Genomic DNA, 137,726 nt, shown 5'->3' with positions numbered 1-137,726 from the left:
TTGGACAGACAAAGAACAAAAGAAGATATTCAAATGGTCAATATGTGCATATGAAAATGTTCAACATCAATAGTTACCAAAGAAAAGCAAATAAGCAGAGATTCTGATGCATGTTTGTGCCTCATATAATTTCTTAATGAGATAAAATTTACATGTGATGAAATGCACAGATCTTAAGTGTACAATTTGAAGAATTTTAATAAATTCATACACCCTTGTGTAACCACTGCCACATTCAACATGTATGATATGTTTATCACCCTAAAAAGTTCCCTCTTAACTGTTCCAGTCAATCTCCACCCCTCATATCCCTACCTCTGGGAACAGCCATTATAATTTCTTGAACTTCATATAAATGGATTCATGTAGTATGTGCTCTTTTGTGTCTGACTTCTTTTGGCCAAATAATGTTTTTGTGATTAATGGCATGTATGAGTACTTCCTTCCCATTTTTTTGTTTTTAGGAGGTTCCAGGGATTGAACCCAGAATCTAGTACATGCAAAACAAGCACTCAACCACTGAGCTATAGCTGCTCCTTCCATTCCTTCACTTTTATTGCTGAATAGTATTACATTGTATAAATATACTATTGTTTGTCTGTGGTGATGTTGATGAATATTTAAATTGTATCCAGTTTGGGGTTCTTATGAATAAAGATGCTATGAACATTCAAAGGAAAAAAAAAAAACACAGAGAGATATATCACAATGTCTCCACTAGAATAACTAAACTAAAAAGAATTGAAAATGGCATAGTTACTTTGGAAAAGAATTTGGCAATTTCTTATAAAATTAAATGTATGCTTACCATATTGCTCAGAAAGTTTACTCCAAATTATCTACCCAAATGTGATAGTTAATTTTATGCATAAACCTCGCTAGGTTATGATGTCCAGCTGGTTGCTAAATACTGGTCTAGTTAGTATGTGGAAATATTTTGTAGATGAGATAAGCATACAATCAGCTGAATTAAAGAAAAGGACATTATCCTCCATAATGTAGCGGATCTCGTCCTATCAGTTAACAGCAAGAACTGAGGGTTTCTGCCTCAAGATGTCAATATTGACTCTTGCTGGAATTTCCTGCCTGCCAGCTTCCCCTAGGGAATTTGAACTCAGAACTTCAATACCACCTTTTCTGAAGTTTCCACCTTGTGACCTACCTACGGAGGTCAGACTTAACAGTTCTCATGGCTATGTGAGCCAATTCCAGGACACATGCATATATATTCTGTGGTCTGTTTTTCTGGAGAACCCTGATACACCAAGAGAAACAACAGTTTATGTCCACACAAAGATTTATATGCAAATGTTCATAGCAGATTTTTCAAAACAGCTAAAAACTAGGAACAAACCAAATGTCCACCAATTGATGAATGTATAAACAAAATGTGGTATATCCATACAATGAAATACTACTTACAATAAAAAGGAACAATACAAAACACATCATTGATGATTATCAATACATCACACTAAATGAAAGTTTTATATGAAATTTTTTAGAAAAGGTAAAAACTAAAGTGACTGAAATCATATTAATGGAACTGAAGGTGGGGACAGGATTGACTGCAAAGAAATATGAGGGAATTTATGGGGTGATCAAAATGTCCTATATCTTGAGTGTGGCGGTACTTACACAACTGCATTCATTGGCCAAAAATCATCCAACTTAAAATGCATGCATTTGATTGTATGCAAATTGTACCTCAATAAAGTTGATTATGAATTTTAAAAATCACAGCTGGCCTTTTTTTTTTAGAAATTGATAAGCTGTTTCTAAATTTTATATGAGCCTAGAATAACCCACACATTTTTATTTTAAAGAACAACCTCGCAGGACGCACTACTTGATTTTCAAGCCATAATGTAAGCTATAGTAAACAAGAATGACCATGTGACCAAGTTTGAAGCAATTAGGCAAAAAAGGATGATTTCTTGGAAGGGTTTAGAAAAGCCATTTTCTTTTTTTTTTTTCCCCCCCTAAATAGAAGCACTGAAGGAGATATTCTTTCTTTAGATTTTAGGATGTGTGGATGTGAAATTGTGTGGGAAGAATTTGTGACTTTTTTGCAATTTCCCACTATAAATACCAATCCAAATCAACGTGAGTTAAGCAAAAGGAGAAATTAGTGGCTCAAATTATTGAAATTTGGGGAGAATTTGACATGAATGGATACAGGAGCTCAAATGCTATCTGTAGAACTCATTCTCATTCTCACCACCTCTTAATTTCTCTTCTTTAATGGTTCCTTTCCTGGAAGGCTCACTTTGGTGGCAAGATGGCCTCTAGCACCTACGGACTTTCATCTTATCTTCTCAGCAACCCTAGCAGATAAAAAGAAGTGGGATTTTCCACCCCTTTCTCTGTAGGGTGAATGTTCTAGGGTTGAGTCTTCCTAAACTACTTGAATAAAGTACACATCTGTGAATCTATCACTGTGGCCAGTAAGATAGACTAAACCAATTTATTAGGCATTGGTCATTTGCTTAAACTTAGCAGTAGAACAGAAACAATTCCACCTCAATCCACTGAGAAGTACATTTTCCAAGAAAGGGGACTGGATACCGAACTGTCCAAGGACTGGATGTCCTGATGAAGATTGTATTTGTATTATAACATGATTGACAAGATACTATTGTTGCTGCTTTGTTTACCTACTACCACTGACTTCTAGTCATAATGAATTTGCTTTGTGCCAAGCCCCAGACATGCCATGAGCTTTATAGGACTCAAGATCAAGGGAAGTCAAGTTTGGACCTGAAGTATGCTTCATCCTGAACTCTTAAGTTTGAACCTGTGGTGAGATGGATTTGTTTGGATTGTCTCCCTTGGGAAAGGGTCAGTGGATTCTGTGTGAAGAAAAGAGAATACATTGAAAATGTGGTGATGAGAAAAGAAGTTGAGGTAGATATTTTTACTGCTTACCAACATTCCCAGTTCTCCTTCCATTCTGTGCTCACGGAAGCACTGCAATCCACCAACTCATTGAAGTTAGGTATTTCCATGAGGCTATTTATTAGTCAAATAAATGTGAACAGAAGTAATATTTGTCACTTCAGACTTAAGTATTTAATTGCCAGTGATTCTAGAAGAATATGTGGCTATGCAGGTGTCATTAGCCTGGAGAGTCACCAAGACCCATTGAAGGCTTTGCTTGAGTGAGAAATACTCTTATGTTACGCAGCCTACTGAAATTTTGAGTTATTTGTTACTGCAATATAACCAAGCCAAACCTGACTACTACACCTCAAATAATACTATCAGGCAGGTATATTTACTATAACTTTAGAGATGACAAGATTGAAGCATGGAGAGTTTAAACAAACTCCTTAGAGTCCCATGTTCACTGACAGGAAAACTCTGGACTCAAACCCAGTTCTGTCTGATTTCAAAGCTCATGCTCTGGAAATTCTCAGCTATTCTTGCCTTGACCTCAAAGAAAAAAAAATAGAAAAGGAAAAAGAAAAGAAAATCAAGAAATAGGAGCACTGTTCTAAATAGCACTATTTCCCCAAACCATCCTCTGGCACATATACACAAAATGAAAAACTGAAATTATAAAATGAGGGCTTTTTAGCTGATTGTGATTGCAGTTGACTTGAATAATCTGAATATCCAGTTTTAGTGGGAAAATTCATTAGTGTGAGAATAAGAAAGCCAAGTTCTAGCTCTGATTCTGTGACCATGTTCTCAGTTATGTCACTTCATTTCCCTGGTTTTAACATGAATTTACATATGTTTTTTTAAATTAATGAGATATCAGATGTACTTCTACTATGACAGATGAGAAAATGTCTCTCCTAGCTGCCTCTTCTAGCTTTTATTTTGTCTTTTCCCTTTGTGACCTCACTTCCATTTTCAAATTGACTTATAAATTGACTGTTCTCACCAAATGAATCAATTGTGGTTGGAACACGATTTTATTTGTACATACTTAGAAAAGTGCTAGTATGTTGTAGGCACACGCCATCATATGTATATAACCATTTTGGATGCTGCACTAAATGGTTATCAGAAGTGAAACAAACAAAAAAAAAACCGCACACACACACATATAAATGTGTCTTTAAATAATTATTTCTCTTTTTTACATTTTTATAGTTTTCAAATTTTCCACAGAGAACATAATCTGAAAAATATCACTCATTTTTTAAAAGCAAAGTATGAGGGTTAAACAATTTTAAGGAACTACAGGGAAAATACCAAGAAGAGGAGAAAGATATAAGTAATGCAAATACATGGTACTAGTTGAAAAGCTATATCCATTTTATCTATGACAATCCTATAACTAACTCTCAAGTAGTATTTAAAATATAAATAAAATAAAAACAACATATTTCTATTGTAATTTCTAACCATAGTAGTTAAAGAGCATACAAATAAGAAAAAAGTTCATACTGGTATTTGTCCAACTTTCACAATCTTACATAATTCTGAAGATTGATACTTTTTGCAGAATCAGGGTCCAAAAGTTCACGTTGCAGTCATCTTCATAAGAAACTCCTGAGGCATGGCCTATTTTATATTGCACACCTCAGTAGTATAAGATCTATTTATATTCTGGTTAAGCTCCTGATGTGGTTTGAATTGTTTTTAAAACTTTAAATTGTGAGTTTGGGACAACTAGTTTCAGTGAATTACAACTGCCTCTCAAACAGATTCCAGTAATGTGCTTTCCCTAAATATAAGCTGTTCTTCCCGAGAAATCAAGGCAATTTCATATGAATCTTTTTAGACTCTGTAATTCTGTAATTGCGAACTAACTGGCATTGCCATGACATTACACCAAAAATGTATGATTAAAACACGATTTCCAAGTTTTACCACAAATATTTTTCACTGTAGTGGAAGCCTGAAAAGAATGTGATGGAGTTTGTTTTGATCTCCCTGTATAGCCTACCACATGCATTATTTCTCCCGTTTCCCGGGAAGAAAATGAAAGTGGATGTTAAGTCAAAAATACCAATAGCATTCCTAGACATTCCCCCGAGAGCCTTTGTAAATACTTTCTTTCTTTTTTCCTTACAAGCAGGATCCTGATTGTGTCCAGTATAACAAGGTGCCCGGATAAATACTTCGTTTCCCAGCATGCTTTGCAGCCCGGCGCGGCGGGGTGTGCCCACATGGCACAGTTCTAGCCAGTGAGACAGAAGCGTAAGGTCTCCATACATTGACAGTTGGCTGGGGATCTGCTGGAACTGCTCCTGCCCACTCCTTGCTTATCCTTCTTTGTCTTGCTGTGGGCATGGTGACTGGAATTCCAGTAGACATTCTGGGACAATGAAAGAAGGGCAGAAAGAATACCAGGGATGTAAGCGTAGACACTGTTGACCTGATACGCCAGTGCCAGCGCCATCTGCTTCCTGACTTCATTTTGTATGAGTAAAATAAGCTCCTGCTTGTGTTTTGTTTTTTTTACCGAGACAATTTTAACGATACATGTTAGTAAAGCATAAATCCATCCAAAGTGTACAATCAGTGGTATTCAGTATAATCACATAGTTGTGCATTCATCACTTCAGTCATTTTTAGAGCATTTTCATTATTCCAATAATAATAGTAATAATAATAAACCTCATTGCCTCTCAATCTCTCTGTGCTTCCCCTGCCAAACACAGCTACTATTCTGCTTCTATTTCTCTTGTCTATTTGTATTTATATTTTGAAAAACAGTATTACATATGCAATATCCCCCATATTTGTATTATACATGAGGTTTCACTATGTTCTACAGTCCTGTGTTACATTTTGTAGCTTTCCTTCTGGTAATATACATGACCTTAGACTTATCCTTTCATCCACTGTGAAACCAACATAATACCTCTCCTAGTGAAAAACACTATGATGTGCTTTCACCATTTCTATTCATTTCCAAAAATTTACAAACAACTTTTTTTACCAGTTCTGCACAGATTAACCTTCAGCTTTCCATTCTCTACCCTCCATTCTAATTTCTGGTGACCTATATTCTAATAATTAATTCATGAGTTTATACAATATATTTAGATTATTGTAATGCAGTCATACTGTATATGTCCTTTTGTGTCTGGCTTGCTTCACTCAACATAAAGTCCTCCAGGTTCATCCATGTTGTCATATGCTTCACTACTTCATTTCTTCTTAGAGCTGCATAATATTCCATCATGTGTATATACTCCACAATTTTGTTTATTCATTCATAAGTTGATGGACACCTAGGTTGTTTCCACTTTTGGAAATTGTGAATAATGCTGCTATAAACATCAATGCGCAGATCACTGTTCATGTCACTGCTTTCAGGTTTTTTGGGTATACACCTAGTAGCGGTATTGCTGGGTCACATGGCAAGTCTATATTCAACTTCCTTAGGAACTGCCAAACAATCCTCCACAGTGGCTGTACCAGTCCACATTCCCACCAATAGTGAATACGTGTTCCTGTCTCTCCACATCCTCACCAACACTTACAGTTTTCTGTCTTTCTAATAACGTCCAGTGTTGTGGGAAACTGGCTTACCTGTTTGTTATTGTAAATGTTACACCTGTTAAATGTTGCAGTTGTTAGATGTTGCAGTTGTTCCCTATTATTGTAAATGATGTTGCAGTTCAGATAGCAAACAGCTGCTTAGAAGTTTCCCAATAAATATGATGGGAAAACTAGGGTTGAGGCTCTCATTTCCAGAAGCTGTGAGTCTCCTGGTCCCAGGTTTGTCTCCCCTCTTGTGTCTCTACCTTTATTTCTGTGTTGCCTTCCCTTTGAGCCAACCTATTGTGAGCTGAATGCAGCAGTCCAGTCTAGTGGGTGTGAAATGATATCTTATTGTAGTTTTGATTTTCATTTCCCTAATCTCTAGTGATGTTGAACCTTTTTTCATGTGTTTCTTCACCATTTGTATTTTGTCTTTAGAAAATTGTCTTTTTAAGTCTTTGGCCCATGTTTTAATTGGGGAGTTTGTCTTTTTATTGTTGAATTGTATGATCTCCTTTCATATCATGGATGTTAAACACTTTTTAGATATGTGATTGCCAAATATTTTCTCCCGTTGAGTTGTCTGCCTTTTCACCCATTTGATAAAGTCCTTAGACATGCAAAAGTGTTTAATTTAGAGGAGGTCCCATTTGTCTAGTTTTTCTTTTGTTACTTGTCCTTTAGGTGTAAGGTTTAAGAAACTACCACCTACCACAAGATGTTGAAGATGTTTCCCTAAATTTTCTTCTAGGAGTTTTATGGTTGTTGCTTTTATATTTAGGTCCTTGGTCCATTTTGAGTTTATTTTTGTACAGGTGTGAGAGAGGGGTCGGTGCTCTTTCTTTTGAATATATCTACCCAGTTCTCCCAGCACCCTTTGTTGAATAGACTGTTTATTCTGGCCCAGCTGGATAGGCTTAACAGCCTTGTCAAAAATAACTTGACTGTAGAAGTGAGGGTCTATTTCTGAATTCTTGATTCAGTTCCATTGATCAGTCTGTCTGTCTTTACGCTGGTACCATGTCTTTTTACCACTGTAGCTAAGTAATATGCTTTAAGTTCAAGAAGTGAGAGTCCTCCAACTTCTTTTCTCTTTCTAAAGACATTTTTGGTTATTCAGGGCCCCTTACCCTTCCAAATAAATTTGATAGTCAGCTTTTCAATTTCTGCAAAAAAGGCTGTTGGGATTTTTATTGGGATTGTATTCAATCTCTGAATTAGTTTGGGTAGAATTGACATCTTAACAATATTAATTTTCCAATCCAAGAACACGGAATGTCTTTACATTTATTTAAGTCTTCATTGGTTTCTTTCAGCAATGCCTTGTAATTTTCTGAAAAGACAGGTCCTTGGGAGTTAACCTCAGAGACTTTTGGATGTCACCATAGCCCTGATCTATGCACATTGCAGGGGATCTTACTGTTCTACCTATGACAAATTTCTTTCTTGTCCCAAATGCTTCAATCTCTTTGGATTAAATTGCACCATTTGTTTCATATCAAATATGACTACTAGAGCCAAGGTCGTCTTTATTCTGCTTTAAGCTTTCTTGGATGTGTAACTTAACAGTGCATGTCCACTTTCAGGTTTGACACTGGATCAGATATTTTTCTCTTTCTTCAGTTCAGCATTTGTGAAGTCCTTCTCCAGTCTCTACATCCTCCAGAGTATCTAGGGAGGGTTTTTTGCTCCTGCTTGTTGAAGTCACTGAAGTCATATATTCTATTACCTTCAGCTAGTACAATTTCTTAGTCCTTATTGTGCTGTGAGGCAAATAGTAAAGCTTTTCTCTAATCCCTAGTAGATATCAAGAATGGATATTCCTGACACACTAATTAAAATAGCAATCCTAGCACCTGTCCCACTAATAAGCCACCCCAGAAGACTTTTGCTGTCAACAGTAAAATTAGCACTCAAGCAATTATCTCAAGTCTGCACATCTGCCTTAAATAGCCATAGTTTAAGATGGGGTTTTCTGAATGTTACAGAGCAGTCTGAATTCTTCATGTTGCCAGCATGGACCTAGTCTGAGTATTAAGAACAAATTGGCTGTGAAAGCAAATTAAAAAGGGGAAAAAAACTCCAAGGAAAAGATTATTCCAGAAGATTAAGTGACAGCTTAGTTAGATACAAAAGTCTACTCTCAAAGGAGTAGGACAGGCAAAAATACTTATTGGGGGGAAATTCTGCCAAGGATAAATGGGGTAGGAACAGGAGTAGGCTGACAGAGTCTTCAGATCACAGTGCAGGTCTGTTGCCTGGGAAGGGGAGAGTGGAGAAAGGTTGTGTAGAAAGAGCCTCAGATTGGAGCACAATTCTGAGAAGTCAATGGGGAGTCCCCAAGCCAAATTATCCATGAGAGGAACCCCCTATGGGGCCAGCACCAATCCTCTACCACACTCAGTCACTGACTGGCAGCAGGCCAGTGTAAATACGGTCCTAGGCTCATGGGTAGAAGCTCACGGGTTGCCCCATGGGTAGAAGTGGGGCAACAACTGGGAGCTGTCAGTCAACCAAGTTCCCAACAACAGGTTCTCTTGAAGGAGATGGACCTGTGCATCTTCATAGATGCCACAGCTTGAAAATCATGGATCTGATCCAAGACCCTCATTTTACAGATGAGGAAACTGAGGCCCAGTTAGGTTAAGCCACATAGTCAAAACAAGAATTTACTTGAACCAACTCCCATGTCAGCAGATTGTTACCCATTTTGACTCTGCAGTTAAAATCGTCTACAAAGTGAGTGACCTTGGGCAAGTTATTGAAACTCTCTTAGCCTCACTGTCCTCCTAAAATTAGACTGATAATAGCATCTAACGCATAGCATTGTCAGTTCCCAAAGACATAAAATGGAAAAATGCTCAAAATTTTATCTGGAACACACTCATCATTCAAGCAATGGTCACAATTATTTACAGTCTAATACTTTCAACCAGAGGGAAACTTAAACCGCAGAGGAAATCTTATGTCCTTGTACTTTCTTCCCAGTTATCCTTTGCATTCATTGAAAAATAACCCAACGGCATTATTTCTAAATTATCTTCCATGTTTGCAAAATTCTCTAATGTTTAAGAATATTATCAGTATTCCAAATGTTATAAATCAGATGGCCTCTGTTCTCAGGAGATACAAATTTATTACAATAAAACCATTAAAATAGTTTTAAGAAGACTTGTTCAACAAGTATTTAGAGTTGAGTCATTTGGTGCTTTCAATATTAGTTCAGTTAAGTTCTATTCAGGGTAAAAATAAGCTTATGATATTTAAAATCCAATTCAATGCCGTAAAATATTTAGTAAAGTGGAGAGGAAAAAATCAATGCTGCAGGACCAAGGTCAGGAGGAATGTGCATATTCTTGGAGAGTCCTGAGAGCTCCCAAGAACACATCTCTGACCCTTAGGCGGTGTCTCCGAGGTGCTGTATGGTATTAAGAATTTTTTTCTCTCCTTTGCTTGAAGACACTTCTCTACTCCTGTCTTAAAAAAAAACAAAACCACGCAGTGTACTGAATATAATGAAGATCACACATCTTTTTACATTTGATCAGGAGATGACAAAATGCAGGAGAATGAGGTGGAGAGGAAAGGAAACCAGCAAAGACATTTCTCTCTCCTATCTTGAGGCCTTGCTCATCACCCTTTGATAAGCTGTAGAGTGATGCCACCTGCTGAACTGTCAACTCTTATTATTTCATAGTTCCTGTGGTTATATGTGTTAGGGGCTTATAGACCTCTGTGCAAATAGCTTCTTCTGTCTGCTTTTACTTCTCCTTTTTCTTAATTTAGCTGCTATACACATTTAACTATGATCTCTTGATTTCCCTTGTCACTCCTTCTTGATCAATACACAGTCTCTGAACTACTGAATTGCTCTCCACTTCTCCTTCATCTATTGTTTTTCAAAAATAGATCTATAAAGGCAGCGGACTTGGCCCAGTGGTTAGGGTGTCCGTCTACCACATGGGAGGTCTGCGGTTCAAACCTGGGCCTCCTTGGCCCGTGTGGAGCTGGCCCATGCACAGTGCTGATGCGTGCAAGAAGTGCCCTGCCATGCAGGGGTGACCCCAGCATAGGGGAGCCCCACGCGCAAGGAGTGGCCCCATAAGGAGAGCTGCCCAACGTGAAAGAAAGTGCAGCCTGCCCAGGAATAGTGCCGCACACATGGAGAGCTGACACGACAAGATGACTCAACAAAAAGAGACACAGATTCCCGTGCCACTGACAACAACAGAAGCGGACAAAGAAGATGATGCAGCAAAAAGACACAGAGAACAGATAACGGGGGTGGGGGACGTGGGGCGCGAGGGGAGATAAATAAATAATAAATAATAAATCTTTTTTAAAAAATAGATCTATAAAAGCTCCTTTCGCTGACCGGCTGTTTATCCATCCATCTCAGAAATCCTCACCATTTTGGAAAGAAAGGGCTTGCTTCCTAGCAATACTACTAGTAGAACGACTCTCTCATGAAAAGAACCTCTGAGAGTGTGAATAAATGGGTTTCTTCACTTAAAAATATTTCCAGGTACTACTATGTAAAAAGGAAGGAAACAGCTGTCCATCAAGGTCATAGTCTATCCAGTTGTTTAGCTGATATTGTTTCAGCACTTTTGGCAATAGCTGTTCACAGAGAATGGTTATTTCACTCTTCTATGGTGTCAAAGGAGACTGAAACAAATGTCTTAAGTGTTGTCTTGGTATTTTTTATAGTTATCAGTTTATTAACAGACATTTACAAACATTTGTAGACAAAATCAGAAATTTCCTCCTCTATAATTTTACTATTTTCAGGTTCATCGTGGTGGATAGATAGGAGGAAATTGAAAGCAAATTGTTATTTTTAGCTGCAAATGCTCCTCTAGAAGGATATATTTTCTACTGTTGATTAATTTAATCTTATCCAAACCTGACTGATGATCTTGGTTGAGATAGAGACGAACTAATCTATGGTTGTGTCATACTTTGGTATGCTCCATACTTTGAGCAAGCTCCATCATGGGAGTGTAATAACCTCTTCTGTATTCACCCACTAACTCTTCTCCCAAGCTTTAATTCAAGGGCCACATCCTCTTGGAAAAAGTGTTTCTTCATTTTTCTAATTTGGGTTAGTTACCTTTTTCTTTCCACATATAGCACCCTGTGTACAGGCTTAAGTATACTTTTCTAACATGGTTTTGTAATAACTAATATTCTTACCTCTCTCCTCTAATATGCTATGAGTTCCCTTAAATATCATTTAGCTCTGAATCCCAAATGCTAGCAGAATGTCAGACACATGTTAGATATTTGATGTTTACTAAGTGTTAATTATGAATTATCAGATTTCTAGCCATGATAGAAGAATAGAAACTGGTTACTCTCCCAACTAAAACTGAAAATGGGACAAATATATGAAACAACTGTTTTCATATATTGGATAAAAGTGGCAAGAAGTATGATCCCTGTGTGAAGAGAAATAAAAGAGGTGAACCCAACAATCTTTTTTCATAGAGACACATTCTGGGTAGTAGAACAGGAAGGGGAGCCCCAAGCAAAGGATGGAGATCTCTCTGAATTGAAGAGTCAGAGTGTAGAGTTCAGGGAGACTGAGGCAATTAAAAATTGTGAGGCAGAGAACTAGAGGGGAAGAAGAGAAATGGAAAACAAGCCCACTGTACAAAAGCAGAGTCCTCATTGATCACTTGAGTATTCAATAAAGATCCTAGAAAAGCAACACCTTAGTAGTGGGGCCTAACTAATTAAAGTAAGAATATTTTAGATTCATTTTAACAACTCTTAGAAACAAACCTTGAAAGGATCACCTTAACTGCTGATTAGTTGACTGTCTACCAGAACAAAGCCTGGACACTTAACAACATCCAACAGTAAGACCTAGCATCAGTCAAAAATTATTAGACATTTTATGAAGCATAATCGGAATTAGTCTATAAAAATAGCCAGAAATGACAGATATGAGGTAATCAGGAGACTTAAAACAGGACTTAAAACAATTATTATAAATATTCTCAAGTATTTAGAGGAAAGCATAAATATAATGGGGAGAGAAATGAAAGATATTTTAAAAGAATCAAATGGAACTTCTAGACATGAATACACAATATTTGAAATGAAAAAGAAATCCATTAATGGGATTAACAGCAGACTAGATACTATAGAAGAAATGATTAATGAACATGAAGACACACAAAAATATTTGAATTAAGCATAGAAAGAACAAACACTGAAAATAAAATGAACAAAAAATTAGTGACTTGTGAGACAGTATCAAGTGGTATAACATATGTACAATTGAAGCCCCAAAATTGGGGGAGGGGAGATAAACAATTTGAAAAAATACTGGGCAAAATTTCAAACTTGATGAAAATTATAAACACATGAATTCAAGTAGCTCAATGAACCCCAAGCAGATGGAAAAAAAGAAAACCACACCAAGAGATGTCATAAACAGATTCCTAATCACCTGTAATAAGTAGAAAGTCTTTAAAGTATTTGGAGAAAACAAAGACATTATATACAGAGGAATAGAGAGAGGAATAATGTCACACTTCTTGTCATAAATAATGCAAGCTAAAAGACAACCGAAAGACATTTTTAAAACTCAAATAAAAAAACTGTCACTCAGAAAAATATCTTTTGAAACCTTAAGATGAAATAAAGACCTTTTCAGATGAAGAAAAAGGAGGGAACGAGGTGGGAGAGAGACCTATACTAAAAGAAATGTTAAAGTAGTATGGCAGCATGATATTGTTTATGAATTCCAAAAATAGGTATTGGATTATGTTTGTAAACGATCTGTCCCCTTTGGACATATTAGATTATATTGGATTCAGAGGTTTCAGTTTTCCTTGACAATGATTAAGGCTTTGTTTGGGCCACATCAGTAGGAAATTGAGTCCCCTCCTACCAAGGGGGTATGGACTCACAGCTAAAACTACATCACAGAGTACAGGAGTTAGTTGGAGATTTGATGCTGGAGTTTTGATGTGGAGCCTGGGGCAGTAAAGACACAGAGAAGGATGACACAAGGGAATTTTGAGTTGGAGCCCAGGAAGTAAGCACAGAGAGGAGCAGAGCATCTGTACCCAGAGAAAATGGAGCTCTGGGGAGAGAGACAGAGCCGGTCATCTCATAGTCTACAGAGGGCCTTGTAGAGAGAACAGGGTAGCTGAGCCTGGAGAGAAATAAGCCCTGAAAAGAGAGGAACCCAGGAAGCCTGAACTTTTAGCAGATGTCAACAGCCATCTTGCTCCAAACTGACTTCGGTAAGGGAAGTGACTTATGCTTTATGGCCTGGTAATTCTACCCCAAATAAATACCCTATAACAAAAGCCAACAGATTTCTGGTATTTTTCATCAGCACCCCTTTAGATGGCTAATACAAGGAGGTAATTCAAAAATAAGGAAAATGATACCTGATAGAAACTTGTACCTAAACAAAGGAATGAAGAGTGATAAATATGGTATATATGTCATAATTATAAAAGATTTTAATTCATCTTTAAGTTTATTTAGAAGATGTTTGACATTTTAAGGCAAATACAGTAATAATCTGTCATGGAGATTAAAATCTAGGCAGAAGTAAAATTTAGGACAATAGCATAAAGAATACAAAGGATATGAGAAGGATATTGTTCTAAGGTTCTTTATGTTTTAGATAAAGTGGAATATTGCTTGCATATATACTGTGATAAATTAAAGATTAATATTATAAAGCCTAGAACAATCAAAGCAAAGACAAATTAGTAGTTAACAAGTAAGAAGTGGAGATAAAATGTAATCCTCAAAAATGTTCCATTAACCTAAAGGAAAGCAGAAAAAGAAAACAGGAAAAAAAAAAAACAACAAATAACACATGTAAATAGAAAACATTTAACAAAATGGTGAACTTAAACCCAACATATCAATAATTACATTACATGGGATGGTCTAAACACTAAAAGGCAGAGATTTCCAGACCAGCTAATAAAGTAAGACCCAATTATATACTGTCTGTAGAAGTCATTTCAAATATAAAGGCAGAAAAAAGTTAAAAGTAAAAGGATGGAAAATGATATCATGCAAGCACGAATCAAAAAGAAAACTGGAGTAGTTATAAGAATTCCAGTCTAAGTAGACTTCAGAACAAAAGTATTAGAAGAGTTAACAAGGGATATTTTTACATTAAAAAGGAGTGAATTCATCAAGACTACATATTAATCCTCAATGTGTATGCACTCAATAACAGCGCTTCCACCAATACTTCAAGCAAAAGGAAGACCTAGACTAAATCTACAAAACTCCTAGTAGAAAACAGAGAGAAAATCTTTGTGACCTTGGGATAGGTAAAGATTTCTTAGATAAAATTAGTAAACATGAACTATAAAAAGAGAAAAATGGTAAACTTGTCTTCATTAAAATTTAAAACTTTTACTTTCAGAAAGACACTGTCAACCAAGTGAAAATATAAGACAGACTGGGAGAAAACATTTGCAATACATGTATCTGACAAAGAACTTGTAACAGGATACAATAACAAAAAATATAAATAAACATATCACAAAAAGACATATATAAATAGCCAATAAGCACAAGAAAAGAAGTTAAACAGTACTAATTATCAAGAAAATGCAAATTAAAACCCCACTAGAATGTCTAGAGGTAAAAAGACTAGCAATACCATATATTGGCAAAAATGTAGAGTAACTAGAATTCTCATACTTTGATGGTGGGAATGTAAAATGTAAAATGGTACAACTACTTCAGAAAATAGTTTGACATTTTCCTACAAAGCTAAATATACACTTAACATATGATGCAACAATTCTACTCATACGTATCTATGTAAGAGAAATGAAAACATAGGTCCATGCAAAGACTAGTATGCTAAAGTTCATAGTGATTTAGAATAGCCCTAACTATAAACAACTTTTTATATCTATCAATTTGTGAGTAGATAAACAAATTATGGTATACCCATTGTGATGGTTAGGCTAATATGTCAACTCAGCCAGGTAATGGTGCCCAGTTGTCTGGTCAAGCAAGCACTGGGCTAGGTGTAATGCAAGGGCATTTCATGGACTTTAATCACCAAGTGAGTTGATTGCCTAGATGACTTATTACATCTACAGTCAGGAGATTGCCATCAGCAATTTAGTTGAAGACCTTAAAAGGAGAAGTAATTTCAGCACTCAGAATTCCCAGCTCTATGTCAGACAGCCAGCATCTCCTGGGAATGCATTGAGGACCTTTATCAAAGCCCCTGGTTTGCTGCCTGCCCTATGTATTTGGACTTGTGCATCCCCACAGTCACATGAGAGAATTTTATAAAATCTCATGTCATTTACAGATATCTCCTATCCATTCTGTTTCCCTAGAGAACCCATATAATGATAAATAAAAAGAAATTGCTAGTACAAGCAACAGCATGATAGAATCTCAGCAAAAACATTATGCTGAGAAAAAGAAGCATGAACTAAAATGTAAATAATACATGCCTACATGTTAAGTGAAACTCTTGGAAAGATAAATTTAATCTACAGTGACAGATTACGGATCAGTGGTTGCCTGGGTCCAGGACTGGTAAGGTGTAATAAGGGAACTTTTGGGGTTGATCGAAATTTTGTCCTATGTCTTCATAGTGGTATTCTTATATGGGTGTATACATTTGTCAAAAGTCTTTAAACTGTACTTAAAACATGTGCATTCTATTGTCTATAAATTAGAATACAATGAAGTTGATTTAAAAATACATAAAGGGAAGCGGATGTGACTCAAGAGATTGGGCTCAAGTGACTGGGCTTCCGCCTACCATATGAGAGGACCTGGTTCGATTCCTGGTTAAAAAAAAAAAAGCGTGCCTGTGCAAGTGAGATGATGAAGCAACAAAAGAGAGATGAAAAGGTGAAGGTGAGGTACAACAGAAACCAGGAACTGAGGTGGCACAAGTGACAGGAACCTCTCTCCACATCAGAGGTTCCCAGAATCAAATCGCACTGAATCCTAAAGGAGAAAAACAAGAGGAGAAGACAAAAAGAGAAATAGACACAGAAGACCACACATTGAATGGACACAGCAAAAAAAAAAAACAGCAGAAGGGGGAGGGGAAGGAGTGAGGGGGTGGAATATATATATGAATTCTCCTGCACCTGTCTCTTATATCTTCTATCATCCACATACACTCCATATCTTCTTTCTCTTATTTATTATACATCCTGGTTTTACCCTTGTTTTCAAACCCATTCTATAGAAATACTTATCTTTCAGATGGTAACTATCTTCAGACATTTCTGAACTCTGATTTAGTCAAGGGAATGCCAGAGAAGGTATTTGTTCCACACCCATCATGAGAAATCTTGAGTCATCCATTCCCCTCCATTTCTAATCTTGTGTGCATTTTTGGCATGATTTCTGAGGATATTTCTAAACTTAATGGAGATACTATATTCTTTCTTCCTGCCTATGAGTGAAAGTGGTTTGTGGACTAGAGAAGTGTGCATTCTCTCACCTTGCTTGTTTGAAAAGGTGATTTTCAAATCAACAGGAAAGTTGGTGAGGCCTTTTCTCCCAGTTTGTTTGGCCAACTTCATTTATGGACAGAATACATTTCACTTTCCCTCTTTAGTTAAGAAAATCATACTGACAGAGGACCAACTCGATTCCTTGCAGAGCAGCTTTAGTCTCTCTGTGGAGAATGGAAAAAAATCTTTCTCTGGGTCACAGTGTTGCAGTTTGCATTTTCCAAGCAGTAATTCCAGTAATTCAACCCTTCTTGCATTTAGTGGTTTGGGTTGCTCTTTTTTTTTTTTTTAATTATTTTTAAAAATTACATTAAAAAAATATGAAGTCCCATTCAACCCCACCGCCCCCACCCCCCACTCCCCCCACAGCAACACTCTCTCCCATCATCGTGACACATCCATTGCACCTGGTAAGTACATCTCTGAGCATCACTGCACCCCATAGTCAATGGTCCACATCATAGCCCACACTCTCCCACGTTCCATCCAGTGGGCCCTGGGGGGATCTACAATGTCCCGTAATTGTCCATGAAGCACCACCCAGGACAACTCCACGTCCCGAAAACGCCTCCACATCTCATCTCTTCCTCCCATTCCCCAAACCCAGCAGCCACCATGGCTACCCTTCCAACATTGGGTTGCTCTTAAGCCACCAAAGCAGCGAAGCTCTTAAGGAAAATGGCTTAACTTTATATCCACTATGGAAATTGGGGAAAGTTCAAATTATTTTATGAATAAAAAAAGCAAAAGCAAAAATTCATAAACAAAACTATCCAAGTGAACAGACCCATCAGATTGTAATGTTTCATTAGCATAGTTTTGCTTTGCCACAAGCCCCATCTGCACATTGCCAGTAGAAAACAATTCATGCTTTCTGTGACTACTTTGGGCTTTTTAAAATGTTTATTAAATTATTATAAAGATGTTACAAACTGCTCTCATCCAGTGTTGATAATCTTCCACATGAAACATCCCTCTCAAAATCTCTAACAGTGTTAGACAAGATACATCAAGCATATAATTACAAGTACTCCTATATTTTCCAGATTAGTAAAACTATTTTTGAAATTTCCATTTCAACAGTGATGTCCTTATCCTTTCTGGGACCTTCAACATCTTTTAGGATTAAATAAGATGATTTGAGGAAGTCTTTTGTATATTCCAAAGTTATAAACAGAACTTCATGACTTTTAGAATATCATTAAAAATCTATCTGATAGTAAAAGATATGAACAGGTAGTTCACAGAAAAAGATACACAAACATATTAATAATGCTCAATTTCACTCATAATAAGAGAAATACAAATTAAAACTACACTGAGATATCATTTCTCAACTATCAGATTGGCAAAAAAAAGTCAAAAGGTTGACAATACCCTCGATGGCAAGGTTATAAGAAAGAGGTACTTCCATATATTGCTGGTGGGAGAGCAAACTGGAAAGACCCATGTATAGAAGAATTGGCATTTTCTAGCAAAACTACATTTGGATTAACCCTTTGACTGAGCAATCCCACTACTAGAAATTTACTCTGAAAATACATTTCCACAAATAAAAAAAAACCTGTGCAAGTTATTCACTGCAGCATTTTGTAATAACCAAATATTAGGAATAACCAGGTGCTCTTCTATAGGGGACTATGAATAAAATATAATATATTCACACATTAGAATACTATTCAGCCATAAAAAAGAATGAGAAAGATCTCTATGAACTGATGCAAATGTCTAAAACCCAAGTCAGGCAAGTTTAAAGGAAAGGGAGAATTTGCCAGCTCATTCACTGATACACTTATTCAACAATAGCTGAAATATCTCTAGGTAAAATTTTCAAGCATGGCTAGATCCACATCTTCAAAAATCTCTTTCTCTACCTCTTAGCTTTACTTTCCTCTATGTTGGATTTATTCTCAGGCAGATTCTCCTCACATGGGGCAGAAAGCCATCAGTCTCATCTCCAGCTTAGCCATCTCAGCTGAAGTGGGGAGCCTCTTTCTCAACGGCGTCAGCAAAGTCCTGAAGCTGTTTCTCATTGGTCTGGAAGAGTCAAGTGCCCACCAATCACTAAGTCAATCACCAATCAATCAATCAATCACCAAGCAGTCAATCATCAATCAATTAATCACTAATCACTAATCAATCACCAATCACTAAGTTAATCATCAATCACTAAGCAATCACTAGAACTCTGAACTGGGACTTTTATGGAGCAAGTTGCTACAACGGTGTGTCATGGGAACACAGAGATTCAGGGCACAACAGAAACTTTTACAAATGATCCCTTTATTACTCGCGCAGTATAAAACATCCAGGAACGCACATCCCCCTTTGCACTGGAGAAGAGAGACAAATCTATACTGTTTGAGTATGGTTTTTATCCACCTGGAAGGGGTGGGGTGGGGAGCTACCACTGAGAAGTCCTGTTCTGATTGCCTGTTCCTGGTTTCCGAATTTAAGTCCTGGCCAGTGTTTTCATTAGACTTACCTCTCCGAGGTTGTGGAATTGCACACCGCAGGAAAGGAGGTGAGAATAGCAGAAGGCCTGGAGGATGGCTGCTAAGAGTGTGTTCATGAAGTCTCCAGAGGTAGCAGTAGGTGAGGTCTATAGGTGAGTAGGAGGCAGAAGTAGGTGAGGTCTACAGGTGAGTAGGAGGTGGCAGTAGGTGAGGTCTATAGGTGAGTAGGAGGCGGGAGTAGGTGAGGTCTATAGGTGAGTAGGAGGTGGCAGTAGGTGAGGTCTATAGGTGAGTAGGAGGTGGGAGTAGGTGAGGTCTATAGGTGAGTAGGAGGTGGGAGTAGGTGAGGTCTATAGGTGAGTAGGAGGTGGGAGTAGGTGAGGTCTATAGGTGAGTAGGAGGTGGCAGTAGGTGAGGTCTATAGGTGAGTAGGAGGTGGGAGTAGGTGAGGTCTATAGGTGAGTAGGAGGCAGAAGTAGGTGAGGTCTACAGGTGAGTAGGAGGTGGCAGTAGGTGAGGTCTATAGGTGAGTAGGAGGCGGGAGTAGGTAAGGTCTGGGTGAAGGCCACTTAACAAGTATCTATTATTTCCCTAACAACTTTACCAGTAAGTACCCACCCTGTGGAGCTGCAGGTGAGATTAGTCCCACGAAAACATTATGGGAACAGTGGGAGGAGTAATTTCCTCAATGAACTTTGGGAGCTATTACCAAAAGTAGGGAGACAGGAAGAAAAGAAAAAAAGTGTCCACAATTATACATCAACTCATTGATCCTGAAGGATAAAACAGGGTGATGGGGTTCCAAGAACAATCTGATAGAGGAATTGATATTTGGGACTTTTTTTTTTTAAAGAAGTTCTAGATTACAGAAATGTTATGTATAGTGGAATTCCCATATACCCCATCCCATCCTACACTTTTCCCCACTAACAACACCTTTCATTAATGTGCTACATTTGTTACAATTGATGAACACATATTGAAGCATTGCTACTAACCATGGTCAACAGTTTACATTATACTTTACACCTTGCACCCCACAATTTTATACGTTTTGACAAAATGACAAAATGTGTAATGACCTGTATCCATCATTGCCATGTCATTCTGAACAATTCCAATGTCCCCAAAATGCCTCATGTTACACCTATTCTTCCCTCTCCCTCCCCTCAGAAACTCTGGTGATCACTTCCTTTATACCAATGTTACAAGTTTTTCCATTGCTAGAATAATAAAAAGTGGGCATTCAGAATTCAGCCAACAGGCCAGAGAATTCAAAGCAAAGGGAAAACCTGTATAAAGACTTAAGGATGTGGAACAGTGCAGTTCACATAGAGAAATGTGTAGGGTTAGGATATGATTTGTGGAGATAACGATGAGGCAGAGAAGATAGACAAGCATGAAGTCAGCATGAAGGACTCCGTGTGCCTAGCTGAGGATAATTCAGATACATGATTTTTCATAGTTAATGAAAATTTTTCATGTTATTTCATTAACATATAAGATATTAATCTAACACACAAAATAACTGAGGACAGAAATTGCATCTTATTATCTTTGTACATACATTGCCTGGCAAAAAGATCTTGATAAATGTTTGTGAATCCAAAATTGAAATGTATTTTTAATAAATAAGATAATCTGTGTTAACCATATCCACGTAGCATAGTGCCTGGTACATTTTAAGTTCTCAGTAACTGTTAGTATTATATCTTACTGATTACTAAGTCAATTTTTAATGATGCATACTTATCTTTGGCATGTACCCAAATCAGCAGAACAACAACAACAGCAAAACTCCAAATACTGCTGCCTGGTGACTTTCAGACTCAGAAATTTAAGTAAACTCTTCAAATTTAGAAACTCTAAATGAGAACCACAAAAAACATGTAGGAAGTGGGTCTTCAAGATTTGTGGGGATTCCTTTTCATGTGAGTTACATCGAGGTCACTTCACCCTTTGATGAATTTCTCAGTTAATTTCATGCCTTTGCTATTCACAATTACAGTATGCCCAGTTTCCCGGTACCCCCAGTAATATCTGAAATAACATATAATCACATGAACCACCGTGCTGGGAATCATGTATACCACAAGGTTATAAAACTAGAACTTAACTAACAGTGGAAAAAAACAATGAAAGAGTAAATGGCATGTATGAATTGGGATTTCACCCCTCCTGAAACCCATATTGTATAATTGGGATTTCACCCCTACCTGAAATTCATATTGCCTATGGCTTCTCCATCATATGCAGAGGGACAAAGCTCTCTTGGCCTCTACTGGACATGTTCTGTTCCCCTCTCTCCTGTCCTGGGATCTTAGCTTTGAGCTTGTCTTTATGGTCACTTCCTAGCCTTTTTTAATTTTATTTAATTTTATTTTATTTATTCATTTTTTAAAAAATATTACATTCAAAAAATATAAGGTCCCCATTCATCCTCACCGCCCCCACCCCACCACTCCCCCCACAATAACACTCTCCCCATCATCATGACACATCCATTGCATCTGGTGAGTACATCTCTGGGCATCGCTACACCCCATGGCCTGTGGTCCACACCATAGCCCACACTCTCCCACGTTCCATCCAGTGGGCCATGGGAGGACTTACCATGTCCGGCAATTGTCCCTGCAGCACCACTCAGGACAACTCCAAGTCCTGAAAATGCCTCCACATCTTAACTCTTCCTCCCATTCCCCGTACCCAGCAGCCACCATGGCCACTTTTTCCACATCAATGCCCCTTTTCTTGATTATTAACCACAATAGTTCATGAATAGAATATCATTAAGTCCACTCTGATCCTTACTGTATTCCTCCTTCCTGTGGACCTTGGCTTGGTTGTGTCCATTCCACATCTATGTCAAGAGGGGGCTTAGATTCCACATGGATACTGTATGCAATCCTCCTGCTTTCAGTTGTAGGCACTCTAGGCTCCATGGTGTGGTAGTTGACATTCTCAACTCCATGTTAGCTGAATGGGGTAAGTCCAATAAATCAGAGTGTAGGAGCTGAAGTCTGTTGAGGCTCAGGGCCTGGCTATCATATTGTCAGTCCAGAGATTCAAATCCCCTAGATATACCTTAAACCCCAGCACCAAATACAATTCCAGTAAAGTAGCATGAAAGGCTTGTGAAAACAGATCACATCTGAGTCCAGCTCCATCATACAGAAAAACCAGCTCCAAAGAAGGGCCAACCAACATGGCAGTGAACTCCTTCTGCCATGACCATAGAACCTGTGGGTCTCTTTAGCCCTAAAAAGAACCAATACCTGGGGTTGTATCTACTTTATCTGTCTCTGAGACTCTGCTCAGGTGTGCATAAGGTCAATCCTTCTGACACCCTCCAGACTCTTTTTTAGAGACTCATAGTCATATAAACTCATTTGTCCTTTCCATTTCCCCCTTAATTTAGGTCAAACAGCATTTTTAACTCCTGTTATTATATGTAGACAGGGATATTCTGCTGGTCTGCGTTGAACCTTTAATTCAAGGTCATTTTCTAGTTATGTCATCAGCTGGTACTTGGTAGTGATCCATCAGTGCCAGGGAGGCTCATCCCCGGGTGTCATGTCCCACGCTGGGGGGAAGGCATTGCATTTACATGCTGAGTTTGGCTTCGAGACTGGCCACATTTGAATAACACGGAGGCTGTCAGGAGGGAACTCTTAGGCACAGTGCTGCTCTAGCCTTGTTCTTATTTCAGGTGTATAGGCTCACAAGCATAGTCATTAGTATCAGGGGGTCACTGTTGGACCCTCATTCCTTCCTGGTCCTTGCTGTTGCACCTGGGGTGCGGCGGCTTGCTCGGTCGGTAGAGGTGGGGTCTGGCTGCAGACGAGGGGTCGGTCCAGCTCTGGACGAGGGGTCGGTCCCGCTTGGGACGAGGGGTCGGTCCCACCTGGGACGAGGGATCGGTCCGGCAGCAGACGAGGGATCGGTCTCACAAGGGGTTGCGCGGTTCGGCTGACGGGGTCGCCCGGCGAAGCCGGCGACGAAGGGGTCGCCCGGCGAAGCCGGCGACGAAGGGGTCGCCCGGAGAAGCCGGCGACGAAGGGGTCGCCCGGAGAAGCAGGCGACGAACTGGGGACAAGGGAGGCCAGGCCCTTGTCGGGGGCTCTCAGGACTGGAGGGCGCACGGCAGAAGAACCACCGCGGAGACAAGGTAAACACGCAAGTCCACTTTACTGAGGGAGAGGCAACAGTTTTATAGGGGCTGGGGAAGGCTGATTGGTCGAAGCCACGCCCTGTTCTGATTGGTTGCCGGCGAAAGGTCAGTGGGCGGTACTGGACGGGGGAGGGGTGGTGGTTAGAGATTGGCTGTCACTGTTGCTGGGGGAAGGGGCAGGGTTTAGGGATTGGTGGCTGCTGTTGCTGGGGTGGAGGGCAGACTGGATTTTTCCGCCCACGCCTGGCTGTTGCTGCTGTCGGGGGAGGGGAAAAGGGCGGGCTGGATTTTTCCGCCCACACCTGGCTGTTGCTGCTGTCGGGGGAGGGGAAAAGGGCGGGCTGGATTTTTCCGCCCACACCTGGCTGTTGCTGCTGTCGGGGGAGGGGAAAAGGGCAGACTGGAATTTTCTGCCCTGCGCCTGCGCAGGGAGAAGGAAGAAGAAGGGTGCCGCCCCACAGGCATCGTGTGGCGCCATCCGGGAGGAGGGGCGGCCGCGGAAGCATGGCTGCCGAGAAGGGGAGACCCGAGGGCACTCTGCGCCCATGCCGAGCTTCCTTCAGGGGTGGCGGTGGGCCCGACCAACCACCCTATTATGGGGGCAGCGGAATTAGGCCTACCGCGGCCGCTCCCCTGCCAGGCCAGCAAACCACACTTCAGCCCAAGGGGTGACCGCACTGGGGGACTGCCGCTGTTTCCCTAGGGACCATGACAGAGCCCCCCCAACCCCGGCCAGGAACCGAGTACACCCCCAGCTGTTGTTTTTAATTGTTTCCACTATGAGTATATCCAAACATTTCCATGCACCCTGGACACATGCCCTGTATAACTCCCTGTCAACCATATGTCCCCTGTCAATAACATCCCATACCAGTATTCCTCTGCTGCCATTGTTGAACCACTCTGTGATCTAAAACTTCCTGAAAAGAAGCCCAATATAATGTCAGGTTCCCTTAATAGTAAAATGGAATATAGTGATGAGTTTAAAGGTTAGATATAGAATACATATTGATTTGGAAAAATTCTACATCCTATCTTTTTCTTTTCTTTTTTCCTAATTATTGAGCGTCTCTTCACAAGAGCCTTAGATCACAGTAATTCATATATACAATATACAGTACTCCCACATATCTATTATAAAACCTTTTCCCTTCCACAGTGATAATCTTTTAACTTATTAATATCATATTTACTGAAACTGATGTACACATATTGAGACAATAGCTTTCAAACAAGGTAACGTTTGTGTTTACATTATGGTTTATACTTTAGGCTATACAGTTTTCTAAATTTTTTACTTATCCTATGTTTTACATTATGGTTTACATTATTAGTCTGTCGTCCCCTATATGTTTTTGGTGTAATATTACATGTTTTATATCCATCCTTGTGTACTCTTGTGAAACACTTCTTTTGCCCTCACATTTACTTTGGTTCCATCTATTCAATATCTATTTCCCCCTCCCCTTTGGGCCCACAGTGACAGTCAATCTTCATTTCTTGAGGAACCATGTTCAGAGATACTTGCAACAGTGTTGAGGGCTTGACTTGTTCAACTGCCCTAATGCCCTGGGAGCCACCATTTCTCTTGAGAGATACAGTTCCCTCTATTTGATGGCATTAGTCCTCCCCAGGTTGTGGGTCTACCTTCACTCTCATTATATGGGTCTCTACACAATGGTATAACCCACTCTGGCAAAATGAGCATTCAGATATTCCCTAGGAGTCTGTCCTGCGTCAGATTATCCCCTTTGAGTATCTTAAACAGGTAACTTTCCTAATTATATTTTGAAAAGGTTATCTCAGCATTATACTCTCAACCAACACCTGACAATCTCCTATGTTCGTGCGTTGCCCCACCTTCCCCCCAATTTCTTGGGCAATATTACCCATCCACCCATCCCTAGCCCCCTCAAACCCCCAAAGCCCCAACCAAAGGTAACCCTATGCCCCCATTTTATCCCTTCCTTGTACACATACTTACCTCCAGCTTATCATAGATTTTACCCATGTAGATGTCAGCTTACATCCTTCCTCTACCCCCCGAATTCCTGTAAGCCTATCTTCCAGTCTCTAGCTCTCTGAGGCAGCTTGCTTATTTCATATCATTGAGGTCATGTAGTATTTGTCCTTCAATGCCTGGGTTGCTTCACTCAACATAAGGTTCTCAAGATTCATCCATGTTATCACGTGTGTTTGTAGTGTATTTGTTCTTAAAGCCAAGTAGTATTCCATTGTATATATATACCACATTTTATTGATCCACTCATCTGTTGATGGGCATTTGGGTTGATTCCAACTTTTGGCGATAGTGAACAATGCTGCTATGAACATTGGTGTGCATATATCAGTTTGTTTCCCTGCCTTCAGTTCTGCTGGGTATATACCCAGCAGTGGAATTGCTGGGTCATATGGCAAATCTATGGTTAGTTTTTTGAGAAACCGCCAAACTGTCCTCCAGAATGGTTGGATCCTTCTGCATTCCCACCAGAAGTGGATGAGTGTTCCCATTTCTTCACATCCTCTCCAGCATTTGTATTCTTCTGTTTTTTTCATAGCTGCCAATCTTATGGGAGTAAGATGGTATCTCATTGTAGTTTTGATTTGCATTTCCTTGATAGCTAAAGATTTGGAGCATTTTTTCATGTGCTTTTTAGCCATTTGTATCTCTTCTTTGAAGAAGTGTCTGTTTAAATCTTTTTCCCATTTTTTAAATGGGTCGTTTATCTTTTTATTTTCAAGATATAGGAGTTCTTTATATCTGCAAATTATAAGTCTCTTGGATATATGGTTGCCAAATATTTTCTCCCATTGTGTAGGTTCCCTTTTTACTTTCTTGACAAACTCCTTTGAGGTGCAGAAGGCTTTAATTTTGAGGAAGTCCCATTTATCTATTTGTTCTTTTGCTGCTCGTGCTTTTGGTGTGATGTTCATGAAGCCATATCCTATTACAAGGTCTTGTAGATGTTTCCTTACACTGCTTTCCAAGGTCTTTATGGTCTTGGCTCTTATATTTAGGTCTTTGATCCATCTTGAGTTGATCTTTGTATAAGGTGTGAGATGGTAATCCTCTTTCATTCTTCTACATATGAATATCCAGTTCTCCAGGCACCATTTGTTGAATAGGCCATTCTCTCCCAGTTGAGAGGGTTTGGTGACTTTATCGAATATTATATGGCTATATATATGAGGTTCTATATCAGAACTTTCAATTCGATTCCATTGGTCTGTGTGTCTCTCCTTATGCCAATACCATGCTGTTTTCACTACTGTAGCTTTGTAGTATGTTTTGAAGTCAGGTAGTGTGATTCCTCCAATTTCATTTTTCTTTTTCAATATGTCTTTGGCTATTCGGGGCCTCTTTCCTTTCCAAATAAATTTCATAGTTAGTTTTTCTAGTTCCTTAAAGAAGGCTGTGTTGATTTTTATTGGGATTGCATTGAATGTGTAGATCAGTTTTGGTAGGATAGACATCTTAATAATATTTAGTCTTCCTATCCATGAACAGGGAATATTCTTCCATTTATTTAGGTCTTCTTTGATTTCCTTGAACAGTCTTGTATAATTCTCGGTGTATAAGTTTTTTACATCTTTAGTTAAATTTATTCCTAAATATTTGATTTTTTTAATTTACTATTGTGAATGGTATTTGTTTCTTGATTTCCTCCTGATCTTGCTCATTACTGGTGTACAGAAATGCTACTGATTTTTGCATATTGATCTTATAACCTGCAACTTTACTAAACTCATTTATGAGTTCTAGAAGCTTTGTTGTAGACCTCTCAGGGTTTTCTATGTATAGGATCATGTCATCTGAAAATAATGAAATTTGACTTCTTCCTTTCCAATTTGAATGCCTTTTATATCTGGTTCTTGCCTCAGTGCTCGAGCAAGTACTTCTAAGACAATGTTAAATAGAAGGGGAGAGAGTGGGCATCTTTGTCTTGTTCCTGACTTTACAGGGAAGGATTTTAGGATTTCTCCATTGTAAACGATGTTGGCTGTGGGTTTTTCGTATATACTCTTTATCATGTTCAAAAAATTTCCTTGTATTCTGATCTTTTGGAGTGTTTTTATCAAGAAAGTGTGCTATATTTTGTCAAATGCTTTTTCTGCATCTATAGATATAATCATATGATTTTTTTCCTTCAATCTGTTTATATGGTGTATTACATTGATTGATTTTCTTATGTTGAACCATCCTTGCATACCCGGAATGAATCCCACTTGGTTGTGGTGTATAATTCGTTTAATGTGTTGTTGCATACGATTAGCAAGTATTTTGTTAAGTATTTTTGCATCTAGGTTCATTAGAGAAATTGGTCTGTAATTTTCCTTTCTTGTGGTGTCTTTGTTTGGCTTTGCTACTAGGGTGATGTTGGCATCATAGAATGAGTTAGGCAATGTTCCTTCTGTTTCAATTTTTTGGAAGAGTTTCAGCAGGGTTGGTGTTAGTTCTTTCTGGAATGTTTTGTAGAATTCACCTGTGAAGCCGTCTGGCCCTGGGCTCTTCTTAGTTGGGACTGATTTATGACTGATTCTATCTCTTTACTTGTAATTGGTTTGTTGAGATCTTCAATTTCTTCTTTTGTCAATATAGGCTACTTATGTGTTTCTAGGAATTTGTCCATTTCCTCTGAATTGTTGTTTTTGTTGGAATATAGTTTTTCAAAGTATTCTCTTATGATAGTCTTTATTTCTGTGGGGTCAGTGGTGATATCTCCTTTCTCATTTCTTATTTTGTGTATTTGCATCTTCTCTCTTTTTTTCTTTGTTAGTCTCACTAAAGGTTTGTCAATTTTATTGATCTCAAAAAACCAGCTCTTGGTCTCGTTTATCTTTTCAAGTGCTTTCTTATTTTCTATTTCATTTAGTTCTGCTCTTATCTTTGTTATTTCCTTCCTTCTTCTTCCTGTGGGATTACTTTGTTGTTTTTTTTCTAATTCCTTCAAATGTGCAATTAGTTCTTCAATTTTTGCTCTTTCTTCTTTTTTGATGTATGAATTTATGGCTCTAAATTTCCCTCTCAGTACTGCTTTTGCTGCATCCCATAAATTTTGGTATGTTGTGTTATCATTTGTTTCAAGGTAGTCATTGATTTCTTTTGAGATTTCCTCTTTGACCCACTGTTTTTCTAAGAGTGTGCTGTTTAATCTCCTTATCTTGGTGTGAAATCTGGGCCTCTGGCCCTTGCAGATTTCCAGCTTCACTCCACTGTGGTCAGAGATATTATTTTGTATGATTTCGATCTTTCTGAATTCATTAAGCCTAGCATATGGTCTATCTTGGAGAATGATCCATGTGCACTTGAGAAAAATGTATATCCTGCTGTGTTTGGGTGTAATGATCTGTATATGTCTATTAGATCCAGCTCCTCCAATATACTGTTCAAATATTTTGTTTCTTTAGTGATTCTCTTTTGAGATGTTCTGTCCAGAGTTGATAGTGGTGTATTAAAATCCCCCACTATAATTGTAGATGCATCTATTCTTTCACTTAGTTTTCCCAGCGTTTGCCTCACGTATTTAGAGGCGCCCTTGTTAGGAGCATAAATATTAATGATTGTTCATTCTTCTTGAGAGATTGTCCCTTTCACTAATATGTAGTATCGTTCTTTGTCTCTCACACTTGTTTCGCATATAAAGTCTATTTTGTCTGATATTAATATAGCTACTCCTGCCTTTTTTTGGTTATTGTTTGCTTGTATGATTGTTTTCCAACCATTCACTTTCAGTCTCCATGAATCTCTGGATCTAAGATGTGTCTCTTGTAGATAGCATATAGATGGGTCATATTTCCTTATCCAATGTCCCAGTCTGAATCTTTTGATAGGTGAGTTTAATCCGTTGACATTCAGTATTATTACTTTCAAGGAATTATTTATGTTAGCCATATTTTGATTGGATTTTTGTTTGTCATATTTTGTTTGTTTGTTTTCTTCTCTTTTTGTCTTTTTTGTTGCTCTTACACTCTCTTCCAACTCTGCCTGTCCTGTTTTTTCCTTTCTTCCTGCAGAACTCCCTTTAGAATTTCTTGAAGGGGAGGTTTCTTGTTGGCATACTCTTTCAATTTCTGTTTATCTGTGAATATTTTGAACTCTCCATCATTTTTGAATGCTAGTTTAGCTGGATAGAGTATTCTTGGTTGGAAATTTTTTTCTTTTAGTACCTTGACTATATCATACCACTGCCTTCTTGCCTCCATGGTTTCAGATGAGAAATCAGCACTTAATCTTATAGAGCTTCCCTTGTATGTGATGGTTTTCTTTTCTCTTGCTGCTTTTAGAATTTTCTCTTTGTCTTGAGCATTGCATAATTTGACAAGAATATGTCTTGAGGTGGGCCTGTTGTGGTTTATGATGTTTGGGGTGCATTGTGCTTCTTTGATATGTACATCTGTCTCTTTCAGTAGATTTGGGAAGTTTTCAGCCATTATTTCCTGCAACACTCCTTCTGACCCCTTTCCCTTCTCTTCTCCTTCTGGGATGCCTATAATATGTATGTTTGAGCGTTTTGCATTGTCATTCAGGTCCCTAAGTCCTAGCTGGATTTTTTCTATCTTTTTATCGATCAATTCTACTATCTGTTTGATTTCCAATGTACTGTCTTCCACATTGCTAATTCTCTGTTCTGCCTCTTCTAATCTGCTGCTATTTGCTGCGAGGGTATTTTTGATTTCTTGAACTGTGGTGTTCATTCCCATCTTATCTGTTATCTTTTTGCGTATGTCTGCAATTTCCCCTTCAAGTGTTGTCTTCATATTGTTAACCTCTTCCTTTACTTCATTAAATTTGGCTGTGATATATGTTCTGAGATCTTTAATTACTTGTGTGAAGTTCTGCTCCCCTTCCTGGTTTTTAGTTTGTTCATTGGATTCAGCCATGTTTTCCTGATTACTGGTTTGATTTGTAGATTTTTGTTGCTGTCTGGTCATCATTTTATCTTGATGGGTTTAATCAGTTCCATAGCTTCTTTGTCTAGTCTTGGGGATTAATTAGCTGTTGTTTTTGTGTAAGTGTTATATCTTCTCTTTGTCTCTTTGTTCTTCTTATTCTAATTTCTTGTTGCTGGCTGAGTTCACTTTGAAGGAAAGTATTAGGGCCAGGGAAAGGCAATTGTGTAAGAAAGGAAAATGTGTAAAGTAGTATTGGTAATAAATGTTAACAGAGCAACAATATGAGATCTGGGAGGATGGATATTAGATTCATGTAAGTTGTGCAGAGGTATAGCAGTAAGTAGAGTATGTATAATGAGGTAGTCGACTGAATATGGGAGGAATATGGTATGAATTAAAAAGCTAGTGTTTTTGTGAGAGAGTGAAAGAGAAAAAAAAGGCAATAGTTTCAAGAGTGGATAAAAGACAGAAAACAAAACAAAGGTATTAAAAATTAAGAGTTAGACAATTTGGGGATCAAAGAAAGGGAGGTGGAATATAGGAGAGACAGTAGATGATGGAGGATATCAAGATGTGGGGGAAAGGGGATAGTGTAGGTAGCCAAAATCAATTCACACAGAAATGAGGAAATGGAGGATGAGGAAACCCAGCAAATGTGAGGTGTTCCCTGTGGCACCAATTGTATAATTAAGATAAAATAAAATAAGAATAAAATGAAGGAAAAGAGAAAAGAGAAAAAAAGAGAGAGAGAAGAAAGAAAGAAAGAAAGAAAAAGGGGGTGGGTAAAGAAAAGGGATCGGAACAAGTAAGGAAAAGAAAAGAAGATATAGAACACCAACAACAGCGACAACAACAAAAAAAACCCTAAATAAATGAAAAAAAAAAAGACCTTGGGGGACACAATGGGAGAAAAGACTAGGAAATAATGCAATATTAGCAAGCAGGACAGTGAAAAATTAAAAACTAAAATTAAAAAAAACGCAAACATTGAGGGCTAGGACAATCAAGGACCTCAGATGGGCCTCAGGGCATGGTGGATTCAGGGATGGAAAGTCTGTGATATTACAGACTCAAGAGGTATGAGTCTCTGGGGTGTGGGCCACTAGGGTTTAGGGGACACAGACCTGGAAACCTCAAATCCGGTTAACAGGGAGCCTGGGAGCACCACAGTGCAACACAGCCTTCAGGGATCCCTGCAGCTGAGTGCCAGCCCTATGGGAGAGGTCACATCAGCAAACTCTGACCTATGTGTCCGAAACCCGCAATTCTCCCTCTCTCTAGGGTCTCTTCTGTGGCTGTATCATCAATTTGACTTCAGGACACCTCCCGCCCTGCAAGCCCCCAAAACAGCCAGTTGGGGGCGCCTCTATATTGCAGCCAATTTAAGGGCGCTGCAGATCCGCAGCCAGGCCTAGGGGGCAGGGCTCTAGCCGGAAGCACTGTGTCAGTGTCAGAAACTGAAAATCCCACGCCTCGCAAAAGATTCCCCTAATCAGCTTCCAGACACCTCCCACCCTGCAATCCCCTGAAATAGCCTCCTGGTGACCTCTCTTTACTGCGAGTGATTTAAGGCGACTGCAGATCAGCATCTGGCCTTGGGGGCGGGGCTCTAGCCGGAAGCACTATTATTCGTGTCAGAAATCAAAAATTCCCGCCTCGCAAAAAACTCCCGTCTGTCTCACCAAATAGGTTTGCAAAGGCCTCCTGCCCTGTTAGGCCCTTAATAGCCCGCTCAGGGCTTATGAATTCCCCGGTACCACAGAGTCTCCAGGAATCGCCGCCGCAGTGCTGGTGCCGTAGTTCTGCCCGCCCCAGGGGGGAGCGTCCCGTGCGCAGCCCCTAACTCTGTGTAAGAGAGCCTCAATTTTATCTTTTACACAAATTTTCTCTGTTACCTTCCCACGAAATCAATGTCCAGATACCTCCTGCCCTGCAAAATCCCAAAACAGCCTGGTCCTGAAGAATTTCTAATGCTGCCCAGCTGCTTCTTTGCAGGAGAGACTATCAGGTGCACTCACTCAACCACCATCTTGCCACTTCCTAGCCTTAATGGAAGGGAAAGAGGCAAACATCTGTTGGGCTCCTCTTATGTGTCAACCATGATTCATGGGATGGGGTTACAGAATTTCTGCCCTCATGAACCTTTTATCCTCATGAAAGAAGGCATATAGTAAACAAATAATTATATAATGTTAGATGGTGACAACATTCAACATAGTTTTCGACAAATGAGTCACAGAAAAGGGACACAAATGGGGGTGGGGGAGGCTGCACTTTTAAATAGGGTGATCAGGAAAAGTATCTCTTGGAAGGTGAGATTTGATCAAAGACCTGAAAGAGAGGAAGGAAGTCATGCTGATAACTGAAGGAAGAATGTTCCAGAAAGGGGAACAGATGGGCAGTGGGCATCATTCCCTAGCACTTCTGGCTTGCTCCGGTGAACAGGGATAGTCCTCAGGCAATGGGAAGACAGCCAGTGCCCACCGAGGGGTGTGGGAGGGGCACTGACAGCATCCACCACACTACTTAGCTTTGTAGGCATCAGTTTGCCCATCAGTAAAGTGGGAATAATAATGGCACCTCACAGAATAGTTATAAAGATCGAATGAGATTCTCTGCATGCACTGCATAGAACAGGGTGTACGCAGAGTTCAGTAAATACAGCATTGTGAAGAGACAAAAAGGAAAGCACATGGAGAGCCCAAGAGGAATGAGTGGGGAAAGTGGGAAATAGGGAAAAAAAACTTTCATGAATCAAAAATACAAAACAGACCTTATGAAAGAGCCATTGTCATTCAGCACATTTCAGCAGCAGTCTTCCCACGGAGGACTTAAAAAAAATTTTTTTTAATTTTTATTTTTTTAAATAATTTTCCTACAAAGGACTTTTGAGAGATTTGCTTCTTGAGAGTTGGGAAGAAGTTTTGAGTATCGAAATCCTCCACCCCACTCCCACCAAAGTTGGTAAATACAGAGGGAAGAAAGGTAAGAGAAGGGAAAGGACGATTTTTCTGAAATTATGCTTCTGCCTTGCTGTCCTTACAACTTTACAAGTTTCTGCCTTTTTTTAAGAGGGGAAGGAAATTGGTTCAGAAAGGTATTTGCTCTATTGCTCTATTTAAAAAATAAATGAAAGGAAAGCTCCTTTATTAACTTTAAGCAAGATAATTTTAAGCTAATTTGTTTTTAATGGGCCTGGGCTCAGATATGTTTTCTTTTTCTTTCCAGAAAAGCCCATAGCTTGTACCTCCTTAGTCTCTTCTCCATATCTGCCCCCTCCTTAGTTCATAACCTCACCATTTCTTGCGTAGTTGTATCCTTCAGTATTCATTCCACAAATATTTATCGTACACCTATATTTTGCCAGGCACTGTTCTAGTCATCGAGAGTAGATGGTCAACAAAGTCACTATCCTGATGGGTTGGCACTCAGTGGGGGAGGGGGAGAGAAAATAAATGACAAATAATACACTGTATATGAGTCAGGAGGACTCGAGCACTAGGGAGAAAACAAAGAGGGCTAGGCCATGTGAAAGTGGGTTTGTTCATTTCTTTAAGCATGGGAGACAAGGCTTTCTGGTGAGGTGCATTTGAGTTGAGACCTGAAGGAATGTGGGAGTCAAATCTGTAAATTTGGAAAAGAGTATTACAGGCAAAGGGAGCACAAAGTACGAAGGCTCTGAGGCAGGACAGTGCCTAGCATGTTTGAAGCACAGAAAGGAGTCAGGTGCAGCTGGTGTGAAGTAGGGAAATGAGAGCCTGCAGGTAGTTGAAGATGCCATCAAAGAGGCTCAGGTGAAGGTTTGATCTTGTCCTTTTTCAGGTTCACTTGTCTGTCTCCCTGTCTAAACTGTGAGCTTCTTGGAGGCAGAGGACTTATCTGAGGTGTCATTGCCTCCCAGGTGCCTGGTACATAGAAGAGGCTCCTTGGATATTTGTTGACTGACTGACTCACCCACTGGGCTAGTGGTAACAGACAAAGAACACTGGTCCTTGAGTCAGATGGCAGCTTTCAGTGACACCTGCCACTGACTTTGTCTGGAGGACAAGAGGCATCCCCTAGTAGAGATTAAAAGACATTTGGAGAGGGAAGCAAATGTGGCTCAGGCAACCAGGTTCCTGCCTACCACATGGGAGGTTGCTGGTTCGGGTCCCAGTGCCTCCTAAAGAAGACAGCAAGCTGGTGTAACAAGTAGGCATGGCAAGCTGACATAACAAGAGACACAAGAGGAAAAAACATGAGAGACCCAACACAGCAGGGAGCAGAGATTCCCAGTGCCTCCTAAAGAAGGCAGCAAGCTGACACAGCGGGCAAGTGGTGAGCTGATGTAACAAGTTGGCGCAATGAGACACAAGGAGGAGGAAAAACACAATGAGAGACACAAAAAAGTGGGCAGCAGAGGTGGCTCAAGTCATTAGTCAACTCCCTCCTAAAAGAGAGGTCCCAGGTTCAGCTCCAGGTGACTCCTAAATAAACTAGGAAGACAAGCAGACACAGCAAGTGAAAAACAGCAAGAGGGTGGGGAGAAATAAATAAATAAAATGAATCTTTGGGGAAAAAAAAAAAAAAAAGACATTCAGAGCACTATCTGTGAGAAATAGCCAGAGAAGATCCCGGGCCAGAATAGGTGCTTAATAAATACTCGTTTTCCTTCTTTCCCCAACCTTGGGTTCTGTTTGTCTTCCATCAGTCCCATCCCACCAGTGCTGGGATAGCAGCCAAGAAATATTGCCACTTTCTGTGAACACATGGATTTATTTAGCTTGGCTGTCTTACATTTCAGAACCAAGATCAATGTTTTAGCTGAAATATTTTCCCTGCCACTCGCCGGTAAGATTACTTAATTGATCTTTTGACCATCATATTTGTTTGTAAGTCAGAAAGTACATCTGTAATGTGCCGTTGTGCGCTTGAACTGAGTCCAGGGTCTGTAAATAAGTACGAGAGAGTGCTGTTTCTGCTACTTAAGCCAATCAATGTTATTGTTCCAAAGGAACTCACTTCCTTCATTGGAAATTCAAGCATATAATTTTAAAAAGTTCACCTTCCCTGGAATATTTATTATAGGCAGGAGGCATTCTGCTCTCTGAAATAAACAAACTGTCCAGGAATTAGATGATGTTGGGTAACAGCAGCAGCTCCAGCTCCACTTACCCCGGTGACTCCACGTGTGGCGTTTGCAGTCATTTGTTTAATGCCCGTGACGATCCTGGGAGTTAGGTGGAGTGTCTCCATGTTAAAGACGAAGAAACACGAAGGCCAAGAGGGAAGAAATAACAGCCAAGGTCACAGACACAGGAAGTTCTGAAGGCAGGATTCTAACTGGTCTCGTCAGGGCATGGCGTACCCTCTGCAGTGGTAAGATCATGGTCCACTATTGGTTCTTACAAAGAATAACAACGCCTCACACATCTTCCCAGAGGAACCATTCCCCTCCTCCGTAAGGCCCGGATAGAATACATTTCTCAGTACCCGGTTCTATAGCTGGCACCCCAAACCAGTTTTGGCCTTTAGGGCTAAGTCGCATCTTTGCACAAATAAAGAATTTCAAATAACATCCCTGTGCATTTCTTTTTCTTTTTTTTTTTTTAATGGTACTAGGGCTGGGGAATGAGCCCTGGACCGTGTGTGTGGGAAGCCAGTGCGCAACCACAGAGCCACATCAGCTCCCCGTGTTGGGTTTTTTGTTTGTTTGTTTTTCTGGAGTCACCGGGAACCAAACCCAGGACCTCTGATGTGGGAAGCAGGCGCTCAACTGCTTAAGACACATTCGCTCCCTTAAATTTCTTTTTGAGATCTCCGCTTTTGAGACTGCCTTGCTCACCTTGGTGTTTGCTAAATGTTGTTCAAGTGGCTGTTGCAGTGAGTCACAGCCTTCCCTTGGATTGAAATCATCTGATGATGCTGATGCTGATGCTGATGGTTAAAACTGCCGTTCATTTAGCAATTACTACATTCCAAGGTCTCTACAAAGGGCTTCACAGAAGTTCATTTAATTTCTACAATAGCCATGTGAGGTGGATATTAACATCTTCATTTTATAACTGAGATAACTGAAGCCTAAAAAGGTGAGGGAAATAACTAATTCTAGATCACAAGAGGATTAAGTAGCTAGCACAGCCAGGATTCAAACCTGGATCTGGCCAATCACACAGCCCACTCCCTTAGCCACTGTGATACTGGTGGGAGAAAGGGTCAGTATTAGCCATTAACTGGTGTTAAACTCTAACCAGATTTAGGAGATAGAGTTCTTTCTAGGCAAAGGATATCCATTCATTCATTCACTCACTCATTCATTCATTCATTCTGTGATACAGACTGTTCCCCTTGCCTGGAATGTTGCCCCGCTCTTCCTTCAATGTGGAGTTCACCTCGTTCTAATCCTTTAAATCTCACATTTAAGTGTCACCTCCTCCTGGAAGCCTTCCTATCCTGACATAACGCTCTATTACTGTGCTCTCTTGGTGCTCTGCATACCCTACCCTGGAGTGGAGCTGGGCTTTGAGGGCCACAAAATAGAGATACAAAGAATGATTATGGGTAAACTCACTTGAATTAAACAGGACAAGTAAAGCTTAACCTCCATTTCCTCGTCTGGTTTTTGTTTTTGTTCTTGTTTTAATGCTTGATAGAACATAATCACAGTATTTTATGGCTTTATGTTTATTCAAATATTTGGGGGTTATTTCTCCAAGATATTGAACAATCTCATCTCAGTGGATAGACCAAGGTTCATGCAATTTAAAGCTATAATTGCTGTAATTCCGATTTTGAGGGGCTGAGCTTTATATTCAGCATCCCCAAAAGTTGTAGCTAATGAAAAAATGAAAGCAAACAGTGTTGACCTAACCGGAAGCTCTAAATATAACCACCACCACCTCCAAAAAATAAAGATGAATACCTGTCATTATCATTTCAGCAATCATTTAATCTGCACTGTGTGTTTATTACAGCTATTTTCCTTATACAGACTTTGGTGAAATCAGACCACAGTGGATATTATACTGTATGAATAACCCATGCTGAAACTTAGAGATATTTCTTGCACACAATAACAGGAACCTATAAAGATATTATTATCCACATATTACCTATAAGGGATCTTAGGCTAAGAAGTATGGCACGATCACCTTAAATTCACACCAGCTAGTAAAAGGCAGAGCAAAGTAGGCTATGTATGATCGCAATCTAAGTGTCCTTTATACTGTGCCACACTGAATCTTTTGAGAAACAAGAGAAACAAGAGAAAACTATACTTTGGGGCGTCGACAATCACATTATAGATTTATAATTCAAATGAGTCTCATTAGGGTATAATAAATTTTACAGGGGCAATCCAGAGTAGTCAATATTTCTATAAATAATATTTCCGTAGAGCCTGTATCAGAGTTCTCTGAGTATTATTTCCTTCTATTTACTGTACTTACTCTATTGTTGATTATGTAATTGTCCTGCTATTGATACTAGAGAGAAGAAGAATGGCCTGAAATCTTACATCAATTTAGAAATGGCCATTCACCATGTTAATACTTCAGCTCAAATCTTTTCCCCAGAATCTTTGCTTACAATTCCCTAGACATTTCAAAAGCTACCTCTATTCTCTTGACCCTCAGGGAGAATTAAAGGAAAGCATGAGCTGACCTTCAGAATACCCTTTGAGGGAAGCGGATGTGGCTCATGAAATTGAGCTCCTGCCCACCACATGGGAGGTCCTGGGTTTGGTACCCAGTGCCTCCTAAAGAAGATGAGCAAGACAGCAAGCTGAAGTGACAGGCTGGCACAGTGAGCTAAGCAACAAATGACATGGCGAGGAAAACATAATGAGTGGCAGAACAAAGCAGGGAGTGGAGGTGGCTTAGGCAATTAGGTGCCTCTCTCCCACATGGGAGACCCTGGGTATTGTTCTTGGTGCCTCCTGAAAGGAAGACAGACAGACAGCGAGTGCAAACAATGAGGGGGTGGGGAGAAATAAATAAATCTTTAAAAAAGAAAAAGAAGACCCTTTGAGATTCCTTGATACTGGCCCATGGCACCAAATCAGGTTTCTTCCAAATTGTGCTTCTCAGCCTGTTAAATGAAACAACCCTGTATCATTTCTCATTTCTCCTCTTCTGTGACACAAGATGTTTGTCATTAGAATAACTCCTGGACCTGAACTTATAGGTGGAAGCCATGGCTTCCTCTCTCCTCTCCATCCTAGTCCTACTTCTTAGGAGTAAAAGGGTAATGAAGGGGTTATATTTACAGTAACAAATCACATTCTCTAGATCTCTCCCAACCCACTAACTGTTCAAGGCCTTGAGTCCCCATCAACATTTCCATCAATCATTTCTAGAAAGACTGGAGTAGAGATGGCCGAAGCGCTAACCAACACAGGATTCTGTGCTACCTCCTGAAGCCACCATTTTAGGTTCCATCATGAGGTCTGAGTTGAGGACTCAATCACAAAGCGCAGCCAGTGGGGTACTCTCTCCACTGCCCACCAGGGGCAATGTCTCCCACCCAAGCCTTGTATTTGCTCTTGGAGACACAGAGGTCCCAAGAGACCACCCAGGGCACTCCAGTGGCCGCTGCTGCCACTGTCCCAAGTACTTCCTTCATTGTCCCTGAAGCCCCATTGGGATGCCCTACAGCTGCTCTTCTAGAACAAGGAAATGCTCTTTCTCTACGCTTGGGGCCCTCCCCAAAGCCTGTGCTGACTTGCGCTCCAGATACTCACAAATATGAGAACAGCTTTGAAGTTTTCACTTGTAGCTTCTGCTCTAGGATTCTGATGGGAGAGTCTGAGAGGTGGACTGTACTGTACTCAAACTACTCCTTCTTCAGACAAAGTTGGGACAAAATTTGTATACCTAGATCAATGTCCTTAGACCAAACTCTTTCCCAGGAGGCACTAATGGTCCCTTTAGCAGAGGTTCCTGCAGGGCCCACTCCACCCCGCCCTACGCAAGTGAACCCAAGTAGCAAAAAGAGACTACTCTTCAGCGAGGCCCCTTGGAACCAACTTACTGTTAAACCTCCTGCTTCCAGCATTGGGTTTATCATCATTCAACTCCAAAACATAAAGAGAGTTTTTGGGAAACTGGGTTGGTTGACCTCCACAAAGCAAGCCCAGCAAATTCTGCTTCAAGAGAAGAAGAGGCAGATTTTCTCGGGGTCAGAGGTCACCACTGCATTCTTTCTCTCTCTGTCAAACACATCAAGGAATGGGAAGAAAGTTCAGGCCAGACCAAAACACACACCATAGGATAGCCTACTCCAGCAAAATCTTTCTGTCATTCCATTGATCTCCCAGGCCAGAAGAACTCAGGATATGTTTACTCCCACCTAGGGTTGCTCCTTCTTAATGATTGCTAAGGTCCTTACAATGGAGCCAAGAACAATGCAGCGATTGTGAAAGTCTTCGCAATTCTGGAATTTCTGTGATACTTCCACAAACCTCATGACTTCTTCTCAGGGTGTTTTGGCTTTCTGAAAGACTACTTGCCACTAGCCCCTTTGACAGCAATGAACGAGAGGATATTGTGGGGTCTGACAGAACAAACTTCCTTCTGTAATGGTTGCAGGAAAAGTACAAATGAGGCCAAAACAAGTACAAGTGGGAGGCAAAAAAAAAATCAACACAACAGCCCCGGTATTTCTTTCTCCCTGCTCCCTGGGCTTCAGCTTCATCTCAGGTCGGGAATGCCTGCTGCCAAAGCTGTAAATGCTATTAAGTTTGGCTTAGCCTCACTCGTGTCTACTCTCTCACCTGGAAAAAAATAATAACCTGACAAACACTGAATACCCTCAAGACATATTTAATGCTCTATTCCTGTTGCTGTGCTTATAGGACAAATGGAGAGACTATAACCAAGATTTTGACAGTGAGCAATGAATACTACCTGACGAAGCACTGTTCTCAGCAAAGTCTGGTTTTGTCTGGGCAGAGTGAGGGAAAATTCAAGGGCACACAGCAAATAGCAGAAGAAGCCTGGCTGATGCCCTAGACTTTTGTACATGTTTCTAGCATTCCTTGAGTCCCTGATGTGTGCCAAGCACTGAGAAGTACTTTTTTACCTCTTTAATCTGCACATACCCTGAAGTTCCCCAAGAACCTAACACTCCTTAGTAACTTGCCTAGGCATCCACAATAGCAAAGAAAAATACTTTCCTAAGAAATTCTGACCAAGCCCTTAAATCATGAGTGATTAAGCAAGACTATCACAAGAGACAGAAACCCAATTCAAAATAGTTTAAGGGAGGGGAGTGGATGTGGCTTACGCAATTGGGCTCCAGTCTACCAGATACCCAGGGTGAAGGCAAACTGGCCCATGTGGAATGCTGCCCTGCACAGGAGTGTTGGCCCACACGGAGTGCTGACCCATGCAGCATGCTGGTCCACATAGAGAAGTGGTACAGCAAGATGACACAACAAAAAGAGACACAGAGGAGAGACAATAAGAGATGCAGCAGACCAGGGAGCTGAGGTGGAGCAAGAGAATGAGAGCATCTCCCATTCCAGAAGGTCCTAGGATCGGTTCCTGGAGCCACCTAATGAGAATACAAGCAGACACAGAAGAACACACAGTGAATGGACACAGAGAGCAGACAAGGAGAGAAATAAACAAATCTTAAAAAAATAGTTTAAGGAAATGAAAAATAAATTATAGATGATCTAACTTTTGGCATAGCTAGATCCATGAGCTTATAAGTATCATATGGACTAACTCTGCCTCTCTTCATTGATCTTGTTGTCTCAGCATGTCACTGCTTCATTTTGTATATGAGTACTTTATCCTTTTCCCTTGAAGGGTTTCCCCCATAAGGATGAGAAGATGGCCACAAATGTTCCAGCTGTCATCATTTATCTGGTGACCCCAGAGGAAGAGAAAGTCTTTTCCAAAATCCACGTGATATCTCTGGTCAGGCTCTGGCTTATTTAAGTCACATTTCACCTATCTTTGCATCAGTCAGTGAGCTGGTGAGGTTGAGTCCCATGACTGACAGCTCACCAAGACCACAAGGTGAGGAAAGCAGCAGCTCTTTGAAAGTCAGCTTGCTGGACAAATAGCCCAGATGTCTGTCGGAAACAGAATTTAATAGAACTAGTTGGGACTTAACTTAGATGGGATTCCTTATGGACTTGGGTTAACAGTTTTCATGGTATTAACTTCCTTTTGTTTTATATTCTTGAACTATAAATTATCTTGTATCTACTTGCTGAAAATAGGATTGAAATGACCAATGAGGAAATACCAATAAGATTTGTATGTGTTTTAAAATTAATTTGAGCCAGTGATGATCATTTTTCTTTGTAGACTAAATAGTATGCTGGTAAAAATAGAATTGCTAGTATTTCTAATATAATGTTTTCAAGAGGCTGAAACATCACCTTTGTGGTATTCTTGGGAAAAGTGTTTAATCCAAATTTAATCATGAAAAAGGAATCAGACAAATGCAAAAATCTGGCCTAGTCTCTTCAAAAAATATCAATGTCATAAAATACCATTAAGTAATTAATGCATTAATTACTTATAAAAAGGGTTAAGGACCATTCCAGATTTAAGGAGACATGAGAGTCATGATAACTAAGTACAATGTATGGTCCTTGATTAGATCTTAGATTTTTTAAAAAATGGAATTATCAGAACGATTTAAGAAATTTGAATATCTGCTATCTATACATTGCAGGGGTTCTTAAAAAGGGGTCCATGAGCTTGAATTAAAATTCAAAAAGCCATTATTCTTGTGGGGATGTGTTGGTGTAGGTGTGATATATTTATTAAATACTACACAGGATAGTGTGGACTTAGTCAGGGGTCTGTGGTTTTCATCTGACTGGCAAAGGGTCCATGGAACAAAAAAGGTTAAGAGTCCTTGATGTATTGGATAATGATCTTGGGCCATTGTTACATTTCCTCAGTGTGATAGTGGTTATGTAGATGAATGACCTTGTTCTTAGGAGACACAGGGTGAAGTTATGATAACGCACGAGTCTTCAAATGATTCAGAAAAAAATATGTACACAGTTATACATGTATATGGAAGGAGAAAGAGGAAGTGAATGTAACAAAATGTTATGAATGGTGCGTCTAGGTGAAAGTACATGGGCATTCATTGTATGTTATATTATACTTGCAGCTTCTCTCTAGGTTTAAACATTTTCCAAATATGTCGGAGGGAAGAATTATCTAAAATTTACCTACCTCACCTATAACACGGAAAGTCCAAACAATTCAGTTGTGTAAGCGTAGGTCATTATTACAGGTTATTTAAATGCCTGGAAGGAGCCTTAACAGCCAAAGCCACAAGAGCTGAGATCCAAATCTGTGCAGGACCGGGCTGCGGCTGGCGCCACCTGGCGGCAGTAGTCTGCTTCAGTTTAAGTAAAGATACGATTGCTCTGGGTCCTACTGGTGATGATTCCAGGAATCCCTAGTTTAGTAGCATCCGTTTCCTCGACTGTCCTGGGAGTTAGGCCAGGAGTCTTCTGCAAACAAGGGGACCCGCCCTCCTTCTACCTTCTTCCCACGCAAGGTTGCAAGGTTGCGTATTGTGGGTGGGGGTAGAGGGGAAGGCAATCTGGGTCCCATCCAGGTGAGAAGCCCTGGCATCCAGAGGTTGCCTGGCTGTGACCCTGGGCAGCAGACTCAGCCACAGTCCGCCTGCAACAAAGCCCCTAGATCCAGGGACCTAATGGCCACCAATTCAACGGGGAAGTGGTTGGGAGAATTTGAAGCAGTTCCCTATGTCAAATCATGACTCAGAAGGGGATATCACTTAGCCAGTGACAGCTAGGTAGGCAAAAGATCCTAACAATTCCTAAATAGTAATATTTTAAAAATTATTAGAATTACTTGATACATTATTTTCACTACAATTTATATAAATTAAAGCAGTTTTATTAGAGAATAAAATGGAATATATTTTGAAAATGTTCTTTATATATTATATATTAATTTAGATTACCATATTGCTGTTAAAGATTTGACTATCACCTCTGCACACATGTATGTTTTGGATAACATGTGGACCTACACATACAAGTGTACACATACACATTCAAAGAGTATTCCAGTTTGTGTTGTGAATGGAAAAGTGGGCAGGTAGAAATATGTGCCCTTTCTTTGCTTTGTCATCTTTTTTCCCCTGAATGCTAACTGATAATTCAGAAAGTATGTATGGTATGATTTATTTAATAGTATTATTTGCTAATGATTTATATCTTGTCTATTTTAAGGAAAGATTTGAGGTATAAAACATGACAATGGGAAACATTTTTAAGATTGAAAATTCAAGAGGAGAAGAGAGTGAACATGGGGTAGACTAAAATGTCACCATGTAGTTTTGAATTTCTTGGGAGGAAAATATGATGAGCTGTTGCTTCTGGATCCTCAGCTCCGCAGGAAAGTCAGGGTTTAGTCTGGCTGGAGGACACCCAAGTGAGGAGGACAAATGGAGACAAGGAACCTCTGCAGTCACTCTAGGGATAACAAAACAAAATGAGGAGGTGGGTGAGAGGTCAAACTCTATACACTACAAAGATACTCTGAATGAGTTGATCAAATCAAGGGGCCAAAAGCAGGAACTGGTGCACCAAGAAGACAAGAGGTGACAGGTAGAAGGTCGGGAAAGAATAGTCTTGTGTAACAGCTGTTGGCTCCGGCTACAATGGTGGGGCTGCCCATGGGGTTGAGGGGAAAGCGGTATTTCAAGGATCAGGGATGCAGAGGATGGAAATACATCTCTTCCCTTCATTAAAGAAACCTATGTTCATCACAGGGGCACCGAGTAACTTGGTGACTATGGATTTCGTAAACAATCCTCCAAATACACTTACGCAAAAGATAGGACCTTGGTAAAGAGGCTGGATAAGAGCTAAAAATGCATTTTTGAAAATCAATAGCATTCTTTCATACCACTGAGAAGCAATTAGAAAACATAATGAGAAAGTGAGTCCAGTTGCAGAAGCAAGAAAAAGATAAAGTATGTTGGAAGAAAATGTATATGACCAATATAAAGGAAATCCAAAATTTTACTGAGAATTTTAAAAAAACTTAATTAAATTGAGAGGCATACCATATTGGAAAACCAAGTATCATAAGATGTCAATTCTTCACAAATTCATTTATAGGTTTAATGATTCCCAAACAAAATTCCAACAAGATTTTTTTGGGGGGCGGGGGGGGGGGGGGGTAGAAAATATTTTAAAAGTACAAATGAGGCAATAAATAAAGTTGAATACAAAATAACTTTCAAAAAAGCAATAGTAACCACATTGGCGAGGCAGAAAAATGGTGGTGAAGAACCCTACATGTTAAAAGATTTTAAAGCAGTATTTAAAATACTGTGGTAATCTTTCAGGAACAGACAACCCCACAGGATTAGAATAAACATAAAAGATACAGACTCCACCACATATAAGAATTTGATATATGATTTTTCAAAAAGGCATCACCAAGTAATGTGGAAGCAAAGAATAATTCAATGAATGATGTTAGGATACTCAGCTAGCAATTTGGCAGATAATAAAGATTTAGATCTTTATCTCGTACATGCATCCCCATCAATTTCAAGTGTATTAAATCCTTATGAAAATCAAGCCATAAAAAGTAGAAGAAATAAAATAAATATTCAGCAAATCTCTAGGAGCAAAATAACATTCCAAATTTGGGAGTGATTGAGGAAATTACAAAAAAGGGAGAGATTTCACTGCCTGGAATTCAAAACTTCTGCCTATAAAAGTATAGCTAAGTCAAAGACAAATAGACCAGAAAATATATATGCAGCAAGGACAAAGCAAGAGTCAAATTTTTCACTTTTATGTAATAAAACTTACACAAATTAACAAGAAGATCTCTAAGGATAAAAATAAACAAAAGACTTTAATTGAGGGAGAGGAGGTGGCTCAAGTGATCCCTCCCACATGGGAGGCCCTGGGTTCTGTTCTGGATGCCTCCTAAGGAAAGAAGGAAGTGGGACAGACACAAGTGCAAACAACAAGTGGGAGGAAATAAATAAATAAATCTTAAAAAAAAAAAAGAAGACATTAATTGTTCAGCTTCAGTAGTGGTCAAAGAAATAGGAATGAAGAGAACAATGAACTAACAATTTTCATTTACTGAATAGTATTTTAAAAAAGGATCAATACCCAATGCTGGGAAAGAGGGAAAAGTACTGTAAAAAGCTTGTCTTATCCTTGCTAATGGCTTTGGAAACCAGGAAAACACCTTTGAAAAGCAGTTGGCAGTATTTATCAAGAACCACAAAAACATGCTTTAACACTGACCAGTATCCCTAGCACAATTAAAGGGTTTATTTGGTTATTTGTTTGTTTTTGAGGTACCAGGGCCAGGGATTGAACCCAGGACCTCACATGTGGGGAGTCAGGGCTCAGCCACTGAGACACATCGGTTCCCCTGAAATGGTTTTTTTCATGTATTTGCTTGTTGTTTGTTTTTTTTTGTCTTTGTTTTTAGGAGGAGCCGGTATGGAACCCTGGACCTCCCATGTGGGAAGCAGGTATTCAAGTGCCTGAGCCACATCCATTCTCTAAAGTATTTGTGAAAAGCAATTTTTGTAGATTAATTGCACTAAAGGATTATTCTTTTGCTTGTAGCCACCAGCACTCACAGTTTAAAGATGGTGTGCAAACTTTCTAAATATCTAGAAATGTACTCCTGTTGCTGGAACTACTAGTCCCTACAACACAACATCTTTATGAAATATGTACTATATGCACATCATCACACCATCTTCAGTGCAATTTGTGAGAAAGATATATTGCCAGTTTTAAGTTACTTCATTAATAAATTAAAAAGCAACAGAAACGCAGTAGAGATTTTTTGAAAATATGCATCCCAAAGTGAACTTCCTTGTGAGAAACTCAGGCATAGTGAGCAAGAGATGGAACAAAGACCACACACACCCTGGCAGTTCCAGAAGAGGAGAAAGAGATTTGGGCAGATCCAGAGAGAGACTGAGAGCTGCTCTTTTCCCCCTGGGATTTGTGATGTGGTATCCATTATGATCTCATAAGTGATGCTGCTTCAGCCTGCTAAAGAGCTGCTGGGAGCAAGATACTAGAAATTTTATGAGAAATTATTAGGTTAAAAGCTTACAGTTCTGAAGCTATGAAATGTCCAAATCAAGGCCTCATCAGAGATGCTATCTCACTGCAGTTTGGCTGCTGGTGATCTTGTGGACTTCTGCCACATGGCAGGACAGAACAACTGTTTTGCTGGTCTGTGTCTCTTCCTTCTCCACCAGGCTTACTTTCTGTATTAGTCAAAGGTGTGCTGATGCAAAATACCAGAAATTGGTTGGTTTTTATAAAGAGTATTTATTTGGGGTAGGAGCTTACAGATACCAGACCATAAAACATAAGTTACTTCCCTCACCAAAGTCTATTTTCATGTGTTGAAGCAAGGTGGCTGCCGACATCTGCCAGGGGTAAGGCTTCCTGGGTTCCTCTGGGCTCAGCCCCTCTGTTTTCTCCACAAGGTCACCTGTAGACTATCAGTTTGAATGGCTCTGTCTCTTTCCCTGGGGCTCCAGCTTAAGACTTTAGCATCAAACTCCACCATCAGAACTCCAACATTAAGAACCCTCAACTCTGTCCTTTGCCATGCCTTCTTTCTGTGAGCCCCCACTCACCAAGGGATAGGGACTCAACATCCTAATGATGTGGCCCAATCAAAGCCCCAGTCATAACTCAGTCATGCCCAGGTATAGACCAGATTGCAAACATAATCCAATATCTATTTTTGGAATTCATAACCATACCAAACTGCTACATTTTCTGTAAACTCAGCTGTAGGCAATCGGGAATACGGCTTGTCTCTCTCCTCTCCTCCACACCTCTCGGCCACTTGGGGGCCTCTTTCTGTGCCTCTGTGCTCCACTGATTCCAGCCTCCTGCCTCTGGGACCTCTCTTTCAGTCTCTCAGGTTTTCTCTGTCTCTGCTGCTTTTTTTCTGTGTGTCTCTGAATGTTTCTCCCATTAATAAAGTATTCCAGAAGGAGGACCAAGACCCACCCTGGGTTACTCCTCACTGAAGTAATCCAGTCAAAGCCCCCCTCCCAACTGAATTCAAGCCAATCAAAGGATCCCAAATCCAAGGGAATAGTTTAGCTTTAAGGACATGATCTTTTCTGGGACCCACAAAAAGCTTCAAATTGTCATGGATGGCGTCTTTATTCTGCATTGAAACCAACAAAGGAACTAGGATCTGCTTGCCAGCCCTGATCCAATGTGGAGTCTTCTTACTGATTGGTAAATTTATCCTTATCTCCAATTGAGAAGTTTCCTGACTCTTCTTTCTTGACAGAAGGTCTACCTTTCTTTTTACCCTTGTATTTGTATATGTTTTTATGTGTAACTATGTGCCTGAAATATAGTAAGCACTAAAAAAAAAACATGGTTGAGTAAACTTAATATGGGCAGGCTGCCTTAAGGAGGTGAATATTAAGGTGCTTTTTACTGAAAGAAGCTTATATATAAGCCTTTTATCCAAATTGGCTTTTCCCAAAATGTCATGCTTCACCTTAGTTTTCATTTCTGATGCTATTTCTTAGAATCATTGCCTACTTGGTATATATTGATTTCATATTGCTCTCCAGAGACTTGAGCAGTAAATAAAAATTAACTTTGTTATCTAGTCCATTGATTTTTCTCCTAACAAAATAGGTTTCATTTTCAGCATTTACTTCTATTAATTGCTACACATGCCATAAGTGGGTCCTCCAAGCTAACTTCCATTAATTTCTAATATATGTTTGGACTCACATAGCATTCCTGTGGTTATTGTAGGATTTGGCAAGGATAGTTTGACACATACTTCATTCTTATTTCTAAACTCCCCAGAATGTTGCAGATAGGAGATTTCCAAGGGAACCCCCCCCCCCAAGTAGTAACCCCTTTCTCTAGGTTCTGAGCAAGCTGAGAAATTAAATAAAGAGTAAAGATAGAAACTGAAATGTCAACACTATTTGTAATAAAACCTAGGTGGGAAGGCAGAGTTTAGGGTACTAACTACATGGGCCTGCTGGCGCTGCTATAACAAAGTAACACAGAATAGTTGGCTTGAACACCAAGAATTTATTGTCTCACAGTTTTGGAAGTTTGAAGTCCACAATCAAGGTGTCAGCAAGATCACACGTTCTCAGAAGTCTGCAGTATTCTAGAAGGTGGAGAGGTCTGCAGTATTCTAGAAGGTGGTGGCTTGCTGTCAATCCACAAATCAACCTCTGCCTCTGTCTCCTCTTCTCTTCACATTTCCTTTGCTTCTAAGGCCCCAATCGTAATGGATTAAGGTCCACCCGATTCAGTTTGAACTCACCTTAACTAACAATGTCTTCAAAGATCCTATTTACAAATGAGTTAATTCATAGGACAGGGCTTTAAGACTTGAATATGTCTTTGTGGAGGACATTATTCAATCCCTAAAGGGCAGGTTTATGTACCAAGGTCCAGGCAGACATGAACCAGAGTTCCCTCTCCTCTTCTACCCACCTAACTTACCCCAGGTCTCTGGAAACAGCAGAGCAGAAAGAATTTTGCTCTCGGCAGGCAGGCTCCCTTCCAAAAGGAACAAGGAGAGAATTCTTCCTAACTTTACCAATAAGGTAAGTCACTACCTCTCTGGGCATAGGGTGAACAAAGGAAGAAGGCCAGATACTAAACTGATTGAGCACCTTTCACAAGAAGGAAATATCAGGAGATGGAAAGAAGGGTTCCCCTCTAAAAAGAGGCCTATTGGGAAACAATAACAAGAAATGAAGGAGCATGGAAACAGAAATAAAATATCCAATCAAATAAAAATATTTTGCATTAGTCCATATCTTCTAGCCATAAAGCTTTGAGCAAACAACGGCATCTCCCAAAGTCTCATTTTTATCATTTGTAAAATGGAGATAATAATATATATTCTCTTATTCCCCAAAGTTATTACAAGATGACTTAAAATAATGCAACTCAAAACATTCTTTAACATGAAGGTCTGATATTAGCAAATAGAAACTGATACAAAATCACAAATGAAAATCACAGCACCAAGAGTTTGATCTTTTAATCAACGGTTTCTTTCTCTCAGCTTTTAAGTAGAGTGTCACTATTTTTAGACTTCCTTCCTAAAATGCTCCTAAGGTCCTTCCACTTCCTTCTGTGCACCTTTTATTGCAGCTCTAAGGTGACCTTAGGGACTTACTGAACATTTCTGTCTTAGAGCCGACATTTCACTCCTGTACCATATTAGTTCCCTGTCTTCCCCAGGCACTCTAAGCACAACTGATCAGAACCCCCATTTTCATTGTATACCTGTTTGCGTATTTAAGTATTTGTTCACCTCTGTGTCTTCCCCAATTGACATGATCTCTTTCATGACAAAGACAATTATGGTATTGATTCTAACCGTAAAATAACAGTAAAATGCTAGACATTCTGTTAGGCACTTTATAAACTTTGTCTCTTTAAAATTATCCTACATGGTATATACCATTATTCCCATTTTACAAACGAAAAAACTAAGACTTGTTGGTATTTGTATCACACACTTAGCATAGCTCTGGGCAGAGACATTCAATAAATGTTTTGAATTTTGAAATGAATGGATTACTCCATAGTTTACTATTTTTTATCTTTAGAAAAATATTGCACTTAAATATGTATAACCCTAAGAGAGAACCTTTGGTTCATAAAGAAATGTCCTAGAGCTATAATCCACCTGTGAATTTTTTTTCCATTGTGTTCTATTGGACTCTATCCAATCATATTTGATATCTTTTTCTGCTTTATCTTTTCTCCCAGACTTCAATTTTTAAAAATTAAATAAATTTATTTCCAGTCACAATGAAGGAGTAAGTGCCCATGAAGCATTTTCTTTTGAGCTGAGGTATATTAAAATGACGGCTTATATATTTTTAAATTTAAAAATCTATAGCCATGATTTAAAAAATAGAAGCTTCTTTGGTAGGAAAAGAGGCCAATCCATAGTAATGAATAAGGATTGAGGCCACAGATCTTCAGATCTGAGATGGTAGAAGCAGTGAGAGCAAGGATGAGTTGGGGCACTGGAGCTGGGCTTCCAGCATGAATTTGAAGGTTTGGCTATATTCCCTAACTATGGCCAGAGGCTAAAGAGTTTCAACTCCCTGCCCAGGCTTGCTGCTTGAAAATGATTAGCTTGCCTCTGGAGGACAAAAGAATACCTAGATACTTGGGATATCTAGAACCAGCCAAGCCAACAATGACCTGGAAGTAAGAACTGTGAGATCCTACAGCGTGAGAGCCTAAATCATTACTGTAAGATTTTGCTTCTGAGGTTTGAACTTGAAAGTCAACAATAAAATTGTCCAAAAGCAGAACAAGGGAAGGGAAAAAACAAACAAACAATGCAAGTTGAACTCTCAAACAAAATTCACTTATGTGGTAATCCAAAACCATGAAAGACAGCCAACAAATAGGAAAATTTATACCTAAAGAAATGTAAAGATAGCAATCCAAAAAGGACTTCTAATTATGTTCAAAATCTTCATAGAGATAAAGAAGAGGATATCCAAGAGTGGAAGTTATGAATCAAGAACAAAACATTATGAAAAAGTATCAGTAAGAATTCCTGGGGAAAAAAGTTATTGACATAAAAAATGTATTGAGAGTTGACTGGATTTGGTTATATAAAGAATTATTGATTGAAAATGAGGACAATACCCAAAACACAGCACAGAGAGATAAAGTTATGAAAAATAGGAAAATGAGATTGAGCCATGAAAGACAGATTATAATGCTCTGATGTGAATCTTCAGAATAAAAAGGTAAATCAAGTAACAAGTAGAACAACTTTAAAAAATTTTTTCCACTCAGACACTTTGTAGAAATACTGAAGAACTAGAGAACATCAAGAAAAAAGAAAAATCTTAAAGCTATCAGAAATAAACTACAAAGAATGACAATCAGATTGATGCAAGACTTCTTATGAGCAAAAAAGAAATGTTAGAATAAATGGAGTTAGATCTCCAAAGTGCCAGGAAAAAGCAATACCCAATCTAGAATTCTATACCCAACTAAAGTAACATTACTTGAATTTTGTTATCACATGGAGGTGTTACCTATTCACAAAGGTATGTATAATTTTTTTAAAAAGAGTGAGAATGTAACAGACCTTTTCATTCATGCAAAGACTAAGCTAGTTTATTATCCATAGGTCTTTCTTGACAGTGTTACTAGAGGAGGAAGAAAAAAAATCCATGAGGTAGGTGAAAGATGTAATTATTGACTCCAAAATAGAAATAATTATATATATATATATATATATATATATGTTGTAAAAAGAGAAACAATTCTTTTTTTTTAATTTAAAGGTAAAATGAACCTAAAATTCTAGATAATAATATGAAAGATGGTTGTGGGTGAGGTTAAACAAGGAGGAAGTTAAACATGCTAAGTTGCTCGTTTTGTTTGAAAGTTGTATTTTGTATGTGTATTAAAAATTTAATTGTAACCATTAAAAATATAACTAGAATGTTTGCAAACTGGTAAAAAGAAGAAGAAGGAAAGAGAGATACAAGGCAGGAAAGGAGAAAATTACAGAAGAGAAAGTATGAAAATAGAAATGCAGGATAACATGGCAGAGAGAATCCAAATATATTAGTAACCACACAATAAAACTAAATGCACTGTCTTCCTTCACTAGGCACTGCCCTTGTATTCAGGGGATTCTTGCCATTCTCTTAGAAAATGTAGTAGTACTACCCAGGATGGGAATTCAATTCTGTCGGTTATTGTGTGGGTGTCCACCCACCTAGACAGTGCCCCATGAACAATTGAACATATTCGTGTGTTTTAGAGGCATGCCCCAGGTGCACCACTCCCAAAAGTCTCCCCATCACTGAAATCCTGCACCAGTGATCCTCTCTTGTCACAGCTGTGACTCTTCTGTGATCCAAAACCACTCCAAAAACAAAGTCAACAAAATAACCAAATAAAATTAACAAGAAAATGAAATAACAATAGTTTTAAAAATAACAAAATACAAAAAATAATTTTAATTAAAATAATATAAAATTATTTTAGACCTTTTGTCTTTCATCACTGTAAGATCTGTTGTCTTGTATGTACAGTGACCATTTCTTCTGTATATTCTTCAAGTGCCTTATTTTTTCCATTTTGCCTTTAAAGAAGCGTTAGTTTAAAGAAAAGTCACAAAATATAGGGGTTTCCCATGTATGCAGATGGTACATTTGTTACAATTGATGTACAAATATTGAAGTATTGCTACTAGCTTTGGTCAATGGTTTACATTATGGTTTACATTTTGGACCATACACTTTTATAGGTTTTGACGAAATTTAAAATGGCCTATATCCATTCTTGCAAGATCATGCAGAACAATTCTAATTCCCTAAAAATGTGCTCGGTGCCATCTATTCTATTCTTCCTTCTCCCTACCCTTGGAACCTATGGTAACCATTGTTTCAGTTTTTGAATAATAATAGTCATAGTTACTTGCAATAATATTGAGGGCTTGACATATTGGTCTGTTTTCTTTTATTGGGCACTGCCTATGTTCTCGAGGGATTCTTGTCCCTCTAACTGAGAACACACCAGAATTCCCCAGGATGGGAGTTTAATATAATATTTTCTTATTTATTGTGTGGGTCTCCACCCACTGACATAACAAACTATGACAAAATGTACACTTACATATTCCATAGAAGCATGGCCCAGGTACACCCTATCCCATATATCCCTCACACCCGATGCCCTACACCAGTAACTCTCCCCTAAATCTCAGCAGAGTTGCAACACCTTCTCTCCATCAAACTCATCCAGTACAATTAACAAGGAGATGACGAAGGACAACACCCATCCCAAGGAACAGAGAGTATCTGCCACTGCAAGCAAGATAGTTCCATCCATCTGCTCCATGGGACCTAAGCCCCCTCTCAATTAGATACAGAGTGGGCATCTCCATCCCAAGATCCTTAAGACTGGGGAATGAACAATAAGGTAGAGTTATAATTATTCTCTTATAGACTTCTTAGTAGTATAGCAATGGAAGAACTCTTATCATTGATATAAAGGCAGTGGCCACCAGAGGTTCTGAGGGGAGGGAGAAGGAAGAATAGGTGTAATATGGGGGGCATTTTCGGGACATTGATATTGCAGTGACAGATATATATTATTATATATTTTGTTATAACCTACAATATTGTGCAGGATAGAGTGTAAACTATAATGTAAACTATAGTTCATGGTTAGTAGCAATGCACCAATATATGTCCATCAATTGTAACAAATATACCACGCTAATGAAGGATGTTGTCAATGTGGGAAAGTGTGGGAGGCGAAGGGGCATATGGGAATTGCCTATATTTTATATGTAACATTTATGTAATCTAAAGCATCTTTAAAAATTAAAAATTAAAAAAATTTTTTTTAAGTTAATGAATTAAACACATTAAAAAAAGAGGCTTCTAGATTGAATTAAACAAGCAAAATTAGATTTACATGTGACAACCTAAGTAGAACCACTCTGTTTTCTCTGAGTTGAGTGTGTGTGTGAGTGCATGTGTTGGGGGGTGGGGGGAAGTGATGGTGGAGGTAATTCAGTCTTCATGCTCTTTGTAAAAGATATTCTTGGCACTTAAGTTTTCTGAGCCCAGAAGCACAATTTCAACCTTTGTATATATCCATTTACAAGTTGTAATTCAACTAATTAAGATTTTTTCCATGAAAGTTCTACTGAAAATTGCAGAATATTAAAGATGAAGCGGATCATAGTGAACAAGCAGGGGTGGGGGATGAAATCTGTGAAAAGAATTAAAGCACGCCAGAAAGTATCAGCTGGTTTATACGCTACATGAGAAATAGGTCAACATTACAATTTCTTTCTAAATGCAGCCATTCAAATCCCACTGAGAGAAAAATTTCACATATCACTGATTATTCATTCGACAATTTTAGCCAAGATCTTCATCCTTTCCTGGGGCCTGTATAAATCAATTGTAACAAACTGTGCAATTATCATTCTTGAAACTGGCTGCTAGTGGCAGATTTAAGTTCCATTTGCAAGAGAGCCAAAAAACGCTCCTTTGCCTCCTAAACTCAAAAGCCAGAATGCAGCTGAAAGATGGTCACTGCTTTGTTCTTGAATGGAACTAATTACAAAGCTGTCTGCAGCAGGATGGGCAGTCAGTGCGTAAATAGGAACAATTAGAGCTCATTTTAAGCTGAAGTTATGTCTAAAAAAGGAATCAGGAGCTTCAGGTTTTGATTACTCTCCTAGATGTCGTTAAAATAAACAGAACCTGAACTTTTTTTCCCACAGTTTAGTTCAATTAACGTGACAGTTCTGTCATAAGAAGGTTCTAATTTTAATATTTCTACAGATGGTTTGTTAAGAATGTGACGTTTTTTCCCTCCTCCTCCTTTCCTCTCGAGTTATTTTAATCCTACAACACAGTCAGTTTAAAATACTTTGCATAGTATTGACATACGTATTAATGTATTTAGTTCGTATACCTTCTTTGAGTCCTTATTTTTCTAATTGGGCCATCAATCATTTATTAAACCCTTACTATATTTGAAGCATTGCACTTAATCCTTTTGAAGCATTTTCTTGATTAATTCTTACATATACTTTGTGAAATAGGTATTTGTATTAGCCTCATTTTACAGTCGAGGAAATTGAAGTTTGGTTACTTGCCCAGGGTTACAGAGCTAGTAAGAGGTGGAGCCGTGCTCTACGCCCAGCCTGCCTCCAGAGCCCTGGATCTCAACCGCCCCTCTTTCCTGCCAGCAGTATTTGAATAATACCTTTCAGTCTCTGCTTTTAGGGAACTTGGCTAAGAAGACATGACACATTATTGTTAGAAAGAAAGCTGCACCTATAAGAGAGCAAAATCTCACCCATTTGTGGAGGAGAAAAGAATTATATTAACCGATCTTGCAAGAAGGGGCTCTGGACCTGGATAAAATGGCCAGGGTGCTGAAAAGCAAGAAACAGTGATATTTATAACCTAAACCTAACACTCGGGTCCCTCCCCGTTCCCCATTGATTGGGTACTTCAGGGGTTACAGCCTAAAGGAGACATCTAACTAATTTCCGTGGTTCCTGCTCTGATTTCCTGCTCCTGTAAGGCGAGCTGGGCGGGCTCAGTGCTGCTTTGACCCCAGGTGCTCCTTTCAAATTGGGCACCGCTTTCACTCCTGGTTCTGCCCCCAGCACTCACCGTTGGCCCTCCCTTGATTAGGCACCACTTTTCAAATTCTTGGAGCACCAAAGCCATAAAGCTGCTAGAACCCCTTTCCCACCCTCCTCAGCAGCAGAGCTGCCCGGGCTTTCCCTTTGTGAGAATTAAACTTAACCCCTTCCCACATTATCAAGTAGTTTAGGAAACTGCTGCAGGAATTTAGGCAACATATGAATGTGTGTGTTTGTGTGTGCATTTGTGTGTGTATCTATTTGTTGTTCCGGCAGAGGGAGCCCTGCCGTGTTGCAGGTTGTAACAGTTTTCCAGGTGCAAAATTATGAAGGCCAAAACTAAAATAGATGGTGAGAGTAAAGAAAGAGTAGGTTGAAAGTAACATCTCAGAGATGAGGTGACTGTTGCTCTTAGACGTTTTTAGATTGTGGTCCAAGATCAAATGGATGCCATGATCTTTTAAGGTAATGAATATATGATTGCTTTGAGATTCCCCTCTCTTTTCTGGTTACTCTTCTGTATCCATATACTCAACCTGACCATGTTGATTATCTCACTGGTTTTCTTCTCCATATTCTAAAAGCACTTATTATACACATTACCCAAATTGGTCATTCATTATGTTTTATTTATTTTTAAGATTTATTTTATTTATTTCTCTCCCCTTCCCCCTCTCTCCCCCCTCATTGTCCGCTCTCTGTGTTTATTTGCTGTGTGTTCTTCTGCTTGTATTATCAGGCAGCACTGGGAAACAGTGTCTCTTTTTTTCTTGTGTCATCTTGCTGCATCAGCTCTCTGTGTGTGCGGTGCCACTCCTGGGAGGGCTGTGCTTTTTTCACATGGAGCTGCTCTCTTTGTGGGGTGCACACTTTGCACGTGGGGCTCCCCTACATGAGGGCATCTCTGCGTGGCATGGCACTCCTTGCATGTGGCAGCACTGCCCATGGGTCAGTTTATCACACAGGTTAGGAGGCCCTGGGGATAGAACCCTGGATCCTCCATATGGTAGACGGATGCTCTATCAGTTGAGCCACGTCTGCTTCCCCATTATATGTTGTTTGAGAATTTATTTTCTGCAAGGTGACATACCTGCTCAGATGGACTCACATGTCCTCCTTCAATGATTCATTTGGTGGAAACAGCAAAGTCATGAGCCAGAATGTTATCTAACCCACAAAATCACTCCATGAAAAAAAAAAAAAGGTCATTTTATCATTCATTGAAAATTAATCTGTGTCTTTTTTCTTTTTCATGACCAAACCCTGCCTAGGATTCTGTGGGGCATGTAGATGAGATTTTAAAATAAAAAGGAATATAAGAATGAGGGTGGGCAGGTCCAACAGTCATGGCAGATAGCTCTGGAGTTTGGTGCCGTGGGCCCTATTTTGGAATTTTTGCTCCTGAGTGTGACAGAGTTGGACTCAGATGTGACTTCTCTACACATGCCTCTTCGGTCCCTTTTATTGGACCTGTGCTTGGCACTGAGGTTGGTGTATGTCAAGGAGACTTGAATCTCTGGCTGGGTTGTCCATGTGCCAGCTGTTCCCTGAGCCTCAGTGGAGTTGCAACACTTACTCTCTAGTGTAAGAAACAAAGATTAGTTTAGTTTTCACATAAAGGAAGAAAATATTGATTAATGTAACCTGGCAGCCTACTGCCTCAGTCTCCCTCTCCCAGATTAAACAGCAACAAAGGAAACCAGCTTAAGCCAGTCCTATAGGCAATAAAAAAGATGCCCAAGAAAGAGCTAAGTCAATACCAATTCAGCACTAAATTCCATTCCTTATTTGGCAAAGGGGAGCAGGTAAAAACTAAAATGGTTGGAATGTGATGGGGGAAGCGGTTAATCACAAACTTTTGCGCGGGAAAGTTAGATCTTCTCGGATAGGCTGTAACTTCTGAAGTATCCAATCTATGGAGAAACAGAGGAAGGGCTTGCATGCTAGGCTTAGGGGTATAAATTGTGTCATTTTTCTTTGTTCGGGGCACCAGCCATGTTTTCTGGTTGTGCGCCCCTTCTTGCAAGATTGAGAATAAATTCTTTTCTTCTCCACAATCGGGTGAGCCTTATTTTCTTTCAGAAGATTTCTTTCTAACATCTAGTTTGTTGGATTTACCCATGTTGGCTAACAAGGAGATGAGAATGGAAAACCACCACACCAAGGAACCGAGTTTACAACTGCAAGCAGGAGAGTCCCATCCCTCAGCCATGTGGAATCAAAGCCCCCTCTCAATTAAGAGGTGGAGTGGGCATCACCATCCCAGAGTCCTCAGGATTGGCGAATAAAATATGGATTAGAGTGGACTTACTGGTATTCTACTATAGAATTATTGTGATTCTAGCAAGAGAAAAAATATCATTGATGTGGAGACAGTGGCTACTGGAGTTGCTGAAGGCAGGGGAAGGGAAAAAGAGGTGTGATGTGGGTGCATTTTCAGGGCTTGGAGTTGTCCTGAATGATATTGCAGGGGCAGATGCAGGATATTATATATCCTGCCACAACCTACTGAATGGACTGAGTGTATACTACAATGTAAACTATAATCCATGCTGTGTAGTAGTGCTCCAAAATGTATTAATCAACTGCAATGAATGTACCACACCAATGAAAGAAGTTGGTAATGTGGGGAAAAGTGGGAGGTGTGGGGAGTGGGGCATATGGGAATCTCCTATATTTTTTTAATGTAACATTTTGTGTGATCTATGTATCTTTTAAAAACAAATAAAAAAACATATTAAGAAAAAAAGGAAGAGTAGAGGTAAAGAAATTGGGGAGTTATTTTTACCACTTAATTGGGAGGTCAGTATTTCTTTTTTTTCCTGAAAGGATAGTATTGACAGTCAGGTTCTCTGAAAAACAGACTGAGATGGAAATTTGCATGTATAATGTTTATTGGGAAGGGCTCTCAGGTCCACGCCTTTAGGGAAAGGGAAGAGAACAGTCCTGGGCAGAAGTAGTTGGGCTGTAATGCTACCACAGGAAGATCTCTGCTGAGCTCATAGGAGCTTTGGAGACTGTATGGCTCTTCAAATGGCCCTCAGCTGAGGAAAGAGGGAAAGGGGGTTGGGCTTTTATACCTCTGCAACAAATGGTCATTGTATGCAGGCTTCTCCCCCGGGTGTGGTGGGACTATCCAACCGAAAGCAATCAGAGGTGTGGAGAGGTAAGAATCCAACTGAGAGAAAGGTGACAAACCCACTAGCACTTCTGGCAGCTGGGGAGTGAGTACTGCAGTCCTAAAGCTGCGGTGAATCTGGGTGGCACACCACAGCATCCACAAGAGGCTGTTGTTGTTTTTAATTATAAACTACTTTGGATATACAAGTGTAGAATAATATAACACTCAAATACCCATATTCCAGTTTAGAAATAGAGCATTACAAATTCAGCTAAATAAATACCCAGTGTAGCCTTACCAAATCTCCTTCCCTCCCTCAAGAAGTAACCACTATTCTAAGCTTGATGCTTCTCTTTTTCACATAAGGTGACTAACTGTCCTTTTTTGCCTGGTACTGAGGTTTTTCCTGGGATATGAGACTTTCGGTGCTAACACAGGGAAACTCTTAGGCAAACTACGATGGTTGATTACCCTACCATGCATAGCTTATACTTTAACTGTAGGTATATCAAACCATAAATACATTTATTTTCTATGTTTAAATTTTACATACATGAAATCATGCTTTATTATCCATTCTAAGAATTTCTCCCTTTTACTCAATATAATATTTGTGAGATTGAGTTATATTGACACTAGTAGGTCAAGTTCATTTATTTTCACAGCTCCACAGGATCCTGCTGTTTGGAGACAACCATAACTTATTTATCCGCTCTGCTATTGAAGGGACATTTTGGTTGTTTCTAGCTGTTTGTTTCAAAGAGTGCTGCAATTAGCATTATGGTTCATGTCTCCCTGTGCACAAGTCTGAGAGTTTCTCTATGTGAGCAAATCTTGGCTTTTATTAGATACTGGACAACTGCTCTCCACAGTGGTTGTGCTAATTCACGTTCCCATTAACTGTGTTTGAGAGTTGCTACTGCTCCACATACTCACCAAGGTTTGGGATTATCAGTCTTTTAAAATAGTAACAATCTACAGGATGTGAAATTCTTGTTTTCTTTTTAACAGTAATCTACTCTACTTGTACTATTCCCTACTGATTTTTATGTAAATAAAAATGTAAATATTCACCAGCTTTTGCTTCCGTAGGATAATTATTTTGCTCTTATTGTGAACTCCTTAAGGATGGACTCCAGGTATAATTATTTTTAGAGTATGATAAACTATCACAACGCTTATCCTATAGCAATCACTCAATAAATGTTGACTGAATGATCAAATTCTGTATGTGTTCTATTTATTGATAATTTTTTCTTTCTTAAATATTTATGGATGAGCTAATAGTCATTCCTTCCTTCATTCAATATTTATCAAGTACCTTCTATACTCCAAGCACAATTCTAAGTGTGGGAATATGACAGTGAATGAAATAGACAAACATTCCTTCCCTCATGAATTGTTATGTGCTTAGCTCCAAGGTACAGTAGATGGGGATATAGTGGGTCAGTAAGATGTGAAGTGGTCAGAGAAGATGAGGCTATAGCTAAGACTTGGAGGATGGTACAACTAAGATGGCTGGAGGGAAAACAGCAAGGACACTGAGATGGAAGAGAATGGGAGGTTTGTGTGAGAGTGAAAACAGTGAAACTCACAGGTTTCAGGTGAGTAGAGAGATTTAGAGTTGGAACCATGGAATAGACCCAATAAAAGGTCTTGGAAAGAAGTTCAAAAATTCACACTGGTGGAGTAAGAAACACTGATTCAAAAGTTTTGGAGGATGGAAGCAACATGGTGAAAGAGATGTTCAAGAAAAATAGGTCTGGCTGTGGCCTGCAGAATGTGTTTAGTGCAGAAAGTTTGAATCTGGGAGTCAAGCAGAGACTGCTGCAAACATCCAGAAGCCTGAGAGCTCCCTAAACTTCTCCCTCACACCCCCACTCACACCCTCACCCCCCACCACCACGCTTCCAGGAAATGGTCAACTCCCATTCTTCTTCTTTCTTTAGTAGCTGCTGGAGCCACACCGCTGGTAGATAGTTTTCCTAAAAGGCAAACCCAATCATGTCACTCCATCAACCACCTCTATAGGTCTCACAATAAAATCTGAGCATCTTAACATGGCTCACAAGACCCCATGTGACCCAGCCTTGCCCATCTGAAAAGCCTCTCCTCCCCAATTCTTGGTGCTCTATCTTCTAAATTGTGAATGATGTCTCACATTTCCATGCCTCAGCATCCTGCCACTCCCATTTAAAATGAGTTTCCCTAACTGTCTGGAAACTCCTATTCTTTCAAGATACTGTGTGATCTTCTTAGAGAAACCTTGCTTGGTCACTTGCAGAGATGACCACTCATCCTCAATGAACACATTCATCACACATTCATCACAATGTGTTTGCAGTTATACTTATATGTCTGTTTTCCTTACTAAATTGTGAACTTTTGACAGGATAATCGATGTCAAACAATGGGTGTAGACAGTTTCTCCATTAGCTGTAAGCTCTATTAGGGTCCAACTTTCTCTGTTTTGTTCACCACTACTTCAAAGCTAAGCACTGACATAGTAGAAACGTACGTAGTTTTTGTTCAACTCATAGAAGATAGCAGGCACTTAAAAAATGTTTGTTCAATTAATAAATGAATAAATTGCCAGTTAGGCTATAACAGGCTGAACTAAATTTTCCAGCCATCTAGGGACTCGTATATATTGCCTGACTGCCTGCTGATTTGAAATTGTAAAGCTAACCATCTGCAGGAACCCAGCTGATATGTAGTATCCCCTTTGTGACATTCCTAATGTTGTATGGCTCAGTCAGGCATGTAATTAGGGCATCTGTGTTGTTGAAGGCAGTGATGAGCTACATAATATTATTAAATAGCAGGTATCCTCAGTACCTGATTAAAGAAATGGAAGTAGCAAGGGGTTTAATGACTAACTCAATCTCACCTCAAAGATGCAAAATTTCTCACTTTATAGCCCTTACCCAGAAACATTTTCCTTCTTAGCCAACACTGTTTTTTGTTTTGTTTTGCACACATTCCATCAATATCATTACAAGTAAGGTCAAACCATTTGACTTTAAATAAAGTCAGCCAGAGAGTATGGCCTTTCGAGATTTAAACCTTGAGAACAAAGTGAACAATAATTCACATACTTTCAGGACAGCATAGATCTCTTTTCAGACCAAAGATCATTACATGAGGTTCTTTCTTGCAACTTCAAAAGACAAGGGAAACATTAGGAGAGCCCAATAATGATTTGTGTTGGCCTATTCTAAATCCCAAGCACAGTGTCTGGCTCACAGTAAGTCCTCAAACACTTGAATGAATGAACCAATGTTCGTTCCTAATTTCTATTATCAGTAATAAAAATGGCAACTATACCAATATTAGGGGGAAAACCCAACTCTTTATTATATCTGTAATTTTTACTCTTGTGAATTATTTCATTTTGTGCCTTGATTTTATTTAAAGAGAATCTAGGTATTTTTTTCCTGTTTCTGATATATTTGCAGCTATAGATAAATTACCTTAGCTCTTTCTTTTCCTTCAGTAACTTTCCTTTGCACGTGAATGGAGACCAAATTCCTGAGCCGGGTTTTCAGGCCTTCCAGAGCCTAGACTCCTATCCCCCACTGTTTCTCAAAAAAATTCCTTACACTGCAGACGAAAGGAATTCTCTGTTATTTCTACACACATCTCAGAATTTCTTACCTGTGCCTTTGTTCATGCAAATCCCTCCAGCTGGAATGTTCTGTGCAGCATGGGGTGGTAGGGTTCAAAGCTCTAGCTCTGGGTTTAAGGCCAGGCTCCCCCACCTATTGACAGGTAACTCTGAGCAAGATATTTGTGCTAGTGATTTACCTGTTTACTTTCAGACCCTCCCTTCTCCCTTCAGCTCTGCTCAGAACCTCAGACTAAGGAACTCTAGTCTGTGTTTTCTAGGCTCCTGAGTATGCTAGCTTCTGCGGTCAGCCAATGAAAGATACCAGTGGGTGATTCAAGGACAGGAGATAAATATATATATATATATATATATTTTTTTTTTTTCAACTTTCAATTTTAGGATGTACTGGGGATAAAACCGGGACCTTGTACATATGTGCTCAACCACTGAGCTACCCCTGCTCCGCTAGAGGAAAGGATAAAGGGAGAAGTCAGAGAGTGTCTCCTCTTCTCTGGCTACTTTGCGCAGCATCGCTGGCATTACTTTGGGATCTGGCTCTTGCCAGACAGGCCTGCTGTGGTTGTAAGTTTCCTTGGATGGAAAGAGAGAGAGGGAGAGAGTCTCTAGGATCTCAGTTGAGACCCTGTGCAATTCTCATTTATGTGTGCAAACACTTTCTCTTTTTAAACTTAAAATCACTTGACTTGGGTCTTCCACCACTTGCAACAAGTGAGTCTTTATCAATTTAATTACTGAAGGAAGACATAACTTCTCACTTCCCACATAGCTTATGGTAAGTAAGAAAGAGGGAAAAGAGTGTTCTAAAATCACTATAATGCAGGGTAGAAAGTGATACTTGATGCCGGAGAGGTGTGGAAGTTCAAAGGAAAGGGGATACTACAATCATGACTGAGGGGTAGATGGAGCTAAAAGATGTTTGTTTGGCCTTCATTCAGGTTGGAATGGGAAGCCAAGGAAGGTTTTTGGGCAGTGGTGTGTTGTGATTCAAGGTGAGCTGTAGGCAGTTTATTATGGGTAAAGTGGGTAGTATCAATTGGATGGGGTCTCCAGGGTCACTGCATTGCACAACTCCAGGGGACAGCATTCACAAAGAATACATTACAAAGAGTGATCTCTAGAGTTGTACAATGTGCAGTTTTGAACCATGCAGAGAAAGTAAAAGTATGGCTGAAGACCTACTGAGAGGCTCTTGTCTTCCATGAGAGAAAAGACCTTGAACTTGGGGAATAACAGAGGCAGAGGGATAGATTCGAGACACATTGCTGAAATAACTTGAGATTTTCAATGTAGGGAATGGTGGGGGTATCAACAGAAATACAGGAGTCAAGAGGATGAGAGGACTTAGTAGAAATGATGGTAAGTTCCTTTACAGTTACATTTTGAGGTAGTAATGGGAGAAGGTAGTCATGGCTGCTGATCATGCAACTGGGGCTCAGGGAAATAGGGCTGAAAAGAAAGACCTGTCAATCATTCACACAGAAATGGTGCTGGATACCTCAGATTTGGAAGAAATTGCCAAGAGAGAGATTGCGTATTAGAAGAGAGGAGGGTCAGAATGGTCCTTAGGGAATAGCTACATGGAAAGGAAGGTGGAAGAAGTCAGAAAAAGAAATGAGGGAGCAGAGAATCAGGAGCAAAACCAGGAGAACTGTGTCAGTAAGACAAAGGGAGGCGTTTTCTTGGCCAAGATGGAGCTTCTGTCAGCCTGGGTCCCTGAGCAACGGTGGTGAGGAGAGCCCCAGATGACCCTGATGGACATATAGCTAGAAATAACTTTAGTGTTCTAAGTCACAAAGATTGATATATTGTTTCTACAGCAAAGCCTAGACTATCCTGACATATACATGGTGGTCATATGGTATCTTAGTTTGCCAGAGTTGCTATCATAAATACCACAAACTGGTTTTGGCTTAATAGGAATTTATTGATTCACGGTTTTAAGGCTAGAAGAAGTCCAAAATCAAGGTATTGGCAAAGCTTGTTTTCTCCCAAAAGACTGCAGTATTCTAGTGCTGGCTGCGAGCATTCCTTGGGGTTCCTTGATTTGCATCTCTGCCTAGTATCGCATGGTGATAGCTCTCTTCTTGTGTCTGCTCTTCCAGTTTTCACTGACTTCCGGCTTCTGACTCCATTCTGTGCCTTTCTCTGACTGTGTTCAAACTTCTGCTAATAAAGGACTCAAGTAATACAGATTAAGCCCACCCTGATTCATCTTACCTTACAATAACATCCAGAAGTTCCTATTTACCTCTGAGTTCATACCCACAGGAATGTGGATTAAGAATAAGAACCTGTCTTTTGCTGGGGTACATAATTCAACCTACCACAGTGGAGATGAGAGATAGGGAGAAAGAAGATAGAAAGTATAATGGAGAGACTTGAGCATGTTTGTAGGATTAAGAGAAGCTGAGAAGAGAGAGGAATTGCAGATATAAGAGAGGATGTAGTTGATTGGTCTAGTTCTGGGGTAGACCAAGGGCTCTGTTGCCCCTGAGTATGCTGGCATACCACAGACCAGGCATACTGGGCATGTGCCCAGTACACCTAAATTAGGAAGTATTTTGAGACAGGCATCACTAGCACACTTTTCTGCTCAGGGGAATCACTTCTAGAGAAAGTTAAATAGTTGATGATCGAATGTTTGTCTGAGATAATTTAGCATCAAGCCTTCTTCAACAAGAAGAAAGGAAGAAACAGTTTTTCAGTGCCTCAGTTTCCTCACCTATAAAATGGGGATAATAATAGAATCCACCTCATAGAGTGGTAGGAATTAAATGAGTGGATTACTATACATAAAGCTCATAGAACAATGTCTGGCACAAAGTGAGTTCTATTTAAGTGTGATCCCAGAATGCCTTCAGGTTTTAGATAACACTCTGAATATGATAGTGAAATCTGCTAATGACCTCTTTTTACAATCAGTTAAACAACAGGGAAGAACTGTAAGGAGCAGCAGAAAGTTCTGCTGAAGTGGGAGGCATACAGGCACGGTAAGCAATAAATATATTTAGCATCTCTACCAGCTTCAAAGCCAGTGTTGTCAAATAAAAATCAATCTTAATTTATCTTATGTGGTTGTGCCATCTCATCTAATAGGAATTCCTCAGGAGGAAAGGACAGGTAAAAGCCCTTGAACACCTCCAAGGAGTCACTGAAAGTTAAATTGGCACACATTTCAGGGATAATAATGATTATGTCTGATAAAATAAACTCCGGGCAGCTCAGATTGTGTCTATACAATATCAAAACCACCAACAGAAAAAGTGAACCAACCATTGTTTTATTTATGTGATTCCTGAGCACTGGTTTAACTGATAGTTTTAATGAAGTGATTAAATGGATGGATGGCTTACCCAGAAATTGGAAAGTGAAAATCTAGAACATTTTATCTCCTACTTGGGAAGGCCTCCATGTGGGCCATTCAGGAAGGATTGGTGATTCTCCAGGATCTAGGGACAGAACAAACCTTGCTGATTAGGACATTATTGATACTCAACTTTAGTAATATCCCAGTTTTAAAGCATGTCAGTCCACCAAAAGTGCAGATTTGGATTTGGAAGGGCCTAGGAGACACATGGGCATTAAGTTGTTTTCAGTGACCTTGAAGGAAAAGGTTCATGCCAGAACTTGTTGGCTCCTTGATGCAACATGATACCTCCTTCAATAGTCCAGACAGGAGGATTCTTATTCAACCAAATTCTGGAGTTGTTTTCCAAGAGCACCAGGCAAATCAAGTCATGCCCAGTCTCTTAAGGAAAACTGCCAGGCTGCAACCTCTGTGAAGACAGGTGTAAGCTGTTCCTTACACTAAGGTAGCTATGCTCTAAACCATGTGACTCACCTGTTCACTACTATTGATTGATCAAGGAGGAGATGGGTATGTGATCTAAGGGCAGCCAATTCATTGGTTAACTAGCAACCTAAGCAATGATCTAGAGCAAAAAGTTGTGCCCCAAAAAGAACAATAATTAACTAAGCCAATTAGATTCTCTCTTGAGATTTGTTTGCAGTGCAAAGGTGAGGAGTATCAGATAGTTGTTTTTGGAGAATATGCAAGAAAACACAAAAAGGAGCAGAAACTTGGAGGCTGGCTAGAATATGTTCTTGGCAGAGCACCAGAGTGAAGAGGTGGGAACTCAGACTGCAGAAGAGGTAAGATGACCCATCTCAAAAGCTCCCCTGACTTTTAAAAGACTCTATTTCCAGTTTCAGTAAGGTTTGCTGCACAGTTGTTTCTGGGTTGCTGCCATTTTCCTGTTGTCCTTTTGGTTATGTGTATCCATAAAACAACCCATTAAAAACAAACAAACAAACAAACAAACAAAACCCCAACCTATTTTTAGAGAAAGCTGCATGCACAAAAGCTAAACTAAGATAGAAGGTGTTCCCAGGATGCCTGTGAGCTCCTTGAGACTACAGACCAGCCAGGAAGATGCTGCAGAAGCCAGGAGTTGTTCTATGATTCATACTTGCATTTTACAGGACAAGTTCCCTCTGTCTTCCAGTGGGGCAGTAGGACAAGGCTGTCAAGCCACAAAGCAAGATGTCAAATCACAGGGAGCATCTGCTCAAAGCTGTGCATCTCCGACATAGCTGGAGAGAGTTTCCCCACAAGCACCTAGTCAGAGCTACCTTCTCTTATTGTGAAGCGTGTCAGCCAGAGGAGAGACTTAGTGGGAAGGTGGGGGCGGTGGGAGGGAATCAATCCCTAGTATCAAGGGAAATTTTCTTTAGCACTGAAAGCAATCTCTGTGTTAGAGATGTGAGTTTCTTGATTTTGAAAGTATCAGCTTACCCAGAGAAAGCTCAGATCCCTTTGTTTTCAGTCACTTGTTTAGGACTTGATCTTAGCGCTCTGTTTTCTGAGTAAAAATTCTTAACAGCAAATGACTCTTGTTCTAGAGGCTCAGACACAAATACCAGTTTTTCATTTGCTTTTATGGTCTCCTGATCTGAAGCAATATTAGAAAAGACAAGCCGTTCTTATCAAGATATTCCATCCCATGAGTAAAATAAATTACCAACAAAGAACTGAGTGAGCTACAGTCAAAAAGAACATCACAGGCTATCCAAAGTTTTCTTTTTAACCACTTTAAGAAGACTGTAATCTCCTTGAGAGCAGAGACTAGTCTTATTTTATTATATCCCTAGCACTGAGTTTAGTATCTTTCACAGAGTGGGCAATCAGAAAAAGTATGGGCTAAAAGAACAAATGAATGAATGGGTGTTCACTGTACCGTGGTTTAGTAGACTGCATTAGCTGGGCCAGACCCAATGCATTTAGGACCTGTGGAAGGGGGGCATCGACCGGTACGATTCACACAACCCTTTTGGGATGACTCCACCATTTTGACTTCATGCTGCTGCTCAAAGATTGGTTTTAATTCTGCAACTAACAGGCTTTATTAACAAACTCCTGGGCCCGCGTTTCCTCATCTGTTCAATTAGGGGATAGAACCGGCAGTGGTAGGACCCTTGCTAATCCAAGTCTAGATATTATGCCCCAATATCCTCTCACAATCCTGAAATAATATTTAACAAAAGCATTGCCAGTAAATTGGGGAGTTTACAACATTTTTCTTCTGTAAAAATGCAGCAGTCTCTAGTAAGAGTTAATTTAACCAAAGGAATGTATAACCTCAAGGCCTCTCTTATTACTGCCCTCTTCTCATCTCCTCAAAATAAGGTTATGTTTGAAGTCTTCTTCAAACTCTACCATGACATTTTCTCAGCGGGAAAAAATCTTCGTACAGTAGGTGGTTCAAGAAAGTTCAGCTAAAGATTCACTTTACACACTGCTGGCTTATTTCTATCCATATACGGCTATGTCCTTCCTTCCTGCCACAAACATTTAGGCACTGTGCTAAATGCAGGAGGTGCAATTGTGAGCAGGTGAGATATGAGTTCCTAACCTAGGTTTGGTGGGAGGTTTAGCTAAGTAAATGGGAAATTATGTTAGGTGCAATGCAATGATAGGAAAAATGTAGGTTGGAAAGCAAGTATACTAGAGGCATCAAACTCAGGTTTGGAGGGTCAAGTAAACTGAGCACGTGATGCTTCAGCTGAGACATGAAGGATAGCATGAACCCGGTGAAGAGATGGGATGGGGAGAGGATGGGTAAAGTCAAAGCAACTGTCCCTCTCGTCTTCTGGAATATCCTCTTAAGATTCCAACCATTCTCTCTTCTTAACTTGCCCTTTGAGCCTCATAGATTTCAAAGGCCTTAATTCTCAGCAGTGTTGATCTTTTTACTTGAAAGGACTCCTGGGGCTTTATGAACTTCAAACATTGTTTTTGCTGATGTTCCAGGTAAATGGAGTCTACTGCAAGCTGCTGTTTGAAGGCACTTGCCTTCATTTTATTTCAGTGCTTGGGGTTAAAAGAAAAATATTTCAAATGCCACATTCCACCCCCTTCCAATATATAATACAGAGTTTGGCCTATCTTCCAACAATTATTTATTAGGTTCTGATGCATCCGTTATGGTGCAATGAGTTGTTAAACGGGTCTACACAACAACTTTGATCATATTCTCAGGTCTATGTGAAAGAAAATTAAATTTATTTGTTCCTTTTGGAAGAAGTGTACAAAATCTTAAACTCCAAGGACAATTGCTTTTATTTTTCTTAAACAATTGCCCATTTTAAAAATATTTTAAGAAAAGGAAATTCAAGGGCCACCTACAGTATCTTTTACAATATCTATTTCTGTTGCATAGTCAGGAAATTAATTTTAACTGCTAATATAAGTACCTTGTGCTATATTTAACTTATTTTTTCTATCATTCACTCACCTGACAATATTTAGAGCACCTGCATTTCACTGAAAAATCATTGGATCACTGGATTGTTCTGAGAATTGAAGCAATGTACCAAGAACAATGCTTTAAACATAGTGCTTTATAAATGTTAAGCTAAAAACATAAGAATAAGTTAGTCTCTAAATTTATTCAATTTTAGAATCTTTAGGGGAAACGGACTTAGCCCAGTGGTTAGGGCGTCCGTCTACCACATGGGAGGTCCGCGGTTCAAACCCCGGGCCTCCTTGACCCGTGTGGAGCTGGCCCATGCGCAGTGCTGATGCGCGCAAGGAGTGCCGTGCCACGCAGTGGTGTCCCCCGCATGGGGGAGCCCCACGCACAAGGAGTGCACCCGTAAGAAGAGCCGCCCAGCGCAAAAGAAAGTGCAGCCTGCCCAGGAATGGCGCCGCCCACACTTCCCGTGCCGCTGACGACAACAGACGCGGACAAAGAAACAAGACACAGCAAACAGACACAGAGAAGAGACAACCGGGGGAGGGGGGGGAATTAAATAAATAAATAAATCTTTAAAAAAAAAAAATTTTAGAATCTTTAAATAAACAGCAACTAAAAACCAATTCAATCAAGAAGAAAAAGGAGTAAGTGCTATTCCAATATATTTTTAATGCCACTTAAAAAGTGCTATTTTCTATATCACATTAATGTCAAGATCAAATCAAGTTTGTGAAAGAATATAATTATGTAAAACTTTTAATTTTTTAAATAAAATTCAGTTAAGAAATACCAGTAGGTGTTTTTATGTAAATTAACAAGCTAATTGTAAAAGTTATATGAAAAAGTAAAGAGCCAGGAATCACTAAAACAAACTTGAAGGACAAAGTTAAAGAACTGACACTATTTATTACAAAACTACAGTAAAACTGTATGTATCAGCACAAGAACAGAAATTAAACCAATGAAACAGGATAAAGGGAGGAAAGACACTTAAACATTTATGGTCATCTGATTTATGACAGAGGCATCACTATAAAACAGGGAAAAGGTGGTCTCTTCAACTGGCTAGCATCATAGAAAAAAAGAGAACCTTGGCCCCTTGCTGCCCATCAACACAAAATTTGATTCCAGATGGATTGTAGACATAAATATGGAAGATAGAACAATAATGTTTGTTTTAGTTTCTAAAGGCTGCCAACGCAATATACCAGAAATAGGTTGGCTTTTATAATGGGACTTTATTAGGTTAAAAGCTTACAGTTCTGAGGCTGTGAAAATATCCAAATCAAGGCATCATCAGAGATGCTATCAGTCAGACTGAAGGTCAGCTACTGGTGAACGTGGAATTCTGCCCGGGGCAGGAAAATGGCGGTTCTGCCATCTGGATCTCTGCCTCTTTTACAGGCGTACTTCTTCCCCAAACTCAGCTGTGGGTGATCAGGCATATGTTTCTCTCCTCTCCTCTGGGCCTTGTCTCTTCCAGCCTCTCAGGGTTTCTCTGTCTCTCCTACTTTTTCTCTCTGAGTCTCTGCTTTCAGTCCTTTGTTTATAAGGGACTCTAGCAAGAGGTCCAAGACCTAACCCTGGGTCATGGCTCACTGAAGCATCCAATCAGTCTTCCCCAACTAAACCCAATCCAATCAAAGGGTCCTACATTCACAGGGAAGTATTAACTTTAAGAAAATGATCTTTTCTGGTATCCACAAAAAGCTTCAAACTGTCACAGCTTCAAAAAGATAACACAATGGAATATCTTCATGACTTCATGGATTCCACAGTGATTTAGTAAATTTATGGATTGAATTGGGTCACCCAAAAACATACATCAAGTCCTAATCTTCAGTTTTGTGAATGCAATCCTGTTTGAAAATAGGATCTTTGAAGATGTTATCAGAAAAAATAAGGCCAAACTGGATTAGTGTGGGCCCTAATCCAATATGAATAGTGTCCTTTTAAGGAGAGAAAATTTGCAAACAGAAACAGAAAGACAGAGATGGAGTTATGCTGCCACAAGCCAAGGAATGCCAAGGATTTCTGACAAACTGACAGAAGCTAAAAGAGGCATAGAATAGATTCTGATTGAAGCATGGCCCTGCCCTCAGCTTGATTTTGGACTTCTAACCACCTGAACTGTCAGCTAATAAAGTTCTTTTGTTTTAGGTCAACTAGTTTGTAGTACTTTGTTACAGCAGCCTTAGCAAACTAAGACAGTAAGCAAAGCACAAAAATAACAAACTATAAAGGAACAGATTGATAAATCAGATTGCATTATAATTATAAATTTCTCTATCAAAAGAAATGAGTAAAGCAGAACCACAGAGTAGAAGATATTTACAATATAATAAAAAGAATATATGTATATATATATATATATACACACACATATACCCTACAAATAATAAGACATACAACCCAATTTTTTAAAAATGGGTAAGAAGCTTGAACATGTATATCACAAAAGAGGCTATACAGTCAATAAGCAATTGAAAAGTTAACCAACCTTATTATTAAACAGTGAATGTAGGTTAAAATATCAATAAGATAACTACTACACACCTACCAGAATGGCAAAAATTGAAAAAAACAAACAAAACAAAACAAAAAATCCTGACAATACCAATGTTTACAAGGATGTGGGACAACCAGAACTCACCTACATTAAGTGTAAATCTGTACAATCATATGATCATGTGACAGACAGACTCTAGGGTGGCCCCCTGATTCCCACCTCCTGGTGTTCGCATCCTTGTGAGAACTCACCCCTTAAGCGAGGGCGGCACCTGTGACTTGCTCTAACCAATAGAAACAGCAAAGATGTCGGCCCAGGCATGATTATGTGTATGAGATCACATGCTATAAGACTGCTTATCATTTTGCTAGGAGACTCGGTCCCTTCCTAGCTTTGAAAAAGCAAGCTGCCATATTGAGACACATAGGGAGGGACTGTGACAAGGAGCTGAAGGTAGCTTCCAACCCATAGCCAGCAAGAATCAGAAGCCCTCAGTCTAGCAGCGTGCAAGGAGCTGAATGCTGCCAACAACCACATAAGCTTTCCCAGTTGAGGCTCAGATGAGACTACATCTTGATCGCAATCTTGAGCGACCTTGAAGGAGAAGACCCAGCTAAGCTGTGTCCAAGCTCCTGACCCACAGAACCTGTGAGATCATATGTACTGTTTTAAGTTAAGGTTGTAGTAATATTGTTTTGCAGCAATAATAATAAAAATCACTTAGAAAAACAGTTTAGCTGTATATAAAGAGGCTGAACACAAGCATACAACCTAAGAACCCCTTGATTAGTTACAATTGGGCATCCAAATATACACCAAAAACACATATAAAATATTCACAGTATTATTTGCAGTAGCCAAATCTGGAAACAAACCAAATATCTAACAATAGTAGAACAGATAAATAAAAAGTAGTGTAGTCAGTCTTACAATGGAATATTGTACAACAATGAAAAGTGAACTGTTGCTACATGTAACATATGTAAAAATAAATCATGCTGTATAGTTAAGATCTGTGCCCCCTTTCACTATGTCTATTATATTGCAATAAAATATTTATAAACAATAAATCCAATTAAGTTAACAAAGAACATTAGCCAACAACTATTAGAGCTGTATTACTCTCTTCTCCAAAACAGAAATTCTTTGCCTTATCCACCACTGTTTCTTTCTTCTGGTAATAAAAAGCCTACTTTCCTTTTGGGAACTGCCCCATCTTTCCTGCCACGTTGCCACCTTCTCTGCCCATGACCCCAAAGGGCCAATCAAACACAGTAACTGCTTCAAAGGCAGACACATGACCCAAGCAGGAGCAGAGTCTTTCTTCAGCTTGTATGGCTGATAGGCAAAAAGTATCTCCTTTTATTTCCAAGATTTTAATTACTATGGGTCAGGCAAACCAAGAGCTGCCAATGGCATCTTTACCATCCTGTGGTAAGAAGGAATACAATTCAGCAGAAAAAAGCCACAAAAGATAGATTGGTTTTGACATCATTTGAGCCTCTGTATCCTGTTATGTCTGCAACCAGACTACCTTGGACTTTTTCAGTTACACAAACCAATAAATTCTACTTTTCTAGCATCAATAGGTATAAGTTCATTTCTATCCCTTGACACTGAGAGTTCTGACAAATATACTTACTGGAGCTCCCAATTTAACACTTTTTTTATATTGACATAATCACATATTGTTTTCAGTTTCCTCTAGAATGAAATATTGTCAGATACCCAATAGCTACTTATATTGCAGCTGGCAACCTCCATTACTCCAGAGGATATCTAAATGGCCGAAAAGATTATTAAAGATGCTTAATATCATTAGCCATCAAGAAAATGCCGATTAAAACCTCAGTGAGGGTGTATTATAGTTTTACTGATTCTTCATTTAGGGACATCCCTGAAACATTTACTTTTTCTTTTTTCTTTTTTTTTTTAGTGTCAGACAGAAGAATCTCATTCAGACTCCATCATTTATTTACTAGGTGACTTTGGCTGTCAAACTTCCTAAGCAATAGTTACCTCATCTGTAAAAAGAGTTGATTAATTTATTCACTAGCAAATATTTGCCAAGTGCCTTCTGTATGCCAGGCATTAGTTTAGGCTCTGGGAAGTCAAGGATAAAAAACAGAAAAAATTCCTGCCCTCATGGTGTTTATATTCTAGTGGTAATATCCATCTCAAGGAATTATTAGGATCAGATATGTTAGTAATTAAAAGTGTTTGTGAGCTTCAAAGTGTATATAAATTCGAGGTTCTTAAATAAAATCCCTGTCTTATTCCTCTCTATTCCTCATAGTGATAGCCACACTCAGGAATTAATCTAATGGAGATGTGGGTAGGTGCAAAAGTATTTCAACATTGCCACATTTAACCACTAGAGGTCCCCATAATATACAGTCACAAGCAAACAGTTCATTCTACTTATTTTATTTGTTCGCTTCAAATAATTTGTCAAATAGTTTATCTGAAGTATTTAAGAAAATTGGTAATAGTACATAGAATGCATTATATGAAACCTAAAAGATGAGCCAGAAGAGGTTAGTTATGGTACAATACATAATATATATTCAGCCTACATACCAGGTAATGCGGTCCTGGTCCTGGCTGCAAACAGAAAATTAAGAAATATAAATATATATAGAGATAGATGTTTTTTATCACTGTAGTCTCCAAACAAACCATTTCATTATCACAGATAGTACTTTTAATATTAATTAACATCTACATCATTTTTAATGGCTGTATGGAATTCTATTTTATGGCTATATTAACACAGATAGTAGTATGCTTTGATAAACAACCTATGGCTAAATCTTCACATATATTGTTATTTTCTCAAGATCAAGTCTTATTGTATTTGTTTTTCTACCAAAAGAAAACAGTATATAGAAAAATAGCTTAAATTTAATGTGTATCTTTTTATTTTCAGATTTACTGGCAAATCTTTTAATATTTTCCTAATAATCCCCCAAATTTAAAAAAATGAAATGAGGTTTAAAAAATTTACATTCACAAATGTTTAAGAAAATACATTAAGAATTTTATCTAAGTTGTGTTTTTCTGTGTTCTTTTTTGGAAACGGATCACAGGAAATACATATGAAATTAACTGCTTTTCATAATTGCTATGATCATTAATACAGGAAAAAGATGAGTATTTCAAGAATATTCTGACTATATCAAAGTGTGAACCTAAAACAGGATTCAAGGAATTAGAAATTCATATTATCAGCAGTCTTCTGGAACAGAATGCTTACATGATCTATTCTACTTCAATAACTGATGAACTATTTCTATTATCTAAGAGATTAATATATATATGAGGTCAAGCCTTATTAGGACAAACTTCTGGCAGAAACATCAACTTGAGGGACAAATACTGTTGCTTAATGGTAAGATGTTACAACTTTTAGGGAACAGTGAAATAAATTCTATAAGTATAAAAAAGTGTATATTAAATAGTAATCGAATTCAAACTATTCTCAAATTATGACTGTCTCATATATGCAATGTCAAATTTTCTCACGTGAACCAAGTGATCAGAATACATTTAGGATACACAAAGAAGCAAACTGAGAACTTGGTATATACAGTTAAATTTTATTACTTAAGAAAATATGTTAAAATCTGGTACAAATATGCTGGGACAAGAATAAAATTACACAATACTGGTTTCAAGTGGAGTCAGTATGTGAACCTGGACGTAAGAATATATCATAACAACCTGTTATTGAAGGCTTTTTAAAAATTAATAGATTTTTATGTAACATTTATGTAATCTAAATATCTTAAAAAATGTTTTTAGAATGTAAGACTGAGAGGTGATATAGGACTCTTGAATGCAGAATTCTATAACGAGTAGGATGCAAGGATTTTAAAGTTCCTTTCAGTAGACTAGTACTTGCAACTACTTATGAAATAAAATGATGACTGAAAATCCAAACAAAAATTATAGGCTATAAATCACATAGAGATTAAATGGGTTACAGAAGGAGCAATATTTTTTTTCTCAAAAAAAAAAAATTCCCTTATCCATTCATTATTGTAAACGCAAGTGTACAGAGGAAATCTAGAGGTCATCTAATTTATGAAGGCATTTTGAAGATAGAAACCTTAAATATCTACTCTAAGTTTAAACAATACCAGCATTTCATATTCCTCTAAAGATTCATTTGACATCTTAGGCACATTAATAAATTAATGTAAGGAAACATAAAAACTTATTCCACCTTTTTTGAAAACAAACACTATTTCTTCTTCCCAGTACACTTCAGCAATTTGAGCTTAATACTCATTTTATTAAATATTAAGAACCCCAAAAATCTTATAAAATTTTGCTCTATTAAGAAGATATGAAAACTTCTTTCCAATAAGCAATATAAGAGCTGTTTAAAAAATTGTGAAAACAATTGGAAATATTAACTGTTTAAGAGCGTTTCAGATATATTTGAAGAAATTGTCTTTCAGGCATTGTTTATTTGAACAAAACCTTTTTGTTGGAAGGGTAAGTTATATATAATTAAAAATTCAGCCCCCTCTCAATTTAGAGGTGGAGTGGGCATCGCCATCCCAGGATCCTCAGGATGGAGGAATAAAATATGGATTAGAGTGGACTTACTGGTATTCTACTATAAAATTATTGTGACTCTAGCAATGGAAGAAATTATATCATTGTTGTGAAGACAGTGGCCATGGGAGTTGCTGAGGGCAAGGAGAGGAAAGAAGAGGTGTAATACGGGAGCATTTTCAGGACTTGGAGTTGTCCTGAATGATACAGCAAGGACAGATGCAAGACATTATATATCCTGCCATAACCCACTGAATGGACTGGGGGAGAGTGTAAATTACAATGTAAATTATAATCCATGCAGTGTTGCAGTGTTCCAAAGTGTAGTCATCAAATGCAATGAATGTACCATAATAATGAAAGAAGTTGTTGATGTGGGAGGAGTGGGGGGTGGGGTGTGGGGAATGGGGTATATTTCTTAATGTAACATTTTGTATGATCTATGTATCTTTTAAAAACAGTAGTGTTTAGTCTTACAGAGAATAAACTCCTTCATGAAGGCAAAATGCTCTTCTCTAAAAGATGCACAATTTCTAATCACTTAAAAAAGTAAAGCTTTCAGCATTTCTTGAAGAGTGACTTTCCAAAAGTGTAAATATATACTTTCTCAACGCCCAGATCAATAGTAGAACTAAAGTGAGTATTTGGTAACATCTCTTCTGAAATGAGAAGTATCAAATTATTACAAAAATTAGCCCACACAAATCTTTGATTTTAACTGTGTTCCTCAGACAAAAGATCACTTATTCTTATACATATACTTCTTCCTTCATAAGCTGTAGAACATTAGTAGTCAGTTTAAGATGTTTATTCTATGAGTGTACATTTATAAACACTATTATTTCTTTCTTTAGAAAATACCTATTTCAGTTTAAAACAGATAAGGAAATACAAGTCTCAATATTGAAATAGAATAACCTGTGATAACTGATAATACTGTAAAGTAATTAAAAACACGCTTAAAACATTTCAAAGTACATTAATAATTTTTAAAAATAGTCATAATCCTTTAAAAAAATTATTTACAAATATCATCTCAATCAATACAGTCTATTCAGTCATTACATGATCTGGATATGTCTTTTTTAAGAAACCCTTCCTAGAGCAGAAAATGTTGCATGCATATTGTCTACTTGACATTGGAAAACTGAAGACAGCGTGACTTTATTAAGGAAAATTAATGTAATTAGAAGAACCTAATTAAAAGTGATATTGTTGTGCTATATAAAGATAAATACCAACCACATGATAATTTTTATATAGCACCACCCATTCTAAGACCCTTTAATATTACCTTAATTCTAACGTAAAAATTCATATTTGCACTTACAGGAATTACATTATTAAAAGTATTAAAATGCTACAATCTACTAAATTAGTTTCCCCTCAAACATTGCACAACATCCATCTAAAAATATAAGGTATCATAAGTTCTTTATAGATAATAAATGAAAAATTTTTTTTTCACCAAATTTCAGCTTATGTTTCAATAAATTAATTTTTTTACTGAAAAAATAGGTAACAAAATATTACCAATGTTAATATTAACCAGTTTTCTTCTTTAAACTGACTTGGAAAGCTTAAAAAATTTTAAATAATAAGAATTCTACCTCACCCAGAGGAAATGCCAAGCTAATCAGCAGCAGCCAAGTGGAACTTAGTATTTTTCAATCAGGCAATCCTGATCAGAAAATTTAATTAGATGCCTTTTATAAGATAAGTGCCAAACTGTTGCCTTTTTTTTTTTTAACTGAAATGCAGTTACTGATATTATGAGCACCGTGGTTGTTGTTAGCAGATATTTAACCCAATATTTAATACATATTCATTTATATAGCAGCTATAGTTATAATTCTAGTAGTGTTATTTGACTTTAACATTTCCTTCAAAGGGCAGACATTAACAAAGATGAAGGGATTGAAAACTATATAACTGTCTATTATTAAGAACCTTATGATGATTTTACAACTGTTGCCTCAAAAGGTTGCCTCCTGGTGAATTCAGACACAGTACATGAATTCTGATATGCTCCCTCCTTATCCCATTCCCCTACCTCCATCCACAACTACCCCCATTTTGTTGTTCTAAATGTCTGCACTTATTTGGATAAACACTAATATGCTCCCCTCCATTTCCTCTGTGTTGTTAAATTAACACACTTAAATTCACTTTCTAGGTTTCTTACTTCCGGTCATAACAAAATAATGGTCATTATCTTCCTTTTTCTTTGCAGAAGGTTTTTTATCTCCACTAACTGTTTCCTTACTAGAGGAAGGAGGTTTCCTGGCTGAAAATGGGGGTTTGCTACTTTTGGGAAGCCCTTTAGCTGGATACGGGGCCCTGGTGGCAGTCTGTGCTGACTTTGGTACAGTTTGTGTTTTAGCAGAAGACTGGGGGAGACTTCTGATGGACAGTGGGGTACGTCCAGGAGACTTAGAGGAGCTGGCTCCTGTCTGTTGGTGGGTACTTTTGTTCTGAGGCTGCTTTTTGGCAACTGAGACCACATTCTTGTTTTTTGATTCCTGTGCAGGCTTTGCAGGAGAAACTGGAGGTATAGAAACTGGCTGGTTTAAATTCAAGGCTGATTTCAGCTTCTGGGCTGGGTTTGCCCTTGCTTGTGAGGCTCCGTCTGGTTGAGACCGTGTTCCTAAACCTACGGTTGTGCTTTTGGAACCGGATTTTGTCATCTTTGCAGGGGACTGGAGAGGAGAAGGTTTAGGCCTTACATGTATATTTGCTTTGGGCAGATCTGAACACTTTGATGATGCATTTAAACATGCTTCAGCATGAGATTCTATATTATCCCTGCGTGAAATATGATTGTGTTTCAAATGCTTTGGTGCAGTTTTTCCAGAACACTTACTTGGCAAATGTGTAGAATCAGGCACATCTCTTGAATTCTGGGCAGGAATAAACTTGGCCTTAGGAGTATTGGGTGATGAGATATGTTTTCTCAGTGACTCAGACACACAAGGTCCATTTCTTGATAAACTTGGTGAAGAAGTGCTTTTACCTCCTGGATATAAAGAAGCAAGTGAGGAGGATACATTGTTTGAAGGAGTCTGTGGTTTCTTTGTTCTACCTTTCGAAGGTTTGAGATTGAGGTGAGAAGATGGTGCTGGCGATTTTGGCAATTTAGAACGGACTGACACGGAACCCGGAGTACCTCCTTTCTGTGAAGACGCTGGTAGTAATACACCTGGAGGATGTAGCTGCTTTTCCCTGCTCTTTGGAATGCTTACTGGTGTGCCAGGTTTTGAATTTTGCTTCTGAAACATATTAACTGCTGACAAAGGATTCATTTCGGGAGGCTGAGGTGTTCTGGCAGGTGAATCAGGTGCACCCTCATTAGAAACTCCCTTTTGAAATGCTAGAATTTTTTGTTCCAGGGTAGCAAACTGTAGTATCCGACAGGGGTCATATTTGAGTAGAAAGCCTTGAAGAGTATCCCAGCCTCCACCAACACGGACCATGACATGTTTTCCATGAAGCATCTGCTCCCAAAAGAGAGTAAAAACTAAAGCTGTAAAACTGTGATGTCTATGGTTATAATTCATTAGCACCCACAATTTGTGATGTGTACAATCAATGAAATTCAGTGTATTTCCTAAAAGCTTCCCTACAAATTGACTGCCTCCTTCTTGTATTATTAATTTAATAAATGTAATTCATAATGAATTACAAAACTGCAATTTGTAAGGAATATGGTCACATATACCTTGCTTTCTTAAACTCCAAGTTACAAATATACTAAACTGCAAGGGCAATACGGTTCAGTGAAATTTGAATAATTAAGGAAGGAAAGAGATAGGAGAGAGGGAAGGAGTGGGGGAAAAGGAGAAATAGGGACTTACAGTAAAAATGCCTAATAAAGCCAAAAATAAAAAGATTATGGGGAAATAATGACTAGAATGTGTACTTTACAATTTAATAAATTTCTTTCATATATAGCAATTCAATCTTTTAAAAACTTTGATATAATTTTTTTCTATTTCTCCTTTGCAGATGAGAAACTTATGATTCTGAGAGATTTAAGAATGTGTCCCAGTCACAGCATCTGGCCTGGACTGAAATGTGCCACACTGCCCCTAGCCCAAGTGATGCTTCTGTGGGGATAAGACACATCATGGGTCTGCCAGTGGAACCCAAGCTGGATCCCAGGCCCACCTTTCCAATCAACAGGCAAATCTGCATAATTTTATGAGATTGCCCTGCAAATTTTAGTTCTAAATTCCATGTTCTGGGAGTGGGAAGGTAATGATAATATGTAAAACAGAAGAAAATATGGATGTTAAAATTATATTTTAAAATACTCTTGTATTATATTCCTAAATTGGGAATAAGAAAAGCTCTTGTATTGTACCAGAAGTGGAAAAAAAAAAAAATGCTGAATAGATGAAATGTTAATCTCCATATCAGCAAAGAGGATAATTAATAAATTGCAGATGGGACAAGAGGAAGAAAATGAACATGTATCTCAGCATACTGGCATACACACGGATGCTGTGCCAATGAGAAAAAGGTTTTATACTCAAGGTCCAAAGTATATATTATAAACTGCAATGTTTCTATTTCCTTTTCTTTTTCTGATATTAATCATATTGGATGTATAGTTTTATTTTTCTTCTTTTTATGCTGGAAATTATTCCTTTTTAGAAAGTGTGAAGACAAGAATAAGTTACCTGAGTTATACACAGATTTTTCCTCAACTGTATTCAATGCCTAAATAGTCTAGCTATCCTGAAGTTAGTTGTTTGCTATGTTAAAACTGCCTACCTATACTCAATGCATACGTATAAAAACAAATATTCCATATTTTTCCTGTACAGTGAAATCCTTCCATTAATAATACTCTCCATCAAAATTTTTAATAAAGGAAAAGGGGAGCAAAAGGAGGTTAGTAAAGCAATAAATGCAATGTCAAAACAAGGTCTGCATGTGAATAAGGTGTAAATGGTAGACTTACTCTTATAAAGAGTATTTTATCCCCTAGTCGATACCGTCCTTCAGATAAGTACTCAATAGAAAATCGATGAGAACAACTACAAGGAGGATCTTCGGCAATATGCTTAACCTAAGATTAAAAATAAATAAATGATGAAATTATTGTTTGTTATAAAAATATCTTGTTTAAAATGCAAGATTTATTTGACAGCTGGGAAAAATCAACCTCAAAGACAAAAATTCAAAGCTAGTGTAACTATTTAATATCGCTTCCCCTTCACTTGTTGACCAATACTGAGGGTAGATATTAGCTAATCTAACATGAAAGCCAGCAGCAGTGAGGCCTGAGCCTTTCTCTCCCTACCCAAGTGCAGTCCAGCTCTTGGTGTCTCACTGATGGCTAGGGGCCTATAAATGTTTAAGATGGTGAAGTCAATTCAAAGCACATTTATGGGGTTTTAGGAAACACATAAATTCATTATTAACTTGAATTGTTTTAAGTCTTGTATTAGCATATCTGCATCAAATTTAAGATAGGCCAGATAAAGGTTAAGCAACTTGTCTCATATGTCCCCTAAAACTGCACTAAACTAATATTGTGGGGGGAAATCCAGATTTGTTCCAAAGTTATTGTTAAAATAGGCACAGATATTTTATATACATTCATATAGGATTGGATAAAATTATTAAAAATTAAATTCAAGAAGCATTTTTTAAGAAGTGTCTACTTTGTTTCAGTGTTTTACTAAGCAATTGGGAGTGAGGGCAGAGGGAATCTACTACCTTATCACTGCTTCATATATTGACTGACATTCATGGTCATTACATATGTCAATAACATATTGTAGGCAAATGTTTTCTAGCCTGGTGAAAAACTCTTCAGGCTGACATTTTCTTAACCTAACCTGTCTTGCAAGGCTTTCCAAATGTTTTACTATAGATTTTGATTACATTAGACAAAATAGTCAAAGCAACAGTTTCTAAATGTTTATTAGTAATGAGTTATTCATTATTTTAATAATAATTTTGTACATTAAGCACTTTCCTAAAATACTACAATCCAAAAAAAGACCATGAATTATTCTAAGCAACAGTCTAAGCAGAAAATATTCAATACTCAGTTCATCTCTTTAATACTCACTTATTCTACAGTAGTCAGTGCAGAAAACACATATCTAAGCAACTGCAGTTCTACTTCAGCACAGTAAGAGGTAAAGTGAAGAAGACATACCCAGTGTGACCCATCATCTAACAAGTCTGCATAGATTCTGTCAGGGGATATTTTCAAAATGAAAAGCATCAATTTGCCCTGACAACTTTTCCTCTTTGTGTAATCTCCAAATATCAGTATACCATCTACTTAGAAACCTTGGAAATCACCCTAGAGTTTCTCCCTCCCTCCCTCTCAGTAACCAGTTCTACCTCTTAAATTTACCTTAATTCCTGCCTTTCTCTCAATCCCTCTACTGTAACTCTAGTTTAGACTATCATCATCTTCTGCCTGGATTCTTACAATAAAACCAACATAACCTCTGCATGACTATGAGAGTAAGCTTTATAAAATGCAAATCAGATTCTAACACTACCACGTTAAAAAAGGAATCAATGACTTCCCATGGCCTACGGTACCCTTCATGAACTGGCTCTAGCCTAACTGCCCTACCATCCCCAACTACAAATCCATTCCCCATCATACATAAGCAGCAACAAATCACATCTAATGTATAGTACCCTGAACTCACCAAAGACAAGATTAGTATTAGTTTATATTCTGAATAAGAAATATTTTCTTTTAAATATAGCATCACCTAAAGCAAGCTAGAACAGACAAAACTATGAGATGACAAGGCAGCATAACTGAAAGAATATGAGGCATTTACTTACAGCTTTGTGTAGCTCTTCATGCTGACAGCACGATTTTGGAATGCTGATGGAGTCTTCAGGTCCAGATGTATTAAGCAAGGTCTCTTCTAACTCAATTTCTTTCTCAAGTTTTACTAATATTGGTGGCTCGACCCCATAACTAAAATCCAACAGGGAAATTTCATCATTCAAGCAAGTTCTGACCCAAGCACTTCCATACATATCATGATAGATTATATTTTATTTTTAATGCAAATTCAGCATGATTCTCTCGTAGCAATTGCTTTAATAGGGCATCTTAAAATGCTCTTTCATGTCCCACAAATTGCCAAAATCCAGATTATAATCTTCATATCAGAGCATATTTTTGGGTTGCTGGATGCCTCCAATATTCAAACTGGGATCTTGAAAGGTACTTTATAATGAACTTGTGAGTAAAAATGGGGCTAAGATAGGTATCAGGGACACCAAGTCTTGGTCTTCTTATCAGATTCTCTTTGTGACCAGAGAACTGGCCTTGAACTGCTAAAAAACATGCTCTTACCCTGCTGTTAATCTAAGTAATTAAAAATCCACTTTCACAGTTTAATAGTAAATGAAGGCAAGCGGTATGGTAAAGTAGACATTGACACATGGCACAGCTCATGCAAACAGAAAAAATTATTAAAGAAACAAAAAGAAAGAATAGGAAATTAGGTTACTTTATTTCAATCATGAATATTTTATTTATAGAAAGTGTTGTAGACTAAAATTAAGTAGCCTATAAAATGATTAAGACATTGAAATTCTGAAATATTGTACAATACATACCTTGACACAATTCGACCAATTTCAAGAAGACAAAGATACACTTGTCTTGGATCTTTGTGCAAAACTGTGAAAAATAAGACCATATGTTTTAAAAGGCAAAACTGAATTTCAGGCATGAAAGGGAGCAAAAGAGAATAATTATGAAGATAGTGAGCGTACAGCAAATTGCACCAATATGGTATTTGTAGATTATCTACTTTTTTAGTTCCTGTTCTTAAAATTAGAAACTCTAGGAAGTTTCTGAATACTAATCTAATAACGGTATGTGTAATGAATGGAAATGGCGGTTTTCTTTGATTTATGAATATCATCTAATATATACCCCAAGCATAAAGCATACTTTTTCAAAGCAAGAAAAAGGTCTATATTTGAATTTACATCATAAGTCAATAGGCATTTATACTGAAAATTTTATTAAACCTGTTTTTCTAAATACTTAGAATTATCTTAAAATATGTTTTTAAACATTTCTTTGAGTTCTCAGAAAAATATAAAAAATTGAGACTCATCTCTAAAACCTCTAGAGTGAAAGGATTAGCTCATCAGCTCAATACCTAGAAATGAATTCCTATTATTGACAGTCCTTTGCTTAGTCCTATACTGACCTTCAGGGCAGCTACTAAGAATCAGAAATATACAACAATCTTATATTCTCCTAGAAGCAGTAAACTGGAAACTAGAGAATAATTCAGAGCAGTTCCCTTTCATCTCTAGAAGCTATACGTGCCATTAACTACATTGTCAATAATAACCAGCACACCTGGATTAAAGCATGCTGCAACTGGCAGGAAAATCAGCAACCCATTAAATTTTATTCAGTACTGTATAGGAGTATCTAGCAGCATACCAAAGGGTGGTGTGGGAGTACCCTACCCCAGGTGCAGGCAGTAAAGTTGTGAGTATTGTCAGTAGAGAAATTAAAACCAATAATAATATCAACTAAAGGTCAGTTTGCTTTCTATTATCACTAGGTACCAGCAATTCTAAGAATAAATGATAAAATACTCCTATCAGGGAAGACTGCTCCCACAGCTCTGGTTCTGGGTATGCTACTGCTTTGATTATAACATTACTATAAGTTATATATATAAAACATCTATAAAGTATTTATGAATGCTTTTAAAAATATATGTATTTATATATTCTAAACCTTAATCAGAGAACTACCACTTTAGCCACTGCACATATACTTCTGTTGACTTATAGGAAATGAGAAAATATGTCAATAATTCTTCAGCAGAGCATGTCTTTTCAAAATGAAGTGTCAAAAACATTCATCCATTTCAATAGTCAGGTTAATAGCTGTTGCTTGCAAGGTAAAGCTATAAGTGCACATCATTTGGCCTTCTGTTATTCCTGTAATTTTCCAGTAAAAGAAATTACTAGTAATTTAGACTTGGTAATTTGTAGAGAAAACACTAATTACCAAACCATTAGTCTAGAACTTTCCTGTTGTCACCTTACTTAGGAAGTAAAGTATTTTTAAGGCATTCTAGAGATACATAATTTTTATAATTATGATTTAGAATTTGATTCTCCAATTGTTTCACATATATTTAAAGTATTAAATTTTTCTAGGAAAATGAAATGTGGTATTTAAGTCCTTATTTGAAAACAAAAATCAGAAGTGAGAGACCAAAAAACAACTCATAAACACTAAAAACCACCACAACAATACTACTTACCTAAGCCTTCAGATTCAAAGAGGTAAGTCTCATCAACCCCAATATGTCTACACCAGTGAAGGAAGTTTGCAGTATTGTCTCTGGCAAAGAATGAACCTGATGGAGCATCCTTCTTACAGGGTACTTTTCTCATAGGAAAATTCTAAAAAAGATAAAAAATAACCCGAAATATACATCAAGAATATTTTCATTAGATCTACATTTTTAATATTGCTAAATAAAAGTTTAATGCTTTGAATGTGACTAAAAAGTACGTAACATTAGGAAAAAAGGGTATCTTTAAATTTTTAAAGTTTTTCTTTAAGTATATTCCAGAAAATGATTCCTAAGAAAACAATCTTGTCAAAATCAGCAGTAGGATTAAGCATCTCTAGCCTCTTTCTTTTGAAAATGACATAAGAATCTTAATTAAAATAAAAAATGACAGCCTAATAATTCAAAGCAACTTCTACTGTATTCCTTTCCATACATGGTTTAATATAAACACAAAGTTATTGCTATGTTAAACATTAATAAACATGCTCGTTTTTGCTTACTTCCTTATATGCAGACTTATAAAGATGATTCTGAGCCTCTTGAGGAGACTATCAAATAAGGAAGTAATAGCCCATTCTTAATTCAAGTTCTCTGAAAATTGAAGGTCTAATTTTTACAGTCTTGATTTTTTGATTAGTTGGCTCAAAGATAATCTTGATGAGGCTGAGATTTTTGTTTTTAATTTTTATTTGACTAGGTAATTCACTGAAGATTCAAAGATGCAAAAGGTCCAATAGAGTATAATAAAAATCATTCTCCCACTCTAACCCTCAGTTCCTCTCCCTAGAAATAACCACTATTACCAGTCCCTTGTACATCCTTCCTGTTGCTATTATTTTCCAGAATTAAAATAGCTTTTGTGCGTTTTCTGATTGTATATATAATACATTCTCATTGCAAAAAAAAAAAAAAGAAACTTAAAAAAATAGTCAAATATAAAAATGGTTACAGTCACCAAAATCCTCTCACCCACATTGTAGTAAGACATCTTTCCAAATCTCTGTGTATAAATATACACACACATATATCTTTGCCTACAAAATGTTACATATGTTATGCTGCAATCTGATTTGTGTGTGTGCACATACACGCTTAACTATAAGTTGCAGTTATCTTTTTGGGTCAAAAATAAGATTTAAAAAATAATTTCTAATAGAATGTATAATATTCTACTGTCTTTAGGTACCACAATTTTAAAAAGTTCTCTATTGATAATCATTTAGATTGTTCCTAACTAATTTTTTACATTCATTTTTGTGAATTTGTGACTATTTTCTTAGGATAAATTCCTAAAAGTAAAATTATATTTCAAAGGTAGTATTTGTTTACAATGAGATATATAATAACCCAAAGTCTCCACAAAGATGCTACCACCAACAGTATAGAGTGACCAGACACCAAGTCTTGGAAACACCTATACTTGATGAAAAGAAAGAAAACCTTATCTACTTCAGATCATGACTTTAGGGTCAATGGATGATAATTATCTAAAAAAGTTATTATCATTCCAACCAATATTTTATAGAATTTACTACTAAGGCAATACATAGCATCTATACAGAGGATATCATTAATTGCTCCCAATGGCGCTATTTGCCAAGAATAATCACAAACTCTTTTTCTCAATTAACTTTAACAACAATCCTATAATAAAGTGCTATCATTGTTCTTAAGAAGAGCTAGCTACTAGGTATCTACTATTTATAAATACAAACTAGGTACTCAACTAGGTACCACAGATACATAATCTCATTTAATTTCATTGAATCCCCACAAATAAACCCTATGAGGGAAATGTTATTCCCATTTTACAAATGAGGACATTTTTCCAGATGCTCAAAAGGCTAGGTAAATTCTCCCAGTCTCTACAGCTAGCTGATGTGGCAGATTACAACCTTAGAGAGTAAGGAAAAATATATATATAAACAAATTAGTATGTATCAAGGCATAAGATCACTGCTCTCTCTTTTATGATCCTCCACTATGTACAAACATTTACTTACCCTTGGTTCTTCAGCATTGCAGCTTTTCACCAACTTTTGAAGAACATCAATCAATTGGCATAATAGTACTCCATTATCAAGTTCTTCCAACAATCTTTCTGCTTTAACTTCAGTACCTAAAAATATATTTCAAAGTTAAGATTCTTCTGGAAACAAACACAAGCAATATGGTAGCGATTAATAAATTGATTATAGCTGAAACACTAACAAATATCAATTTAGACTCTAAGCACTTTTATAAGATATGGTTAAAACAGCAAATATGTCAAATTAAATGAAAGACAACAAACAAAAATATCTGATATAGAAGTACAGAAAAACACTAGAAAAAGCTGACATCTATTTCATGTCATTTTTTAAAGATCTAAGTGTTTTATTTTTCAATATTCATTAAGGCTAAGTTTTGATTCACTGCTTACATGAGAAAAAGATTCTCTAATAATAAGATAGACTTTGCTACAATTTAAAAATTAGAGACAATATAAATATCCAGGGAGTACCAGATTTTCACCTATAAAATGCCTTTCTTATTTCTTTAGTTAGGCCAGTATAAAAAGAATTTATTAGAAAATGGGGGAAAGAAGAGAGCTTGCTGAGGAATGGGGAAAAAAGATGGAAATATACACCAAGATTTGGTGCAGGCTCCTCTAAGGAGAGAGAGCCAAAATGCCTTTTTTAGAAGTATTTTTATTACGTAAACTATAAAAATTATCCAAATTGTCAAATTTATATAACTAGGGTGTGTATGTGGTATGTGTTTATCTTGAGAAGGCCAGATGGACAGGCATTCAGAAATTCCTTTTCATGAAAACATTGAAATGCTATGAGAAATTCTGAATTTTTTTCCTGTGGAAAAAATTCAGAGCATTCATCATATTCTCCAATAAAGTGAAGAAATACGAATGCAGGCATTCTCTAACCTGATACCTCCCTCCTATGTTTCATCTGTCTCTATCCCTCCATGCCTCAGGAATAGTAACCATTTTAATTATATGTCTATGTTCCAGTCTGAATCCCATGCCATTTACAAGATTAAGAAATAAAAATTAGTAAAATATAGATCCAAAAATTAGATCTATATACTTAAAAATATTTTAATTATCAAAAATTATTTCCTCAGTTAAGCTTCAAATGTTCTTACTAGTCAAGCTTCAAGGTTCAGGGTGAATAAGAATATCTCCCCTAACTAGAATATAAACTAGTTAGAAGGAGGACATTGGATTTCTGTTCATAGACTATCCCTGGACTCTGGAATACTCCTTGAGAGAGTAGGCTTTCAATAAATATGTAATGAATAAGAGGAGACAATTTTGGGTCACTTTTCAAGCCTTACCTAATAGACTAGACAGCCAGATGGATAGATCCTCTTGCATAGGCAACAAAGAGGCTTCATGCCTCACAGCTATCCACTCATCATACTGACATACGTCAGCCAAACCTGGTCCATGTCTGGGAGTCAGAGGACTCCGTGGACTTAGAGGCAGATCTTCCCCAAACCATACCTAGAGAGAATACCAATCAATTGAATGATTGCAACTTTTCTTAAAAGTCGCCATAATCCACACCTATATTGAAATAAATTATAAACCATATATAATAAACATTTATAAAACTGCCATAGCTCACAGAAAATAGATACATTAGAAACAAACCATAAGTCCAGATAAAATACTGCGGTCAATGCAAATAAACCCCTAATCAATGCTTCCAACTACGAAGCGAAGTGGGTAAAAGCCAACGAATAAGTATATTGCCTTCATTTGCTAGCTGAGTAACCTTAAAAATTACTTAACCTGAGTCTCAGCTTCTTAGCTGTAAAATGAGTTAAAGGTACCTCCCTTACAAGATACATCTTTGCAGCATCTCACATTGCCTAGCAGATAGCAAAATGCCATAGAAAATGGCATTTTGTAAACTCTAAAGCCTAATAAGAGCTATGTATTTAAAAAAAGATTTTCTAAATATTTGGCTTAAAACAAGGTTTGGCAAACTATAGCCCATGAGCAAATTTGGTCATCCACCCCATATGGTTTAAGAGCTAAGAATTACATTTTCAAATGGTTGTTATATAAGCACCTACATAAGAATCTCGATTTTGCCTATTAACTTGCAAAGCCTAAAATATTTGTTATTTGGCCAACTCCTGGTTTAGAATAAAATTTAGCATAAACATATTATCAAAACAACATCTGGGGAAGCGGGAGTGCCTCAAGCAATTGAGCTCCCACCTCCCACATGGGAGAGCCTGGGTTTGGTACCCCGTGCCTCCTAAAGATGAGCAAGAAAGTGAGCTGATATGATTGACTGGCATGGCAAACTGATACAACAAGAGACACACAGGAGGAAAACATAATGAGAGACACAACATAGCAGGAAGCAGAGGTTTCAAGTGATTAGATACCTCCCTCCCACATGGGAGGCCCTGGGTTTGGTTCTTGGGACCTCCTAAAAGGAAGATGAGCACACAATGAACAGACAGTGTGCACAAACAATGAGAAGGTGGGGAGAAATAAATAAATATAAATAAATCTTCTTAAAAAATGCAACAATTTTTTAAAATCTGCAAAATGTTGATACATAGTAGATATGCTTTCACATAAATTATTTATAGAAAAGACTGCGTCGACTCTTGAAATTGTGAAAAAACAATTATGCCATTATGAAGTCACTTTAAAAATACATATATATCTAGCTCTTGTCCTTTTCCTTCCTAAACAATTTAGAAAGGTTATTAGTCTAAGCGAAGTGAAGAGGGGGTCATCTCAGGGGGATTGCTGGAATGAGAGTCAGAGCTTGGCTTAGGTGAAAGGGTACCCACACTCGGGACAGCCCTGTGTGGGGCATCAGACCCTGAGTAAGTTAAGGAGAGGGTCCAGTATGTATGTGTGTGGGGGCGGGGGGCAGAAGGAGGCAAGTGGTTATCCCAATGCAAGGTGTCAGTGCAAGTGGGCAGAGAAGGGCAATTACTCAGGGAGTGGCTGGTAGTGACAATGGGAGATTGGTTACATATAGGAGGTTTATCATATGGAAGCCACATTTCTCACTGCTAGAAAGGAATGTGTAGCAGTTTGGTATTATTTATGAATTCCAAAAATGGATATTGGATTATGTTTGTGAACTGGTTGTTCCTCTGGGCATGTTGGATTGTATTTGATTCAGAAGTTTCACTTAAAACTTGATTAAATTATGATTAGGGCTTTGCTTGGGCCATGTCAGTAGGATGTTGAGTCCTTGCCCACCGTGGGGAGACTCACAGAGAAAGCAACATGGCAGAGGAGACAGTGTGGAGTTTCAAAGCTGGAGCCTAGGGAAGTAAATACATACAGAAGCAGATACATGACGAAAGAGAGAAGGCTCCATTAGACACGGCAGATGCTGCAGAAAGAGAGAGGAGCCATTCACCTGACAGTTTACAGCTGGCCTTGTGGAGAGAGCAGAGCAGCTGAACCAGGAGAGAAATGAGCCCCAGGAGAGAGACAAGACTAATCCCAGCCTACAGCTGATATTGAAAGAAGCTGGGATCACAGAGCCTTAAGAGGAAGAGTAAGCCTGAACCCTTGTAGACATCGGCAATCATCTTGCCCCAACACGAGGCAACAGATTTTGGTGAGGGAAGTAACTTACACTTCATGGCTGATAACTGTAAGTTTCTATCCCAAATAAATACCCTTCATAAAAGCCAACAGATTTCTGGTATTTTGCATCAGCACCCCTTTAGCTAACTAATACAGACAGATACAAATATAGATTGAGTAAACTAGAATGAATCAATCCTGTGGTGTTGGATTGGAATTGGGAGGTATTGACGTGAACATGGTTTTATAGACAAATACAGAAATATGGGTATGAGTGTTTACACATGTGTGTTTATATATTTATGCATGTGTATATAATACTCCCTAATTCTGTCCACTGAAAGGGCCCAGAAGCGCCGTCACTTCAATTGCAGGACAAACATATTTAGTGCCCCAGATCTTGGCTTCAAATACCATTCTCCAAGGACTGCTTCAGAGAAAGGGCTGATTTCAGAGCTGCAGCAGAGAAAATACAAAGTAAACCTAAAATATCTTGTGCCAAAAGCAAAGAAGCGCTCAGAGAATAATGGGGACATGTCAAGGGGACACAGAAGCCATTTTAAAGGAACTTCTATTAGCTAAATCAGAGGCAATTTCAACAATTCATTTCTATCAAAGTTAGTGATAGAAATGGTTAATAACATAGTGAAGAATAACACACTGAATAAAATAGACAACCATGAGTCCATACAAATAAAAATAAATAAATTGAAAGTTTGATGAAGAAAGGGATTTTCAGATAGCTTCAAAGTAGCTCCCCACAATTAATTATAAAGGGGAAAAGAGTAATTTTATAGAAGAAAGCCTAGCAGACACCACTTTAATCACATGATCAGCAAGAACACAATGAATGGGAGAAATCAAAATCATATACCACCTGATAGGATGCAATGCAAAGAACTACATCCCTCTGTGATATTCCTGCCAAAGATGCAGAACCTGAATTTAACCATGAGAAAACATCAAGCAACCTGAACTGAAAGACATTCTAAAAAAAAGATGATCTGTAATATTCAAAAGTGTCAAGGTCACTAAGGAAAAGGAAAGACTAAGAACTGTTTCAGACTGACAAAGACTTAAAAAACATGACAACTAAATGCAACCTGTGATTCTGAACTTGGCATTATTGAGACAATTGGCAAAACATGAATGTGGACTGAGTATTACAGTAGTACTGTACTGATGTTAATTTCCTGGTTCTGATGATTTTATTGTTATTCTCTGAGAATGTCCTTGTTTGTGGGAAATACATAGGGAGATATTCCAGAGGTGATTGGCATTAGATTGGCAACTTACATTTAAATGGTTCAGACAAACACATTTTTCTGCACTAATAATTCTGTAGGTTTCTGACTGTTTAAAAAAAATTTTTTTTTAATGGTTAAAAAGAGAGCAGTATAAGTAAAGGTAATACCAAATGAATTTAGTCCTTTATTTTTAAAAAATAGATAATTTTCACTCTATTAATATTTTATATATAACTTAGTGAAGTTTACTTGAGGCAATTCTTACTATACCAAATTAAAAGCCATTGTAACACCCCAGTTAAAAGACTTTGGGTGTAGGGAGGGACGGCTGTTTTGAAGATCTTCTGATAAGGAAAAGCATGTTTAAAAACAAAACACATTCTCCAAGGGCAAAGAAAGAAAATGAAAATGAATATTCACAAAGGGCAAGCAGGAGAAAAGAAACCCAATTTAAAAAACACAAAAACTCAAAGACAAAGTTAAACATAAGTTATTTGAGGGGCATCAGTTCAGGAATATACAAGACAATATAATAACCTGAGCTTGTTGATAGGCTAAATTAATGATGTTAAAATTTAGATGTTATGCTGAAAGCTATCAAATTGCAGAGATTCTTAATCCACAGGCAGTCTATAGCTGCACTTGAGGAGATACATGAACTTGTTTATATTTCAGCAAAGTTTTATGTCTCTGTACCTATGGCACTTTGCTCTTAGAGAAACAGAGTTCAAATCTTTTGTCGGATTCTTAGAAGGAGCTGTGACCCAAAAGAAGTTAAGAATGGTTGTTCATTGATTGGTAAACTGTATGTTTATTTCTTAATCAGACTGAGGGACAGAGAAAGAACAAGGATAATCTTAGTGTATTAAATTAACAAGAAAGCAATTGATAATTTTCTGCTCTTTGGTTTAATGGATGGTTTATGAATTACTAAGTAACTGTGTAATATAGTCAGTAAAGAGAGAGGTAAAAATCCTGGAAAGTTCTCACATTCAGCAGGGAAAGAAACAAAAACCTCAATAAGATACCGCAAAGATGCACTTGGAGAAAAGTCAGTAAAGAGGGTTCTGTGGAATCTAGTTGAGAAAAGGTCTCATGGAAACATAAGAGGAAACTATGAAAAAAAGCAACAAGTTAAGAAAACATTAAGGACCATTAGTGTGGAAATGAGAAAAACAGTCAAAGTGGCAATGATAAAAGCATTCTAAAGGGAATCAAGAAAATTTAAATGACAAGAAACAGATGCCATTCCTGAGACTTGGATAAAAAGGATATGGATAGAAGTAATCAGATCAAAACTGGTTTTGAGTACCAAGCAGTCCTGACTATGGATGTGAAAGGACTTTAGGAGAGAAGGATAAGACCTTTTGGGAGATGCCAAGGATTCCCAAGTCCCTAAAGGAAAAATAATAGAATTCTTTATCACTACAGTAGGAGGACACAGCTGCATAGCAAAGGAGGGAGTGGAAGCAGAACCAAATTCCAAGTTGTTCTTAGCTACTGGATTAATAAATTTTCTCTAGGCTGTCATCCACTGTTATCTTGATAAGCCTTCTTCCTAAACTAAAAAAAAAAATGCAAGGCTTCTGTGATATAGGTACAATCACCAGTTTCTCATCTGGAAAATTTAGTTGTACCAATGATACAGCCAACCTTCCAAAGTGCCTACTTTGTAACAAACTTTCTGTGAGGCACTTTGCACATGTTATCTCTCTTGTCCCTCACAACTACCCGGGAAAATAAATTTATCTTCACCTTAGAGATAAGGACGCAGAGACTAGCAGAGGTCAAATAACTTGTCAGAGTCTCACAGTGAAAGTGGCAGAACTAGGATCAGTACTGAAATCTGAATTCCTTTAAAGTACTCACTTTCCAAGGCAAATGAAATGCTTGCATATTTCTAAGTAGACCTTCAATGTAATTTTTATCTTTAAGTTAATATTAGTAATGTCCTATTTATAACAAAAGAAATAAAACTCAAAAGGATGTAAGAATAACATAGCAAATACCAAGTCACTTAAATATAAGATTATTCTAGTTTTTCTCAATACCCCCAAACTTCTTCTTCCACAAAAAAACAAACAAATGAAAAAACATACTTTAAAGTTTTAATCCCTGGTCATGTACAGACATGTGCAGGGCAAATGTTATCTAAAACAGAAATATTTATCATTATTTTAACTGCAAATACATACTAAAGTGTAAGAGTGGAAAACTAAAGGAACTTCAGATTTTCTCAAAGTGGTACAAATAAGATGGACCTTCCAATGCTAAGGTATTTTTTCCCCTAAGGTATTTTTGATTCTTACAAATATTCAATACAACAAAAGCTTAGAATTGAAATACTTTTCAAAGAAACTGGAAAGTCAAATTATAGTATTCCTTTTATTAAAATTTAGCACTTAAAAAACTAGTGAAAAAAAAACGTTTTATGATGATTTCAATATTTCAATAATTATTATAATTCAATTGTATTAATCTCATAATTTAAGTATTTTTTTCTAAGAAAAACACTTACTTGAATTGCAGGTTGCATGGTCATCTATGTCGAAATAAAATTGCTTTTCTAAAAACAGAACAGAATATTAATATACACACAATAATTGCAAGATTAAGCAGTCTGCTTTAATGACCTATTGAATGAAAAATCTAAAATTTTTTCTTCTAGTCAGAATAGTTTGCTATGAGATAATTCAATAATCGATTCTTTGCTTCTTACTTCATAAAGGTACTCCTCATCTGAAAGAGGAAAATCTGAAACATGCTTTAATATATAGTTTCTGGGACTAGTGTCAAAGTAATTCTTGAAACATCTGCCTTTGTAAAACTTATCCCATACAAAGTCTCCCAGAATTATATATTCTCCTGTAAGCATAATGTACATAAATATGTAATCTATTAATTATAATATAAATGTAAATATCACAAAGTGATATTGAAAATCAAATACCTCTCACCTTATCTTCATATAAAAATCTTATAGGGTAATCTGGACTTTGTATAAATTCACAAGCTAACCAAAAGCTTCTTCTATCAGAAGACAAGGTAAAGATAAACATTCTATTTTAACTGCAAAACAAAATTACTCAATGACTTTCTATAAAAATTTTTCACAAGTAATTTTCTCCATGAGGTGTTAAAGACAAAAACAAAAAGAGCAATTTTATTTCCAATATACTGTTGGAATCCAAAAGGAAAAAATACAGCTTTAATTAATTAAGTTAGGTTAATGTATTTTAGGGGAAAAAAGTGAAGAAATCAATAATGTTCAGAATAATATAGACTATATAACCAGGATTTTTTATTGCTTAGTAGCAGCATAATAACCTGGTCTATTTTTAAATTATAGCCCCCCCACTAAAACATTCTAAGAAAAAATACAAAATAGTGTATAAGGTTATGATTCTATCAATTTCCAGGGAAAAGTTATTTTCTCTTCTAAAGTCATACCAGACATATCTCATGCACAGTGAAAATTACACATACCACTTTCCTTTCGGGAACATTTCTTCAAGCACCAAAGTTGAACTGGAGCTAAAACTAAATGAAGAGCCTAATATTACATCATATTTTCTTTGCAGGAAGGCAAAAGGACAGCAGAATGTCCTTTTCGATATCATTTTTCCTTCTCTCTACCATTGCAAAAGGCCAAAGTACAATTGAGCATTAATAATGAGCTTGTTATGCTTCCCACGAGCTAATCCAGTGGGGAATACATTTTCCTTTAGCATAAATAATCCTTTGTCCTCAACAAAGATCCACAGTAAGAAGCTTCCGAGACCATTTTTTAAAAATGGCAGTAAAGAAGCTGCTCCCATTAAAATAAGGAGTCCCACATAATCAGACAAGAGCTTTAACAGTTGGAACTGCCAAGCCAAAACAAAAGAAGGCCTAAATTATAAGGCGTGTGCAAATCAAGAACAGTGACACATTCACAAAGAAACTATCACAAGAATGTTTAGCAGTTGCACTTTCTATGGAAAATACAACAAAATTAGTTTTATGAAAGGAATTAAGAATTTGTGCACAACTTTGGGTCCCTTGAACTTTAGTAGAAGAGACATGTGTGTATTTTTCCCCCAAAATCATTCTTCTTGTGGTAATGGAAAGAAGTATCCTAAGATGACAAAAATATAACTATCTGGATCATCTCTAAAAGAAATTCTTTATTATTAATAAAATAGCACTCAAGTTATAATGGATGTTCATGTCTGAAAGTTATTAAATACACAAATATATGCTTTTATTGGATAATTTTTATAATCTGATAAGATTGTATCAATTACCAATTCATTAATGAGTACTCACTACGGCCCAGATACTAAGAGCAAGTTATCGATATTTTCTAATCAATCACAGTTTTCTTTCTAAATCATTTTTGTGTCTCAGGCATTTAATCCCAAGTGGCTTCTTTCAGGTAGTTAGCCAAGGTCCCTTCAGTACAATCACAAGACTTGCATCTCGTTTTATTACCAACTTTCCTCCTTCCTATCTTTCCTCTAAAAGTCTTAGTCTTTATTTTTTCATATAAACCTATTAAACTAAAAATCATCAACACGTCATTTTTGGAACGTCATCTAAATTAGCAAGTTTTTGGTTTTATTTTGTTTTTGTCTTTCCATCTTTTCGGAAGAGACTTCGATTCTTTGCCAAACTTGAAAAAGTCTTTTCCCTTAGATTTGGACCAAAAAAGGCCTCTAATGTGCCCAAGTCCAGAACACACTTTAACCTGCTGAGACTCTTTCACAAGACAAGGAGAATCATAAGAATATTACGTTTAACTTTTAAAATCTGGGGGAAGTAATGGAAACACAAAATGTATTTGTCCACCTGAAATTTGGCCAGGGATTTGGGACTAACCACACTCATTTTAAAAACAGTTTCAGCTGCAAGGTCCTCAAGATTATCTGTGGTAATGCTCTTCATAACAGTTTGACTTCAGATCATGATGGGAAAAAAGCCAACCTGTTGAACTGACTCTCACACAGTTATAGGCTCTGAAACAGTACATTTCTAGTTCTCACCCATATTGCAAGACATGATGGGAAGAGCTCAAAGTGGCATGGCTCAATTCTTGTACAAATCTTGGGTCAACAGGGAAAATAGTGACAAAAAAGCAAAGAAATAAGGGAAGTTTCTTCAGAAAAATAATAACATTAAATGCCACTTCATCCTACATATACTCAGCATTCGGCCACCTGATTATTGTGTGTGCACGCGCGTGCGTGTGTGTATGCAGGATATGATAAATGCTAAAGTTGGGAGAGTTTACTGCTGGGGAGAGGGAGGAAGATACGATTGGAGAAGAATGCTTAAAGGCCTTTCAAGGTAATATTTTATTTCAACATATGGTGAGAACACAGGTGTTTATTATACTAATCTTTATGCCTTCCTGTATGCTAAAAAATATTTCATCATTTTTTTAATGCTTCATTTAGAAAAATAGTTGAAGAACATATCCTTTCTGACTTACTCAGGGAAAAAAACTTTTTTCTCAACTTTAAGATTTAAATATTTCCTCATTGTCTAATAAAATAGAAATGCTATATCCACACCAACATTTTCTTTCTTTCTTTTTTAATGTAAAATAACTCACCAGAAAGACAGTACTGTGGTAGTAGAAAGTATCAGACTCATCTGATTTGAATTCCAGCTCCAGACTTAACTCCTCTGAGCCTCAGTGTTCTCATCTATAAAATGGGGATATCACCACCTCACCCATGTAGCTGTTATAAAGATTAAATGAGATGACACATATAAATATCTCACATAGTTAGCACTTAACTAGAGTTATTATCACTACTATGATGAGGCCATAATTATAGTCCATTTAACACAATTTATCAAATTAAAGAGATAAAACAAGGTTAATACTCAGAAATCATTAAACAATTTGGAAAGCTTCTTTTACTCTAAAACAGTTAAATATGGTTATAGGTAAAAAAAGTAAAAGCTTTGAAATAACCATGTTATAACTGGGAAGCTACTCAGACACAAGTTTTACAAGTGAATTACAATTCTCTTTGCTAGAATTGAAAGTCTTCGGCATTTATTTGGCATAAGCTCTTGGCTACATTCAGCCTGTCTCCTCACTGTCTTATCAGTTTTGCACATCTGTGGCTGTATCATTGGTGAGGTTATTTTTCATATGGGGTAAATTCATCCTTTTATCCACTCATTCAACAACATTTACTCACCCCCTTTATTGAAGTACACACCATAAGCAAGGGACACAGTGAAGAACAAAATAGATATGCCCTTATGGAGCAAATACACCATTGGGAAGATTAAAAATAAGCAAATACACAAATGAGTACATAACGTTAAATCATGACAATTGTTTTGAAGGAAAAAACAGGGTGCCACAAAAAAGAAAAACAGCAGGGGCCTACCTTGGACTTAGACTGGGTGATTAGAAATGGTTTGGCTGGAAAAAAAACCAAGAATTTAAAGAGCAGTAGGAATTAGCTAGGCAAAGTGAGAGGGAAGAGGTTCTATGCAGAGAGACTCATTTTGTAACGGTTCTGAACTGAGAAAAAGTTTAATGTATTCCAAGAACTAAAAGAAGCCAGTATTTCTGTTATGTGGAGCATGTGACTCAGGACAGGACTGACTCAGGACAGGGCTGAAGAGTTAGGGAGTAGTCCCATCATACAAGACCAAGTTAGGGAAATTGGATTTTATTCTAAGTATAGTGGGAAGTCACTGAAGAGTTTTAACCAAGACAGTGACGTGATCTAATTCACGGTTTTAAAAGAGCTCTTTGAAGGGGAGAGATTAACATGGTAGTGAAACAAAGATAGATTTAACAGAAGAGGGCAAACACAAAGAGAGAAAGGGGGAAATAAGAGCTGTTGGGGAAGGAGATGAGGGGAAACCATGTAAGGAGAAATAGAGTGGGGGTAGAAACAGAGCAAAAGAAAGCAAGCATACAGGAAACAAGAGGAGAGAGAAGGAGGAGAAATTTTTTAAAAACCTATCTCTGGCTCCTTTGTGGGGAGTAACCTAGAGGTGGAAGAGTTAGGAATCTGCTGCAGTAGTTCAGTGACAAATGATGGTACCTGGGCTAGAGCCCTGACAATGTCTCCAGTGGAGACAAGTGGATGGATTTGATTTCTATTTTGGAGTTTTTGAAACAACAGGACTTGGTAATGGTTGGGAAAAAGATGTACGGGCAGAAATTGTAGCACTAATGTGGAGAGAGTGGACAAAGTAGCTGTTGAGGGTAGGGAAAGGGAAGAAGAGATATGATGTGGGGGCATTTTCAGGACTTGGAGTTGTCCTGGGTGGTGCTGCAGGGACAGATGCTGGACATTGTAAGTCCTGCCATGGCCTACTGGGTGGACTGGAGGAGACTGTAAGCGACAATGTAAACCACTACCCATGTGGTGCAGCAGTGCTCCAAAATGTATTCACCAAATGCAATGAATGTCCCATGATGATGAAAGAGGTTGTTGATGTGGGAGGAGTGGGGTGAGGGGGTGGGGGGTATATGGGGACCTTATATTTTTGTAATGTAACAGTTTAAAAAAATAAAGAAGAAGAAAAAAAATGATTCCTAGGTTTTTGGCTTAAAGAATTGAGCAAAGAAACGCCAATGACATTTATGAAGAGGCTGATGGGAATCTAAGCAGATTAAAAGATTAAAGGACAGGTCACAGCATAGACAGGTCAAAAGTGCAGGGGTTTGGTTATGTTTAATTTGAGAAATGTTTCAAGATATTAAAGGGGCAATGTCAAGGAGTCAATCAGAAATACTAATCTAGAGCTCAGAAGAGAGTTCAGGAGTAGAGATAGAAACTGTCAGCAAATACTTGGGTGGGATGGTCACTGAAAGAATAAGATCACCTGAGAAAGTAACAGAGAAAGAAAAAATAAGGGAGACTTCTGGGAAAATAGTAGAACAGAGAGCTCCAAGACTCACTTCTTCCACCACAACAACTATTAAACAAACAGAAGTGCCTGACACAACAATTTTGAAACTCTAGAGGCCAGAAGACCACTGTGCAGCATCCATGGAAGAGAGATAGGAAGAGGCTGATGAATTAGGATAAAAAACTATAAATTGCTTTCTGTAAGTGGTGGCTACTGGCACCCATATCCAAATCTTGCAGCAGGTCACCATGGGGCGCAGTCCCTGGCAAGAAACTACTGACATAAAAATCCTCTCACCAAGAACAGGGGTGTCCATAGCCAATCACTAATCACAGCTTTTGATTAGTGAATTTGGACTGCTGAGTCCTAGGTCTGAGGGAAGTTATCATTTCAACCCACCCCAGACAAAGGCAGTGGCAACAAATGTTTCAAACCCCCTGGACAGGAGTAGAGGTGGTAGAGATTTAAAGATATAAGGCTTCCTCAGGGTTGCAGGGGAAAGTTAGCAGAAGGGCTGCATTCTGCATTTGCTGGGCAGGTCAGCAAAGCTCAGCTATGGGGGACCATTGGAGAATTTTTTGGTACCTTTTCTGATTCCCTGTACAGTGCACTTTGTTTGATTCTTGGGTCTCTGGTCCTATTTTGGCTGGGAAAGACTGAACTGGGAAAGTCCTTTCTGGGGTGACACTTCTCCCAGAATTTGCCCTCCAGGCAAAAGCAGCGAACTGTAGAGGCAGAGAGTCTGGAATGAAGGACTGCAGCTTTAGATCCTGAGGTTTGTTCCCTAGAAAACAGAAGGGACAGCAAAACTCCTGTAAATAGGGGAATTCAAAAACAAGTAACAAGCAAAACCGCAGGACAAGACAGTGGTCCAGTAAGAAAGGGTAAACCCTGCACAATGAATTTTTCTTGGGCAGAACTTCCTGATAGGAGACCTAAACCTCAAGAAAATGTCTTATAAACAGGCAGTTACAAAACTAAGAAACAAACATCCCAGGGAGTAAATCACAGAGTTAACATTTTAAAGTAATAAAATAGTAACATGTACTTTATGCAACAAGAATACAAGACAAAGAAACAGGAAATGATGGTCCATCTCAAGGTAGAGGATAAAAATACAGAAAATACCAATGAAGAAGACAAGAGTGTGGACATACCAAACAAAATCTTTAAAAAAAGATCTTAAAAATGCTCAAGGAGATGAAGGAAAGTACAGAGAAAGAACTACAGGGTATTGGGAAAACAATGAATGAACAATATGAGAGTCTAAGTAAAGAGATAGAAATTTTAAAAAGAAACCAAACAGAACTACTGGAGTTGAAGAAGACCACAATAACTGAAATGAAAAATGCCCTGGGGAGTGGGCATAACTCAATGGTTTGAGAACCTGCTTCTCATGTACAAGAGCCTAGTACCAACCCCCAGTACCTCCTAAAAATAAAAAAAAAAGTCCAGAAGGGTTTCAAGAGCAGAATGGAGCTGGCAGAAGAATCAGTGAACTTGAAGACAACACACTTGAAATGAATCAGGCTGAGGAAAAGAAAAAAGAAATATTAAAATTGAAAATAGCTTGACAGCTGTAGAATACATCAAGTGCACCAATGTATCGATTATGGGAGTACCAGGAAGAGAAAGGGGCAGAAGGAATAGTAAATGAAATAATGACAGAGAATTTCCCAACCTCAGGAAAAGATGTGAATATGCACATTCAAGAAGATCAGAGAACACCAAACAGGATAAACGAAGACAAGTATATCCCATCATATATTGATTACACTACCAAATGCAAAAGACAAGGAGAGACTTCTGAAAGTTGCAAGAGAAAAACTATGTTACATGCAAGATTGAGTGTAGATCTCTCATCAGAAACCATGGAGGTGAGAAGGAAGTGGGCTGAAATACTAAAAGTGCTGAAGGAAAATAACTGCCAGCCAAGAATTTCATATCCAGTGGGACACTCTTTCAAAAATTAGGGAGAGATTAAGACATTTTCAGATAAACAAAAGCTGAGAGAGTACATCTCCAATAGACCTGCCCTACACGAATTACTAAAGGGAGTTCTTCAGACTGAAACAGAAGGACACTAGATGGTGGTTCAGGCAGCATAAAGAAACAAAGAGCTGCAGTAAAGGTTACCAATTGGATAATTATAAGTGGCAGTATTGTATTGTTTGTTATGTAACTTCACTTCTTACTTCCTACATGTGCTAAAATGGAAATGCATGAAAAGTAAAAAATCTAGATTTTTGGACATACTATGTACAAAGATATAAGTAGTAACAAGTACAAAAACAATGGTGGAGGGACGCAGATGTGGCTCAAGTGATTGGGCAATGCCTACCACATGAAAGGTCCATGGTTCAGTTCCTGGTGCCTCCTAAAAACTGCACCAAGCTGGCGTGACGGGCAGGTGCAGCAAGCTGACACAACAAGATGGTGCAGCAAGAGACATAAGAAGAAAAACATAACAAGAGACACAACAAAGCAGGGAGCAGAGGTTCCTGGTGCCTCCTAAAGAGGACAAGCAGAATGACAAGCAGGCACAATGGGCAGGCGCAGAGACCTGATGTGATAAGACGATGCAACAAAACACACAAGAGGAAAAACAACAAGAGACATAACAAAGCAGGGAATGGAGGTGGCTTAAGCGACTAGGTGCCTCCCTCCCCCATCAGAGGTCCCAAGTTCAGTTCCCAGTGCCTCCTAAAAAAACAAAGAAGACAGACACAGCAGGTGCAAACAATGAGGGGGTGGGGAGAGATAAATAAATAAAATAAATCTTTAAAAAAAACCAACCAAACAATGGTGGAGATACAGAGGGATATAGGAAAAGTATATGTGCATGATATTGAAGTTAAGTTGGTGTTTTAGTTTGCCAAAGGGCTGCCAATGCAAAGAACCAGAAATGTGTTGGCTTTTATAAAAGGCATTTGTTTGGGATAAAAGGTATTTGTTTGGGAAAAAGTTCCAAACCAAGGTACCATCAGAGAAGCTTTCTCACCAAAGTCAGATGTCACATAGTGAAGATGGCTGCCGATCCCTGTCAAGACGCTGTCTTTCTGCACCATAGGCATACGGTTTTCTCTTACTGGGACTACTCTCTCTCTCTCTTTCTGGTCCTCAGCTCCTTGAGCCTTATGGGGGCTTCCCTCTTTGCAGCTCAGCTGTGGGAGAAACTTCTCTCATATGGCAGGATCAAATACAGTGGCTTCCTTTTCCTGTGTCTGTCTGAGTGAGTCTTTCTCTGTGTTTCCATTTGTATTCAACCCAGCAATGGGGCAGAGGCTCAATCTGAGGCACACCTCACTGAGGTTGTCCAATCAAATGACCTAAATCAATCTTATCAGGTAATCTAATCAAAGGCCCCTCAATTGGATTTAATGTAATCAAAGGCTATCACACACAGAGGACAGTTTACAAACATAATCTTTCTCTTCTTTGGATTCATAAAATAATCTCAAACTGCCACAGTTTTTATCAAACCAAATGTAATTGTTATATATTTAGGATGTTAAACTTTAATCCTATGGAAATCACAAGGAAAACAGTTGAAAAATATATCCAGAGAGAAATGAGAAGACACTCCATATGGCACAACACAAGAAAGCAAATAAATACAAAAGTATGCTTTAATGGTAGTAAGGTACAAAAACAGCCTAAGACTTACAAAGGCTAAGGGAGCTAAACGGCAGAAAAATGACTTATACTACAGACTGACTTATGTTAATAGAGTAAATTCTCCGGTCAAAAGGGAGACACTGGCAGAATGGATAAAAAAGCATGACCCAGGGAGTAGAAGTGGCTCAGGCAGCTGGGTGCCTGCCTTCCACATGGAAGGCCCCGGGTTCAGTTCAATAAGACAAACAAACAATAAGTAGACAATGGGCAGACATTGAGCAAAAACAACAAGTAGACAATGAGAAAAAAACAATGAGCAGACAACAAGCAAACAGACAAGGGAGCCATCTCAGAGGGGGGAAAAAAAGCACGACCCAACTATATGCTGTCTGGGAGAGACTTACCTTAAAGTCAAAGATACAAGGGGATTGACAATAAAAGGATGTAAAGATTTATACCATGCAAATAGTAGCAAAAGAGAACTGGAGTAGCTAAACTAATATTGGATAAAATAGCCTTTAAGTCAAAAACAGTCATGAAGGACAAAGATCATTATATATTATAAAGGGGATAATTCAACAGGAAGATATAACAATTGGAAATATATATGCACCTAACAGTAGAGCCCTAAAATATATGAAGCAAACACTGACAGATATGAAGGAAGAAATTGACAGTTCTACATTAAGAGTTGGAGACTTTAACATACCATTCTCAATAAATAGAACATAAAGTCAGAAGAGTAATAAGGAAGAATAGGACTAATAGATATATATATAGAATACTGTACCCAACAGAAACAGAATATGCATTCTTCTTGAGTATACATGGGTAATTTTCCAAGCTAGATCATATGTTGTGTCACAAAATAAGTCTCAATAAATTATAAAATATTGAACTCATAGAATATATATTCTCTGACCACAACAGAATGAAGCTAGAAATCGGTCACAGGGAGAAAAGGAAAATTCACAAATACGTGGCAATTAAACAACATACTCTTAAACAACTGTTGGATTAAAGAGGAAATCAGAAGTGAAATTAGGAAATATTTTGAGGTGAATGAAAATGAAAATACAACACACCAAACTTATGGAATGCAAGAGGAAAGGCAAATTTGTAGCTCTAAATGCTTACATTAAAAAAGAAGAAAGACTTCAAATCAAAGACCTAATATCAAAACTAGAAGAACCAGAAAAGAGACCAAACTAAACCCAAATCAAGCAGAAGGAAGAAAATAACAAAGATTAGAGGAGAGATAAATGAAATAAATTTTTAAAAAAACAACAAAACCAATAGAAAAAAAAAAACAAAAGTTGGTTTTTTGAAAAGAGCAACAAAATTGGCAGACTTTGGGAAGATGGCAGATTAGAGAGACACAGGACTCACTTCTTTCCCAGAAAAACAGCTATGAATTAGGCAGAAAGAGCCTGGAAAAAACTGTTCTAGAGTTTAGGACACCAGAGGAAGGCTGTACACCCCCCTGAAGAGAGAGGGACAAAGGAAAAGAATCTTGATGGCTGAACTGTGAGTTAAAGTTGCAGCTGCAGGTGCCCATCCCCTACCCTCAGAGCAGACAGCTTTGAATTCTCCAGCTTCTGGCTGGCACTTATGGACAGAGGGGGCCACAGGGGCCCACCTCCCAGGAAATGGTGGAGAGAGGGTTGCAGCCAAAGGATGATTCAGCTTTTCACCAACAGATTTGGTCTGCTATGTCCCACAAGCCTTCCAGGCCAGGTAGGGCCATGCCATTGTTTACACTGGGAGCTGACATGGGACTAGAGAGATCCAACTCTCACAAGCACCCTCTGTACTGAACAAGACACAGAGTGGGGTGGAATTATTTCCTACCTGGGAAAAGTGAGGGGCTGCCAGCAAAGGTTAGAGAATAGCCTCTGAGAAAGTTTGATTTGCAAGGCTCTGAATAGCCTTTAGGCAGGATCCTTTGTTATACTGTTGTGTGTATGATTGCATCAGCCAGGGTTTGATTGAGAGGGTTGCCAGAGAGTGGCATCTGCTGGCAGACCAAGTAAGTGCATGTTAGGAAATTAAAGGTGAATAAGTAAAGAGGTTTTTTCTGGCCTTTACATGCTATCATGCCAAGGCCCTTGGAAGTAGGTCTGAAATACAATACTGGATCCATTGCCCAGATTTGAGCAATTAACAGGGACAATCCTACAGATCTAGAACAAGTTGAACCAAGAATCAAAGAATGACAGTAACACACAGCCTCCCACCACTGAATCCCTATGAAAGAGAAAGATATTGAGCATCAGAGTAAACTCACCATCAGAATCAAATACCTAGACATGAGCAAAAAATTATAAGGCATTAAGAAAATGGAAGACAGAGCGGATGTGGCTCAAGTGGTTGAGTGTCTGCTTCCCACATCAGAGGTCCCAGGGTCAGTTCCTGGTGCCTCCTAAAAACAAAAGAAAAACCAAAATAAAACAAAACAAAAACAACAAAAAGCAAGCAAAACAAACAATAAAACCAAGTCAAGGGAGCTGATATGGCTCAGTGGTTGAGCACCGGCTTCCTACTCACAAGGTCCTGGGTTCAATCCCTGACCTTGGGTACCTCAGGAAAAAAAAAAAGGCTTAAGCAAAAGAATATATCAAAGCCCCAGACAAGACACCAGATTTCAGACAACTAATTAATGAGGTTCATAGAAATCTCCTAAATTAAATCAACAAGTAGAAGACAATATGGTTAAAGAGATAAAGTACATGAAGAAGACACTGATTAAGTATAAAAAAGAATTTGAAAACCTGAATAGAAAAATTACAGAGCTTATAGGAATGAAAGACACAAAAGGTGAGATTAAAAAACACATTACAGGCATACAACAGCAGACTTGGAAGGATACAAGAAAGAATAAATGATGTAGAAGACAGAACAGCAGAAATTGAAGACAGAACAGTAAGAGAAAAAAATGGAAAAAATTGAGCAAGGGCTAAAGGAGTTGAATGATAAAATGAAACACAACAATGTACATATTCATGGGAGTTCCAGAAGGAGAACAGAAGAGAAAAGGAACAGAAAGAGTATTTGAGAAAATAATGGTTGAAAATTTCCAAAAGGGACAGAAAGAGTATTTGAGAAAACAATGGCTGAAAATTTCCCAACTCTCATGAAAGAAATGATTTTGCATGTCCAAGAAGCACAATCAGAAAAAATCTGAGTAGACCTACTCCAAGACACAGAATGTCAAACATGAAAGATAAAGAAAAATTTCTGACAGCAGCAAGGGATCACATACAAGGGATGCCCAGTAAGACTTAATGTGGATTTCTCACCAGAAACCATGGAGGTAAGATGACAGAGGTATGATATAATCAAGATACTGAAAGAGAAAAATTGCTAATTTAGGATTATTTATCCAGCAAAACTGTCCTTCAACTATGAAGGACAGAAACTAAGAGACTTCATAAAAAATTTTAAAAATCACCTTTGCTGGAAGCATTAAAGGGGGCCTTATAATCTGAAAGAAAAAAACAGGAGAGGCTTGGAGGAGACTGTAGAAGGCACGACTAGCCGAAAAGATAATCAAAAGAGTAAAAAGCCAAGAAAATAACACATAACATATGAAAACCAAAGAATAAAATGGTAGAAGTAATTAATGCATTTAAAGCACTATCACTGAATGTGAAATCATTGAACTCCCCAATCAAAAGATAGAGGCTGACAAAATGTATAAGTAAAACATCATGAGCCATCCAATTGCTGGCTAAAAGAGATTCATCTTAGACCCAGGTATACAAATCAGCTATAAGTGAAAGGTTGGAAAAAGATACTTCATGCAAACAATAAGTAACCAAAAGAGAGCAAGGATAGGGGAGCGGATGTGCCTCAAGTGGTTGGGTGCCTGCTTCCTGGGTTTGGTCCCCAGTGCCTCCTAAAAAAACAAGCAAAAAGAAAAAAAAAAAACACAAAAAACAACAAGCAAACAAAAAACCAACTCAGGGGAACCAATGTGACTCAGAGGTTGAGCACTGGCTTTCCACATACATGGTCCAGGATTCAACCCTGGACCCTAGTACCTCAAAAAAAAAAAAAAAAGAGCAGGGGTAGCTATACTGATATCAGACAAAATAGACAAAATACAAAAAAGTTATGAGGGAAACGAATGTGGCGCAAGCAATTGGGCTCCCATCAATCATATGGGAGGTCCAGGGTTTGATTCCCAGGACCTCCTGATAAAAGGCAGGCTGGCCCACACAGTGAGCTGGCCTGAGCAAAGAGCTAGCCTGAGTGGAGTGCTGGCCCACGTGGAGTGCTAGTCCATGCAGGAGTGCTGGCCTGTGCAGAAAGCTGACACAGCAAGAAGATGCAACAAAAAGAGACACAGAGGAAATACAGTAAGAGATGCAGCAGACCAGGGAGCTGAAGTGGTGCAAAAGATTGAGTGCTCTCTCCCAGTCCCTGGGACCTTCTAAAGAGAAGGTTCTTCCTAAAGAGAAGACAAGCAGACACAGAAGAACACACTGAGAGCAGACAGTTGAGTGCAAAAAAAAAAAAAAAAAAAAAAACCACACATGGGGGAGAATAAATAAATAAATCTTAAAAAAAAAAAGTTATAAGAGATACAAAAGGCCATTATATATTAATAAAAGGGACAATCCACCAGAAATAAATAAGAAATCAATGAACCTAACCAGGGTCCCCCAAAATACATGAGGCAAACTCTGGCAAAACTGAAGGGAGAAATAGACATCTCTACAATAATAGTTGGAGACATCAACACAACTATCACATTGTTAGATGGAGCAACTAGTCAGAAGATCAACAAGGAAACAGAGAACTTTAGCAATACGATAAATAAGCTAGACCTAACAGACATATACAGAACATTGCACTCAAATCAGTGGGTTATACATTCTTCTCAAGTGTTCATGGATGTTTCTTCAGGATAGACCACATATTGGGTCACAAGGCAGTTCTCAATAAATATAAAAATATTGAAATGATACAAAGCACTTTCTCAGATCATAAGGTAATGAAAATGAAAATCAATAACAGATGGAAAAGTGGAATATGTGGAAGCTAAACAACACATTCCTAAACAACCAGTGGGTCAAAGAGGAAATTTTAAGAGAAATTAATAAATATATTGAGAGGAATGAAAATGAGAATACAACTTATCGAAATTTATGGGATAGAGCGAAAGCAGTTCTGAGAGGGAAATGTATAGCCCTAAATGTCTATATTAAAAAAGAAAGAGCTAAAATCAAAGACATAATGGAATATTGGGAAGAACTAGAAAAAAGAACTGCAAACCAATTCCAAAGTAAGGAGAAGGAAAGCAATAAATAAGATTAGAGCAGGAAAAAATGAAACTACGAATAAAAAACGAGAAAATCAAGAAAACCAAAAGCTGATTCTTTGAGAAGATCAATAAAATTGACAAACCCTAGTTAGACTAACAAAGAAAAAAAGAGAGAAGATGCAAATAAATAAAATCAGAAATGAAAGGGGGGGAGTTACAACTGACCTAATGGAAATAAAAAGGATCATAAGAGGATCTTATGAGAAACTGAATGCCAATAAACTAGACAACCTAGATGAAATGGACAAATTCTTAGACATGCACAAACAACTGACACTGACTCTACAAGAAATACAGGAATTCAACAACAAGCAAAGAGACTGAATCAGTCATCAAAACTCTTCCAACAAAGAAAGGTCCAGGACCAGACGGCTTCACAGGTGAATTCTACCAAGACTTTCAAAAAGAATTACCATCAATTCTGCTTAAACTCTTTCAAAAAACTGAAGAGGAGGGAAAATTATCCAACACATTTTATGAAGGGCAACATCACCCTAATACCAAAGCCACTATAAAAGACTATAAAGAGACTATAAGAGTAGGTGGATTTGGCCCAGTGGTTAGGGTGTCCGCCTACCACATGGGAGGTCCGCGGTTCAAACCCAGGGCCTCCTTGACCCGTGTGGAGCTGGCCCATGCGCAGTGCTGATGTGCGCAAGGAGTGCCCTGCCACGCAGGGGTGTCCCCCATGTAGGGGCAAGGAGTGTGCCCTGTAAGGAGAGCTGCCCAGGTGAAAGAAAGTGCAGCCTGTCCAAGAATAGTGCCACACACATGGAAAGCTGACACAACAAGATGACGCAGCAAAAAGAAACACAGATTCCCATGCCACTGACAACAACAGAAGCGAACAAAGAAGACGCAGCAAATAGACACAGAGAACAGACAACCGGGGTGGGGGAGAAGGGGAGAGAAATAAATAAATAAATAAATAAATAAATCTTAAAAAAAAAAGAGAGGCTATAAGAAAACTATAGACCAACCTCTAATGAACACAGATGCAAAAATTCTCAACAAAATACTTGCAAATAGAATATAACAGCATATACTAAAAAAAAAATTATACTCCATGACCAAGTGTGATTTATTCCTGGTATGCAATGGTGGTTCTACAAAAAAAACAATTAATATAATACACATTAATAAATTGAAGGAAAAAAACCACATGATCATCTCAAATTATGCAAAAAAGCTATTTCACAAAATCCAGCATTCTTCCTTGGTAAAATAATTTCAAAAAATAGGAAGAGAAGGAAATTAGTTTGAATGGAAAGTGCAAATAAAAAAGAAGAACAATGTGAGAAGACTTTCACTGCCTGACCTTGAAACATACTGCAAAGTTTCAGGGGTTAAAAGAGCATGGCACTGGCATAAGGATAGACACATTGATCAGTGGAAAAGAAAGAGTCCAGAAATAGTCAAAGCTACAATGAGATATCATTTCACACCTATTAGAATAGTCACTATTAAAAAGTCAGAAAACCACAAGTGTAGGAGAGATGTGGAGAGATAAGAACATTTATTCACTGTTAGTGATGCAGAATGGTACAGCCCGTGTGGAGGACTTACTATAGATTTACCACATGACCCGACAATACCACTACTGGGTATATATGCAGAAGAACTGAGAGCAGTGACCAGAACAGACATTTATCTGCACACTGATGTTCACAGTGGCATTATTCATGAAAGATGGAAACAACCCAGGAGTCCATTCTAAAGAATAGATAAACTGTGGTATATACACACAATGGAATATTATGCACTGTAAGAAGAAATGAAGTTGTAAAGCATATGACAACATGGATGAACCTGGAGGACATTATGTTGCGTGAAGCAAGCCAGACACAAAAGGACAAATACTGTTTGATTGTATTACTACCAAATATATTGTGTAACATATTGTATGAGTCAAAAAAAAAATTTATATGTATCCCATATATTAAATTGAGAAATGTCTGCTTTTATTCAACTGTATTTTCTTATTTTTAATTACTATTTATATTTTCAATTATTAAATGTACAAAATAAAGTTAAAAAAAAAAGAAATGAAGTCTTGAAGCATATGACAACGTGGGTGAACCTAGAAGACATTATGTTGAGTGAATCAAGACAGACACAAAAGGACAAGTAATGTATTTGTTCTTTTATGACTGAAATATATTGCGTAATCTCATGGAGTTAATAACTAGAATATAGGTCATCAGAAAATAGAATGAGGTTAGAGAATGGAAAGCTGAAGGTTTATCTGTGCAGAATTGATCGTTTGTTATTACTTGGAAATGAATAGAAAAGGTGAAAGCACATCATAGCTTTTATACCAGCACAACTATTATATGAATGTGACTGGTTGAAAGGGAAAGTCTAAGGTCATGTATATTACTAGAAGGAAACCTAAAAAATGTATCATGGACTGTATAACATAGTGAAACCTCATGTGAAATATGAATATGGGTAATATTACATACATAAAACCTTTTCTTTGAAACTGATCAAATGTATGCTAATGTTACAAGGTGTTAATACCAGGGAAAAATACAACAAAATATGGACAGTAGTATATAGTAAATATTAATAATCTTCCAGTAAGGATAAAAAAATAAAAAGAAATATACTAAGGGAAAGAAACTAGACACAAAGAACTACATATTGCTTACTTCACCTATATAAAACATAAGTACAGATAAACTAGGGAAATAGAAACAGAATAGCAGATATGTATGGCAGGGGAAACAGAGCGATTGACAGGGGATGAGTTTTTATTTGTTTTCTGCATATTATTATTATTATTGGAATAACAAAAATGCTCTAATAATGATTGAATTGATGAATGCACAACTATATGATTATACCAAATACCACTGATTGTACACTTTGGATGGATTGTGTGCTTTATTAATACGTATCAATAAAATTGTTTAAGAAAAAAAGAAAACTAGAGCCCAGACACATACACTCACATACATGCATGCACAAATCAGCAAATCTTTAGCAAGACTGACTGAGAATAAGAGAAAGGATACATATAACGAAAATGAGAAATGAGAAGGAGGACATTACTATTGACCCTACTGAAATAAAATGAACTATATCTGGATACTACGAACAACTGTATGCCAATAAATAAGATAACCTGGATGAAATGGAAAATTCTTAGAAATACACCAACTACCTACAATGACTCAAGAAGAAATAGAAGATTTCAACAACCAATTACTAGTAAGGAGATTGAATCAGTAATCAAAAAGCTCCCTACAAAGAAAAGCCCAGGAACACATGGCTTCACAGGGGAATTATACCAAACATTCCAAGAAGATTTAACTCCAATTCTGTTCAAATTCTTCCCAAAAATAAAAAAACAAAGCGGAGGAACAAAAAGGAGGGACTACTCCCTAACTCACTCTATGAGGCCTACATCACCCTTATACCAAAGCCAGATAAAGATATAAGAAAACTACAAACAATACCTCTTATGAATGTAGTTGTAATAATCCTCAACAAATGCTAGCAAAATAAATCCAAAAGCATATTAAAAGACCTATACAACATGATCAAATGGGATTATCCCTCATATGCAAGGTTGGTTCAGCATAAGAAAATTAATATATATTAATAGAATTAAAGAAGTAACATCTCAATTGACACTCAAAAAGCATTTGACAAAATATAGCACCCTTTCTTGATAAAAACACTTACAACACTAGGAATAGAAAGAAACTTTTTCAACACGATCACAGGCATATATGAAAAGCCCACACTAACATCCTATTTAATGGTGAAAGACTGAAAGCTTTCCATCTAAGATTAGGAACAAGACAAGGATGCCCACTGTCACCACTGTTATTCAATATTGTTTTGGAAGTTCTTGCCAGAGCAATTAGGCAAGAAAAAAGGAATAAAAGGAATCCAGAGGATTGTGGGAAGATAGTGATGGACTAACAGGCAGAGGTGAATGCTCTCATAAAAACAACAAAGAAAGAACCAAAAGCTGTCTGAGGGACCTGCTTTAGGGGTCAACAGACCAGGACAGTGTATGCAACTCCCATGAGGGTGAGGGGCAGAGAGATGAAAAAGCCAAAACGACACACGAGTTACCAAGCCCCTGTGGCGGCTGGAAAGTGCTCCCCTCCCCCATGCCCAAGATATTAAGCTGGGGTAAAACACCTGGCTCACTGCAGCTGAATGACAGGGGATCAGTTTCCTCCCTGTCAGCTGTTTCAAGGGAAAAGGGAAGGGGGGTTGGGGTACTTTTCTTTAGTGAATTCAGCTAGCAGAGCATGCTTTGAATCTCCAATCTGGAGATTCAACACAGGAACACAGGAAAGCTGAGATTGAAACACCTCTGTGGAAAGGCGTGCTGACTAGTACTATCTGCTGGCCAGCACGGAAACTGCATGGACAAAAACTGTTAACGCTGTCTGTATTCAATTCCTATGAGAAAATCTGTGCCCCACTAGTGACGCTCTGGCCTGATTGTGAAAACTAAAGCTGGACATTTTTAAAGATGGAGAATAAGTCAAACCAAATAGCAAAGAAGAGATGTAGTTTAAAAAAAAATAGGCAAGATAGAGAAATTAGACATCAGAGTAAATTCGCAAACATATTCAGATGCCTAGACATCAGCAAAAAATTAGAAGCCAAACTAGGAAACAGGAAGAGATGGTCTAGCTAAAAGAACAAACCAAATATCCTGAAAAGATACAGGAGTTGATACAATTTATCGGTGATAATCACAAAACTCCCCTAAATAACTTCAAAAAATTGAATGAAAATATGACTAAAGAAATAAAGAATATTAAGAAGAGACTGGGAAAGCATAAAGAACAATTTGAAGGCCTGCAAAGAAAAGTAACAGACCTTATGTGAATGAAAGACATGATGGATGAGATTAAAAATACATTAGCTATATAATGTCCAGCATCTGTCCCTGTAATATCATTTAGGACAATTCCAAATCCCAAAAATGCCCCACATCACATCTCTTCTTCCCTCCCCCTGCCCTCAGCAACTATCATGGCCACTTTCTCCACATCAATGCTACAATTTCTTCCATTACTAGCCACAATAGTTCTATAGTAGAATATCAGTAAATCCATTCTAATCCGTATTTTATTCCTCCATCCTGTGGACCCTGGGATGGTTATGTCCACTCCACCTCTATATTGAGAGGGGGTTTAGATCCCACATGGGTGATGATTGCAATTCTCCTGTTTGTAGTTGTAGGCACTCTTGGTTCCCTGGTGTGGTGGTCGACCATCTTCACCTCCCTATTAGCAGACCTGGGTAAGTCCAACAAATCAGAGAGTAGGAGTTGCAATTCTGCTGAGGCTCAGGGACCAGATGGCAAATGGACAGTCCAGACATTCAAGTTTCCTGAGTATACACCAACCCCAGTGCCAACCACAGGTCCATTAAAAGTGACAGAAGAGGCATGTGTGGAAAGGTCACATCTGAGTCCAACTTAATCACACTCAGGAACACAAATTCCAAAGTAGGACCAACTGACCTGCCATAACCCACTGAATGGACTAGGGGGAGAGTGTAAACTACAATGTAAACTATTATCCATGTGGTGCAGCAGTGCTCCAAAATGTGTTCACCAAATGCAATGAATATGCCACAATGATGAAAGAGGTTGTTGATGTGGGAGGAGTATGGGGGGGTGGGAGGTATATGGGAACCTCTTCTATTTTTTAATGTAACATTTTTTGTGATCTATGTATCTTCAAAAAACTACAATAAAAATGATGGGGGTGGGGAGTGGGGTATATGGGAACCTCTTACATTTTTTAATGTAACATTTTGTGTGATCCAGTAACTTTCAAAAAAAGATAATTAAAAAATTAAATTAAATGTAAAAAATAAAATATATAGAACTGAAAAAAATACATTAGAGACACATAAGAGCAGATTTGAATCTCTTGGAGACAGAATTAGTGATTTCAAAGGCAGAACATCTGCACTGGAAAAGATAGGTATACAGAAAGAGAAGAATGAAAAAAATGGAAAAGGGTCTCAGGGAATTGAATGACAATGTGAAACACACATACACATTATCGGTGCCCCAGAAGAAGAGAATGGGAAAAGAAGCAGAAAGAATATTGGAGGAAATAATGACTGAAAACTTCCCAACTCTTACGAAGGACATAAATATCAATGCCAAAAAGGACAATGCACCCCAAACAGAATAAATCCGAATATACCTACCCTGACACACCTATTATTCAGAATGACAAATATCAGAGATAAAGAGAGGATTCTGAAAGCAGCAAGAGAAAAGCAAAGCATCACATACAAGGGAAATTCAATAAGATTAAGTGCCAACCACTCATCAAAAACCTCAGAGAAGAGAACAAAGTGTTATGATGTATTTAAGATACCGAAAGAGAAAAATTGATGGCCAAGAATTCTGTATCTGGCAAAGCTGTCTTTCAAAAATTAGAGTGAGTTCAATGTCTTCACAGAAAAACAAAAACTGACAGAATATGTTACCAAAGGTCAGAATTACAAGATACTAAAGGGAGTGCTGCAGCCTGAAAGGAAAAAAAAAAAAAAGGGTGAGAGAATTGGAGAAGAGTTTAGGAATCAGGAAGTGTAAACTAAAGAATAAGCATACAAAAAAACAATATGACGAGAGCCAAAGGACAAAATGGATGAAGTAAGTAATGCCTTCTCAGTAATAACACTAAATGTTAATGGATTGAACTCTCAATCAAAAGACATAAGACTGAGGGAAGCAGATGTGGCTTAAGTGATAAGTTCTCTGCCTACCATATAGGAAGACCCAGGCTGGATACCTGTGTCCTCCTGGTGAAACAGAAGAAGAGAAAGCATGCCTGCACAGCGAGCCAGTGCCCGCATGGCAAGTTTAGTGCCTGCATGGTGAGCCAAGTGCCCATGTGGCAAGCCAAGTGCTCACGCAGGAAGCCAGTGCCTTCATGGCAAGCCAAGTTCCTGCACAAGTGCCCACGCGGTGAGCCAGTGCCCATGCAAGTGAGTCATGCAGCAAGATAATGATGCAACAAAAGAGAGACAAAGGGTAGAGTCAAGGTGAAGCACAGCACAGACCAGGAGCGGAGGTGGCTCAATTGACAGGGAACCTCTCTCCACATCAGAGGTCCCAGAATCAAATCCCAATGATCTTAGAGAAGAAAGAAGACAAAAAAAAGGAAATTAGATACAGAGGATCGCACAGCAAATGGACACAGACAGCAAAAATAGTAGGGTGGGGGAAGGGAGAGGGAAGGGGAAAATAAATAAACAAATAAGTAAATATTAAAAAAAAAAGGATATAGACTAATAGAATGGATAAAAAATATGAGCTGTCTATATGTTGTCTACAAGAGACCTACCTGAGACATAAGGACACAACCAGGTTAAAAGAGAAAGATTGGAAAAAGGTATCCCACACAAATAGTAACCAAAAACAGCTGGAGTAGACCAGATAAATGTAAAATAACATTATACAACATGAACAATAATTACTCAGTGCAACTGGCAAATTGTTCCTAGATCGGTATTCTGTAATTTTTTAAATACCAAATAAATCCTTGCTTTTAATTAAAGAGGACTGGAGAAGACCTATATTTTTGGATACTTCGTTTTTCTTTAACCCTTTCTTATTCATACTCTTTACTTAAAATAATCTATCTGGATCAATAATGATTTAGCATGACTACTGTTGACAAGATTTTGAGTTTTTCTACCTCATAAAATTGTGAGTTGGCATTTCATTATCTGCTATAATTCATTCCAGTAAGATGTGAACCATTCCCAAATAGGAATTTGATTATCTAGAAAGAATTATGGCCTAAATGGAAATTAAATAACTAAACCAACAATTTATTTCATTCTTAGAGATTACTATGTGCATTAGAGGTGTAATATAAAAATTAGAATTGTTATCATTAATTTCTACTATATTTGAACTTTTACATTTATAAAGTTTTGTTGCTGTGCTATTTAATTTTATAATTAATTATATTAAATCTAATCTGGTCTTGCACTCTCTTTTAAAATTTGTAATTTCTTCTATTTTTCTATTTATCCTACAATTTTACAATAAAGAACTTTTTTTGGTAAAGAACTCTTATTTTTTAATTGTATTCTTTTGAAGATAAATAGATCACAAAAAATGTTACATTAAAAAAATATAAAAGGTTCCCATATACCTGACACCCACCCACCCCCACTCCTCCCACATCAACAACCTCTTTCATCATTGTGGCAAATTCACTGCATTTGGTGAATATATTTTGGAGCACTGCTACACCACATGGATAACAGTTTACATTGCAGTTTACACTCTCCCCCTAGTCCATTCAGTGGGTTATGGCAGGATATATAATGTCCAGCATCTGTCCCTGCAATATCATTTAGGACAACTCCTAAATGCCCTCACATCACATCTCTTCTTCCCTCTCCCTGCCCTCAGCAACTACTGTGGCCACTTTCTCCACATCAATGTTACAATTTCTTCCATTATTGTCACAATATTAGAATATCAGTAAGTCCACTCTAATCCATTTTTTATTCCTCCATCCTTTGGACCCTATGATGATTGTCCATTCCACCTCTATATTGACAGGGGGCTTGGATCCCACGTGGTTGATGGATACAACTCTCCTGCTTGCAGTTGTAGTGTGGGATTCACCATCTTTACCTCCCTGTTAGCTGACCTGGGTAAGTCCAACAAGCTGGAGGGTAGAAGTTGCAATTTGCTGAGGCTCAGGGCCCAGATGGCACATGGACAGTCCAGACATTCAAGTCTCCTGAGCATACACCAACCCCAGTGCCAACCACAGGTTCATTAAAAGTGAAAGAAGAGATATGTGTGGAAAGGTCACATCTGAGTCCAACTCCATCACACTCAGGAACACAAATTCCAAAGTAGGACCCATTGACAAGGCACTGAATTCCAGAGCCATCTGCCATGAATAGCCAGAAATAGCAACTATGTATAGCAGGGGAAACAGAGATTTGAGAAATGAGGGCTTTTCTTATTTGTCTGGGTTTTTTTTTTTGTTTATTATTATTGAAATAATGAAAATGGTTTAATAATGATTGAAGTGATGAATGCACAATTATGTGATTATACCAAATACCATTGATTGTACACGTTGGCTAAATTGCATGCTTTATTAATATGTATCAATAAAATTGATTTGTTTAAAAAAAAAAGAAGGAATCCAGAGACAATCAGCAAAAAAAATGGCAGCAGGATAAGGAGCTCCTAGAGTCAGCTCATGCTACAGGGCAGTTAGTAATCACCCAGAGCTATCTAAAGCTCCTGTTTGGGGGCTCCAGGAGATCAGAAAAGTATCCTGTAATGTTCCTGAAGGAATGGAAAGAGGAGACTGCCCTTCTGCAGAGAAGATTCATAAGTAGAGTGCTCCATGCCCTGGAGGCCTGTGCTCATCCTCCACTGGCGGCACAAGCTGCCTTGGGACCTATTCTATTGCTGGAATTGGAAGCTCCACTTCCCAAAAATTGGGAAGAGACAGTTGGCACCAACTTCAACTACTAATTAGTAAATTTGACGGGCTAAAGTATAATCCTAAGAACAGCTAAAGTTTGAGCCTATCCAAGTCAGAAAGAGGCCAGTAGCCGCCATTTTAACACTGTCCCTGGCATGAGAGGAAGTGGGGTAAGCTGAAAATCACAGTGCTGGTAGGGACCAGCTTCTTTCCATCCCGACTGGATTTGCAGCTCTAGTACAAGCCCCAGCCCCACCTCTGGCAGGGAGGAAGCTGGGGGGACCTATGCCAGTCTCTGGGAAAATACAGTCCACTCTGCAGAGGCTGGTGATCATCCTACTCTGGCAGTGCAATCCGCCTCAGGAGCTATTCTGTGGCTGGAAGTGGAAGCTTCATTTCCCCAAAACAGGGGAGGAAGAGACGGTCAGCCACCGACTTCAGCTACTGATTAGTAAATTCAGCTGACTAAAGTATAACCCTAAGAACAGCTGGAGTTTGAACCTGTCCAAATGAGAAAGAGGCCAGGAGCTGCCTTTTTTACTCTACCCCCAGCATGAGGGGAAGCCAGGCTGATTGAAAATCACAGTGATGGTAGGGACTGGCTTCTTTTACCCAGATTGGTATGTAGCCCTAGCCTAGGTTTCAGCCCCACCTCTAGCAGGGAGGAAGCTGGCAGGTCCTGCACCAGCCTCTCCAGGTAACTGCAGGTTCATTCTGCTGGCACAGACTGAATAGTAAGAAGTCTACTGTGGCAACTGCAGTCGTTTTGGAACTGCTAAGGAGAGATTACTGCCCACATCTGCAGCTCCATACCAGCCCCAGGTAGGGGAGAAAGGGGCTTGAACCTTCCTCAGTCTCACTGGGCAACTACAATCTAGACCTGTCTTGACTTGGATTATTACACATGGCTGTGTCTCCTTCCCTACCCCTGGCAAAGGAGAAAGTTGGGAGAAGCTTCATTAGTCCCTGGGGCAATGAGGGAAGCTTTAGCCTGCAAGCTTGCAGTACCAACTACATCCTTGGCTCCTACTACACAACCAGCAAGGGAGAAAGGGCAAAAAAGCCCTAAATTAAAGGGAAAAACAGCACCCAGAATACATACATCAAGAAAGCCAGATGCCAAAACACCAACAAAAAATCACAATGCACACCAAGAAACAGGAAGATATGTCCCAGTTAAAGGAACAAAATAAGCCTCCAGAAGACACAAAGGAGTTGAGGCAAATAATCACAGATGTTCAAACAAATCTCCTTAATAAATTTAATGAGATGGCTAGAGATTAAGGATATTAAGAAGACATTGGATGAGCACAAAGAAAAATTTGAAAGCATACATAGAAAAAGAGCATATCTTATGGGAATGAAAGGTACAATAAATGAAATTTAAAATATACTGGAATCACATAACAACAGATTTGAGGAGGCAGAAGAAAGGATTTGTAAGCTTGAAGAAATGGCCTCTGAAAGTGAACATACAAAAGAACAGATGAAGAATGGAAAAAATTGAACAAGGTCTCAGGGAACTAAATGACAGCAAGAGACATGCAAACATATGTGTAATGCGTGTCCCAGAAGGAGAAGGGAAGGGAAAAGGGGCAGAAAGAATATTTGAAAAAATAATGGTAGAAAATTTCCCAACCCTATTGAAGGACGTAGATATCCATGGATATCCATGATATCCGTGTTCAAGAAGAACAATGTACTCCAATCCAAATAAATCCAAATAAACCAACTCCAAGACACATACTAATCAGATTGTCAAATGCCAAAGATGAAGAGAGAATTCTAAGAGCTAGAGAAAAGCAATGCATCACATAAAAGGGATACCCAATAAGATTAAGTGCCAATTTCTCATCAGAAACCATGGAGGCAAAGGACAGTGGTATGATACATTTAAGATACTGCAAGAGAAAAACTTCCAGCCAAGAATCTTATATCCAGCAAGATCGTCTTTCAAAAATGAGGGCAAGTTTAGAATATTCACAGATAAGCAGAAACTGAGAGAGTTTGTAACAAAGAGACCAGCTTTGCAGGAAATATTAAAGAGTGTGCTATAGTCTGAAAAGATAGGAGTGAGATGCTTGGAAGAGCATCTAGAAATGAAGATTATATCAATATAAGGGTCTAAAGAATGGTGAAAATAAAATATGACTGATAAAACCCAAATATTCAGGAATAAACTTAACCAATGATGTGAAATATTAGTAATCAGAAGACTACAACTCATTGTTAGAAGAAATTTAAAAAACAGCCTAAATAATTGGAAGAATATTCCATGCCCACAGATTAGAAGATTAAATATCATTAAGTTGTCAATTCTATTCAAATTGATAAACAGATTCAATGCAATCCAGATAAAAATTCCATCAGCATTTTTAAAATAAATGGAAAACACAATTATGAAATTTATTTGGAAGGGTAAGGGGACTTGAATAGCCAGAAACATCTTAAAAAGGAAAAGTGAAGTTGGAGGACTCACATTTCAGGACTTTAAATCATACTACCTAGCTACACTGTTAAAAACAGCATGGTACTGGCATAAAGATATACATATAGACCAATGGAACTGGATTAATGGTTGAGAAACAGACCCTCACATCTATGGTCAAGTGATTTTTGAAAGCCTGTCAAATCTACCCAGCTCAGGTAGAACAGTTCATTCCACAAATGGTGCTGAGAGAACTGGATATCAATAGTCAAAAGAAGGAAAAAGGACCCCTATCTCACACCTTATACAAAAACTAACTCAAATAAATCAAAAACCTAAATATAAAAGCAAGAACCATAAAGCTTCTAGAAGAAAGTGAAGGAAAATATCTTCAAGACCTGGTGGTAGGTGGTGGACTCTTAAAGGAGATAAGAGGTGAACTGAGATGGAATACTGATATTTAATGTATGCAGAAGTTTTAATTAACTTTACTGTAGAAGTGTGGAAAAGTATAAAGCTGATGGTAGCACATTATAGTAACAGCTGGTTTATAAATGGGAATGGGGCTGAAAAAGGTAGTCTAGGAATGTAAATGCCATTTGAAAGAAAGCTAGAGAATAATCTAGGGACTGAACAACACAGTAAACCCAGAGGAGGATCAGAACTGTGGTTGATGGTACAGATGCAAGAGTGTCCTTTGTGAGCTAGAGCAGATGTACATCACTATTGCAGGGTGGTGTGAATGTGGAGAAGCAATGGGAAAAATACAACTGGACTGTGGTTAACAGCAATAATGTCATATTCATGCATCTATGCCAAAAATGTACTGTGCTGATAATGGGGGAGTATGGAAAAAATGTGCCAAATGTACACTATGGACCTGGAAATATTCTGATGATATTATCTCATAATATGTAACAAATGTTCTTCCATGGTGTGGTGTGGTGTTTTAATAGAGGGCTGGTGTATGGGAATTCTGTACATGTGCATAATTGTTTTTTTAAGTTTACAACTTCTGTCATAAAAAATATATTTACAAAATAATATAGGGTGGGTTGGGAGGAAAATACACCAAATGTAAGATAAGGACTATAATTAGTAGTAAGATTTTGACAATATTCTTTCATAATTTGTAAGAAATGTCTCACAGCAATGCAAGGTGTTGGTGGTGGGTTGATGCATGGGACTCCTGTACAATGTTAGGCATGTTTGCTTTTTAAGTTCACAACTTTTACTATACACTTATTGTTTATGTATATATAAATGATATAATAATAATAGTAATAAAAGGCTGGGTTGGGGGGGAAATACACCCAATGTAAGATACTTTGATTAGTAGTAATATTTTGAGGATTTCTTTAATCATTAGTTAAAAATGTTTCACAACAATGCAAGGTATTTGTGGTAAGGTGAGGTATGAGAGCCTCATAAGATGTTATGTATGCCTAGTTTGTAAGTTCACAACTATTGCTATACACTTATTGTTTATGTGAGTTTATATATGAGTGATATACTTCAATAAATTTTTTAAAATATATTTTTTAAAAAAAGGAGTCCAAATTGGAGAGGAAGAAGTAAAGTGTTCCCTGTTTGCAGATGCTATGATCCAATGAACAGAAATTCCTGAAAATTTCATAACAAAGCTTTTGAAGTTAATGAATGAATTTAGCAAAGTAGCAGAGGACAGCATCAATATCCAAAAATGAGTAGTGTTTCTATACATACATAAGCGATGAACATTTGGAATAAGAAATTATATGTATATACAACAATTACTAAAAGAATCAATCGTCTAGGAATAAATTTAACCAAGAATGTAAAGGACCTGTATAGAAAAAACTACAAAACATTCCTAAAAGAAATTAAGATATAAATAAATGAAAGGATATTCCATGTTCATGGATTGGAAGACTAAATATCATTAAGATGTCAATACTACTGTGATGGGAAGCAGACATGGCTCAGTTGATAGAGGGTCCACCTACCATATGGGAGAGTCCAGGGTTTAATCTATGTGCAGAGCTGCCACATGCAAGGAGTGGCCTGCCATGCATGGTTGCCCCCGTGTGGGGGTGCCCCACATGCAGGGAATGCACCCTGCAGGGAGAGCTGCCCAGGAGTGGCACCACACACACAGAGAACTGATGCAGCAAGATGACATAACAAAAAGAGATGCAGTTTCCTGGTGCCACCAAGGGTGCAAGCAGACACAGAAAAGCACACAGCGAGTTGACACAGAGAGCAAATGGCAGGGGGGGAAGGGGAGAGAAATAAATAAAATAAATATTTAAAAAAGAAAAAGAAAAAGAAAGTGATAAGACTTGTTTTAAAAAAAAAAAATACTGTCACGGTACGGATAATGTGTCAACTCAGCCAGGTAATGGTGCCCAGTTGTTTGGTCAAGCAAGCACTGGGCTAATTGTAACACAAGGCATTTTATGGACATTAATCCTCAGTGAGCTGATTGCATAGATGGCTGGTTACATTTACAATCAACTGAGATTACCGTCAGCAATGAGTGACATCACATTCAATCAGTTAAAGGTCTTAAAAGGAGAAATGATTTCAGCATTCAGAAAGAGAATTTCCATATTTGCTCTGGACACCCTGAGGAACTCAACAAGGACCTTCATCAGAGTACCTGACTTGCAGCCTGGCCTATGGAATTTGGACTTGTGCATCACCACAGTTGCATGAGACAATTCTATAAAATCTTATACTATTTAAAGATATCTCCTGTTGGTTCTGTTTACCTAGGTCACCCTGACTAATACAGAGGCACAAAGTAATTTATAGATTCAATGCAATCCCAATAAAAATTCCAACAACTTTCTTTGCAGAAATGGAAAAGCCAATCATCAAATTTATTTGGTGGGGAGTGGATGTGGCCCAAGCAGCTGGGTGCCTAACTACCACATACAGGTCCTGGGTTCAGTTCCTCCTAAAGAAGACAAGCAAGACAGCAAGACAATGAGCTGACTCAACAAGATGACATAGTGATATAATGCAACGAAGAGATACAATGAGGAAACACAAGGAAAGATACAACAAGCAGGGAGTGGAGGTTGCTCAAGTGATTAGGTGCCTCTCTCCCACATAGGAGAGCTTGGGTTCAGTTCCCAGTGCATCCTAAAAAGAACATGAACAGAGAGCAGGCAGTGAGCATAAATAATGAGGGTGGGGAAGAAATAAATCTTTTTTTAAAAATTCATTGAAGAAAATTTTATATGGTATTGTAAGGGTTCTCCAATAGCTAATGCCATCTTGAAAAGAAGAATGAAATGGAAGACTTACACTTCCTGATCTTAAAATTTCCTCAGAAAGCTAAATATAGAACTACCATATGACCCAGCAATCCCACTACTAGATATATTCCCAGAAAAATTGAAAGGAGGGGCTTGAAAAGATATTTCCATACAAATGTTCACAACAGCTTTATTCACAATTGCCAAAAGATGGAAGCAACTAAAATGTCCATGAACCAATGAATAGATAAATAAAATGTGGTATGTATACACAATGAAATATTATTTAGCCATAAAAAGTAATGAAGTCCTGATATATGCAACAACATGGATGAATCTTGAAGACATCTGGGTTTGTGAAATAAGCCAGACACAAAAGGACTAATATTGAATGACCTCGTTGATTTGAAACAATTAGAATAAGTAAACTCATATAGTCAAAATGTAGAGTACAGGTTACTAGGGAACAGGGTGAGGATCAGGAATGGGAAGTTAAGGTTTAATACGTACAGGGTTCTTATTTGGAATGATGGAAATGCTTTGGTAATGGATGGTGGTGATAGCAGCACAACATTGTGAATGCAATTAACAGCACTGAAATTTATACATCTGAGTATAATTGAAAGGGGAAATGTTAGATTGTATGTAAGGTAACAGAATTTTTAAAGTATTAAAAAATTCATGGAACTACAGTACACAGTGAATCCTGAGTTAAACCTTGGACTTTAACAGTACATTTTTAAGTGTGCTATCATCAATTTAACAAATATTCCACATTAGTACAAGGTGTTGGTGGTAGGGTGGTGTATAGGAATGTATTTTATGCACAATTGTTCTGTAAACCCACAACTCTTAGAAAAAAGAAAGAACATTCACAGTTTAATAAAATACTACATGTTATTTGCATATGAGTACTTGTTCATTTGTTGAGAGTATTCACTTTTTTATTTGAAATTTTCCTTTTGCATTGCTTTGCAGAGATTCAACCTGAATAACTTAATCTTTATATGAGATAGAATTATTTATTTACCATAAACTTTAGTGGAACAATTCAGTCTAAACATTTTAAAAGAACTTGAGAAAACCAGTTTGCCTCTATATGCAGTAGACTAAAAGACTGCGTGGTACAACACAAAGTGTGAACTCTAATGTAAACTACGGGTTATAGTTAATAGTAATATGATTATAATATTGTTTCATTAATTGTAACAAATGTAACACACTAATGCAAAATACTAATAATAGGGAAAACTACATTGGGGGAAGGGGAAATAGGGGAACTCTACTTTCTGCATTTTTGTGTAAACCTACAACTGCTCTAAAAAAGCAGTGAAAAACATATACATACACAAATACTAATATAAAGAAATGTTAAGAACAACATCTAAATGTCCATAAATAGAAAACTGCCCAAATAACTTATAGGGCACTCCTACAGTGGACTCATTCACTATATGAATGAAATTTACTGAAAGAATAAAGTAAGAGCTATGTCTAATGACATGATAAAATGTCCATTACATGTTATAAAGATAACCGCAACCTGTGGTTCCTGGAAGCAATTTTTTTTTCCCTAAATTGTGTTTGTAAAAAGGAAAAAAATCTTTCAACAAAAATAATTTAACGCTTGGAATAAAAAATATTAAGTCACCTATCACAGTAAAAGTCAGTATGTTTAAAACTCTTTAAAAAGAGAGCCCTTCACCATACCTAAATACTATACTTTCTTAGGGAGAAGTTTATGTTGAGTTAGTAGTAGAGAAGTCAGCACTTCAACAGTATCCAGTATATGACTGATGGTCAAAATATTATAAATTCCTAAGAAGCTGCTAGCAGTAAAGGAAAAATTACACATATGTATCTGGTATAGTTTTTACATTCTAATTCTTTCTAAATTAACAATTCATTTATGAAAAGCATGGTAACTTTCTGTTAGCCAAAACACTGCAATGATGTAATAAATTGAAAAAAGTTTTGAGTTTGTAGGGGAAACACTAGAAGAAATACAATATAATCATTATCTCTGTCTTGTAAACATTAATTACTTCTGAGGCATTTTTCTATGGCAATTAAATTCCAATTAAAAATAGGGAAAGTTAATGTGAGAAACTGACAGTCTCTAGTTTCCTAATCTCCTAAACTCTATCAAATGGCTCATTATATATATAAAGGGATATCTAATATCAAAGTATGGACAGCAGCAAGTAATAGAAAATTATACATATACACATACACACATACATACATATGTTAATGTAAGAAAGATATAACATTACATTTTTTAAAAGATTTATTTTTATTTATTTATTCACCCCACCCACCCCCATTGTTTGCACTTACTGTTTGCTTATCATCTTTTTAGGAGGCATGGAGAGCCAAACTGGGACTTTCCATGTGGGAAGGAGGTACCCAACTGCTTGAGCCACATCTACTTCCCTATCATTACATTTTAACCTTCCTAAACCTTTAATCAAGACTCAGCTTGAAAAAAATTATTGAAATAACTGAACTTTCTTCCCTTATCTCCAACTGAAATTGAGAAATTACAGAAAAAAAAAATAGAATGACTGCTTAAGGAAAATATAGTGAGCAATTTAGCAGAAACTAAATGGGGAAATAAATATCAGGAAACACTCCTGAACCGACCAATTCTCCAAACCTCATCAGACTCATTTAGTTTTTTACTCAAAGCATGTGTATTATTGGCATTATTCTCTTACCACACACCTGATAACACCGTCACAAGCCTGTCATTATTTTTTAAGTCAAAAATTATTCAAAACAAATCCATAGCCAGGGCATAAATGAAGCTGGGTCATACAGACAACCCTGTGCAGGGAATGTGCTTAATGCTAGGAATACAAATGTAGCAGTAGATTGAGTTATATACCCCAGAAAAAAAAACACGCTAATTTTAATCGACATTACTATGGGTGTGAACCCATTGTAAATAGACCCTCTTGAAGACGTTTTAGCTGCTGGTGCTCACCTCGCCTGTGTCTGGTGCCCATCTATGTGCTGTGCCAGTCTGGAGCAAACCAGGAAGGTTCAACCTCCCACCAGAAAGCCCTGAGCTTCACAGCTGCTTCGCAGGAGGTGTCTTTCTGGCCACCTGTCTCCTGAACCTGCTGCCTGACTGCTATAAATGAGGCCTTGCAGCCCTGCATGTGACGCTCCAGTTCCTCCTGCAGGCATTCATCCTGGCCACGGGCTGCTTCTTAGTGCTGGTGATGGAGCAGATCACGCTGGCTTACAAGGAGCAGCCAGGGCGACCACCCCAGGAAGAGACAAGGGCTTCAGGGACCAGCAAATGGTGGGCCACAGCAGTGGCATGATGGGCCAGGGATCCCAAAGGTAAGCGGAGTCCTGGCAGCGCCCTTGGCCCTGCATGCCTGTGTCCTGGTCTTCCCTCTGGCCCTGCACTGTGTTCAAGGGACTGGTGGTGGGGCTGCAATGAGACCGGACTTGGGCCATGGAGCTGTGCCTGGCTCTGCTGCTCCACAAGAGTATCCTGGCAGTCGGCCTGTCCCTGCAGCTGCTGCAGAGCCACCTGCGAACACAGGTGGTCACTGGCTATGGGATCCTCTTCCCATGCATGACACCCCTGAACACTGAACTCAGTACAGCTCTGGCAGAGTTGGTGGGGCCACTGCACCAGCAAGTCTAGTCTGTGCTAGAGGGTATGGTGGTCGGTACTTCCTCTGGATCATCTTCCTGGAGATCCTAACCCAGGAGCTGGCCACTTCTGAGCAGAGGATTCTCAAGGTCATTCTGCTTCTAGCAGGCTTTGCCTGTTTCCTGGTCTGTTCTTTATCCAAGTCTAGGGGGCTCCAGAGAGGGGCAGGGGAAGTCAGATATTGGGTACCTCTGCCAGCCTGCCTGCCGTCCCCCAGTTTGTGGGGAATAGGCAGGAATGGGGAACAGAGGCACGGAGGACCAAAGAGTTCTCCAAGAGCTAGGGATGGAGTTTTTGGGACTGTCTGACCAATGAGAGGGAAGAGGGCAGATGAGAGCTTGCCCCAGGCCCAAGAGACGAGATGGTCACATCACTAGAGACATGATCAAGGAGTATTAGGATTGGGGATGTCACTGCTAGAATCAGGGGTTGGACACTACACATAGGGGCAGGCAGACACGGGCTGCTGGAGTTGGGCAGCCAGCTGCTGTGGGGTAGAGGGATGAAGAGGGGACAGGCCTGGAGCCAGCAGTCCTGTTGGTTCTAGCGCATTTCAGTACTCTCCCACTTAGAGTGACCTCTCCTACTTTTCTTAGGTCCTCCTCTCATATCTCCCATTTTCCTTCTCCCAGGGGCTAGTGCCAAATGGTTTCTTCCTGCCTGTTTTGGTACCTTTTCTGCTATCTCCAACCCTGCTCACTCCTCTATTTGTAAAGCACCAAGTAAATCCCCTTCCTCTTTCCCAAAGTAGTGAAGGCACTGAGCCCTGCCCAGCACCTCAGGGGAGGGGGCCTGCTTGCTCTTGATTTTGGTCACAGATCCCTGGATAAGGCAGAAGTGTTTGCTGGGCTGGGGTTAAAGGAGGGTTAGCAGAACTGCAGCCTCTTACTGATCCCACACTGGCATGGACATGGTGCCAACTGCCCAAATGATAAGCACTGAGCAGCCAAAACACTTTTTTATATACAAGAGGAGGCCAAGGGGGAAAGGAGAGGCCCACTCTAGGGTTTTTTGGGGGAAAAAAATGCTGTACATAAGGGCCATACTCTCTAAAATCTATTTTACTGACTTGTTTGGGGGCATATTACCTAAATAAAAGATGTTTCTATTAAAATTTAAAAATTAAAAAACCAGAACTCTGAACCAATAAATGCTGTCATTTTTTTTACCCTAGCTCTTAATTTTTTTATAAATTAATATAAATTTATTAATATAAATTTTTAATTTTTTAAAATTTATTCCCCCCCCTTGAGACTTGCTCACTGTCTGTGTCCATTCGCTGCACGTTCTTCTGTGTCTGCTTGTCTCCCTTTGTTGTGTCATCTTGCTGTGCCAGCTCTCTGCGGGTCCAGGCAAGCTTGCCTTCACAAGGAGGCCCTGGGATGCGAACCCAGGGTCTCCCATGTGGTAGACAGGAGCCCAATCAATTGAGCCACAGTCGCTTCCCAAATGCCATCATTTAAACCAATTCATTGCATGGTATTTGTGATGGCAGCTCAGGCAAACTAATGCAAAGGTAATGTGACCTAGAAAAGAGCCTGGACATTGGAGTGAGACAGTCTGGACTGAATTCCAGGTTGACTGTGTTAAGTTATTTTCCTTCTCTGAACTTCACTTCCTTCATCTATAAAATGGAAATAACACCAACTACATTGCAGGATGACTGAGAGGTTTAATAATAATATAAGTAAAGCCCCTAGAACACAGGACCTGGCCTGAGGTAATAAGGTTTGTTGAATAATAATGTGCATTTACTGTGTCTCCAGGTACTGTTTTAAGTGCTTTACACACCTTAATCCATGAATGATAACTAACATTACCTGTGGAAATGTCTTTGCTTTTTGCTTCTCTCCAGTTTTTGGTGATAGCTGGCAACTTTTAATCCAACTTAAACAGCATAGAAATAAATAAGGCTGCGTGTCCAGTACTGTGCTCAACTAGTTACGTGCATTATTTCATTTAATCTTCACAAAAAATCACATCAATAAGGTAGGAACTATTATCAACCTTCCTTAACAGATTAGGAAATTCAGGCTTAGGAAAGTAAATAACTTGCCTAAAGTCACACACCCGAGAGTTGGATTTCAGAGCCTTTATGCTTAGCCACTCTACTACATTGAAAATAATTATTTTAATTCAATAATGTCAAAGTAACAGACACCCACACCCACTATTCAAAGTCTGTTGGTTTTTAATGAGTTTTTGAAACACTGTGAATCAGACAAATATATGTATTAGGATCTACACCAGAAGATTCTCACTAGACTTTCTGCTTTTTCATTCAAAGCAATTCCAATATCCTTTCAAAGGGATCTAAGGCGAAGAGAATTCCGAGTCCTTATTATTTAAGGGCCAAGAGAAATGATCAGATGGCAGCCCCCAAATTGCTTATCTTCTGCGAGAGAGTATTGACTAGCAGGCTCCATATGAGCTAAGCAAAACGCAATCTCTGGCCTAGACTGGGCTTGCACTTCATTTAAAAACTACGGGACCACATACCGCTCTAAATGTACAGGATTCAATCCGCTGGTTTGAAAGGTCAGCAAGGAACATTTTCCCTATGCAGTGACTGCATAGGAAAGCACGATCGCTCCCAAATTTTCCTCCCACTTCCTGGGCGATCTTTAAGCCTTTCCATTCTTCTGCAAGCCCCCACCCCCACCCCCGCAACGCAGTCCCGCAAACTAAGGGGCGTGGGTGGGAAGGTACCGGGCGGGGTCTCGGGTTAAGAATCCCCAGTTCCGTACATCTGGGAGATCAGAGCCCTGCGTGGACTGGAGAGAACAAATAGGGAAGAAACTATAAACCCTGCTCGGAAACGAAGCTGCTAGACAGCTAGATGACTGTGTCGTTCTCTACAGAGTCAGTGACTTCTTCAATCTGAGGGGGACGATGAGTAATCAGGTGACCCAATATATGCTAAGCGCTTGGGGAGAGGGGTGCCCCTGGAGACCCTAAACTAAGTCTACGCTGTGACCCCTTTGGGCTCTAAAGCAGGGCTGTGGCGACTCGATACCTCCTTCCCACCCGACACGCCCACACCCGCCGTCCGGCGCTCGCGCCGCCCCTGCTCGCGCCGCTCACCTGTAGCCTCCTCACTGGATAAGGGAGGGCAGAGCGTCACCTCGACGGGCCCAGGGGCCAATCAGAGCATGCGGCTCCCGCAGCGAGCCAATCGCAGAGCGCCCGGGATGCCGCAGCCCGGGGACCCCAGCAACCCACCTTTTCAACTCGGGAGCGCGCAGGGGGCCTCTCGAGCCCTCAGGCTGGGGCGCAAAGGCTCCGAGAAGGTGAATGAAAGTTCTCGAGGGCAAGCGAAGGCAAACTGGGAAGTACTCACAGCCCTGGCGCGGGAAGATCACTGCTCCCTGCGGGACGGCATCTCGGCTCAGTCTGTGCGGGGAGCGCTCGCCCCTGACCAACCGCCGCCGCCGCCTCTGACTGAGGGTTCGCAGCGGTTCGCCGCCGCCTGTTTCGAAAGGACCAATCAGAAGCCGGAGAGAGGGCGTGGGCGGGCGGCGCTGCCCCCGGTCTGCACGGGATCTGCAGGCGAGTTGCAGGCGGCCGGAGGTTCCCTTGTGGTTCCCCGTCTTCTCTTTCCTGTCCCGCCACTTACCTCCTAGCCTGGGCCGGCGGCCAAGCCACTCTTAGCTGGAAGGCAAAGTGACTTGGTCACGAGCAGATTCTCCTATCTGGCCCCTCAGCGACAGCCCTCCTGTTTATCCCAATAGGCAGGAGAGGTGAATCAGTCTCGCGCCCACAGCCTGGTGTTCCAGGATTGTTTCTTAGGACCCTGGCATGTTGCTGGTTGGAGTTTAAGGGCATTTCCCTGAATTTTATCCTGATCCGTTGGGAGTCCCTCCTAACCCTAAGTATTTGGTTGTACTGGTGGTGGCACGATTTCCAAAGACAGAAACTGTCACCCAGCAGGAATGGGGACCCTAAATAAAAATAGTTCAGAGGCCCCTCTTCTCGTGGGGCTTGGGGGATGAGGGATGGAAGGAATCCTGAAGCAAGAGGAAGATGTTGGCGCTTCCAGAAACCGTAGAGCCCCACCACCACCACCACACACACAAATTAACCTCAATAAAGTGAAGAATACTGACTAGTTCCAAGGGTAAATGGAAGTCTGTGAAAGAGGGAACATGTAACAGTCTTGGAGAGTGAAAGGTTTGAAGGAGTTAAATTTTGAAGGACGAATAGGAATCCACCAGGATTGAAAAGGAACTGCTTTCCAGGCAAAGGGAACAATAAATGCAAGATTTCAGCGATGTGAGAGCACAGAGAATTTTCTGGAAATAGTATTTCTGAATGACTAAAGTTTGGCGGTTGAATGAGGCTGGAGTGGTAGGCAAAGATGTAAGGCCTGGTATGTGCACTAAGGAGTTTAGATTTTTTCCTGCAGGCAATGGGGATCGATTTTAAGGAGGGAAAGGTATAAACGGATTTGTGTTTTAGGGAGAAAAAAATCACTCTGAAGAATTTTTGAAGAAAGGAGTTAGACTGGCAATTCCAATAATAAAAAATTGGCAATACCCAAACAAGCTCAGAAGGGATTGGGAAAAAGGGTTGTCTGGAAATAAGAGTATAAGAGGCTGACTTCTCTGGACTTCTTTATCAGATGATGGTGGTATTGATACAAGGAATACAGGGAAAGAAAATGGGGGGAAAAATAATGTATTTTTGTCTGGACATGTTGAATCTCAAATGTCGGTAGAATGTGCAGTTAGCAATGTTCAGAAGATAGAAAGTTAGGTCTGAAGCTGTTTAAAGTGGTCTGTGCAGGAGATACAGATTTAAGAAGTCAAGTCCACAAATAATTTTGAGCATTTACTCTGCACCAAGGTTTATCGTAAGCACAAGGGATCCAGCCCTTAGGAAAGTTACATTTGGGGTTGAGTAGATGAAGGTGGTCAGGTAAAAGTTGACGTATAAGTGATAGCTGAACCTGAGGCCAGACAATTTGTCACTTTTTCTTATTTACTGAAGTCAATCCCAGAACACTTTGCAGCCTGTGATTGCAATAGGTCTTCACAGGATCTATTGTTCAGAGCAACCTATGTTTTATAGTCTTCCTATTTAAAACTAAAGGGTAGTTTGCCATACCACTTCATTTAGCTAAATTTGGGGTTGACTAGAAGCTTTAAATTGGACTTGTTGAACCTTAACAACAAAATATATGTTTCTGTTCAGATCTTTACAAATAAATTTGTGTTATAGATATCTGATTTGATAAGTCATTAGTTGCTAACAAGTCTTTTCTTTTTTCTTACGTGCATAATCTGTGCCTAAACATTTGAATAGTATTTATTAAAGAAATAACAACTGTGCTATATAAGGTATGTAGACAAACTCTCTCCCCAGCACTCCCATCCCTGTCACACTTAATATTTCTAAACCATTTACTGAAACCTTCATAGCAGGGTATTTTTATGGTTACTTTCTTTGTATTCTCATTGTCTATTTGGGTTTTTTGGTAACTTCTCTACCTTATAAAGAGATGTGAAGGCTGTGGAAAGTGAATCCAGAGTCAGGAAATCTGTGAAATCACTTCTAAGTCCACATTCTTTACTAGTTAATATGGGGATTGGGTGAAGAGTTCCTTTCTAAATTCTTTGATTCTTGTAGCTTTTTTGTGATAGACAGATAGATAGATAGATAGACAGACCCCCTGGTTGCCTTCTCAACCTCACTTTTACATTAACTTCCAGTTGTTACTCTGCTCCCTAAGCATACTCACCACCTTCTTAGGTATCATAATTTTAACACTGCAATCAGTAATTAGGGGTTCCATCTGATAAACTGCAAGCTACTTTCATGTGTAGGTTTTCTATTCAGTGGTTAGGGTAAAAACATATTTTAGAAGTTCTCTGTTTACTTGAAATTGGCATGGTAGTAACATGTAAAGCAAGCCTCACCAGTTTGCTTCAAACAAATAACAAAGTCTGTTGGTTGACTTTTCCAGAATTGCGATGATAGGCTCCACTTTAAGAAAGCACTGTATGGAAATCTAAATTTTAAAAGTTATTGCATTGGGAATAATCATTCATCTGAACAAAAAGATCTACAGAATACAGTTGTATCTCTAATGATCACATACCTTGGATGTTGAAATATGATTTGGCTTTTTTATAGCCCTAGAAGAATGCTTCTATTGCTTAAAATACACAATAGCTGTTGGATTTTTTTTTTCTGTTTTACTTTGGTTTAGTTTATTGCTTGGTTCTGCATTTTGTAGTCCCTGTTTTGTAAATATTTTTAATGGTTTCACATTCTTGAGTGTCAATCTCTTGCTTGTACCTTAGGTGAAGTATTGTGTGAAGTCTTTGGGCAGTAGAGCTCTTCATTAATTCACAATCAGTTAAATTAGTCAGCAGATAACTTTAGAGCCAACTGCACTTAACACAGTACTAAGCTATATTTTAAAGAAATGTTAAAAATTTGCATTAACAAATATTATTATATATGAGTGTCCTGGTTTGAGTCTTTTGTGGACCCCAGGAAATTATGTTCTTAAGCTAACCCATTCCTATACATATAAGCCCATTTTAAGTGGGTCCTTTTGGTTAGATTCAGTTAAGAGACCTTTTGATTAGATCGCCTTTGATTAGATTACAGGGGCTTTGGGTGGGTCCTAATCCTTTTACTTGAGTCATATATAAATGGGAGAGAACACAGAGAAAGAGCTCTGCCATTTTACCCTATCATGTGAGAGAAGACTCCAGGATCATCCACAGCTACGGAAAGACAGAAAAACCCTGAGAGGCTGAGAGAAAGGCTGGAGGCTGGAATCAGCAGAGCAGCCTGAAGCTGAAGAGAAGAGGCCTAGGGAGAGATGATCTATATGCCTGATAGCCCACAGCTGAACTTGGAGAGAAAGTGAGCCTGGTGGAAGCACAGACACAGCCTGCCATTTTGCCTTGCCACATGGCAGGAGTCCTGTATTCCCCTCAACTGCAATTCAGTGAAACAGCATCTCTGATGAAGCCTTGATTTGGATACTTTGACAGTGTCAGAACTGTAAGATTTTCCCCTAATAAATCCCTGTTGTAAAAGCCAACCGTTTCTGGTCTTTTGCTCCTAGCAGCTTTAGCAAACTAAAACAATGAGTAATTCACAGGTACATTTTTTAAACAAAAGTTGTAGTTAATGCTAAAATATTGTGTTATAGCTAAAGCTGGAGAGAGGTGTGGAAATCTGAAACATAGAAACAATAGCTACATTGAGCTACACTTCCCATATGTATAAGATTTGCTTTACAATTCTTTATTAGCAATATAGCCCATCGGAAGCTTTCACAGAGTCTATGCTATCTCTAATTGGCTTATTATCAAGTATCATCAGATGCTTTAGTTATATGTAATGAGAAAAATTGTCAAGATTGCTCAAGTGAAAAGAGAATGTATTAGTTCACGCAGTTGAAATCCAAAACTAGAATTCTAACTTTAAGTGAAGCTCAATCTAAGATTTCAAATGATATTACCAGAATTCAGTCTTCACTGGCTCTACTTTTCATGTTGGCTTCATTGTCAAGTTTGGTTCCCTCTGATCACAAGATGACTTCCTAGTTCTGCATCCTCTTAGACTTAAGTCTAGCCCTGAAGAATGAGTAACTCTGTTTTGGTCAGGCTCCAGACAAAAAACATAAACCATGCAAGGTGTTTTGAACAGAGGGAATTTAACACAGGAACTTAGCTTCACAGGAGATAGATGAGATGAGAAGATAAATAGGAGCTGATGAGATAACCCAGAGATGAGCAACAGTAGGAAGCCACTACTATATCTAGGGCTTAGAAGTTAAAAAGAGGAGTGCAGAAACCAGGGCCATCTATCTGGTGAGAATTAGCACTAGGGTAGAGTTTTCCCAGCAGGACTGGGAACCATGTAGGATACACAGTTATTACCAGAGATGCTGTCTGAGGCAGGGAGAGAAGAGAAGTACCCTGACTTTCACCTTCTTCCCATTCTCCCTTCCATTGATTGACTGATCCTAGGCAGAAGCCAGCTGACATGGGAACTTCTGAATGCACCCTATAAGAAGTTAACCCACTGGATATTTGTTCAGCCTACTCTTGCAGAGGCATTGCAAATTCACAAGGCAAAGGGCATGGGTGTAAAATTCAATTACAGGAAGAGAGTGAAGAATTTGGAATCATAATACAACACACTTAGGCAAATGACCAACACAGCCTGTTTCATAAAAATACTCGAAGGAAAATATCTCATTTTCTCTGAGTGGGTCACATCCCCAATCTTAAACCAGTGACTGACTTACAATGTGTGATACCCTGATTGGCCATGCATGAGTCGCATTTCCGACTGTGGAGATGGTGTAGGGGAGCCATTCCATTCAAAACATGTGGACTAAGGAGTAGTGAGGGAATGCTCTTACCATGGTGGAATGGGTTTGGGGTGTTAAAAATATATATCCAGGAAAGTGGCTGTGGCTCAGTGATTGGGCTCCCATTTACCATATGGGCCCTGGGTTCGTGTCCCAGGGCCTCCTTGTGAAGGCAAGCTGGCCTGTGCCCACAGAAAGCTGACAGCCCACACCTGCGGAGAGCTGGTGTAGCAAGATGATGCAACAAAGGGAGACAAGCAGACACAGAAGAACAGCAATGAATGGACACAGACAGCAGACAGCAAGCAAGCCTCAAGGAGGGGGAGGGACAAATAAATAAATTTAAAAATGTATATATCCACTACAGTCAGCTAAAACCAAGTGTGATAAGTGACAATTTACTGAATCTGCTATTTTTCCACAAAAAAAAAATAAAAAGAATAAAAGTTTTATTGTAAAAAGTCTAGTGAGGGAAGTGGATGTGGCTTAATCGTTTGGACTCCCATCTATCATATGGGAGGCCCTGAGTTCATTTCCCAGGGCCTCCTTGTGAAGGCAAGCTGGCCCACGCCTGCGGAGAGCTGATGGCCTGCGCCTGTGGAGAGCTAGCACAGCAAGATGATGCAATAAAGGGAGACAAGCAGACGCAGAGGAAAGTGTAATGAATGGACACAGAGAGCAGACAGCAAGCAAGCCACAAAGGTGGGGGGTGGGGTGGGGAGGATAAATAAATAAAATAAATCTTTAAAAAAAAAGTCTAGGGAAAGTAAAATTCTACTGCTATGGAATCAATGAGTAAAGTCAGTTTCTATTTCTCAACAAAGGAAAAAACCCAAAACTTCAAAAATAGCTGCTCATATCCAGTATTTGGATTGATTAACGACATGATTGTCCTCAATACTGGTATGAACTAAAAAGTCACTGTCATGAGAGAATAGTATTGAAGCTAGATAAAGTCAGGAAAAGTAAAGCATAAGAGGGTTCATACCTTGAGTTGGTAGGACTCAGGATGTATTTGTCAGCCAAAGGGGTGCTGATGCAAAATACCAAAAATCTGTTGGCTTTTATGAAGAGTAGTTGGGGTAGAAGCTTATAGTCATAAGGCCATAAAGTGTACGTTATTTCCCTCACCAAAGTCTCTTGCCACATGTTGGGGCAAAATGGCTGCCGGTGTCTGCAAGCATTTGGCCTTTCTCTTCGTCCTAAGGTTCTGTGGTCCCAGCTTCTTCCCATCTCAGCTGTAGGCTGGCATAAGGTTCATCTCTCTCCTCAGAGCTTATTTCTTTCTGGGCTTTCTCAGCTGTTCAGGGTTCTGGTCTCCAGCAGCAAACTATCAGGCAAACGG

The 137,726-nt window shown here is 38.5% G+C and overlaps 1 protein-coding gene and 1 pseudogene across 3 annotated transcripts; one reads left to right on the top strand and one right to left on the bottom strand.

The window, feature by feature from the left end:
• Window positions 1-75,250: 75,250 nt before the first annotated feature.
• GAS2L3 (growth arrest specific 2 like 3) lies at window positions 75,251-131,483 on the bottom strand. 3 transcript variants are annotated; one of them, XM_012529286.4, is made up of 11 exons: window positions 131,381-131,483; window positions 97,993-98,122; window positions 95,883-95,936; window positions 94,915-94,962; window positions 88,908-89,076; window positions 87,575-87,690; window positions 85,536-85,677; window positions 83,851-83,914; window positions 83,062-83,200; window positions 81,200-81,307; window positions 75,251-79,727 (listed from the first exon to the last, which is right to left on the bottom strand). In XM_012529286.4, the coding sequence occupies exons 4-11, from the start codon at window positions 94,936-94,938 to the stop codon at window positions 78,399-78,401; spliced, it is 2,091 nt and encodes a 696-aa protein (XP_012384740.2). In that variant the 5' UTR covers window positions 94,939-94,962; window positions 95,883-95,936; window positions 97,993-98,122; window positions 131,381-131,483; the 3' UTR covers window positions 75,251-78,398. The 3 variants fall into 3 exon arrangements, with proteins under 3 accessions (XP_012384740.2, XP_071075125.1, XP_071075126.1); XM_071219024.1 differs by lacking the exon at window positions 131,381-131,483 and adding an exon at window positions 100,857-101,055; XM_071219025.1 differs by lacking the exons at window positions 95,883-95,936; window positions 131,381-131,483 and having other exon boundaries at window positions 97,993-98,077.
• On the top strand, window positions 101,873-128,188 carry LOC101436522 (zinc transporter ZIP1 pseudogene; annotated as a pseudogene).
• Window positions 131,484-137,726: the final 6,243 nt, after the last annotated feature.

Source organism: Dasypus novemcinctus, chromosome 12, assembly GCF_030445035.2.
Source record: "Dasypus novemcinctus isolate mDasNov1 chromosome 12, mDasNov1.1.hap2, whole genome shotgun sequence".
NCBI lineage: Eukaryota > Metazoa > Chordata > Mammalia > Cingulata > Dasypodidae > Dasypus > Dasypus novemcinctus.
The sequence above is the reverse complement of the archived record's forward strand: the minus strand, read 5'-3'. Positions and strand labels throughout refer to the sequence as shown.

Coding starts and splice junctions, on each gene's coding strand:
- GAS2L3 (XM_012529286.4), bottom strand. CDS start 94,938: ATGACCATGCAACCTGCAATTCAA. Junction 83,915..85,535: donor CTTTGAATCTGAAGGCTTAG/GTAAGTAGTATT, acceptor TATTTTTCACAG/TTTTGCACAAAGATCCAAGA. Junction 83,201..83,850: donor ATTGGTCGAATTGTGTCAAG/GTATGTATTGTA, acceptor GTTGGATTTTAG/TTATGGGGTCGAGCCACCAA.